At 43.7% G+C, this 144,179-nt stretch overlaps 1 protein-coding gene across 4 annotated transcripts; it reads left to right on the top strand.

Moving 5' to 3' along the window:
• The first annotated feature begins 53,434 nt into the window (after nt 1-53,434).
• On the top strand, nt 53,435-129,421 carry MASP1 (MBL associated serine protease 1). 4 transcript variants are annotated; one of them, XM_016227991.3, is made up of 16 exons: nt 53,438-53,645; nt 59,929-60,157; nt 83,918-84,095; nt 86,446-86,577; nt 92,612-92,808; nt 93,170-93,317; nt 93,780-93,898; nt 94,121-94,199; nt 104,076-104,213; nt 110,225-110,299; nt 121,679-121,813; nt 124,241-124,354; nt 125,737-125,922; nt 126,390-126,457; nt 127,958-128,057; nt 128,506-129,421. In XM_016227991.3, the coding sequence occupies exons 1-16, from the start codon at nt 53,641-53,643 to the stop codon at nt 128,694-128,696; spliced, it is 2,094 nt and encodes a 697-aa protein (XP_016083477.1). In that variant the 5' UTR covers nt 53,438-53,640; the 3' UTR covers nt 128,697-129,421. The 4 variants fall into 4 exon arrangements, 3 of the variants coding, with proteins under 3 accessions (XP_016083475.1, XP_016083477.1, XP_016083481.1); XR_003760901.2 differs by lacking the exons at nt 121,679-121,813; nt 124,241-124,354; nt 125,737-125,922; ... (1 more) ...; nt 127,958-128,057; nt 128,506-129,421 and adding exons at nt 116,796-117,059; nt 118,154-118,240 and having other exon boundaries at nt 53,441-53,645; XM_016227989.3 differs by lacking the exons at nt 121,679-121,813; nt 124,241-124,354; nt 125,737-125,922; ... (1 more) ...; nt 127,958-128,057; nt 128,506-129,421 and adding an exon at nt 118,154-120,799 and having other exon boundaries at nt 53,435-53,645.
• The last annotated feature ends 14,758 nt before the right edge of the window (nt 129,422-144,179 follow it).

The raw sequence follows: 144,179 nt of genomic DNA, 5'->3' as shown, positions 1-144,179 counted from the left end.
AAGCGCTGGGGGAGATACAGAGTAATCAGGTTGTCCCACGTGAGGCTCACAGTTAATCCTCATTTTACAGATGAGGTAACTGAGGCACAGAGAAGTGAAGTGACTTGCCCACAGTCATACAGCTGACAAGTGGCAGAGGCGGGATTCGAACCCATGACCTCAGACTCCCAAGCCAGGGCTCTTTCTGCTGAGCCACGCTGCTTCTCAATAATGTTGGTATTTGTTAAGTGCTTACTATGTGCAGAGCACTGTTCTAAGCGCTGGGGTAGATATAGGGTAATCAGGTAGTCCCACGTGGGGCTCACAATGTTCATCCCCATTTTACAGATGAGGTAACTGAGACACAGAGAAGTTAAATGACTTGCCCACAGTCACACAGCTGACAAGTGGCAGATTCGGGAGTCGAACCCATGATCAGAGAAGTCTCAACCCCTCCCATGCCCACACTGATATTACTTCAGGTAGCTGACTTTTTGAGAGTTTTTTTTGTTTTCACCAATCCACACACAGAGCAATTCCCCTTTGTCAGGAACAGAACAGATCACACATCTCTGAATTACCTCCATTTCTTCTGGCCTTGCTCTTATCCCCTTAAAGACATCACAGTACAAAACACTGAAACAGTGAAACAATGTCAGGTATTTGCAATTTCTTTGAACTGCCTCTCCACCCATGCTCATTCCTCCATGTGCTTACTGTTATACAAGTAATGCTGTTTGCTTTAGAAGAAAGGCATCCTGTTCTTCCTGCCTATTTAGTATAGCAGAGAAATGTTTGTTTGCAGCCTTTACCTTATTGGCAGACCTCTTCCCTCACTGAAATTGAAATTTGGCTGCCGAATACAACCTATATACAATAATGAATTATATTGCTTGTTAATTTCTCCAAATCAATAGGACTTATTTCAGAGATGCGGGGGAATTAGGATGAGAGTGTTATTTGAAATCTAATTGTGAGACGAACCTCACCCACACAGAAATGCACTTTGTTCCTCCTCTATATTTCTAGTGCCACCAGAGCACCAACTCTAGATCTGTCTTTGGCTTTGTGGCTATCTGTTTTTTTCTCTGGCTGTGGAACCATCTCTGCCTGTGTCCTGGTTGTGTTTCTGGCATGCATCTCTTTTTTCCTGGAATTTTTACCTTCCCCCCTTGTTTGCTCCCTGCTCAAAATAAAAACTTTGCACTACCATTGGGATACCAAAAGAAGGAAGGGAAGAAAATGTCTGAGAAAGAGAAGCTGGGCTACAGAAAAGGAAAAGCAGGGAAGAGACAAGAAACAGGGTTAATCACAAACACTGGCCAAGTCTTTCACTTAGTTAAACTCTCGCCTCCTGTCCCTCTTCCTGCCCTCCACCGAGAAACCTAGAGTAGAGAATAGGCTTTCCGCTCCCTGTCCTGACTTGCTCAGTACTGTAGAATGGCTCTCCTCTGCTGCAACCATTATCAATGGTATTATTGAGCACTTACTGTGTGCAGAACACTGTACTAAGTGCTTGGGAGAGAACACTATAACAAGGGTGGTAGACATTTCCTGTGGTGTCACGGACCTATCAATCAGTGGTATTCACTAAGCACTGTGTGCGAGGCACGGTTCTAAGCATTTGGGGGAGTATAATGCAAGAATTAATAGACATGTTCCCTTCCCAAAAGGAGCTTGCAAACTAATAATAACAATGGCATTTGTTAAGCACTTACTATGTACTAAGTGCTGGGGTGAAAACAAACTAGAGAGACCTAACCCCTGAATAAAGTTAGCATGAGGTCTAAGGATAAATCTTGCTACAAAAAGGTTATCAGATTATTATAACATTTCTTAAAGGGAGCTTGGCTAGCACACTGTCATGTGAGTTTTAAAGATGCAATGTTTGTTGTTTTCACCAGATTCTTCCTTGCTGCACAGTGGGGCTTTTCCAAGGACAGAGAAAGGTTTCTGCCATCTGACCTCAGGCTGGTCATTTTCTCTTTGTGGTTCAGTCATCTGTAAAATGGATCTTCTCTAGACTGTAAGATCACTGTGGGCAGGAAACATGTCTACCAACTCTATTATATTGTACTTCTCTAAGAGCTTAGTACAGTGCTCTGCAAATAAAAACGGATTGATAAATATCATTGATTGATTGAATGATACCAATTTCTCTTCACTATCTTGCCCAAGTGGTATGCAAATAACACAATAACATGAGAAGTAGCATGGTCTAGTAGATAGAGCACAGACCTGGGAGTCAAAAGGTCATGGGTTCTAATCCCAGCTCTGCCACTTGTTGGCTGTGTGACCTTGGGCAAAACACAACTTCTGTGAGCCTCAGTTCCCTCATCTGTAAAATGGGGATTAAGAATGTGAGCCCTATGTGGGATAGGGACTGTGTCCACAGTGATTATCTTGTATCTACCCCAGCACTTAGTGTTTGGCACATAGTAAGCCCTTAACAAATACCATAATTATAATAATAATAATGAATAAAATAACTATGTTGGTATAAAACTGACTTGGACAAATATGAACATTCTACTAATCTCAGGATTTATTTTTATTAACACTCTTTTACTGAAAGGCTATTTCTTAAAAGCTGTGTGATTATCTGTTTTTGGATTATCATGGACCTCTGCTGACCATTTATAAGGGTATAAAAAATGTGAAAACCTAGTAGAAAAATGTGTTTTTTATACCAGAGGTTTTTGTAATAATACACTTCTTTTTCCTGCCACTTTCCCACAACTTCCCTAGCTCAGTTTCATTTCAAAAACTTGTTCAAAATCAATCTCTGTGCACTTGTTGTCTAACCAATGTCACAAAGCCTCCTTTCCTCCTAACAGGACTCTATCTATTCCTCGAGTACATTGTTTTTTCCAGCTGCGGCCTGCAGTGATCTCTGATGGCCTTCCCCTGGTTCCCTCCCTCTTTTTTTAGTTGATATCGTTCTTCCTCTCTGTTAAACATTTTTTGTGTAAAGGAACTAAGTCAATCATAATGAGTGAGAAAGAACAAAGGAAAAAACCACACAGAAAAAAAGCCATCTGTAAAGATAGTAATGCTATCTTTCAATTCACTTGAGTTAGTGAATTTACCTGAGCATACATTTCAGGGACTAAGTGGGCATATACCATAAATATGTGAGCCCTCCTATTTCATATCCCTGAATGGGATTAATGTTAAAAATAATAGTATTTGTTAAACTCTTACTATGTGCCAGGCACTGTAGTAAGTGCTGGAGTATGCAGTTGGGCAGCAAATCTACTGGACAGTTACCCAATCTTCCCTAGGACAACGATTGACAGTCACAGTCATTATGTTATACAAATCTGTTCTTCTTTAACCATTGCCAGGTAAGACAGATTTCTTTTGCTGTTTCATTAGAAGAATACATTTTCCCCTCTGCTTCACAAGCCTCTTTACTTAGCGTCTGCAACATAAACTGTGCTAGGTCCTGGGCAGTTGAAGAAGAGGGGTCACCATTGAGAGCTGAGCTGTCTGACAAGGTAATGAAATGACAATGAAAATAAACTTAAGATACAGAACTTGTATGTTCAAATGCCGTGATCAAAAAATTCTAGGAGCGACAACCTATTATATTGTTTATTTAGAGAAGTTCTCCCTGTTAGAAATTGATGAGGTATTAGTCTCACTTTGTAGAAGACTATAATACTGCTGTTTGCTTGGACACTTCTCTCTGCCTCAGTAACAATCACATGTACAGGGACAACTTAACACAGTTTTAGGTATATGTAAAGGATTTGCAAAATGGGGGGTGTGGGGGCAAGGGGAGGATAGGATGAGAATATTTAAAACAGACTTCTTCCCAGACTGAGAAAATATTGATAAAAATCTGCCTACCATCAAATTAGTAATCATTGATTGTTCAAGTAGGTTGTGAAGGTCTCAACATTTTTGGAAGGTGCATAGCATAGTCAATGGAGCACTATTGAGAAATTAAAAGTCAATAAGGCAGTCAACTATAAGAGATGCACTGAAAAGATAAATGCAGTCATTTCTGTGCAAAGATCACTGGAGGAATCATCAGCTGCAGCAGGCAAAAAGACAATGTGGTTTGTGAACAATGGAGTTTTTTTCTTAGTTCTCTTCTAATGGCTCTTGGTAGCTTTGGATTCAGAGCTGCAAGAATTTAAGGAAAAGGGAAATCAAAGGGCTAGAGTATGGTGAATAAAGGAAAATGGGAAGGGGAGAGAGGCAGGATCCTAGACTGAGCCTCCCTTTTCCTCCGATCCTCCTCCCCTCCCCAGAGCCCCTACTCCCTCCCTCTGCTGTACCCCCTTCCCTGCCCCACAGCACTTGTGTATATTTGTACATGTTTAGTAATTTAATTAATGATGTATATATATCTACAATTCTATTTATCTATTCTGATGCTATTGATGCCTGTCTACTTGTTTTGCTTTGTGATCTGTCTCCCCCTTCTAGATTGTGAGCCCGTTGTTGGGTAGGGATTGTCTTTACCTGTTGTCAAATTGTACTTTCCAAGTGTTTAGTGCAATGCTCTGCACACAGTAAGGGCTCAATAAATACAATTGAATAAATGAATGAATGAATATTGTTTCTGTTGGAAGAAAAAAGGAACTGTCTTTGAGTCATTAGGAAGTCACCAGCCAAATTCTCCTAGGCATGGAAGAATCGTCCAAGCAACCATGGTGACTCTTTGTGCCTAGGTCAATAGCTTGTGTGGGTAAGGCAGGACGAGGTTCTGTGCACATTTACTGTACAGTCTGGACCACAGAAAAAGGGCCAAGCATTTGAGATTCCACTTAGAAAACCAATTATAGACTAGGGAGTGGGAGATAGGTAGGAGGGAGATATGGTAGGCTGTACTTTCTTTATGTAGGCACGTCTACCTTATGAAAGATTGTACATCGCTACAGCATGATAGAACTTGAATTAGGCTTGAAATAGGTGTCCTATGGTCACAAATTCTGCCTGTTGGTCTCCAAAAATCCATGCTGACCATCTTGATTCCATTTTCTATTGAATCTTTCCTTTCATTGGCATGTGTATGTGTGTGTCTGTTTAAATGCAATTAAATTCCAAGTATTGGTCATTCAGGTCTAAAACATTTAATCCCACATCTCAAAGCACGGCACCTACAATCAGGAAGTAGACTATGCAGTCAACCAATCGGTCCTAAAATGTTACTAAAACCCTCAAGGTTATGGATTTTGCCTTGTTCTTTTTTTGATAATCCCATTAAATACTTTGTACCCATCCATGCTCAGGGAATACTGATTTCTGACAGGCTTTTTCCCAAGGAGTTCTGAGAGTCCCAAAGCCATTATATCATTCACCTTCCCAAAGGCTGTGGATGCATGGGACAAACCAAGTGCAATGAAAAGAATGTTAAGAATTCAGCCTGTCATTACAGAACTAATGATATGTAACTCATCCACCAGTTCACATTAATCATCTTCTTTCTTGTTTTCTTGTCTTCTTTTATTGAATATTTTTCCTTTAGTTTCTTTAATTAGCTGCTACCACTGCCCCAGCTTCAAGCTTTATTTCTCTTTCCGGACTCTGCTTTCCTAATAATAATTGTGGCATTTGTAAAGCACTTACTTTTGCTAAGCACTGGGGAAGATACAATGTTATTACATTAGTCACAGTCCCTTTCTCACACGGGGCTCACAGTCTATGGGGGAGGAAGAACAGGTATTTGCAGCCTCATTTTATAGCTGAGGGATCTGAGGCATGAAGAAAGTAAGTGACTTGCCCAAGATCACACAGCAAGTAAGTGGCAGAGCTGGAATTAGAAAACAAGTCCTCCAACTCCCAGACCCATGCACTTTCCACTAGGCCTCACTTTCCTCCATCATCTTTTCATTCATTCAGTTGTATTTATTGAGCACTTACTGTGTGCTGAGCACTTCACTAAGAGCTTAACGTCTTGGGGACCATGCCACTCCTCCCAAATCTCTGACATTTCTGATGTTACTTTTATAGGAGAGCTAATTATAACTCAAACAATCCAGAAGTCCAAAATGACCATTTCCTCCCTTGGTCCATTTTGAGGCCATTTTGGATGATCACTGAGAAAGATGAATATTGGGAATGGTAGCAGCTCTGAAAGGAAGGTTCAGATGCTGAATGGGCTGAGTCCAACTCTAATCTTCACGAAGAGCCTGATTCTGGCATGTTTAAAGAGGGAACCATTTGGTGGGGTTATGCAGGGGTGGTGAAGAAATTAGAGAAGACAGTTGTTGTATGATAGAAGGGATAGTCTACAAATAACTTGTCATTTGATGGATCATTTAATCTGAAGAAGGCTACAGTTAAAGCTTAGCTTCCACTTCATATAATGTTCCCAATCCTCTTGAAGTTCTCCATTAGTGACAGAGCTTAATGTTGTCATCAAATCCTGCTACTTAAGCAGCATTCTATCTAATAATACAAGGATAGACAAGGGGTAAAGAAAACCAAATCACAGAACTTAGAATGTCCTTCAGTTCATTTTTAGAGTTTAGGGCTAACATGGCACAGGATTCAGGCCAAACTCATGTTCTGCAGAGTAACTGAAGTAAGCACCCGCTTTTTTAGCTCAGTGGTCTCCAAATTCAAAATCGATGGTGCCCATGCCACCATGCTGGGAACTTAACATCAAGAGAGAAAACAGGATTACTGACAATGAAATCTTGGATTGCCGTTAGACCACTGGTAAGTGTGAGGAAGCAGCAAGGCCTTGTGGATAAAGCAAAGGTCTGGGAGTCAGAAGGTCCTGGTTTCTAATTCCGGTTCTGCCACTTGTCTGCTGTGTGACCCTAGACAAGTCACTTCACTTATCTGTGCCTCAGTTACCTCATCTGTAAAATGGGGATTAAGACTGTGAGACCTCTGTGAGACAAGGACTATGCCCAATGCAATCACCTTGTATCTACCCCAGCACTTAGTACAGTGCCTGGCACATAGTGAGCACTGAACAAATACCACAGTTACTATTATTATTATTATTAGAGTAGATGATTGCAGGATGCTGTGGCCTAACAATGGAGATTTGGGGTCGAGCAGCAGAATAATAATTATGGTATTTGTTAACTGCTTACTTTATGCCAGCACTATTCTAAGACCTAGGGTGGATACAAGCAAATTGGGTTGGACACAGTCCCTGTCCCGCATAAGGCTCACAGTCTTAATTCCCATTTTACAGATGAGATAACTGAGGCACAGAGAAGTGAAATGACATGCCCCAGGCCACCCAGTAGACAAGTGACAGAACCGGAATTAGAACCCCTGACCTTCTGAATCCCAGACCCAGGCTCTATCCACTACGCCATGCTGCTTCCAGACTGGCATGCAGCAGCCAGAACAGGGATAGCTGTCTTGGAGGAGATGTTTCAGAAAGATCACAACCCCAGGAAGGAAAACCAAAGCCAGCATTAGGCTATGTTGGCAATAAACATAACAATGCCTCAGGGGGAAATATTTGCACCTATATGCTTTGTCAGTCACTCACTGCTCTTGCATCCCCAGATCAAAATATCATCATTTTGATCAATTTTGATTTTTGGTTTTCCTGACCAACAGGAGATTTATTTTTAGACAGCCCAACTTTCATCAGGATGATTTAGAGGGAGTTGTCATCAGACCTCAACCCCACCCCAGCCATTGGGCCCAGCAACTGTTTCTGGTTGCCAATCAGTGGATTAGAACTTCTAAGCTCCTGAATATCTGTCAAGTTCTGTTTCCACTCAGCCCACTGGGTGTTTTTTAGTAAAGCTTTCACTTCATCACATCAGTGTTTCATTAGTGATAGTCCTAAAGCAAGCCTTAAATCCAAACATCCAGAACCCTCTTGGCTCAGGATGATAAATGGCCAAGATGTAGGTTTAAATGTGTTCTCCTCAGAAGAAGCAATATTACCATTTGCCTTCTCAGCTGTGTATTGATGATATTCAGTATTTTGTACTCTTTGTGCTGTTCTGGTCCATGTGACCGTTGTGTTAAGGACATGTTGTCTGAAGTGTTGAATGTGGAAACGAGTCTCTTCAAAGGTAAGGGATGTATGATTATGGGTGCATCTGTGTCAAAAGAAATGCTAGGGCAAACTAAGTGATGACATGATGACTGATAAATCAATCTTGTTGCTGTATGAACTTGGGCAAGGTGCTTTACTTCTCTGGGCCTCAGTTTCCTCGTCTGTAAAATGAAGATTAAGACTGAGAGCTCTCTGTGGGACAGGGATTGCCTCCAACCTGATTTGCTTGTAAGCACCCCAGCTGCTGGGACATAGTAAGTGTTTAACAAACAGCATAATTATTATTATTATTATTATATAAGGAGGAACAAAAAAATGCTTCAATTCATGAATCACTTTCCCCTGTAGTTCTCAGAACAGTAAAATAGAGCCCCTGAATTCAACAGTCTATTAATCAGTTGCTAATAAAACACAAGTGAGTTAAATTAGTCTTGTGTCTTTCTTGAGAACAAACTAAAGAGCATATAATGCCATTCATTTACAGTCCAACTCTATAAGTTCTTATAGCATTAGAAGATAATTAAACAGAACTTTCTCCCTCATGCATTTTTAATACTGGCAGTTACTTACTCAGGAGTATATTGTCAGTGGAACCAGGAGTTATCTCTAGTGGTTGTAAGCTTAGACCATTCTCCCTTGGAGGTATTTAGACAGTCTGAGAGAACCTAGAGTCCAAAGCAGGGCACTGAGATGAACACTTTCCTATACATTTAGAATATTTTCAATAATAGTAACAATAACGCAATATAATAATAATTTAATGATAGTTCAGCCACTGACTGACTTTTCTCTGTTCCTCAAAATACCCCTGCAAAGTAGCAAGAGGATTGCCCTCGCCCCCATTAGATTCTAAGTTTCCCCAAAGCCAGGATCTCTGTTTTACATTTTTGTTCTACTTTCCTAAGTGCTTCATATATTGCTCTCTACTCAGAGGGTGCTAGGTTGATTGACAGATTGATTATGATCCCACTTTATAAGGAAAGAAGCTGAGGCCTAAGGAGATCGAGTTACCTGATCTGAAATACCCAATCATTCTCTTGCCTTGACAAGATAATCAAACTCTCCTTGTTCTGGGAGCATGGATTGGGATCAATGTTTCCTGTCCCTAAAGTCTGCAATTCTCCCACTCAACCCACTACGCTGTGGCCTTGGCAGTATCCATTTGGAGTGTGAACAGGAGGTAGGCATTAAGCAGTGTGGCCTGATGGAATGACCACAGGTCTGGGAGTCAAAGGAACTGGAATCAAGATACTTAACTTCACTGTTTCTCAGTTGCCTCCACAATGAAATGAGGATTAAACCCTACACCCTCCTACTTAGAGTATGAGCCCCCTGTGGGACAGTGACTGTCCAACCTGAGTATTTTATATCTAGCCCAGCACCTAGACCAGTCCCCGATACATAGTAAGCAATTAACAAATACCATAAAAAAAGATGAGCATGTGAGAAATTATTTCATCAGAGACCCAGAAAGAACAGCCCAGGAGACCTGTAAAATGACTTTGAGGCCAAAGGGGAGACAGATTCCTCCCAGAGTAATCTCTGTGACATCACTTTCTCCAGACATAAGAAACAGTGGAAAGGCTGACAGTTCCCAATGTGGGCATCAACACTCCAGAGGGGCAGGAATACACAAGGATTGATTTATAACAAGGGATTTTTTTGAAGAAAGGAAGAGAGAGGAGAGGACAGAGCAAAGAAAGCCTTGGGCTTGTGACTAAGACTGTCCAGTCTCAAAGCTCAAGCTGCACATCAAATGCAGCTCTCAAAAATCAAACTTTGGCAGGAATCAAGTCTTCTCATGTCTCAATAGGAGTCTGAACCAAGCAGAATAATCCATCTGAAGCAATGGTTATTGTTGCCTTTAGATGGGCTTTTTAAACCTTTCTCTAAGAGGGTAAAAGCACACTCCAGACTTAGCCCTCAGAACCCCCACTGTGAAGTACAAACGTAGGAGTCAGTCTCCCTAATGAGAGAACAAGGAGGGACATTGGAGGAGAGAGAGTAGGGTGGCCCAAAATAGCACTAGAAAAAAGGTTTCCAAACCGCTTGTCCAGTTCTGACAACTTTGTTGAGAGACTATAATGGTCCAGCAGACTAGCCTGTCACATAGATAAGGAAAAGAAGGCTCAGAGCATTTGGGGACAGGGAATCTGCTCATTCCTCAGGACTCCTTCCAGAGGAAAAACTGTTTACATAATACTGTCTCCAGGCGACTTGACCTGGAGAAGGCCCATTAACAGGGGAGGAGTCGGGAAAAGAGTAGGAGACTGGGAAAATGGGGGAAAATCCTGGGTCAAGAGAAAAACAGGCCCAGCCAAGCTTTCAGGAGAAAAGACAGTGGGTAGCTGGTGTTTGCCAGAAAAGGCAGAAGTAGGGCAGGATCTGTGGATGGCATGCTCTCAGAAAAGCATATGCTAAGGGAAGTTTAGTATTGTGGTTATTGATAATAATAATAATACTTATTATTATGGTACTTGTTAAGAGCTTGCTATATGTCAAGCACTGTTCTAAGTGCTGGAATAAAGTTAATTTAAGAACACAAGTTAATCAGGTTGGACACAGTTCCTGTCCCATATGGGGCTCACACTCTTAATCCCCATTTTACAGGTGAGGTAACTGTGGCTCGGAGAAGTTAAGTGAATTGCCCAAGGTCACACAGCAGTGGTTCAGTGGAGCAATCACCCCTGGGATCAAGTTAGTAACAAATAACAGATCTGAGCAATCTGAGAGAAATGATTATTCCTGCTTCCATTTTAAGGTGGTTAACAGTAATAATAATAATGGTATTTGTTAAACGCTTACTATGTTTCAAGCACTGTTCTCACTGGGAGAGATACAAGGTAATCAAGTTGTCCCACATGGGGCTCACAGTCTAAATCCCCATTTTACAGATGAGGGAACTGAGGCACGGAGAAGTTAAGTGACTTGCCCAAAGTCACACAGCTGACAAGTGGTGGAGCCGGGGTTAGAACCCAAGTCCTTTGACTCCCAAGCCTGGCCTCTTTTCACTACACCACACTGCTTCTCAGTTGTTGCTGTTGAAACCCTTAAGTAAATACTACCTGTTGTAACCAAAAGAAGAAAAGCAGTGTTGCCTAGTGGATAGAGTACAGGACTGGGAGTCAGAAGGAATGGGCTCTAACCCCAGATCCACAGTTTACTTGTCTGCTGCAAGACAATGGGCAAGACACTTCACTTCTCTGTGCCTCAGTTACCTCAACTGTAAAATGGATATTAAGATTGCAAGTGCCACATGGGACAGGGACCGTGTCCAAACTGATTGTCTTGTATCTACAACAGTGGCTGACACATAGTAAGCACTTAATAAATACAATTTAAAATAAAATAAAAGAGGCTGTGCTCTGGCGGAACTCTGTTTTACAAAAAACTAACAGTGTTGTGGTCGCCGTGGCCAACACCCATCCCTTGCCAGACAGAAATGGCTCAGAGAGGCCCATTCTGCCAGGGCTGGCACAGCTAGATCACATGCCTGGGCTCAACCATTTCCTCTGAAACTAGTGTCAGAGGAAACTTCTGGCAAGTTTTGCTTTGCCGGACGAACGAACCCTAATTCCCTACTGCTTTCTCTCCAAACACATAATATAGACAATCAATATGGAAGATTATGGAAGAACTGAGAGCACTCAAAAAATCAGGGTTTTACCTGGATTGTTCGAATCATTCTATGTCGACATGCCCTTAGAAACATCTTGTTTCTGTGAAGGTTGGGTCTTGTAGCCACCTAGTTTCAAAATGAACTCTGGAGCACTTTATAATCAGCTAGAACCACAATATCATTCTAAGGCACTGGTTGGAACAGAGGAAATGGTAGAAAGCCACCCTCTGATCCAGCCTGCTTCTAGGCGGTTTCCCCTGAATCTGGAGGCTGAGACATATGGTCTCCTCACATTCAGTGTGTGTGCCTGAGCTTGACATCCCGGGAAGTTACACAGGTGTGAAGAGAAGAGAGGAGAAAAACTACCAGTAAGTGGCAAGAAATGTCCAGTTAGTCAACCCTGAGATGAAGTTGCATTTTTCTTTAAACATTTACCAGCACAAACTCATCTATTTAGCAAGAAGACGGTTCCACCTGTGATATTAAGCACAACTTGCTAAGCCCACAGTGGGAGCAGTTTAAGATCTGATTTAGATCACATCTGGGTGACCTGTTTATCCTATTTTTCAGTGTGACAGATAGTTTTAGATGGTTTTAGAGAAGCAGCGTGGCCTAGTGGAAAGAGCACAGGCCTGGAGTCATAGGACCTAGATTCTAAACCCAGCTCTGGTACTTGTCTGCCTTGTGACCTTGGGACAGTCATTTCACTTCTCTGTGCCTCATTTCCCTCATCTGCAAAATGGGGATTCAGTACCTGTTCTCACTCCTATTCAGATTGTGAACCCCATGTACTAAGCGCTTAGTACAGTGCTCTGCACACATTAAGCACTCAATAAATTTGATTGAATGCATGAGGGACCTGATTATCTTGGATCTACCCTAGCAATTAGTATAGTGCTTGACATATAGTAAGCACTTAAATACCACAATTATTATTATTTAAATTCATTTTGTTTTAAGTCTGTTACACTTTCCTCTTCTCCTGAATCTAACCCCTGCAACTTTCAGTTTTGTCTTGTACTCTCCCAAGCTCTGAACACAGTGCTTTGCACGCAGTAATTATTCAACAAATACCACTGACTGATTGATTTTTCTGGGCATTCAGTTTTAATTCCAACTCCTCTCCAGTCCTCAGCAGTTCAGAATCGTGAATTGTTTTTAAGGATTGAAGCATGCTTTTCTCTTATTGGTTTTTAAGCTTCCTCTACTTTTGGATCTAAGTAACAAGGAATGGGTTGGTCTCTGGGGTTCCTTTAATTACAGAGTATCTCCTCAGAGTGTCATGTCTGAGGAGAGATCAGTGACGGCTGCTGGTTTGGAACAGAAAGATCATCGAGTCCATGACATGCTCCATAGCCGACGCAGCGAGAGAGATTATAGGTGATGAATGTTGCTTGAGGCCCAGTGGCTGTTACGCCATTTTCTGTCCTTATTCCCTTCCCACAGTACCGAATGTCTAACGCTCTATGTCATCCTATTTGGGCTGCTGCCTTACTCACAGGGGTCATAAACATAGCAACGCATTAAACTCTGTGTTTCTTTCCCTTTTTTGTTCTCATTAGAATCCACGTCACAAAAAATATTGGATTGATTTTGGTCCTGTTTTCTGTTTTTGTTACGCTTCTGAGATTGCACAAATGAATATTGGGAACTACAATTCACAATGTCTGGCTGACAACCAATTATTCTGATGCGTAATGATAGCTAAACCCCGAACTCCTGCTACTTCTTTCTCTACAATGCAGGTACAAAAAGGAGAGGGATCCAGACCAGAACGTTTCTGCTGGAGCCTGCTGCTAATGGGAGGAAATTGGGAAGAGAAACCAGGACCTCTGACTGCTGGGAATGCCTGGTGTGGTAGTCCCTGGGCAATATGTGACCCCAGCAGATGAAGCAGGACCTCACTCACAGTTAGGGACCTAGGCAACTGCCCTGACCAGTCCATCAACACTAACCCTAGCTTAAGGCCTTGAGCCAAGAAACCCTTGTCTTATGCTAAGTGTTTCCGACCCACAGCAACACCACAGTCACATCTCTCCCAGAATGCCCCCCTCTCCATTTACAATCATTCTGGTAGTGTATCCATAGAGTTTTCTTGGTAAAAATACAGAAGTGGTTTACCACTGCTGCCTTCCATGCAGGAAACTCGAGTTTCCACCCTTGCCCCTCTCACATGCCTCTGCTGCCCATCATGGGTGAGTTTTGACTTATAGCAGATTGCCTTCCATTCACTAGACACCGCCCAAGCAAAGAATGGAATGGGTAGGCCTCCGCTTAACTCTCTGTCCCATAGCCAAGACTGGTAGAGTTCTGGAAACTCTTCAAGTGCGACCCTGAGAGAGGTCAGAGTCCCTATCCTAAGCATATATTGAAGCGGCATGATCTATTGGATAAAGCATAGGCCTGGGAGTCAGAGGGACTAATCCCACTTCTGCCACTTCTCTGCCATATGAACTTGGAAAAATCACTTCATTTCTCTGGGTCTCAGTTACCTCATCTGTAAAATGGGGATTAAGATTGTGAGCCCCATGTGGGATATGGACTATATATATATATTATATACATATATATAAATGAGCTTTGGAATCTATTAGCTCCTCCTATTCCTAGACCTAGAGTCCTTCTAAACTACAATTTCAAAGCAGTCACACCATTTGCACCCAACGTAGGTCATCTCTGGTCCTCTCTTTAATAATAATAATGTTGGTATTTGTTAAGCGCTTACTATGTGCAGAGTACTGTTCTAAGAGCTGAGGTAGATACAGGGTAATCAGGTTGTCCCATGTGGGGCTCACAGTCTTAATCCCCATTTTACAGATGAGGTAACCTAGGCACAGAGAAGTTAAGTGACTTGCCCACAGTCACACAGCTGACAAGTGGCAGAGTCTGGATTCGAACCCGTGACCTCTGACTCCCAAGCCCAAGCTCTTTCCACTGAGCCCCGCTGCTCCTCTTTAGTGAGAGAGTCAGATGTACCCCTTAGTTGGTTGTCTGCTGTGTGGCCTTGGGCAAGCACTTCACTTATCTATGCCTCAACTCCCTCCTCTGTAAAATGGGGATTAAGACTGTGAGCCCCATGTAGGAGAGGGACTGTGTCCAGACATTTGCTTGTATCCACTCCAGTGCTTAGTACTGTGCCTGGCACATAGTAAGTGCTTAACAAATACCACAGTTATTATTATTACAAAGTACAAGTTGGCTTAGGACTGTTTCTTATAGAAAAAGAACCCTTCTCTAGAAGAGGCAGTGCAGTGTGGTGATCCTAGAAATAGGTTTAGGGATTTAACCCATGGGCTTTGAAATTGAGGATTTATAAGAAAAGGGTAGTGATGGTTCCCAGCCTGGAACTAATCCATTACTATATTTATGTACACACACACATACATAGTATGCGTTACTATATATATATATACACACACACACACATACCATACAATCCATTACCATATATTATAGTAATGGAAGCAGAGAAGCAGCATGGCTTGGTGGAAAGAGCACAGACTTGGGAGTCAGAGGACATGGGTTCTAATCCCAGCTCTGCCACTTGTCTGCTGTGTGACCTTGGGCAAGCCACTTCACTTCTCTGTGCCTCAGTTACCTCATCTGTAAAAATGGGGATTAAAACTGTGAACCCCAAGTGAGACAACCTGATTACTCTGTGTCTACTCCAGCACTTAGAACAGTGCTTCACACATAGTAAGCACTTAAATAACATTATTATTATTATTATAGATCTAGTTGAAGCAGAACTAGAGGAACTGAGAAGCATCAAAAAGAGATAATGTTTTCTTTTGCCTGTGCCCAGAGATGGCACCATTATGGATAGGGCTGTCATGAGGGGGTGGTATCACAGCCCTGATAATAATGATAAAAGGGACTGAAAAATGGATCTGACCCTATCATTGGATTTGGCCCAGGGAAAGCTTGGGTGTCACTATCCAGTCTCAACCAGCTCATTGTCCAAACCTGAAGGTCTCATGTAGCCTAACCTCCCTTTGACATTGGTGTGTATTTGCCTGCAAAAGGCAACTGCAGCTGAACACACTACTTTAATGTCCTTGGCTTTAAACAACCCCAAGTTAACAATAACAAATGAATGTTCCACATGAGCTTCTATCCTCTTTGCTCCTTCAGTCCTTTCCATCATTATCATCAACAACCATGTTTATTGAGCGTCTGCTGTGGGCACAATAGTGTATTATGATGTGTTGTGGAGTTGAGCAGTTTTGAAGGGAAATAAGTACTATTTTGACTCAATTACAAATGAAATTTTAAGAAATACAATTAGGAGCTAAAAATCGTATTTGGTATTTGCATTCACCATAATATGGTTGATACACTTTTTTTTCTGGCAAGGTGATTCAATCTTAATGACTCTGTTCTCATTTTTGTTTTAATCAATTGGATTCCAATCTTTTTTCTGAGTCTGGGTTAAATAGGGCCCTGTTCCTTGTTCTCTTCCTAGGGGATGAGTGACAGAGTAATGAAGTGAAACAAAACCAAAATGACTGCCTAAGAGTCTTACCCAATCTTTAGTGGCCCTTTGTTATTAAATTTTAACATATTCTCAAAAATTGGGTAATTAACGTGACTGGCATGTAAATAAGCCAAAAGGAATACAAAAAAGCAAGAAGAGGACAAAAGTTGGTTTTAAGACAAAGAAGTTTGAGCAGCCAGGAGAGCCAGGGCCAAAGAGATGTAGTATTTTAATGACTGCCTTCCACTGTAAACTATAAGCTCTTTGTGGACAGGGATTGCATATACCAAATCTATTTATGAGGTACATTCCCAAGCACAGTGCTCATCACACAGTAAATGCTCAGTAAATGTGACTGATGATTGATGTAGTAGGAAACTGAAGGCAGTCAGCCAGGCCCATGAGAATTGTTATATACTAAATCTCTCCTTTATTTTCCCTCCTTATGCGGTTTTCATAAAAACCTAGGTTCATGGGTTTCTAAATACCCTTCTTGCACATCTACACTTGAGTTTTCTTAGTCCAGATCTAAAGGCATAATAGAAGGAATGGATGGGCAGCATTAGTAAATATGGGTGAGTGCAGTGCAAGTTTTGTGGGTCTCATAGAGTATTTGAAACATAATAATTGTAGTTTTTGTGAAGCACTTACTATGTGCCAAGCACTGTACTGAGCACTGGAGTAGATACAAAATAACAGGTCCCACATTATACTCACAGTCTAAGTGGAAGGGAGAATAGGTAATGACTCCCCAGTTTGCAGATGAGGGAACAGATACAGAGAAGTGAAGTGACCTGCCCAAAGTTCAGGAGCAGACAAGTGCCAGACGCAGGATTAGAACCTAGGTTTTCTTACTCCCAGGTCTGTGGTTTTTCCACTAGATCATGCTGACCACCAAAGCACTCTCAGCATCCCTGGGGTGCTAGGATACATAGAGAGGCTTGAGAGGGGAAGGAAGATGGTGTCTTGGCTCCATGTGGACGTTGGTCTACTGCTGCTCTCTAGGAGTCTCAAAAGTGACTTTGTTCAAATTACTGTCAAGTTCTCTGTTCCAGACAGGGAGTGCGATGGTAACTCACAAAATGGAATGAATGATTGAATCCAATCAATGGTGTTTACTGAACATTTACTGTGGGCTGAGCACTGTACTAAGCACTTGGGAGAGTACAATACAATGAATGAGTTATGGAGATTCAGGTACTTCCTCCAAGGCTGAAAAAGAGGAGCTGGAGATGACTGGACAAACTCAAAGTAAAAACAGAATGTACAAAATCACAATCCTGTCAATCAGCCAAATTTATTCAGCCCCTACTGTGAGCAGAGTTTGGAAGGGATTGGAAGAGTATAATTAAAATGAAAGACATGGCCTCTGCCATCAGAGCTTAAAAATTAATAATTACGTATGAATTTTCACAGGGAAGTGTGGCCTAGTGGATAAAGCTTGCACCTGGGAACTAGCGAATGTGGGTTCTAATCCAAACTCTACCATTTGCCTGCTGTGGGACCCTGGGCAAATCACTTAACTTCTCTGTATCTCAGATTCCTCAGTTGCAAAATGGGGATTCTATACCTGTTCTCCCTTGTACTTAGACTAAGTCTCATGTGGGATAAGGATTATATCTGGCCTGATTAACTTGTATTTACCCCAGCACTTTAGCAAGCATAATGCTTGTTATATAGTAGGATCTTAACAAATACCATTAAAAAAATCATGGAGCAGAAGAGAACAAAACTACAATTAGTACTAGCAGGAAAGGGAAAGAGTGAGTAAAGGCAAAAATAAGGGCAAAAGCAAGAAGTGTAATTACACTGATAAAGATATAGGTGTTTACCTTTACAAACATACCTGCTGAGCTGGCAATTGATGTCCAGTCATTCAGAATTCTGATTCTAAGCTCCAAATCTTCCACTGTAGCAAGGATATTGAAGTCTGTACTGCCTACTCTACTGCCTACTCTGACTCATGGCTCTGGGCATTGAATCAAGTGTAATGGACTGAGATAATGGTGGAAAGAGACTCTTGCTGCATCCAGGTTGATCTGGTAATGATTCTGATAGGAGCTAAGCAAGAGCAGCTGAGGGGAAGCCTTTATGTGGCCTAGTGGTTAAAGGATGGAAAGTCAGAGAACTGGGTTCTAATCCTAACTCCACCACGTGTTTGATGTGTGACCATGGACAAGTCACTTTATAATCTCTGTGTCCCAGTTACCTTATCTACAAAATGGGAATTAAAGCTCTGGAGCCCAGGTGGGGTGTGTCGAACCTGATTATCTTGTATCTACCCCATTATTTAATACAATGCCTGGTACATTGTAAGTGCTTAAAAATACCATAAAAAAATTACCCTTGTGATGGAGGCCTTCCCTTGGGGTTGTAGCTAACATCAGGGAGCACTGCTTTGGAAAAGTTCTTTATTGAGGCCTCAAAGGTATCACTCAGGCATTTGTAAAGGGAGAGATGGAATATTGTGGATGGTAGTGGACAAATGGCAAAAAATAGAAAATATTCACTACAGGACATGCTAATTAGATGGAGATACCTAGGATCAGCTGGGATTCACATTTACTACCGGAAATGGTTAGAATCAGAAACAGGGATGGCATCTGCAGATGCTAAAGGGCTACACAGAAATCCTGCACCAGAGCACTGGAGTCTTATGAGCTTGATCTTTTGATGGTCTCTTAATCCATTTAGGGTGTTATATTGTACTCACCCAAGTGTTTAATACAGAACTTTGCACTCAGTAAGCACTCAATAAATATGAATTAATGAATGAATAGAATTGGGAACTGGACCTGGGATTTTATTAAATCCCCCTTTAGGGCTTAATCATAAAGCCTGTTGCTGCCATCCACAGAAAGTTTTCATCCAGAAAAATTGTGATTTTTCAAAGCTCTTAGATGAACAGTGTGTTGGGGGGGAATGCCTGGTTGAAGCTAGAGGCGCCTCACCTCCACACTCTCCTGCAAGACATAGAAAGACCTGGGTTCAGAGGCAGTTTTCTCTGAAGGCCAACCAAGTGAGTTAAGATGGCAAAGTTTAGGGGTCAGTAAATCTTATTACCATTCAGCTGAAGGCCTTGTTCTGGCAAGGAAAGCAGCCTTCCCAGAACCCAAACCCAAACCCCAACTCCTCTCACGAGAGGAAGTCAAGGCTTTTGTGCATCTCCCAAGGAAAACTGAGAAATAGTTGGCATCCTGTGGATGGTACAATTGTACATCTACCATCACCCTGCAAATAGGGTTGACTGCATTGCCATTATGTCACAGGTTTTAATGGCAATAGTGGGTCATTAAGTTCAACACACTTATGACCACAATTCATTCAGGTAAAAAGATAGTGAAACTCTTAGAGGTATGATTTTCTTCTTCTTAGGTTTTCTCTGCTTACTCCGTAGCTCTATTAGTAGTCTTTCAGCAGCTTCTGCTGCCTCATGGCCATATTTTACCACACCAATTCTAATTTTGAACTCAGTGTTACCATGAATACTAGCTTAAACTATAATGGAAAATTCCCTGAGGCTTCCCTGAAGGGATCAGGTGATTATATACACTGGTGACCAAGAAGCCACAGAAGAGCCCTGCGAAGGATGGGAGAGGGTCCTGGGAAGTCTTTGTAAGGGGTCCTGAGGTAGATCAAGCAACAGGCTCGCCTAGCCTCCGGTAACTTGTTGTAGTGATTGATTTTCTGAGGATGCATGAATCATAACAGAGAACCAGAAGCCCCCCGGCCAGCAATGACAAATCGACTGTGTCAGCAAAGATGACAAAATATAATGTTTCTTGGCCTGTGGGCTGCACCACCCTTGCTCTCCCACTCTGTGTTCTGTCACTGCTCCATTCCTCACCCTGTTCGAGAACCAGAATTACAAAAGCAATTTACCAGTTTAATAAAAACAGGCCATCTGGCTTTTTTCCCCTCCCTCTATTTTTCATCTGCTCTTTCCTGCTCCAGTCCAACTCCACTTTTAAGGGATACAGCTAGAATTCTGCTCTGACAAACTTCCATCCCTCTGAAAGCAATCCCACAAGTATCAAAATGCTGTTGGCCTCTCTGAAATCCCTAGAGATTCTGGAAATGGATCCAACAATTCCCTTGGCTTCCATGAAATGAAAGGTCTACAGGTTCACTCATTTTGTTTTCAGAAGGTTCACTATCCTCGCCACTAACTCCTCTTTGTTATTTCCATCTTTTAATAGCAATTGTGGCATTTGTTAAGTGCTTACCATGTGCTAAGCACTGTGCTAAATGCTCATCTAGAGACAGAATAATCAGATAAAGCACAGTCCCTATCCCACATTGCTTAAAAGGGAGAGAGAGTAGTATGTAATCCTTGTTTTACAGAGGAGGAAACTGAGGCACAGATAAATTAAGTAACTAGCCACAGGGCAATTGAGTCACTGAACCAAGAAAAAGACTACACTGAGGACCCATTGAGTCAGGGTAAAGGACTAGAACCTGGGACCTGAGCCACATCGACCCCTAGCTTGCCACCTGTTAAGTTATCTTGAGGTGTACCTACTGAACTTCATTTGCTTACAGGTGGCCATTTGCATACAGGAAACACCCTGTAGACTGAGTTCAATTAAAAAAAATCAATCAGTGGCATTTATTGATCAATCAATTTAATTTTTTGAGCACTCATTCAAATGTACACTATAAAAGAGTTGGAAGACATATTCCCTACCCACAAGGAGTTTATAGCCTAGAGGGGTAGACCGACATTAATATAAGTAAATGAAGTAGGATATGTACATAGGTGCTGTGGATCTGACAGTGGGGTGATAAAGGGGTGCAAATTCAAGTAGGAAATCAGAGATAAGATAGGAGGGAAAAAGATGATTGAGTTCTTTAAAGCTGATAGTAAAGAGTTTCTGTTTGATTCGGAGGTGAATCCGCAACCACTGGAGGTGGAGAAGCAGCGTGGCTCAGTGGCAAGAGCATGGGCTTTGGAGTCAGAGGTCATGGGATCGAATCCCAGCTCTGCCACTTGTCAGCTGTGTGACTGTGAGCAAGTCACTTCACTTCTCTGTGCCTCAGTTACCTCATCTGTAAAATGCGGATGAAGACTGTGAGCCCCACGTGGGACAACCTGATTCCCCTATGTCTACTCCAGCGCTTAGAACAGTGCACTGCACATAGTAAGTGCTTAACAAATGCCAATTTTTTTTCTGAGGAGTGGAGAAATGTGGACTGAACAGTTTTGTAGAAAAATAATCTGAGCAAGAGAGTGAAGTATGGACTGAGGTGGGAAGAGACAGAGGGTAGGGAGGTCAGCAAGAAGGTGGATGCAGTAATCATAGCAGAATAGAAGTGCCTGGATTAATTGGTAGCAGTTTGGAGGAAGAGGAAAGAGCATATTTTAGTGATGCTGTGAAGGTTTAGAGAAGCAGCATGGTCTAGTGGAAAGTGCATGGGGCTGGGAGTCAAAAAGGACCTGGGTCTAATCCCAGCTCCACCAGTTGTCTGCTGTGTGACCTTGGGCAAGTCACTTAACTTCTCTGTGCTTCAGTCACCTCATCTGTGAAATGGAGATTAATACTGTGATCCTGCTGTGGGCCATGGAGTCTGTCGAACCTGATTAACTTGCATCTTCCCCAGTGCTTAATATAGTGCCTGGCACATAGTAAGTGCTTATCAAGTACCATGAAAAAAAAAGATTGACCTGACAGGATTTGGTGACAGAATTGAATACATAAGTGCTTACTCTTTGCAGAGCACTGAACTTAGTGCTTGGTAGAGAGAGACAGAGACAGAGAAAGACAAAGAGAGAGAGAGAGAGAGAGAGAAAATAATATGAAAGAAACGTAATCCCTGCCCACCAGAACCTACAGATGATAGATAAGCCCAAAAGTCTTTACATGTGAGCTATTACAACAGCCTATATGTGTAGAAGTTGGTAGCTGACACACCTAATTTGCTGGCTGTCACCCCACTGGGACACCTTAGGGCTTCGTCTCTTGGCCAAAGGGATCTGACTGTTTGATTGAGGTACAGCCCCTTTTCCCCAGAAGAATTTGACCATTCAGTTCTCTCAGAGTTCTGGGAAAAGATTCAAGCACATTAAACTTCTTTGGAGAGAGGTCACTTGTTCAGATTCACACAAAATAGTAACTCTACTTCTGGCTGGAAAACAAGAAGGCATCCCCCTGCCCACGAGCCTAGTGACCACTCTGCCAGTCCCCTGAGGTCACATTGCCCTGACTATGGAAAACCTCAAAGCCCCTAACAGACATTTATTTCCTCATCTCCACAGAGAGGCAAGCCATGGTTCTTCCCGTTATAGTGCAAGGGACCGTTGTGCTGAGATGATGTATTCAAAGACAGATGATGGTGGGAGCAGTTTAGAATCTGTTGATCAAACTGTGCTCCATCTCCAAGGAATAAGTCAAGATAGAGGGCAAGTCCATCACCCAAGAATGATGAGCTCATGGCATATTAATTGTCATACTTTTAAACACATATATTCCCTGTCCTCAGAAAGTATGAAAACAATAACTGTGGCATTTGTTAAGCACTTACTACATGCCAAGCATTGAACTAAGCACTATGTTTGAAACAAGTAAACCAGATGTAGTCACCATTTGATATACAGCATGGCCTAATGGAAAGAGCATGGGCCTGGTAGTTAGAAGTACCTGGGTTTTATTCCCGGCTCTGCCTCGTGTCTGCCTTGTGACTTCAGGCAAGTCACTTAACTTCTTTGGGCCTCAGGTTACCTCATCTGTAAAATGACAATTAAGACTGTGAGCCACACAGGGGACAGGGACTGTGTCCAAACTGATTACCTTGTGTCTACCGCAGTACTTAGAACAGTGCCTGGCACATAGTAAGCACTTAACAAATACCATTTAAATAGAAAATATGGGTCTCCCAGTAAAAGAGGGAGGAAGAATGAGATTTTAATTTCCATTTTATAGACGTGATAACTGATGCTCAGAGCAGTTAAGTGACTTGCCCAAGGTCACACAGCGGGCAAGTGGCAGAACTGGAATTAAAACTCAGGTCCTCTGTCTCCCAAGCCTGGGTTCTTTCCACTAGGCCACATTGCTTCTCTAATGTTCTAGAGAAGGAATTGATAGTCTGGGTCAGAAGGGCATTTAATTAGTATAAGTAAGTGGTTGGGGGTTGCACACATGAAATATTTGATGTTGGCAATATCCATCAATAAAGTTGCTATAGTAATTGTAGTATAAATAATGATTTGTGTCATTTCCATTTACTACACGTCAATGCATTTTCCATAGCTTTGGATGGGACAGAATCAGTTGCTAGGCCAAAAGCAGTCCCCAGGCTGAATTTGGCTCACTGCTGTTCTATCAGAGTGAGAGATACACAGAATACAATATTCATTTAATAATGAGCTTAAATCACTTTAATTTGCAATTTCAATTCTTGCTAATGGTGATGCAAGAACAGAAAAAGATCAATAAAATCAAGATTACAAAAATAGAATCACCAACAATGCCATGGACTGAAATGCACAGGATTTATGTTCAATTATTGGCCAGAAGAATAACGTAAATATGCATCTGAGAATCAATAACAACAGGGGGCATCTCTTGCAGGAAAAGGGTCCCGGGATGTGCTTCCTTTTATCAATTCGGCAGGTGTCTAGTGGGCTCCTTGCCATCAGGCCCAGGACGATGAATTCCTGCAATGGTCATTTGCACACAGTAGCACTCTTTCCTTTGCCCAGCTCTTATTCTACTCCTCTAGCCCAGCTGCTCCCAAGGAGGATCAGGACAGGCAGAGGTGATGGCAAGGGCCTGGGAGCCAGAGGACCTGGCTTCTAATTCCAGCTCTGCCATTTAACTCCTGTGTAAACCTTGGGCAAATCACTTAAACTTTTCTGTGCCTCAGTATCCTCAACTGAAAAATGGAGATTCAATACAGGTCTACTTAGACTGTGAGCCCCATGTGGTGTAGAGACTGTATTTGGTCTGAATTTCTTGTATCTACCCCAGCACTTGAACAATGCTTGACACATAATAATCACTTAATGAATACCATAATAAAATGCTCAATAGATACCACGGGTTGACTGATAGATTTGTCCCTTCAGAATCATGAGCAAGCCCTGTTACACTGTTGTATTTCAATTGTTATATTATACTGTCCCAAGCTCTTAGTATACTGTTTTGCACATAGTAAGCACTCTGTAAATACTATTGATTGATTGACTGATGAGCAATATGGAACATAATCCCCCAAGAAGAGCAAATAAGAGCTGTTGTCTGACGTGGCCATGCCTTTAGGTGACAAAGTACAAACAATAAGAGTATCAAAGAGGACATCATTCCAAAACTCCAGCCCTGCCATGAAGGCAGGGTGCCAATTGATAGACTTAAGTCTTTTCTTGGTTGTCATCTCAGGAAATAGCCTCAAAGGGGAGAACTGTGTCCAACCAAAGCCATTCTTAAATTGTTTGAGGCTACTGCAGTTTGGATAGGGACAGAAGTATCATCACAATCATCATCAGTGGGTTTTTTTTCATTCAGTTGTATTTACTGAGTGCTTACTGTGTGCAGAACACTGTACTAAGCACTTTGAAAGTATTTCTAGAGCACTTACTGGGAGCAGAGTGCTGTTCTAAGCTCGTGGGAGAGCACAGAGTTGGTAGGCACTATTCCCAACCATTATCCTCGAGGAATGGAGCAGTATAGGAAATGTGAGGTGCCTGGCCATTGGTTGGTTGTATCTAGTACTTAGTACAGTGCTCTGCCTACAGTAATTGATAAGTAAGTCTGATTGATTGATTGATTGATTGTATGAGGGTCTCAGCTGACAGTGTAAGGTATTCTCCAAGAATAGACTCATAGGATAACAGAGATAACAGTCAATCAATCATTTTTATTGAGAACTTATGTGAGGAAAGCACTTTTCTAAGCTCTTGGGAGAGTACAATATAGCAGAGTTGGTAGACACTTTCCCTGTCTACCAAGATTACAATCTAGAGGGGAAGACAGATATTAATATGAATGGATAAATTATGGATATGTGCATAAGTGCTGTGGGACTGAGGGTGGGGTGAATAAAAGGTGTAAATCCAAATACAAGGGCAACGCAGAAGGGAGTGGGACAAGAGCAAATGAGGGTTTAGTTGGGAAAGGCCACTAGAAGGAGATGTGATTTTAATAAGGTGTATTAATTTTAATAAGGTGATATGATTCATCCAAAGTTATAAGCACATTAGAATACATCTTGTCTTTTTCCTTTATAATAACCCCTCCCACATCCTGATAATGTATTATTATTGTTCAGAAATAATAGAATAGTAATGTGCTCTAGTTTTCCAACAATGCCCAAATTCTATATCCATTTTTCTGGGAAAGCAAAGCATTTTGGGAGATTCTGCTCTGCCCATATCCCATGGAAAAGTAGCAGGATACCCAGAAACGACACTACAGAGACCACGTAGCTGGCAGCAGATGCTAGTCTGAGGCCTGGAAAGGCTGGGGGCGGGTTGTTTGCTTTTTCTACCCTGAAAGGTCTTTCATTATCAGACTGTTTAACCAGAGAGGATATAATTAAAAGTGAATGGATGTGATTTCTTTATCATAATGAATATTAATTAAAGGTAAACACAGCATCAATATTCATCCAAGGGGAGATAGAAACTGAAAGACATGGATAGATCCAAGCAGAAGGACTTTAAAAGCCAAAGCAGACAGGTAGGGAAATAAAAACAGGCTTTTCTAGCCAATAGTCTTCCTGTCAATCTTGAGGTCTGAGTCAGTGTCCCAGCCCTGTATTATGAATGCCAGTGCCATTGGAGAATCATCAGTGGTATTTATTAAGCACTTATTATTACTGAGCACTGTACTTAATGCTTGGGAGAATACAATATAATAGAGTTGGTAGATATAATAAATGTGGTATTTGTTAAGAGCTTACTGTGTGCCAGACACTGTACTAACTAACAAGGTGGATACAAGCAAATAGGTTTGGACAAAGTCCCTGTCCCATATGAGATGGACAGTCTCAATCCCCATTTTACCAATGGGGAAACTGAGGCACAGAGAAGTGAAGTGACTTGCCCAAGGTCACACAGCAAACAAGTGGTGGAGCCAGGATAGGAATCCAAGAGCTTCTGACTCCCAGGCCTGTGCTTTATCCACTATGCCATGATATGATCCCTGCCCTCAAGGTGCTTACAGACTAATGAGGGAAGCTGTCTTTTCCATGTCTTTGGCCCAATCCAGAGATAGGAGAAATGGATCTAGCTAAAGCCCAGTCTACTGCTTCTCAATGAAAAAAATCAATCAGTAGCATTTATTTAGTGCTTGCTGAATGTGAAGTCCTGTACTAAGTGCTTGGTAGAATACGACGGAAACAAGGTGAAGGTTCACTACCTTCAAGGAACTCTAAGCTCAGCAGAATCTCTGACACGAGCAGAACAGAACAGTCCAATATCTGTCCATTCAGGAACCAAAATGAAGGAAGTGCTTACTGAACCGTGGCAAGGAAACCTGTCCAGTCATACATCTCTGGATTAGCTTGTTGTGAATATAATATCAACAAAGCTGGCAACAACTTACCATTTGCTTTAAAGCACTCAATCACCTTTCCCCCTCTTACCTTACCTTTCTACACTCCTATGATAACCCAGCCTGCACACTTTGCTGCTCTAATGCTAACCTTCTCACTGTACCTTGATCTCGCCTACCTCATCACCACATCACACCCACATCTTGCCTCTGGCCTGGTGCATCTTCCTTCCTAATATTTGACAATTACTCTCCCCCACTTCAAAGTTTTATTGAAGGGACATCTCCTCCAGGAGGCCTTCCCTGACTAAGCCCTCTTTTCCTTTTCTTCATCTCCCTTCTGCATTGCCCTGACTTGCTCCCTTTATTCATCCTGCCTCCCAGGCCTACAACAGTAATGTACATATCTGTAATTTATCTATTTATATTAATGTCTGTCTCCCCCGGCCCCAGACTGTAAGCTCATTGTGGGCAGGGAATGTGTCTGCTATATTGTTCTATTGTACTCTCCCAAATGCTTAGTGCAGTACTCTGTACACAGTAAGCTCTCAGTAAATATGATTGGCTGACTGACTGACTGACTGACTGACTGACTGACATTTGGACCACCAAATTCCTGAATACAATTCTTAGGACAATAGAAAGAAGTTCAAAGATTGTTTTGGGAGTAGCATTTTATAACTCTCTGATGGCACTTTCCCATGTGCCTTCAAACAAGCTCACATGTCCCCTATCCTCACTCTACCCCCACATCCTTAAAATACTCTGTTACTTCCCCTGAAATTTATTTCAATGCTTGTCTTCCTGGCTAAATTGTAAGCTCCTGGAGGGCAAGGATCATGTCTATCAAATTATATTCACCCAACCATATAGTTCAGTGTTCTGCACACAGATAGTGCTTAATAAAGTCCATTGGCTGACTGATTAATTGATAATGAATAAATCTTTTCCAGGTCCCACTTAACCCACCAGCTATCATTCTGCTGCCCTTCTCCCACTTCTGTCTAAACTCCTTGAAGTAGTTACATTCGCCACTGCTCTTACCTCCTCTCATCCAATTACCTTCTTTACCCACTTCAATCTGCCTTCTTCTCTCCACTGGGACCACTCTCTCCAAGTTCACCAATGACCTTCTCTTTGCCAAATCCAAAAATCTCTATTCTCCTGGATCGCTTGGCTGTCTTTGACATTGGGTACCATTCCCTACACATGGAAACACTACCAAACTTTTGTTTCATAATGCATATCTAGCCACTCTTTCTCAGTTTCTTAAGCAAGTTGTTCCTCCACCTGGTACCCCCTAACTGTGGGTGACTCTCAAGGATCTGTTCTGGATTCCATTCTCTTCTCACTATACACAACTTCTCTCAGGGACCTCATCTAATCCATGGCTTTAGTCACCACCTCTGTGTGAATGACTCTCCAAATCTACCTTGCTAGATTTGACCTTTCACCTTTATTACAGCCTCATTTTCTCCTTTTTATGCAGTATTTGTTAACAAAGCACTACCTATGTGCTAGGCCCTGTACTAAATTCTGGGGTAGCTACAAGCTAGTCAGGTTGGAGACAGCGGGATACAGTATTAATCCCCATTTTACAGAAGAGTTAACTGAGACACAGAAAAGTTAAGTGACATGCTCAAAGTCACATAACAGACAAATGATAGAGCTGGGATTAGAACACAGGTCCTTCTGACTCCAAGGACCTCCCTCTATCTACTAGGCCAAGCTGCATCTCCTTGCCTTTCCTATTTCTTATTGAACATATCTACATGGATACCCACAGATACCTTAATCTCAATACGTCTAAAACTGAACTCCCAAATCATTTAGCGCTAAATCCCATCAATTCTACCTTCTAATCACAAAAATCACCTTTTTCTCTGCATCCAAACTGCTACCACATTGATCCAAGCACTTATCATGTCATGCCTTGACTACTGCATAAGGCTCCTTGCTGACCTCCCTACCTTCTGTCTCTCCCCACTACAGTCCATACTCCACTCTGCTGCCCAGATCATTTTACTAAAAAACAGTTCAGTCCATGTTTTCCCACTCCTGGTTACCCATCCACTCTGTAACACCGAGAAACTCCTTAACATCGTATTTAAAGCACAGAATCACCTTGCCCCCTCCTAGCTCACTTTGCTGATTTCTTACTACAACCCAGCTTGTTCACTTCACTCCTCTAAAGCCAACCTACTCACTGTACCTCGGTCTCATTTATCTCACCACTGACCCCTCACCTATGTTCAGCCTCTGAAACTCCCACCCCTTCATAGCTGACAAACCATCACTCTCCCCACCTTCAGAGAGTTATTAAAATCACTTCTCCTCCAAGAGCCCTTCCCAACTAAGCCCTCTCCCTTTGGCACTGTTCTGTGATAAGTGCTTAGGAAAGTACTAGAGAAGCACAAAGCATTTTGCCTGCCCACAAAAAGCTTGTATTTGCAGAACAATGCCTTTTAAAAGAAGTGGATTTTATTGAAAGAAAGAATCCAGGAAAATATGTAGAGGAGAGAAACAAATGTGATTCTGAAAGCAATCTTGTCACAAAAGCTCATCCAAGTTGAGCCTAGTCGCACTTCAGCAACTGAAGTCTTTCCCCCCTCTCTAAAAGTTGAAAAATCATTTTACAATAGCTTCAATTTACCAGCTACTCGATATCTAAAACATAACCAAAACATTTAAATCTCAACAAGAGTTTATACAATGTATCCACCATTAGGGAATAATATAACCCATTAGCCTTTAATATTACTGCAGTGGTTAAGCCCTTATATAAACAACCTCAACCTTTACCCTTGCCATCAAAGAAAAAACAAACTCTGAAGTTTCAGGGTAATAGCTTATCAAATGTTTAATAAAAATGGGCTGATGTTTTTGTGAATAAGCAGGCAGAAGGACAAGGATGACTTACGTCGCTAATGTCTGGGAGGTGATGGAGTCTGAAATAATGTTGAGTAGAATGACATGTTACAAGGAAAGACGTTAATGGAATTTACACTATTATACTCTTCTGAATTATTGTTCTCTCTTTAGGCATGCAGCTTTTTAGTACCTTAGGGATAAGTAAAGCCCAGGCCTTGCTTCTATGCTTGGTACCCAATGTGGAGCTGGAGCATCCATGAAAAAGTCCAATTATGCCACCTTCAGGGTTTACTGGGGCTCTTCATACCTTTGTGGCACTGACCTTGTCCTGAAATGAGGGTGACTGTTTGCAGGATCCCAAAACATCAACAGATTAGATTCAAGCAGCAGTCTGTATCTGAACATACAAAGCTCTGTTCTCCAAAAGCTTACAGTCTAATGAGAGGAAACAATACATATAAATTGATGATTGTTCCATGGAGAAGAGTGAGAGAAGAGAGGCAAATAATATGAGTGATGAGACACATCAGTAATTAATGTGAAGATAGAGATATGAGTGCTCAGATGGTTGATTGGGATGCATGATGGGGAAGGAGGGGTGATTCCTGATGACCCTGTATCTCCCCCAGCACTTAGAACAGTGCTCTGCACATAGTAAGCGCTTAACAAATACCAACATTATTATTATTATTAATAATCAGGAAATACCTGGGGGCGGGTGAGAAGGGAGGATCTGAAGGCTGGGACCTCCCACATCTCTTGGCTGACACCCCGGGGGGAGGTTCAGCTCCTGCAGAAGGGCAGAGACACAATCCTTCTGCAGGAGCTGAGGGCAGACACACAATCCTCTATGTCCTGTTCATATTAAATGCAGAGAAAGAATTGGATTTGGGTACCATTCTGCCAATCAGAACTGGGGACTCTTCATCCCCAACCTGTCACCATTTGAGCAAGAAAGAGATGATTGTCCAATCCTTGAATGACAAATCTTTGGATTGGAGAATTATAAGTTGTTATTTTGAAGTATCAGATTTTAGCTGTTCTATTTTCTTTGAGTACCTGTCCATCCACGTTTGCCCTGAGAGAGAGCCTCTTAGGGTCAGGTTTTATAACTTAATTTGCTTCTGCCTTTTTATTTCCTATTTGACTAGGCAGATCACATAACAACATATATTATCTTAATAAATGATTGGATGATGATGTGGATGATGATAGCCAATACATTTGCCCATTGATTTCTCAGGCCTAATTGCTGGGGCTTTCTTAGTTAAAGATCTTTGGAAAGAAGAGGCCTTTCTGTGTTGAAAAAGTCACTCCAAATAATTGGGACATAAGAATGGAACTTTTCTTTCGTGGGGAGGGAGTGGTTCCTGCAGATATACCAGTATTATTTATGTAACGTTCTTTACAAAAGTTACCTATGAACTCTCAACCCTCCCTGCCCCAGTCACTTGGTTAATCAGGTTGGCCACAGGGAATTCTATCACTTGAATTTCACGGCTCTCAGCTCAGGAGAAAATGCTGGGTTTTGCTTGTCTTAAAATATTAACTTGGCTGAGTGTTTTCCTGTTGCAAATGGAGAGGAGGTACTGACATCGGCTGAGGACAGAATAGAGAGAAAAGAGAACTCTATCTTGTACTGAGTACTGAAACCTCCCTGGAGGGAGAATGGTTGTAAATTTTTGAGAGGGAGGTGGATGAGGCTGAAGCTGGATAATGATAGAAGGGATGGATACCAGTTCTTGTTTTTCCTCAGTTTGACTTCATAGGGATGAAACAGCACTAGACAGTATATTTTTTATTGTGAGAGTGTGTTCTTGTGTTTGTCACCTAATATTTTATCCTGGGGAATGGATCATTTGAGAACAGCAGAACAGGGCCCTGTCAGACTTGGACCTTTCTCCAACTCTCATTCTTCCTGGACTCTGGTGATGTTTTCAATACATCTATCAATCAATTAATTGAATTCACTGAGCACTTATGTGTAGACCACTGTACTAAGCACTTGGGAGAGGACAATGTAACAGAGTTGGTTATCACATTCCCTGCCCACAAGAAGTGTACAGTCTAGAGGAGGAGACAAAATTAATATATATAAATTACAGATATGCTCTTAAGTGCTGTGCGACTGAGGGAAGAGTGAATAAAGCATACAAATCCCAGGGTAATAAGGGAGTGGGAGAAGAGGAAGTGAGGGCTTAGTCAGGAAAGGCCTCTTGGAGATGTGCTTTTAATAAGGCTTTGAAAGTGGGAGAGTGATCTCCTATAGGATATACAGCAGGAGCGTTTGTCTGCCCAGCCCACCCCACTTATATCGGGTTGGTTTATACAAAGTCACAAAGACATACACACACAAGCCACTGGGTTTGAAACACTTATGTCTTTGATAGTTCATTCAAGAACAGTTTAACCGAATGAGTTTACTGACACAGAAAGACAAGCCAATAAGGAAAAAAGCTAACTCATTATGACTTTGGGATTCTATCCTCCTGAGTTAGTCTAGCTGGTAGAAGGGCAAACAAAACAGGGCACAATTTTTCTATTAGGTTCATTCATTCATTCATTCATTCAATAGTATTTATTGAGCACTTACTATGTGCAGAGCACTGTACTAAGCGCTTGGGATGAACAAGTCGGCAACAGATAGAGACAGTCCCTGCCGTTTGACGGGCTTACAGTCTAATCGGGGGAGACGGACAGACAAGAACAATGGCAATAAACAGCATCAAGGGGAAGAACATCTCGTAAAAACAATGGCAACTAAATAGAATCGAGGCGATGTACAATTCATTAACAAAATAAATAGGGTAACGAAAATATATACAGTTGAGCGGACGAGTACAGTGCTGTGGGGACGGGAAGGGAGAGGTGGAGGAGCAGAGGGAAAAGGGGAAAATGAGGCTTTAGCTGCGGAGAGGTAAAGGGGGGATGGCAGAGGGAGTAGAGGGGGAAGAGGAGCTCAGTCTGGGAACGCCTCTTGGAGGAGGTGATTTTTAAGTAAGGTTTTGAAGAGGGAAAGAGAATCAGTTTGGCGGAGGTGAGGAGGGAGGACCGGACCGCGGGAGGACGTGACCCAGGGGTCGACGGCGGGATAGGCGAGACCGAGGGACGGTGAGGAGGTGGGCGGCAGAGGAGCGGAGCGTGCGGGGTGGGCGGTAGAAAGAGAGAAGGGAGGAGAGGTAGGAAGGGGCAAGGTGATGGAGAGCCTTGAAGCCTAGAGTGAGGAGTTTTTGTTTGGAGCGGAGGTCGATAGGCAACCACTGGAGTTGTTTAAGAAGGGGAGTGACATGCCCAGATCGTTTCTGCAGGAAGATGAGCCGGGCAGCGGAGTGAAGAATAGACTGGAGCGGGGCGAGAGAGGAGGAAGGGAGGTCAGAGAGAAGGCTGACATGGTAGTCTAGCCGGGATATAACGAGAGCCCGTAATAGTAATGTAGCCGTTTGGGTGGAGAGGAAAGGGCGGATCTTGGCGATATTGTAGAGGTGAAACCGGCAGTTCTTGGTAACAGATAGGATGTGTGGGGTGAACGAGAGGGACGAGTCAAGGATGACACCGAGATTGCGGGCCTGCGGGACGGGAAGGATGGTCGTGCCATCCACGGTGATAGAGAAGTCTGGGAGCGGACCGGGTTTGGGAGGGAAGATGAGGAGCTCAGTCTTGCTCATGTTGAGTTTTAGGTGGCGGGCCGACATCCAGGTGGAGACGTCCCGGAGGCAGGAGGAGATGCGAGCCTGAAGGGAGGGGGAGAGGACGGGGTGGAGATGTAGATCTGCGTGTCATCTGCGTAGAGATGGTAGTCAAAGCCGTGAGAGCGGATGAGTTCACCGAGGGAGTGAGTGTAAATGGAGAACAGAAGAGGGCCAAGAACTGACCCTTGAGGAACTCCAACAGTTAAAGGATGGGAGGGGGAGGAGGCTCCAGCGAAGGAGACCGAGAATGATCGGCCAGAGAGGTAAGAGGAGAACCAGGAGAGGATGGAGTCCGTGAAGCCAAGGTGAGATAAGGTATGGAGGAGGAGGGGATGGTCGACAGTGTCAAAGGCAGCAGAGAGGTCAAGGAGGATCAGAATGGAGTAGGAGCCACTGGATTTGGCAAGAAGGAGGTCATGGGTGACCTTAGAGAGAGCAGTCTCGGTAGAGTGGAGGGGACGGAAGCCAGATTGGAGGGGGTCTAGGAGAGAATGGGAGTTAAGGAATTCTAGGCATCGATTGTAGACGACTCGTTCTAGGATTTTGGAAAGGAAGGGTAGTAGGGAGATAGGACGATAACTGGAGGGGGAAGTGGGGTCAAGAGCAGGTTTTTTAGGATGGGGGAGACGTGGGCATGTTTGAAGGCAGAGGGGAAGGAGCCCTTGGAGATTGAGTGGTTAAAAATAGAAGTTAAGGAAGGGAGGAGGGCAGGGGCGATGGTTTTAAGAAGGTGAGAGGGAATGGGGTCCGAGGCACAGGTGGAGGGGGTGGCACTTGCGAGGAGGGAGGAGATCTCCTCTGAGGATACTGCAGGGAAGGATGGGAAAGTAGGGGAGGGGGTCGGTGGGGGGGAGGGGAGAGGCGGAGGGGTGACTTTGGGGAGCTCAGACCCGATCGTGTTGATTTTCGTGAGGAAATAGGTGGCCAGATCATTAGGGGTGAGAGATGGGGGAGGGGGAGGAACAGGGGGCCTAAGGAGAGAGTTAAAGGTCCGGAACAATCGGCGGGGGTGACGGGCATGGGTGTCGATGAGGGAGGAGAAGAAGCTTTGCCTGGCGGAGGAGAGGGCAGAGTTAAGGCAGGAAAGGATAAATTTGAAGTGTGTGAGGTCGGCTCGGTGCTTGGACTTTCGCCAGCAGCGCTCAGCAGCTCCAGCATAGGAGCGTAGGAGGCGGACGGAGGAGGTGATCCAGGGCTGTGGGTTAGTGGAGCGAGAGCGGCGGAGGGAAAGGGGGGCGAGAGAGTCAAGATGAGTAGAGAGGGTGGAGTTGAGAGCGGAGACCTGATTGTCGAGAGTGGGAAGAGAGGACAGGGCGGCAAGGTGAGGAGAGATGCTATTGGAAAGACGGATGGGATCGAGAGAGCGGAGGTCTCTGTGGGGCAGTAGCGAAGATTTGCAGGGGGAGGGAGTGTGAGAGATGAGACAGGTGAGAAGGTTATGGTCAGAGAGAGGGATTTCAGAGTTGGTGAGGGAGGAGATAGTGCAGCGGTAGGAGATGACGAGATCGAGGTCTGAACAGAACTCAGTTTTCTATACTTTCATTTATCAATCAATCAATCAGTTGTATTTATTGCACTTACTGTGTGCAGAGCATTGTAATAAATTCTTGGGATAGTACAACATAGCAATATAATAGACATATTTCCTGACCACAACGAGCTTACAGTTTAGAGGGGAAGACAGACATTAATATAAATAAATGTATTATAGATAGATGCATAAATGCTGTGGGGTTATGTGGGGATGAATAAAGGGAACGAAAAGTCAGGGTGACACAGAAGAGAGTGGGACTTAGGAAAGATCACTTGGAGGAGATGATCTTTCCGTAAGGCTTAGAAGGAGGGGAAAGTAATTATCTTGTCGAACATAAAATGGGACGGCATTCCAGGCCAGAGCCAGGATGTAGGTGGCAGGTTGGTAGCGAGATAGATGAGATCGAGGTACAGTAAGCAGGTTGGCATTAGAGGAGCAAAGTGTTGTTGTAGTAAGAGAGCAGCAAGGTGAGGTAGATGGGGGCAAGGTGATTGAGTACTTTAAAGCCTTGGGTGAGGAGTTTCTGTTTGCTGCAGAGGTGGTTGGGAAGCCACTGTAGGTTCTTGAGGAGTGAGGAAATATGGACTAAACATTTTTGTAGAAAAACGATCCAGGCAGCAGAATGAAGTATGGACTGGAGTGGGGAAAGAGAAGAGGCAGGGAGTTCAGCAAGAACACTACTAGTCTAATCAAGGCAGGATAGGTTAAGTGCTTGGATTAATGTGGTAACGTTTGAATAGAGAGAAAATGCAGATTTTAGTGATATTGTGAAGGTTGAACCGACAGCATTTAATGATAGTTTGAATATGTGTTGAATGAGAGAGAGGAGTCTTAGATTTGAAGCATTCAGGGTGATAGAGTCCTCTGCCTGAGTTCAAAATTTGAAATTTATCAATAAAAATAATAATAATAATGGTATTTCTTAAGCACTTACTATGTGTCAAGCACTGTTCTAAGAGCTGGTGTAGATACAAGGTAAGCAGGTTGTCCCACGTGGAGCTCATAGTCTAAATCCCCATTTTACATATGAGGGAACTGAGGCACAGAGAAGTTAAGTGCCTTGCCCAAGGTCACACAGCAAACAAGTGGCAGAGGCAGGATTAGAACCCACATCCTCTGACTCCCAAGCCCATGCTCGTTCCACTGAGCCATGCTGCTTCATGGTTTACCATAATAATAATCATGATATTTGTTAAGCACTTACTATGTGCCGAGCACTGCTCTAAGTGCTCTCCACCCAGGTACCAGAATGTCCAGGGTTGGAGTAGCATGAGCCTTCATGTTAATATGCCATGCAGCAGCTGGGAGCTCTGCCAACCCGTATTTCCCCATTCCCCAGAGTCCTAATCCTGCCTGAAAGGCTGCTGATTAGCGGGGAGGGGCTGATAGATGCCGAAGTCCAAACATGTCAGAAGCTTTCCCAGAATCAGTGTGTTTAAGCAGAAACCTGTGTCAAGGGCAGTTTGTGTCTCGACACATTGTCCTTGAACTCAGACCCCATGGCTTGCTGATTCCGATATTAGATAACTCCCCAGACAGAGTGGAGCTGTGATCCAGGGAGCCAAGGGTGGGAATATAAAGGGATTCCAATTTATGTGGGTGATCTAATGATGCTCCTTTACACAGCTAAAGGATGTTGTTTTGTTGGTAAATTAAGCATGGGCTTGTTAAGAAATAACTATTGGATCTTGCTTTAGTTAACTAGAGAAACCAGAACTTGAATCAATGTTGCAGTTTTCCACTGATATGACTTTGGGAAAATTTTCTAACACCCATCTTAAAACTATGTGTATGGAAATTTTAGACATAGATGCTTTCAACAAATGGCACATTGTTCTTTAATTGTTTTTCCAGTTTTCCAACTGGGGATTTTCAGGGGGCAAAGTAGGGAGAAAGTCCCTAATCATCAGCTTCTTCTTTTTCCTGCCTGATTAGCTAATCCTGGAAAATGATTTATAGAAATGATTTCCTATAATAGTACCCTACCCTAGTGGGGCCGCTTTGCGCAAGAAATGCACACCCACACTCACCCATGTCTCCCTGCAAAATGACCATGACACTGAGAAATCAAATGTCACCATGGGCCTGAAATCCATATCTGTTCAACTGTGGCCTGACTTAGTGAATTCCAAATCCAAAATAAAAATGGTGCTTTTCCATGAATCAGAAGAGCATCTGCAATAGCATAAAGGAGACAGAATAAGGACACAGAATTTCAATCAAACCTTGATTGTTAAGACACTTGATTATCCAGTTGGTGGATTATTCTGACCCCTTGGGCTTTTAACTCTCTTACCTCCTGCTTCCAAGCCTTTTTGTCCTTTTTACTTATCGTTATCCCTTTTAACAGAAAATAACTATGATCAGAGAAAAGATGTATGTTTTGATGATTTTCCCAACTGCAAATCTGCCAGAGTCAAAATGGCGAGTTAGAGGCAAATTGTAGTGGATAGAGGATAGGTCTGGGAATCAGAAGGTCTAGGGTTCTAATCCCGGCTCCTCCACTTGCCTTTTATGGGATCTTGGGCAAGTCATTTAACTTCTCTGAGCCTCAGTTACCTCATCTATATAATGGGGATTGAGACTGTAAGCCCCATGTGAGACAGGGACTGTGTCCAAACCAATTTGCTTATATCCACTCAGTGCTTAATACAGTGCCTGGCACATAGTAAGCACTTAACAGATACCATAAATACTATTATTATTGATAATAATTATTATTAAAACTCCAGCATGTCAACACTATCATGTCACTTCACACATGACTCAGTGTGATGATGTCACAAGGCATTCTGTGTGACATGAAGTGAAGCATTGATTTTCCAATTTAGCTCTCCAAACCCTAACCTGAGCTCCACCCTTATAATAATTGTGGTATTTATTAAGCACTTGGTATGTGTCAAGCAGTGGTCTAAATGCTGAGGATAATACAAGATAATCGAGTCAGACACAATCCCTGTCTCTGTCCCGCGCAAGACTCACAATTTAAATATGAAGAAGAATAGATATTGAATCCCCATTTTACAGATGGGGTAACTGAGGCACAGAGAAGTTAATTGACTTGCCCAAGGTCATACAGCAGGCATGTGGCAGGGCCAGGATTAGAATCCAGGTTCCCTATCTCCCAGCCCATGCTCTTTACACTAAGCCAGCCTGCTTCTGCAAAATTGGGTTGGAAACAGTCTCTATCCCACATAAGGCTGACAGTCTTAATCCCCATTTTACAGATAAGGTAAATGAAGTGCAGAGAGGTTAAGTGACTTGCCCAAGGTCACACAGAAGTATCAGAGCTGGGATTAGAAGCCAGGACCTTTTGACTCCCAGTTCTGTACTCTATCCACTACGTTCAGGCCACAGAGTAAGCAGTGCTCACAACTGAGTTGGCTGGATCTTTCCTGAAACAGCAGCTTCTGTATCTGGCACTGATTCTTGGATCTGCCCTTTCCCCACTCCCTTCCCTCTCTCCTCTGCACATATCCCCCAGCACATGCACCGCAGTGCCCAACCACCACCACCACATGCTGTCCAGAGGTGACTCCTTACCTTACTTACTATCTGTAGCCAGCCCTAGTTTGCTCTGTTTTGACTTGGCAAAAGCTGGTCTCACCCATCAGTGGATTCAGGCTAACACATCTCATTTCAACCAGAGGAGGTCCATTCCTAGATGATCACTCACGGGCATGGCAGCCAGCCTGAGAAACCAAAGATCCTTAAAACAATTTGGTGAAAGATGTTCTTTAACCCAACTATCTAGTTTTGGTCCCTAAGGCCCGAGACCTTATTGAGAAGCAGTGTGGCTTAATGGATAGAGCACGGGCCTGGTAGTCAGAAGAACCTGGTTTCTAATCCTCGCTCTACCACCTGTCTACTGTGTGACCTTGCGCAAGTCATTTCAGTTCTCTGGGCCTCTTACCTCATTTGTAAAAATGGGCATGAAGACTGTGAGCCCCATGTGGGACTGGGACTGTCCAACCTGACTGACTTGAATCTACTCCAGAGCTTAAAACAGTGCTTGGTACATAGTAAGTGCTTAACAAGTACCATAATTATATCCTATTCCTGCCTTTAGGGACCTGGGTCCCCGAGAACTGGCACTGGCTTACTACCTCTGTGCCATCAAGGAGACTCCATCCATTCTGCCTTCCACTACTCAGGAAGGAAAGTGAAAAACACCCGCAGCTGGAGGCCTCCACAAAACACAGCAAAGACTGGTGGCTGATGTAGTGGTTGTTGTGGCTACTGATGTGCCCTGAACTCTGAGCCCTGAGGAGCCTCAAATTCTGCTCCTCTGAGCTTGGGAGGGGCCCTCCTAGGTCTCCATTCTGCCACAGTGAACACTGAGTCCATAGCAGTGAAGCAGTAGAGCGGAACCAGAAATAAAAGATGATCCCTCTCCTCCTGGTAACATACTGAATCTTCTAGATTATAATCTCTTTACTTGCATCCTCATCTTTAACAAGGATCAAAATAGAGATTTAGGAGTCGTGGGAATAGCTGTTTCTACTTATTATTTCCCCCAGTGAAATTTGAAATCTTTCCCTTCGTTTTATTACTTTTTAAATGCCAGCTCTTTCTGGCTAAATCTTGTGAAGTTTTTTTTTTTACCAAAGTTATTTTTTTATTTTAAGGCCAGGTTGCACGCTGAAGAAAAAAGAAGTTTATAAACAGAAACTCCAAATACTAAATAGGCTCTGGTCACGGATCTCCCATCTTAGAACACACACCAAAGCACTTTCTGCTACAAAGGGGGACACCTCCTGGGCTTGGAAAAATTCGCAAACCAAGTCTGGAGAACTTCAACTACCATCTAGTGGATTCGAGTTGCCACTGCATGTTCTTTCCCATACTGTAGTAAGCAATGGTTACCCTGAAATTAATTTAACTCTTCTAGGAAAAGACTGAACACTTGAAGCTCACGAGGCAGAAAACAAAGAGGAGACAAGGATATTTGTTGATTTTGTCTTCTGAAAACACAGTAGATTGCAGACCTTTTGTCCCTAGTAAACAAAGCCACTTCTGCTCTCAAAATGACAAGTGAAAAGCGAAAACGATTTGGAAAGTCAACACAAGAATCACAATAAGAGAGAGGTTCTTCACAGACTAACCTGTTGTGAATACGGAGAATTCCAAAACTGGGAAGTGAATTTACCATTTTCACTCAGCCAGCCACCATTCCAAACCACCTCTCTATTTCACGCATAGATGCAATGTTTTAATAGGCCAGGGGTAAGTAAAGGAACCAGATTTGACTAGCTATGAGAAACAATTTCTTTAACAAAAGGGATATTTCATGCTAGAATAGGAAACCTAGAGATGTGTCACAATTGGGAAAATTCTCATTTGTGTAGGATGGTTTAAGTGTCGCATCCTACCTAAGGACAAGGTACCAGCCACCTTCTCTAGCATCTCTGAGGGTCCCTGTTCCGGGCATGCTCCGGGAACACTGGGCCAGTGATAAAAGCTGCAACAGGATGCTCTCAGCATCCCTGCAATCGGACAGCCAGCCATGCCACCTCCCCAGGAACCAGTACTGGCTTCCTCTATGCCATCAAGGAGACTCCATCCATTCTGCCTTCCATTACTCTGGAAGGAAAATGAAAAGCACCCACACCTAGAGGCCTCCACAAAACCCAGTGAAGACTGGTGGCTGATGTAGCAGTTGCCATGGCTACACATGTGTCCTGAACTCTGAGACCCAAGGAGCCTGAAATTCTGCTTCTCTAGTGGCAGTGCCCTTCTGATTTTGTTTTCATTTTGTGTTTTTGTCTGCATTTTATTGTCTTATTGTTTCATCATTCCTGATGTGCCTGTCTCCAGTCCCTTTTCCTTACTTATACTTAGATTGTGAGACCCCAAGGGACAGGGACCTTACCTTATTCCCACCTGCATATTCCTTCCCAACACTTAGCATAGTATTCTGCACACAGTAAGAGTTTAATAAATATTATTAATATTACTACTAATCAGAAAACAAGGTGCTTTCCACCCCTGTAAATTGAGTAAACACATCATACAGCTCCTCTGGTGAGCTCAATAAACCATACCCTCTTTTTTTATGATATTTAAGTGCTTACTCTGTGTCAAGAACTGATCTAAGGATTAGGGTAGATACAAGATAATCAGGTTGGACACAGTCCCTGCTGTCCCACATAGGGCTCACAGTATAAATCAGAGGGAGGAGGATTTAATCCCCATTTTTCAGATGAGGGACCTAAGGCATAGATAATTTAAGTGATTTGCCTCAGGTCATACAGCAGACAAGTGAAAGAGCTGATAAATACTATTGAATGAATGAATCAGCTCAGGTCCTTCAATGTCCAGGCCTGTGTTCTTTCCACTAGGGAGTGTAATTGCCAAGGATGTGATTCTATTTCCTTATTTCTACTCCTGGGGTCTGAGAGATTCTACTGAATCTCTCCGGAAAACTGAAACTGTCAAGTGTGAATCTAAGGGAAGCTTCAGGGCTTAGGGAGGATATATGGTGATTAGATGATTGAGCAAAAGTGGGGCAGTAATAGCCCTCTGATCTGTGCTATTAACCTACATGAGTTATTCCAAGAGCAAAAATGTTTTTTTTAGCGTTCTGCCTTCCATTTCGGAAGAGAAATGTCTCACCCAGAATTTCCTATGTGGGAACTTCACTTCAGGCAACTCTTATGGATCTACTGATGAATTTACTGACCACTAGTCCTAACAGTGGATACAGCCCTGAAGTACCCTTCAATTAGATGGGGGAGATCAGACACACACAAGACCCAAATAGAAATGTATTTTTTTTTCCAGATGCAGAGCACCGTACTAGGCACTCAGAAATTCCTGATCCAGAACTTCAGCTCTAAAAAGGGAATCTAGACAGACTGCATTTGAAATAAGATGATTTGAGGTAGAAGTGGTCTTCCTGACCTCCTCCATTGCCTGGGGAGGGGTCCAGGCTGGGCCAGATCTGTGGAGCAGGGAAGGAGTAGGCTTGGTGGAGACAGAAGGAGGTTATAAAAGCAGGCACTTGGGGAGGAAGGGGCATTGCAGATGTGGAGAAGACTTGGTGGGAGAGGTGAATGAATTGTCAATTTTATAAAGTGTATCTGCACTGATTTCACGTGAGACACTTTAGGGAAAATGGAAAGTCATTCTATATATGGTGAGAAGCACCTCAGTCTAGTGTAAAGAGCATGGGCCTGGGTTCTACTCCTGGGTCTGCCAATTGTCTGCTGTGTGACCATGGGCAAGTCAGTTAACTCCTCTGTGCCTCAGTTTCCTCATCTGTAAAATGGGGACTCAATACTTGTCTTCCCTCCTACTTAGACTACGAGCCCCATGTGGGATGGGGCCTGTTTCCCATGTGATTAACTTGAATCTAGATGTCAGAGCATAGACCTGGGGGTCAGAAGGATCTGGGTTCTAATCCCGGCTCTGCCACGCATCTTCTATGTGACCTAGGGCAAGTCACCTAACTCCTCTGTGACTCAGTTTCCTCATCCATACAATAGGGATAAAGACTGTGACCCCCATGTGGGACAGGGACTTTGTCCAACCCAATTAACTTATATCCACCCCAGCTCTTAGAACAGTGCCTGGCACAGAGCAACAAAACCACAATTATTATTATTATTGTATTTACACTTAGTAATGTTTATCAAATACCAGTATCATAATGTGGTCGCCATCTGCTACCTGCCACCTGTTCATGAACTTGTTCCATGAAATCACCATGCTTCCTTGTTCATTTCTCCCTGGGGCTTAATGTATGCAACTCCCTAGAGGCCAGCATTGGAGAGTTGTAGAGATGGCAGAGTGAATGGAGATGTGGGTGAAGAAGTAATAATAAGAATAATGGTATTGGTTAAGCCCTTACTATGAGTCAATGTCATGGTAGGTACAATGAAATCAGATCAGACATAGTCCTTGTCTCACCTAGGACTGGCAGTCTAAGTGGGTGGGAGAATAGGTATTTAATCCCCATTTCATAGATGGGGTAAGTGAGGCCCAAAGAAGTTTAATCAATTAATCAACCATTGGTGTTGATTGAGTGCTTACTGTGTGTAGAACAAAGACTTGGTCAAGGTCATAGAGCAGGTAAGTTCAGAACCCAGTTCCCCTGACTGCCAGTCCTGTGCTCTTTCCCCTAGACCTTGTTGCTTCTGGAGTGGGATAAGTAAACAAAAACAAGTAAATGGAAATAAATAGACTTTCCTAGATGATCAGCATAATTTGGTTAAAATATACTTTCAGGAAATCATTTTCTATTTCTTAAACTTTGAAGTTTTGAGGTCCCATAAAAAGTTCACACTTTTTGAAAGAGCTGTTCCATAAAATCAGTAAATATCTACTTATTTTTGTTTACCGGAAAACAACCTTAAATGTAGACAGGCATAAGATAAAATTTATAAATCACAAATTACATACATATCATAAAATATGAAACATCTGCTTCATGTACATGTATATACATGATTTTAATGAGATTGAAAAGAGTACTAATTCTGCCTCACAAGGTACACAACTAAAAAGGTTTGAGTATGGAGGCCCACTGGCCAATCTCAACCTTATATTTTTTCTGCAAATATGTAGTTTGTACCACCAGATGGCTCCTGTTGGGATCTGAGATGCCATAATGAGGCATCCTCTCTCTGCAAGCAAACGCACACCCATCCACACCACCTCCAAAACATACAAAGAATTTGGGCTGGCTCCCTGGGTCGAAAGCGGACTCCCTGGCTGCTGCTGTTGCTGCTGCTGCTTCTGGAACCAGACTGGTTCTTGGCCCTTGAAGGGGCAACAAAAAACCTCTATGAAGGGAAATGAAAGTCTAGGAAGGCCATTGTGGGGGTGAACAAAACAGCTGAGCCAGGAGCGGGGGTGTCAATGGTGAAACCTCATTATAAAATAAATTTATTGTTTTCTTCCCACTTCTGTCAGCTCCCAAGCAAGAGCATTTCTTGGGCTTGTCCACAGCTACTTGGGCGGAGGCACCTCGTTTGCTGACCTCCTGCTCCCTCTGCCCACTGTCCACTCCCAACATGGGGGGGAAGATCCTTGGCCAATATTTACTCCCAACTCTGCTTCTCTTCCTGAAGAAGGTGGCTTGGAATTCTCTCTGGGACTCCTTACTCATCCTCCTATTTAACAGAAAAAAAAAAATTAAAAAAGCTCTGCAGACGTCAAATGGCTTTTGCACAACAGCCACATCTCCAAAAGCCAAGTGCAACTAAACCAACGCCATATGGATCAAATTTCCCTTGACCTACCCAGAAATTTAATTAAGTGGATGAAGGCGGCAGGAAAGGGGGGAGCTGACAGCACTTGAGGCTGTGGTACAGGAACTCACACACTAGAAAGGCACGTTCCCAGGATGCACACAGCTTCTTCAACAGACCGATCTGCTTCTTCAAAGACCAGTTTAATCTGGCCAGGGCAAACACGAGGAGAAGGAGGTCAAATCTCCCAGAACCACCACACTGGGATCTTTTTTCGATGAGCCTAGAGAGAGCTGGCAAATGGACTCTTACCTACTGTTGTTGGTGATGATCAGTTGACCTGATTATAGAGCAATTGTCATGACCCCGATTAGACTGTAAGCCCATCAAAGGGCAGGGACTGTCTCTATCTGTTGCTGATTTATACATTCCAAGTGCTTAGTACAGTGCTCTGCCCATAGTAAGCGCTTAATAAATACTATTGAATAAATGAATGTTTCCATCCATCATTAAAGCTCCTTAATGTTTGTGACACTCTCCCACCCACAAAATCCTGGTCCTGCCTAATTTCTTGACATTTTTTTTCTTCTCCTTGAGTGACTCATAGAGCTTCTCATTCATGGATAGGTGGCTGTGCTCCCTATTGTACTGAAGTTTGTTGTGGGCAGGAAACATATCTATCAACTCTATTATATTGGACCTTCCCAAGCGCTCCCAAGTACAACACTCTTCATACAATAAGTGCTCAATAAATACAAATGATTGAAGTTGAACTATGGCTTGGAATAGGAACATACTTAACTTGGAGAAGCAGGGTCGCCTAGTGGAAAGGGCACAGGCCTGGAAGCCAGGGCACCCTGGATTCTAAATTCGGCTCTGCCATTTGTCTGTGGTGTGCCCATGGGTAAGTCACTTACTTCTCTGTGCCTCAGTTCCCTCATCTACAAAATGGGGATTCAGGACCTGTTCTTCCACCTGCTCAGACTGTGAGCCCCATGTATCACAGGGACTATGACCGACCTGATTAACTGTGACCGACCTGATTAACTTATATCTACCCCAGCACTTAATAACAATGCTTAACATGTAGTAAGTGCTTCACAAATAACATCATTATTATTACTACTAATATTAAACTAGTCAAGGTATTCAAGGCAGGAGCCCAAGAGTCCTACCTCCTCATTAATGGGAATTGAATGAAGATTTTCTCTTGGAAAGGTGAACACAATCAAAACTGAAAGACATGCACCTGTACCACAGAGTAGCTAACTCAACCAAACACCTGGTCCTTGGAGTGGGAGAGAATTGATGGTGTCTTTTCAGTTGATAAGACCAAAAATGTGACTTTGCTTCACAATTCCCTTGTCAGGATAGCAGACCATAATTCCTAGCCCCATTGAGCAATCAGGGGGAACTCTGCATTCCTCAAGTTCTTCAGATATCAAGGGCAAGGACCGTGCCCACCAATTCTGTTCTAGTGTACTCTCCAGAACACTCATTACAGTGCTCTGCACACAGTAAGCGCTCAATGAATACGATTAATCCATCTAGGTGGTGCTATTGTATCTCTGGTAATCAAGGGATCAGAATTGGGCCATTAGTATTAGACTTTAAGACTAAATAGTAGTTAAGTGGTAAAGTTGTAAATAGTAAAGGGGTTGGGAGAAGAGTTAACATACTATGGAAAGGGTCCATGCTTCATTAATTTTTCTAGGAGTAGTGACTCTTTATGCTGAGCCATTTACCCTCTCTCACCCAATCTCCTGGTGGTCAAAAGCACACAATGGGAGACGACTGACAAGTAGCAGTAAGAGTCTGTGGCAACTGGACAGAAAATCTCTGGGAGATGCTTTTAATCAGTACCACTGCCATTCCCTCACCCACTTCATAAGTCAATGTTGAATGTGGCACTCACACTGACTGTTCCAAGAAGTAGGACTTTCACTTCTCACTAAAACAGAGGAAACTCAGCATGGTGTAGTGGATAGAGCAAAGGCCTGGGAGTGAGAAGGTGATGGGTTCTTGTCCTCGCTCCACCACTTGTCTGCTTTGTGACCTTGGATAAGTCACTTCACTTCTCTGGGCCTCAGTTACCTCATCTGTAAAATGGAGATTGAGACTGGGAGCCCCACGCGGGATGGGGACTGTGTACAACCCGATCTGCTTGTATCCACCCCAGCCCTTAGTACAGATCCTGGTACATAGTTAAGTGCTTAACAAATTCTATAACTAATTAATTAATTAAAAGACTGCCCTAAGGAAATGTTTTGCTTTGGGAACTCACCTGAACCTTGAAACAATATTATCTAAAGAATTTGAGGGTGGTGCAGAAAAATATATATATAAATGGGGGGAGAAGGGTGTTCTTCATACCCTAGGATGAGCATGGAATGTTAATGCAAATTTCCTAAGCTCCCTCACTTTCTCCCCCTTCCCCTCCCCTTCCTGGACCCAGGTGTAAACCCAGTCTTTCTCAGGTTGCCATGTCACCCCCCAGGGACCCAGAACTGTCAAAAGAGCAGAAATGGATGGCTCTTTTGCCTGCCCTCTGTGACCTGTTGCTTTGGAGACCCACACTGCTTTTAACCAGTAGGTCTTTCTTTACCACAAATTTCCAAGTGAAGAAGACCTCCTTGAAACATCCTCCTTTCCCTTCTTCCCCAGCAACTCCTCCCCTCCCCGACACCACTCCAAACCTCACTACGCAGGTGTGGGGAGGGGTTTAGGGGGAGTCACCATTCTCTATCTTAGTGGAGACTATCTCTCTGGAAGGTCTGGGTTTGTCTCTGGAGTGGAGAGAGAAGTGGGGGAACTTATTATGGGTGCTGGAGGAAGGATAGTATGGGTGAGATAAGTTGGGGCTAAAGAAAGAGAAACTGGCTAAAAGCTCCAGGGCCCTCCAAAGTTAGAAGAATCTGCAGAGAAAGGACACACCAGCTGTTGTCTTCAGAGATTTAGAGTGTTTGAGGATAATGACTAGTTTTCACTAAAGGAGTTAATAGTAATAATTGAGGTATTTGTTAAGGACTTGCTATATGCCAAGAATTATACTAAGTGCTGGAGTAGATACAAAATAGTTAGGTCCCACACGGGACTTGAATTCTAAGAAGGAGGGAGTAAAGGAATCGAATCCCCATTTTGTAGATGACTTAACTGAAGCACAAAGAAGTGAAGGGACTTGCCCAAGGTCACTTGGGAGACAAGTGGCAGATCTGGAATAAGAACCCAGGTCCTCAAACTCCTAAACCTGTGCTTTTTCTGCTAGACCATGCTGCTTCTGCAGCATTAACACAAAAAGCTCTCACATACATTTTCCCTTTAGAACATGAGATTTCTGGAGTCTATGGGTTAATGTTTTTACTTTTTCAAACAAAAACTATGACTGACAAGTGTGACAAATTTACTCTTACTAATCCCACACCGATTCAAACTTTGGAGTCAGACTTAAAAAATAATTTCATTGAAGTATAAAATATGCCCAGTAGCAAATGTCTGTTTAATAAATAATTTCAGCTCCAAACTAAAACATACTGCAAAACCATATGGTAATTTTTCCCCCAGCAATGCCACATGACAGAGTAATTGTGTCATTGTTAAAAAATCCTCAGAAGACATTTGTTGATTAAAAGAGTAAATATGGATTTTTTTATTTACCAACTGAAGCACAAAACTCTTGTAGACTTATATTTATGTTTCAGTGTGGCTAGCATTAGACTGTGAGCACACTAGAAAAGTATTAAAAACTCCACGTTGTGGAAAGATAGAAACATAAGAAATGCAATTTCTGGATCAGACTAATAATGTACCATTTTTTATAGTATTTGTTAAGTGCTTACTATTTGCCAAGCACTGTATGAAGTGGTGGAGTAGATACAAAATACTCAGGTTGGATACAGTCCTAGTCCCACAAGGGCTCACAGTCTGAGTAGGAGGTAGTAAAATTTATTCCCATCACTGTAGACAACACCACCATCTTTCCCATCTCACCAGCACACAACCTTGGTGTTATTCTTGACTCCTCTCTCTAATTCATCCCATATATTCAATCCATCAGGAAATCCTGTTGGTTCCATCTTCACAACAGAGCTAAAATCCACCCTTTCCTCTTCATGCAAACTGCTACCATGCTAATACAATCACTCATCCTATCCCTCCTGGATTACTGCATCAGCCTCTTTGCTTACCTCACTTCTCTCCTTTTACAAGCCAGCCGGCACACTTCGATCTTCCAGTGCTAACCTTCTCACTGTGCCTGACTGTTCCTCGATCTCAACTTTCTCAACGTTCTGTCCCTGGCCTGGAATGCCCTTCCTCGTCAAATCCGACAGATTATTCTCCCTGCCTTAAAAGTCTTATTGAAGGCATATCTTCTCCACAGGGCTTTCCCAGAGTAAGCCTCAATTTTCCTTACTTGCCTTGACTTGCTCCCTTTGCTCTTCCCTCCTCCCAGCTCCACAGCACTTATGTATATATCCATAATTTTATTTATTTGTATTGATGTCAATCTCCCCTACTCTAGACTGTAAGCCTGTTGTGGGCAAGAATATGACTATTGCTGCACTGTACTCTCCCAAGTGCTTAGTACAGTGCTCTGCACACAGTAAGCCCTCAATAAATATGATTGAATAAATGAAGGAGCTTACAGTCTAGAGGGGGAGAAAGACATTAAAATAAGTTACATATATGTACATAAATGCTGTTGGGCTGAGAATGGGGTTAATAGCTTGTGCTTGTTTTACAGATGGGAATATTTGAGTTCCAGAGAGATTGAAGGTTAACTTCCCCAAATCTTTTGCTGTGTCTATAAACAGGGTCAAGAACAGATTTACTGAAAACTGCCCAGTCTCCGCCTGCTGCGTTCTCCCCTAACATGAGTTCTTTCAAGCATTTAACAATCGTTCAAACATTGCTTGGAAGATCACTCTATGAGGTTCATTTAGCATTATTATTCCCCCTGTACAAACAAAGCACAAAAGCGAAGTCTACGCCACCTCAAAAATCTATGGGGTTTTCCTAGTTTTCAAAGCTCTCTCATTTTTGATTGAGTTATTTATCCTCACAAACTGGCTGTTCAATTTGCATGGGTTAAACCCCACTTTGAACCCATTCTGGTTATTGTCGAGGGATTTATGATTCAGGTTATTTTAAGGCGGTTAAATTCACTTTGGTGGAAAATGGGGCTTAATTTAAAAAAAAAAACACACAAAAGTATAACCCAGTTCAGCTTCAGTGGCTACTCTCACCAGAATGCCTGGCACTGAGCAGGGAATTCAGAAGAATTGAAAAGTCAGAAGGGAAAGATCGTTAAGAAGTAATTAAATGCGACATTTGTGAGAAATGATTTGCATTTTAAATGGATCTCAATAGCCCACGAGTTCCCACTGAGATGGCTGCCCAGGCTTAATTGACAGGCTTTGACGAGTTCAGGAGCCACACTCCAGTTTATTCTTTTCTCATCCCCCACTTTGTGTACCTAGGTGAAAAGGCAGCATTCCCTTTAAACTGTAAGATGACTGTGGGTGGGGAATTTATCTGCAAATTTTGTTGCATTGTACCCTCCCAAGCATTTAGTACAGTACTCTGCTGATAGAAGGCCCTCAGTAAATACCACTGTCGATTGAAAGCTCATTTCTGGGGTCCCAGTCCTCAGCATATACTTCAGTGAGACCCCAGCAGGAATGGGCTTTGCTTACTCTGCTCCAAGAACAATGATGTATTTCCCAGGAGTGGAGAGAAAAGGGATTTCCTGGGCCCACCTCCTGCTCTCTCTTCTTGCACACTGCACACTGTAAACTCTCAATAAATAAGCTTGATTGACTGATGGGTTGATCAAGTAGACATCCCTAAACAATAGACACAGAAACTATAGAATCACAATTCTTTGACTTTTATCCTTTTTTTGTATTCCTTAGATTTAAAAAAACTATTGACATGCAAATTATCTGCATTTGCAAACTGTGGGTGTCAAGAAGTAAATTGTTGAGTGTGAAACCAGTGATGAAGACTTTTCTTTTGATGTAGACTTTCTTCTTCTCATCCCCTCTGCCTCCTCTGCCAACCCCTTCCAGAGAAGCAGCGTGGCGCAGTGGAAAGAGCACGGGCTTTGGAATCAGGGCTCATGAGTTCAAATCCCAGCTCTGCCACTTGTCGGCTGTGTGACTGTGGGTGAGTCACTTCACTTCTCTGTGCCTCAGTTCCCTCATCTGTAAAATGGGGATGAAGACTGTGAGCCCCACGTGGGACAACCCGATTCCCCCATGTCTACCCCAGCGCTTAGAACAGTGCTCTGCACATAGTAAGCGCTTAACAAATATCAACATTATTATTATTATTAAGCTTCCTACAAGCAGGGAACATGCAGCCTGTTTGTCTTGTACTATTCCAAACATTTAATGCAGGGCATTGCACCCTGTAGGTACTCAATGAATACCATTACTATTTCTGTGCCTTGCTTCTTGTTTTTTGTTTCTAGGGTTTTTTGTTTGTTTTCTAATGGCATTTGGTAAGCACCCCTACTATGTGCCAGGTACTGTTGTAATCGCTGGGACATAAGAGACATCAGGTTGTCCTACATGAGAAGCAGCATGGCTCTGTGGAAAGAGCATGGGCTGGGGAATCAGAGATCATGGATTCAAATCCCGGCTCCACCGCTTGTCAGCTGTGTGACTTTGGGCAAGTCACTTTACTTCTCTGGGCCTCAGTTACCTCATCTGTAAAATGGGGATTAAGGCTGTGAGCCCCACGTGGGACAACCTGATCACCTCGTATCCTCCCCAGAGCTTAGAACAGTGCTTTGCACATAGTGAGCGCTTAACAAATGCCAACATTATTATTATTATTATTATAAGGCTCAAAATCTTAATCTCCATTTTATAGATGAGGCAACTGAGGCACAGAGAAGTTAAGCGAATTACCACAGATCACACAGCAGACAAGTGGGAGAGCCAAAATTAGAACACCAGTAATAATCATAATTAGTAATTGTAGTATTTGTTAAGTGCTTACTATGTGTCAGACACTGTACTAAGTGATGGGGTGGATACAAGTAAATAGGGTTAGACCTAGTCCCTGTCCCTGGTATTTCTGCTTAACAAATACCACAAAAATTAATTCCCATTTTACAGATGAGGTAACTGAGGCCCAGAGAAGTGAAGTAACTTGCCCAAGGTCACCCAGTAGTCAAATGTTGGAGTCGGAAATAGAACCCATGACCTTCTGACCCACAGGCCCGTGCTCTATCCAATAGGCCACACTGCTTCTCTCAGGATGTGTTTTAAGTCCTCTAACTCCCAGGCCTATGCTCTTTCCACTAGGCCACATTGCTTCTGAGTTCAGGTTCAGGGCAGACATTCAAGTACCAAAGTAAAGTGAACTGTGTTCAAACCATTAGGAATATCAAGGAAAGACTCTTCTCCACCCCTCACCCATCCAATTACTGATTGTGACATCACAGTTGTTTAACCTAACTCTAATGATGTTGTCACAAACAGTGAACTACTCTTGGAAAGGACTCATTTAGCAATGAGCCACAAAGGCCTGTTTGAACAGGTTCTACACCAACAGTGGAAAGATCCCAGGGGAAAAAAAAATACAAGATCTGAAAACACTGGAAGAGTTTCAGGATGGTCCATTTTCCAAAAGCTTTTTAGTCAATCAATCAGTTGCATTTATTGAGCACTTACTAAGTACAGAGCACTGTCCCAAGTGCTTGAGAGAGTACACTATAAGAAGAAGTTGGTAGAGATGTTCCATGCCCACAATGAGCTTACAGTTTAGAGGCTTTTCATGGAGCATTCTTCTCTGTAGCCCAGTTGCTTCTTGATCCCTTAGCCAGGTCTGTGTCCTGGCTTTCTCTTTACTTTAATATCTGCGCTTTGTAAATGCCTGCTGTTTTCACGTGTATACCCGCTGCATCAGTGACTGGCAAACCAGCTGCCGTGTTGTAAATTCACGGAATGTCTCTCATGGGCTGGGTTCTGCACAACCCAAACTCTTTTGCCAAATTCTTTTCGCCTTCATTTTTAAACCCTTGTGTATTCCAAGGGAAATGCAATCCATGTGTTTCTGATTCATTTACACTTAAATCATTAAAATGTTGTTCTGTGGGAGCTATTTGATGTACGAGAAGCCTTCTGCATCTTCTTAATAAGTCTTTTGAAACCTTTGCTTTGAACAGAAGTGTGTTGTCCAAGAGCCTAAATTCAAAGACCAAAATACATTCTCTAATCTCTTTCTTTCACACCTGCACATCTAGAAAATGGTCCTTTTATAGCCAAGCCCTTTTATAAAGTGTGAAATGGAGAAACTGCTGTATAATGAAAAAAAATGATAGGGTTTGAAACACTAAAATGGGAAGTTAAACTATAGGAGTTTTACATCATATAACCAAGCAGTGATGGTTGATCCTCTGCCTACATACTTGTGCATAAAGTTTGCACATATGCCTAAATACATTCATTCAATTGTATTTATTGAGAGCTTACTGTGTACAGAACACTGTACTAAGCACTTGGGAGAGTACTGTACAACAATAAAGAGAGAAATTCTTGCCCACAATGAACTTACAGTCTAGGTACATTTGTACCTAAAGTCTAAGGGCATGTACATACATTAACATATGCACATTTATTTGATGCTGACTCACTTTGCAGGCAGTATCTTTAAAGTAAATGTTGACACTTTGGAGAATCCTTTCTGTTTTGAATAAGTTCTGCTTATAGGCAGTGTCTCATTTTCTTATGGTTCATAGGTACATGTTTATACAAAAGACACATGCTATCAGTTGTTTTTTGTTCTTGTTGTAATAAATTCTCTGTTGTGGGTTAAACCACTGGATGTTACAAGGCATGATTACAGAGTAGTTAGTAAACAACTATTAAAGTTTTATTTTTGAGTTGTAAAGAACAACGGTCTAGCAAAAGGAATTCATGCTTCCTTGAATTCTTTGACAGTGACTCTACTCCTAGGAAACCTGCAGTTATTTGGAGCCATGGGGTATGGATTTTGTTTCTGGACTTGTTTCTAGTAAATTATTTCTTCCCATGTGTAGACATTGTGTTTTTCTTTCAGTTTGTTGCTGTTGTTGTTCTTTTATTGGCATTTTCTTTTTGTATTCATTTGCCTATGTCTTTGCTGCTTGTTCCAAAGGGAAGCAAATTGTAGCCATCTGGCAAAGGAGCCAAAACAAGCATACACACATACTCTCTCTCTCCCTCTCTCTCTCTCTCTCTCTCTCTCTCTCTCTCTTCCCCTCCCTCTCTCCATAGATTTACTAACACAAATACCTATTGAGCCGGAGGATTTTCTCTGAAGTGTTTGAGTCAGTCCCACAGGGAGAGAGGAGGGGACTAGTGGGAACAGACTTCTGGATGGGGAAGACAGATTCAGTTTGGTGAGGTTAGAGAATGAGAGAAAAAGAGAGGGAAGAGGCAGAGGAGAGAGAGAGAGGAGAGAAAAGGATGGAGAAGAGATAGACGAAAGAGAAAGAAAGAAAGAGAAAGAAAAGAGGGAGTGAGAGAAAGAGACAGAGATGAGAGAGAGAGGAGAGAGAGAGACAAGGAAAAGGGGGGTGGGGGGGTGGAATTTGTTGCAGGCAGGGGAAGGCGTGACCTGCATGGAGAATGCCAGCCAACTCCACAGACACATACACGGATCTCAGAACAAAGATAAGGCAAACAGTGGAGCACAGGAGAGACGGGAGGAAGACAGACCTCAGGAAAAGGATCACAGACAAATAAGGCTGGGGTGGGGGGGGAACATCTAATCAAAGCCAAAGCACCAAAGGCAGAAAAATGAGGTGAGTACCAGGGGTCCCCACAATATCCTGGGTGGTTGATGATAGGGTCTCTCCTCCTGGATAATAACGGTATCATGTGGGCAAGGCTCTCGGGTTCTGAATGTGTCTGAACTACTGCAACAGCCAAGAATGGTGCTGTTTATCCTCTAAACTTGGGCATGGTTTCTCTCCTTTAGGAACCTCACAGAAATCTCTAGCTGACTTTCTCCCTGGGTGTCTCTGGGGTTGGCTCTTGGGTTTTTGTTTTTTTAAAGAGAAAGGGAGCTGTGCAGCTTGATTTTTCCATGAAGCTTTCCTCAGATTCTGAAAGATGTAAGTTGAAAGAGACACCTCTCCTCAGAAACTTCAGTGACACTGCAATGGGAAACTTGCATTTCCCTCCTGGTTAGGGCAGTGTTTCCCTGCCACAAGAACTCGACTTTCCTAGCTCAGCTAAGGGGGCTAACTTGAGTTTTCTTCAACTGAAAGGGAGTTTATTTAATCTCTCTCTATAATGTGCATGAGTTTGTTTTGAACAGAGAAGAAATCAATTTCCCTCCGTTCAGTTCTGCGGTTTTGTGAACCTTCAGAAGCCCGCCAGTAAAACCTCAATTTAACAAAATGAAAACTTGTCCCGATTTTACAGTTCCATGTAAATGTCTGCATTTATAACAAAACTGAGGCAATTGACTGGTAAATCAGGATATGTGATGCACCAAACCATTCTTAAAGAGACCTAAACTTCATAAAGAGAGTGTTCTGGACTTCATTAAAAGAGAAACTATATCATTCCCCAGACACCTATGTGTTTTGTATCTCTTTTTAATAGCATTTTTTAAGTGCTTGCTATATGCCAGGCACCACAGTAAGCACTGGAGTAGATTCATTCATTCAGTCATATTTATTGAGCGCTTACTGTGTGCAGAGCACTGTACTAAGGGCTTGGAATGTACAATTCGGCAACAGAGACAATCTTCCCCAACAACGGGCTCATAGTGTAATCATGCAAAGTAATCAGGTTGGACACAGTCTCTGCCCCATATAGGGCTCCCAATCTTAATCCCCATTTTACAGATGAGGTAACTGAGGCACAGAGAAGTTAAAAGACTCGCCTGAGGTCACTCATCTTCTCCCAGCCCCTTCCCAATTCACATTACATTCTAAATAGTCAAAAATAGTCAATAGCGTAGTGGATAGAGTATGGGCCTGGAAGTCAGAAGGTCATGAGTTCTAATTCCAGCTCCATCACTTGTCTGCTGTGTGGCCTTGGGTAAGTCACTTCACTTCTCTGTGCCTCAGTTACCTCATCTGTAATATGGGGATTAAGACTGTGCACCCTATGCCAGGACAGGGACTGTGCCCAACCCGATTTGCTCATATCCACCCCAATGCTTAGTACAGTGTCTGGCACATTGTCAGTGCTTAACAAATATCATAATTATTAAATCTGGTCAATTTAGCTACATTTGTCTGGTCAATTCAGGCCCTAGCTCAAATAGTTACAGTTCAACCCTCTTCTCTTGTGGCCACTCTAGAGTGCTCTGTGCCACCTGGCTTCAGCAACTATTCCATTTGGGGGTGGGGGAGGGCAAGGCTTCTATGCCCAGTTCAGGAAACCATGCCTGGCAGGGAGGATCAGCCAGTCTGGAGTGACTGCTGCTCTTTTGATCAGACCTCCAGGACCAAGCAACCACTGCTTCCAAAATGGCACCTACCTGGGACATACACCTGGACTCTCTCCCCTATGTGATGCCAACCCATCCCAGACTGCCTTCCATAGGCTACCAAAAGCCCAGCTATAGCCTGCTGATGGAGAAGTGGGGTGTTTTATCTGAATTCATTGTGTAATTGTGGTTAACTACTAAGTGTGTTTGTGTGTGTGCGTGTGATAGGATAGAGAGGGAACACCCTCCTCAGAAATGTCTAAGTATCTAAAGCCCCCTTCCATTCATATTTTCTTTTAAACAGGAACAGATTTCTCTGAGAGTTATGAGCTATAGCCTGCTGACTTGAAGGCTAGAGTCTGGGTTTAAATTAGACCTTTTCTGAAGAGCAGAGATTCCCTTTAGTCACTAGAGATTGATGCTCCATGAATGAATGATTCCCAACAGGCCAGAAACACACTTTATTGTAAACTCAAGTTACTGCCTCCCATTGCCGTTCCCCAGGCAGGAACCTGGAGCTTCTCTAACCCTTCCTGCACCACCATCCCTGTGGTTGGAGACAGGGGTTGGTGTCTCCATTCTGAGCAGATGAATTACCTGGGGATAAGTGAGCCCCTCGTCCTGGTGATCCCCCTCCCAAGCCTGGCTGCAGGGAGACTGAGGGAGCAGGTGCACCTGTAACAGGAAGGTCTATCTCTGGTTGGTGAACAAACCTCCTGTGGGTGCTGAACAGCCTGACAGTTCAGAGAGGACAGGGCTTCATGAAGAGGAAGTGTGCCCTAGCTGAGGGCTGGGGGTGGGGGCTGAGGTGGGCACCCTTACTCTTTCCCTCTTCAGGAAGTCTTACATGCCTTCTGGCAGCGTAGTTTGCTTGGGAAAAATAGGGCAATAATTGTTGGAGCTGTGACCAGTACATGACAATGTGGCCTAGTGGAAAGAACATGGACCTGGGATCAAAGAACCTGCGTTCTAATCCTGGCTCTGCCACTTGTCTGCTGGGTGACCTTGGGACCTTGTGACCTTGTCTTCTGGGTCACTTAGCTTCTCTCTGCCTCAGTTACCTCATTTATTACTAGTAATAATAAATAATATTATTATCATCATTTCAGATTCACCCACTTTAATTCCTTTTTGCAATGGGATAGCAGGTACTAGGTTATCTAGACACAGTTCCGTGCCTAATACACCCAGGAATTTGGAAGTTATGAGAGAAAGGTGATGGAGAGTTAACATTGCCATTTATAATCTTATCTTTAAGGTTTGTTTGTGTGTCTGTGTGTGTATGTGTGTTTGTGTATGTGTGTTTGTGTGGTTGTGCACATATATGAAGAGAAGCAGCATGGCTCAGTGGAAAGAGCCTGGGCTTGGGAGTCTTGGGAGTCAGAGATCATGGGTTCGAATCCCAGCTCTGCCACTTGTCAGCTGTGTGACTGTGGACAAGTCACTTAACTTCTCTGTGCCGCAGTTACCTCATCTGTAAAATGGGGATTAACTGTGAGCCTCCCGTGGGACAACCTGATTACCCTGTATCAAACCCAGCTCTTAGAACAGTGCTCTACACATAGTTAACACTTAATAAATACCAACATTATTATATGTGTTTTTAACTGAGCATGAACTAAGACCTATTATGTGTTAGAGGAAATTTACTCCGAACTTACAAAGTAGAGACTTAGATGAAAAAACAGAAAGAAACATCACAATTCCTTCCCTGCCTTACTAGAAATGTACCTTGTAATACAAAGTATTAGCATTGAGTTTTGGAGGTTTTTTAATGGCATTTGTGTAGTGCTTACTATGTGCCAGGCACTGTACTAAACTCTGGGGTAATCAGTTTGGACACAGTCCATTTGCCACATGGGACTCACAGTCTTAATCCCCATTTTACAGATGAGGTAATGGAGGCAAAAAGAAGTTAAGCGACTTGTCCAAAGTCACACAGCAGGCATATGGTGGAGCTGGGATTAGAACCCAGATCCTCTCTCTCCCAGACTCATGTTCTTTCCACCTGACCACTCTGCTTCCCAAGTCCCTTCTCTCCAAGGGTATCCCTTGTTCAAAAGGCACCTTGTTCACTCTGCTTTCACTGTCGCCAGCCCCAAGGAGAGTCTCGCCCCGGGCTGTGGAGGCCTTGTGGGCAGTGGTGAGAGGTGCAAGGGAGAGGTGAGATGTTGAGAGGCCAGTCCAGGCAGCAGCTGGTAGAGAAGTCTCCTTCCATTAGCGGCCAAGTTCCCCTGATATTGTCAGCTCCCATTTCACTCATTCATTCATGCATTCGCTTGTATTTATTGAACACTTTCTGTGTACAGAGCTGAGATTTCCCACCGTTCCAGTTCACAGGCTCCACTCTAGGCCTCTGAGGCTGAAAGTTGGAGCTAACTGCTGCTCCCTCAGCTTCGGATTCCTCATTCATTCATTCATTTGAAGGTATTAAGCGCTTACTGTGTGTAAAGCACTGTACTAAGCACTTGGGAGAGTACAATATAACAATAAACTGACACGTTCCCTGCCCACAGTGAGCTTGTAGTTTATAGGGCAAGATAGACATTAATATAAGTAAATAAATTACAGATATGTATGTAAATGCCTTGGGGCTGGGCGGGGGTCTGCGGGTGGAGGGCTGGGGTGGATTCTCACTTCCTGCTGCTGTTGCTGGGATCTGCTCTAAGCATGTCATGAGTGTCTGTACTGGATTCTCTCCCTCTCCATTTCTTAACTCTGTCCTTTCTCTTCCTCCCTCATATGCTGGCTCTTAACCCAGAAGCCTCTTCTTTGGCTGTGCCCTCCAGAATAACAGGTCACCTCAGCCTTGCCAGAGTCCCTTTCCCAGTGTGGCAACCAGCGTGATCAGGGAGGGTGGAAAGACCCTCACTTGCCTCAGTCACTGATAGGATGGCAAGATTTCCAGTACTGTATCAGATAGTCCAGTTTTCAGTGGGCCTGTGCCCTGTCCAATTTCAATGTCATTAAAGCTTCATTTATGTTTTGCATCAAGTCTTTTTTAATGGCATCTGTTAATTGCTTACTATATTCAGACACTGTACTAAGAGCTGAAGTAGTTACAAGATAATCAGGTTGGACTCGGGCATATCCCACATGGAACTCACAGTCTTAATCTCCCTTTTACAGATGAGGCACAGCGTAGTTAAATGACTTTTTCTAGGTCACCCAGCAGATGTGTGGCAGAGCCAGTATTAGAACCCAGATCCTCTGACTCCCAGGCCCAGCCTCTTTGCACTATTCCACACTGCTCCTGTCACTAAGTTCCATGGCTCAAATACTGTCCTGGACTTCACATGGTTCCTTCTATTTATCCTTTGCTTCTCTTTCACATTACACTCCAGGTTTTTTTATTTGCGCTTTTGCATTTTTTGTGGTATTTGTTAAATGCGTACTGTGTGTCAGACACTGTAATAAGTGCTGGGGTAGTTCATGTCCCACCCAGAGCTCACAGTCTTAAATCCCATTTTACAGTTGAGGAAAATGAAGCCTAGAGAAGTTAAGTGACTTGTCCAATTTCACAAGCAGCAGACAAGTGGCAGAGGCACGATTAGAACCCAGGTCCTTCTGGCTCCCAGTCCTGTGTTCTATCCACTAGGCCACGCTGCTTCTCAAGTTCACAGTTCACACGCTTTCCTCCTCTCAGGCCTCCCTGTTCAAGGTGCCTCATTCTTATACCAAATGCTTGCTCGCACCTGGAAGTCCCTCCTCCTACTCATCCGGCAGATCCCTGCTTTCCCATTTTCAAGGCCCATGTGAATTCGAGTGCCACATCTGCCACAACCTAGCAGCAGGAACCCTGTCGGAAAGGGGATCGGTGCAGAAAATTGAAATATTGATCACAAATGTGTCTGGTCCTGAATCAGTACTGGACCTACTGTTTGCCTGATTATCCAATGCAAAACTGAGCCAAAGGTCACCCTCTACCTGCAGACCCACTAAGATTCTGACTTCAGGTTTCAGGAGATGCTGGTCCTAGCACCATCACTGACTCATTTTGGGATCTGGACAAACAACTTGGTCTCTCCCCCTTTACTGCTGGTATGTGCCTAGCACCTAGTGGAAAGCAGCATAACTTAGTGGCAAGAGAACGGGCTTGGGACTCAGAGGATGTGGGTTCTTACCCCGGCTTTGCCATTTGTCTGCTGTGTGACCTTGGGCAGGTCACTTAACTTCTCTTTGCATCAGTTACCTCATCTGTAAAGTGGAGGTTAAGACTGTGAGTCCCACTTGGGACAACTTAATTACCTAGTATCTACCTTGGTGCTTGGCACATAGTAAGCACTTAAATACCATAGTTATTATTACCTTTGAGCCTCACTATTTTATAAAAAAGCTTTATTGGGTGCCAGCTCCCCGCTCCCCTGCCTCTGATTTCTCATACACAGAGAAGGGCCCCTTGGCAACACAGGAACCCCTTTTCCCCTTGGTCCTCAGAGAGTGAAGTCTTCAGAGACTGCAAAGGCCTCTCACACACAGTCAAAAGTCTCCCTGCCATGTAGTAGAGTAATCAATTCTTCAATGTTTAATGGGATATTTGTTGAGCTCACATGTGAATGTAAAACTAATTATTGCCTCTGAGTTATTGCCTCTCTCTAGCATCTAGATGATCAGTTGTGTTCTCCTTTCCTGTTTTCCAGGTGGCTTTGGCTGTGTTCTCTATGTGCCTTTCTGCTGAGGACTTTCAGTAGCACAGTGGAATTGAACGATCTGTTTGGGGAGATTCAGTCACCCAGCTATCCAGAATCCTACCCCAGCGACTCTGAAATGATCTGGAATATCACAGTTCCAGAAGGTTTCCGGATCAAACTCTACTTCATGCACTTCGACCTGGAGTCCTCCTACCTCTGTGAATATGACTACGTGAAGGTAAGATGTTATTTCTTTCCTGCCTGCCCCAGTAGGCTGCTGCTGCATCAGACCAAAACTCTGAAGCCAGAGACTCAAATTATTTTGATGAAACTGCAGGCAGTCTAGCACCTAATTTGAATGGTCCTCTCTGCTTGTTCTAGACCTTTCTGTTATGGTGGTGGGCTGGCAACCCGCAGTTTCATTTGACTTCAGGAGGAAAAATTGCTGACACTGAGCAGGAAGAGGACTGGCTCTCTGCCACTGGGTCAATGGATTGGCTTGCAACTCCTTTGCCTTCATTATCAGTCAATCAATCAATGGTATTTAGTGAGTGCTTACTATATGCAGAACATTGTACTAAAACCACATAGGAGAGTGTCGTGCATTCATTCATTCATTCAATAGTATTGATTGAGAGCTTACTATGTGCTGAGCACTGTACTAAGTGCTTGGAATATACAATTCGGCAACACATAGAGACAATCCCTGCCCAATGACGGGCTCACAGTCTAAAAAGAAGAAGAATTGGTAGACACATTCCCTGCCCATAAGTAGCTTTCAGTCTGGAATGTTTCTACCAACTAACTCTTGCACTGTACTTTCCCAAGCACTTAGTACGATGCTCTGCGCACATTAAGCTCTCAATAAATGCCACTGATTGATTGGGAAGAAGAAATTAAAATAAATTACAGCCATGTGCATAAGTACTGTGGAGCTGAAGATGGGGTGAATATCAAGTACTTAAAGGGTACAGATACAAGTGCATAGACAGTGCAGAGGGTGAGAAAGTAGGGGAAATGAGGGCTTAGTTGGCAAAGACCTCTTTGGGAAGATGTGGCTTTAGTAAGGCCTTGAAGATAGGGAGTGTGATGGTCCATGATATATGGAGAGGGTCAGAGTTCTAGGCCAGAAGGAGGATGCGGACAAGGGTCGGTGGTGAGATAGATGACACTGAGGTAAAGTGAGTAGGTTGGCATTAGAGGGGCAAGTTTAGAGGCTGGAATGCAGTAGGAAATAACTGAGGTAAGGTAGAAGGGAGAGCTGAGTAAGTCCTTTGAAGTGCTTTTATGCCTCTCCCAGTTGCCTCCCCCTAATAGTGAGTCCTCTAAGGTCTTGGTCAAAGATGGTTCTCATAACAACCTGGAAAACAGCAATTGCCTAGGCAGATGAGTGATATTGAGTTTCTAATTATGTGGGAAAGAACTGTTACTGTCCCTCTACCTGTCTAGATCCTTCTCCTTTTGGTGTAAAGGGTCTAGGGAAATGAGGGAAGAATTTGAGAAGGAACGTGAATAAGTAAGTAACTTGGCAACACTTCAGTTGGGCTCCATGTGGAAGAATTTACTGCTGCCCTTCAGAGAATAAGTTCAGGATAATTGGGGTGACTGAGGGGGAGCCAGAATTGGCTCAAAAGGAATTTGGCCGCCATTTCCTTCTTGACAATCCTGAAGAGTCCATGGCTCCGCAGTTTCGACTTCAGACCTGAGGGCCTCAACCAGCCCCGAATTCCTTGTGGGCAGGGATCATGTCTTCCAACTCAGTACAGTCCTTAGTGCTCAGTGGTCAGTACAGTGCTCAATAAATATCCTTGATTGACTGACTGACCCAAGGATCTTTTTTTTAATGGTATTTGTTAAACACTTACTGTGTGCCAGGCATCGTTCTAAACACTGGAGTAGATACAAGGTCATTGTGTTGGACACAGTCCCTGTCCCATATGGGGCTCACAGTCTTAATCCCCATTTTACTGAGGGGGTAACTGAGGAACAGAGAAGTTAGGTGACTTGCACAAGGTCAAACAGCAGAGAACTGGTGGAATCGGGACCAGAATTCAGGTCCTTCGGACTCCCAGGCCCATGCTGTATCCACTAGGCTATATTACACCTGAGGGAGGGACCTAGAATCCAAAAGTTCCTCAGAATACTCAAGTCTCAGAATCATTCAGTTTCAGGGCAGGCCCTCACAGGGGTCGGGCCCCAGGCCAGAACAGTTCCAGCATGAACCCAAGAGGATGGGTTCAGAGTTCTAATTCAGATGGAACCTTAAGAGATGTCCCAGCAGGGAAGTTGGTGTGCCAGCATTTTGCCAGTCCCCATTGTGAATTCTCTGGGCCCTCACTGTGGGCAGAAAACAAGTCTATCATCTGTGTTGTATTCTCCAAAGTGTTTAGTACAGTGCTCTGCACACAGTAACGATCAATAAACACCGTTGATTGACTGACTTGGACAAGCTGAAGGTAAATGCAATCAGAGCATCCACTGATGAAAAGGGGGGGAAAACTCAAGGTTTTAGAAATAAAATAAATAAGTTCAGGTTTGAGAGATCACTCAAGGTATTTTCCCCAGCCAAAACCAAGTATCAAAGGTATTGGTGCTGATTGGGTGCTCATTACTTTACTTGGTAGTCAATCAATCAATCACTGGTATTTATTGAACACTTACTATGTGTAGAGCACTATACTAAGCACTTGGGAGAGTACTTGGGTGAATATACAAGAGAAGTAAAGCAATCAGCCCCTGCCCTCAAAAAGTCTACAATTGAATGGGGAAAACAGTAGTCATCAATCAGTGACTATCCTGTTAAGAATATAGAGGTGTAAATATAACTAATAGGTCCAAGTGAATAAAGGAATGATAGAGTAGAAACCTCTTCTAATGGGAATACAGGGCACTTTCAGCACTTTCTGCATAGCTGAACCATCACTTTATCTTTAGTGCTTTTTCTCCCTGGATTACACTCTGCTATTTGTTTCTCAGCTATTTTTTAAATGTGAAACAGTCTTCACGGCTATCAACTCGTTCAGCGGCCAAGCTTAACCTTGCCAGTAACATTATTAATGAGAAGATATTAATCAAGATAATGGAAGTGTCATGGAGAAGGTAGCTAGTCCTCATTCCCCCAGGAGCTCCAGTGATTTTCAGACACTCTCAGATTCAGATCCTTCTGCCAGCTGATCAGGGTGCTGACACTATTTGTTTGGCTTCGCAGAATGAGAAATGGGTGCCAAAAGATAGAGATATTTGTCTAAAGTCAGGGAAGGGGTTAAGTGGTACCCTCAGGTGTGAGACACCACTACATGTTACCCAGAGTGATTGTGGAATCCCTCCTCTTCACCTCCACAATGAAGATGTTTCCAGAAATAGTCCAAAGACCCTGAACAACTTAGATTAGTTCTGACTGGGGCCAGGAAGCTGGCCTAGTGAACTTCCTTCCAGCACTCAGATTTTCTGTCAGCAGAGATCCACCAAGACCATGTGGCTCTGGAAGTGCCAGAAAACAAATCTGATTCAGGCTGAGCAGGGACAGAGACACATGGCTGAAAATATCTCTCTGAAAATTCTCTCTTTGATTTAGCCTCATTTTCCACATTCCCTTGGAATTAGAGATTAACACTGGGAAAAGGACTTTTTTTTTCCACAACTGACTCTCTTCCAAAATGTCATTTGTGCATCAGACGTAACTTCCACTGCAGAGCTTCAAACGCAAGGACTGACCCTGAGCCATAGCTGGAAGGACTATTCGAATCACTTCATTCCTGAAATTGGTATAGTTTGAGCTAAGTACCGTGGGTTCAACTCCTGCCCAGTCCAGCCTGGAGCTCCTGGCAGAGAAGGGAGAGGTAGGGGTTCATTCCTACCAATCCAGGGGTCCCTGACACTGGCCCCAGTTGGATCAATCAATCTATCAACTGGATGGATTTATTAGAGCACTTTATGGCATGCAAAGCACTGTACTAACTGCTTGGGAGAGTACACTGTAACAGTATAACAGACTTGGTAAACACGTTCCCTGTCCACAAAGAGCTTACAGTCTAGAGAGGATGATCTAGGGAGACTGAGTCCCCTGTGGAGGAATCAGACTGATGTTTGGAAGAATCAGAACAGCTATGCAGGGCCCGAATCAGATGTAGCCTGTAAAGGCTGAGTCTTTGAGAGAATAAGCTCAGCTCAGACTGGCATAAAGCCAAAAACATTGTCAAGCTGTTCAACATCCTTTATCTCCCTATTTAGCCCATTTGGGGACTGGAGGGCAATTCAGCACAAGTAACAAGAAGCAGTGTGGTGGCCTAGTGGAAAGAACATAGGCCTGGGAGTGAGAGGACCTAAGTTCTAACAGTGGCTCCACCTCTTGTCTGCTGCATGACCTTGGACAAGTCATTTAACTTCTCTGTGTCTCAGTTATTTCATCTGTAAAATGAAGACAGGGACTGTGTCAATCCTGATTGTCTTGTATCTACCTCAGTGCCTAGTAGCATATAATAAGCACTTAACAAATACCATTTTATTCAATAATAATAGTATAGTGCCTTGAACATAGTAAGTGCTTAATAGGGAATTACAGTTTCAAGCACGTACCAGGCTGAGCTACTGACTATCAGGATGGACATCTAGGTCTAGAAGTAGACGTGGGTTATATTATGTAAATATTTGTAATTTATTTATGTTTATGTCTGTCTCCCCCATCTCTAGACTGTAAGCTCACTGTGGCCAGGGAATGGGTCTGTTTATTGTTGTACTGTACTCTCCCAAGAGCTAAGTACAGTCTTCTGCACACAGTAAGTGCTCAATAAATACAATTGAAAGAATGTCTTCTTGGAGCACATTTCAGCACAAATTAATTCACTCGAGTCAAGGGATGTCAGCTTGTTTCTCCTCCCTTGCTGGAAGGAACTGGACTCCTATAAACACCCTCAAAATAGGCAGTGGGGGGTGTTCTTGAGGACAGTAAAACTAGCCCTCCCCCCCATTCAAGCATCACATCTGTGCCTATTACATGGGCCTAAACCTTTGAGGAAGGGGCTAAATGAAGTAAGTTTGGGACTTTGACTGAAGGAGGCTCATCAGTTGCCCAAGTTTAGTATTCAGATAGAACTCCCCAGAGGTCTTTCCATTGTTAAAGATAAAAAAGGTAAATTCTCCTGCTATTCCCTGATTCCCCTCCAACTTCCTCTAACCTTCTCACTGTACCTCAATCTCGTCTCTCTCTCCACTGACTTCTCGCTCACATCCTGCTCTGGTCTGGAATGCCCTCCCTCCTCATGTCTGACAGATAGTTGCTCTACCCAACTTCAAAGTCTTTTTGAGGGCACATCTCCTCCAAGAGACTTCCCTGATTAAGCCCTCCTCTCCTTTTATCCCACTTCCTTCTGTGTTTAGAGAAGCAGCGTGGCTCACTGGAAAGAGCACGGGCTTTGGAGTCAGAGGTCATGGGTTTGAACCCCAGCTCTGCCACTTGCCAGCTGTGTGACTTTGGGCAAGTCACTTAACTTCTCGGTGCCTCAGTTCCCTCATCTGTAAAATGGGGATTAAGACTGTGAGCCCCATGTGGGACAACCTGATTCCCCTGTGTCTACCCCAGCGCTTAGAACAGTGCTCGGCACATAGTAAGCGCTTAACAAATACCAACATTACATTATTATTGCCCTGATTTGCTCCTTTCATTCATCCTCCCATCCCCACAATACATATGTATATATTGGTAATTCATTTATTTATATCAATTTCTTTCTTCCCCTCTAGACTGTGAGCTCATTGTGGGCAGAGAATGTGTCTGTCTCCCAAGCACTTAGCACCGTGTTGTGCACACAGTAAGCGCTCAATAAATATGATTGAATGAATGAATGAGTCCAATACCTACGGGAAGGGGACAGTCTGACAAGATGAAACATGGTAAGACAGTCTTTTCTGCTTCCATGAAACCACATCCACCAGTTCACCATTTACCTGCTGTGTCTCCTTGGACAAGTCACTTAACTTCTCTACACTTCAGTTACCCAATCTATGAAATGAGGATGAAAATACCTGTTCTCCCTTTCCCTTAGACTATGAGCCCTACGTAGGACAGGGACTGTGTCCGATTTGCTTATATTTTTCCACCCCAGTGTTTCGCACAGTGCTTGACCCAATATAAGGGCTTAACAAATATCACAGTTGTTATTACTATTCACAGGTGGAAATTATAGTCCAGTGCATCCAATAGATAATGTTGCTTAAGAGGAGATGAAATGTAATCGGCTTCCAGACTTACTTAACACTTATTTGTGCTCACGCAAGTAGTATTCGTAGTTTGTAATAGTAATTTTTCTGTGCCTCAGTTACCTCATCTGTAAAATGGGGATGGAGACTGTGAGCCCCACAAAGGACAAGAGACGGTGTCCAACTGATTTGCTTGTATCCACCCCAGCACTATCATTATTATTATTAATAGTATTTATTAAGTGCTTTCTGTGTGTAGAGCACTGAGAAAGAGACTAAAGGAGGGAATTAGGCACATATTCCCAATCTATGGAATATAGGTGGTCAGCATGTGAAGAGGACTGGAGACAGATGAATTGGTAGCAAATAAACACTAAAACAATAAAACAGCATAAGGTACAAGGATAAATATGCAGTACACAAAATAAAAACAAAAGTCAGTAGGGAGCTGTGATTAGAGGAACAGAATTTCTCCTCGGGTTTTCAGGGTTCAGAGTCACGCCTTCTGCTGCCACTCACTCATGCTGCAGGTGCTGTTCTCATTCCCACCGGGCAGGGGGAAACAGGACAGGATGAGGTCTCCTCGAGGGTGCTGAGGGGAGCCGGTGCTGGCTCAGGGTGATGGGGAGGAAAGGAAGTTCACTTGACAGTGGTAAAGAGGGGCAGAGGGGCGACAGCGCATATGAAGGTGAGACCTCAAATGCTAGTTGTTTCATTCAGCTCTGGAGGTGTAGAGGAGCTGAGAAGGGAGGGCAATGGCTGTCATACACGTTTCATAGAGAGCTCACTGAGGTAAAGCGGAGAGTTCCCCAGCCACAGTGGGAGGGATGGGGAGGGCTGAGGGTACATAGGCTGCACATATTTCACTCAGCTGCGATGGATCCAATCTAAGGAGAACAGTACATTCTAATAAACCCATTTAAGAGAGAGCAAAGGACAACTCCTTTGGCCTTTTTGAGAATGCGTGCCTGAGTTTGTAACATCTGTGCCTTTCCTCAGTGATTTTAGGCCTGTAGACGAAAGCAGTATGGGTGTTGAAGTTTCTTTTTCTTTTTTGTATGTTATTTGTTAAGGGATTACTCTCTGTCAAGAACTGTTCTAAGCGCTGGGATAGATATAAGATAATCAGGTTGGGCGCACAGTCCCTGTCCCACATAGGGTTCACAGTCTAATTTGGAGGGAGGAAGATTTAATCCCCATTTTACAGATGAGATAACTGAGGTACTGAGAAGTTAAGTGACTTGACCAAGGTCACACAGCAGATGAGTGGAGGAGCTGGGATTAGAACCCAGGTCCTCTGACTCCCAGGCCCGTGCTTTTTCTACTAGGCCATGCAGCTTTTCTTATTGAAAAGAGTTATTAGGTACTTTGTGCATGGATATCTGCACTGAACATTGATTGGGGCTTAGAGATTGTATCTTCTGATTTGGAATTCTTCTATCTAGTTCTTCCATCATTCTGTGAAGTATTCAGAGGTTTGAAGCAGTCATTTTCAAAACTAGAGGCTCTTTTCCGTTATTCAAGAGATGGTTCCTTTATAGCAGAGCCAGAACAAGACATTTATTAAGCCAGCATTCCTTCCACTTTACAATAAAAATTAAATAATTGGTGGGAGTCAATTATTGTAATTCAGTATTGCATCCAGGGATATGTGTTTCTTATTAAGAAAGAGCTTCAATTTTAATTTGATTGAGCATCTTTTTTACTGAGTGTGTGTTATTGGGTCCCAAGAAGGTAGGCAGATGAGAACTGAAAAAAATTTGATCACTTTGATCATCAACAATATTTGTTAAGTTTCTTCTGGATACAGAGCATAGGACTAGGTAAGGCACTTCGCTGAAGATAAGAAAGCACAATATAGTTATCTATAGCAAAGTTAACACCTCTGAACATCCTGGAAGCTCTCAATTTTGCTCTCATTTTCCAATGCCTCTCTTCTCCCCATAATAGTAGTGATAGTATTTATTAATCATTTACTATGAGCAGAGCACTGTACTAAGCACTGAAAGGGAATACTCAGGTGGGAATTAGACGGTCCCTGCCTCTTGGAGGGAATGTCTCTCTTCCTGCTGCTCTTTCCCACCCTTTTCTTCCTTTTCCTTCTCTAATATTCTCACCCTCCCATATAGGTCTACTTTCCAGTTGTGCCAGAGCCAATCTTGTCCTTCTGAACTCATTATTATTATTATTTTTATCAGTAGTAGTATGTTTTTGGGGGAAGTTAATGGTATTTGTTAAGCACTTACTATGTGTCAGGCACTGTACTAAGTGCTGGGATAGAAACAGGCTAATCAGGTTGAACACCATCTATGTCCCACATGGGGCTCACGGGTCTTAATCCCTATTTTACAGATGAGATAACTGAGGTACAGAGAAGTTAAGTCATTTGCCCAAGGTCACAGAGCAGACAAGTGGAAAAGCTGCAATTAGAACTTAGGATCTCTGACTCTCAGGCCCATGCTCTATCCACTAGGCCATATGTAAAGCATTTACTATGAGTGTGTCAATCACTGTTCTAAACCCTGAGTAGATACAAGTTAATCAGGTCAGGCACAGTCCCTGTCCCAGATGGGGCTCACACTCTAAGAAGGAGGGAGAACAGAATCTTCATTTTTTTAAAGTTGAGGAAACTGAGGCCCAGAGAAATTAAGTGGCTTGCCCAAGGTCACACAGCAAACAATCGGCAGAACCAGGATTAGAATCCAGGTCCTCTGACTTCCAGGCCCAGCATTTGGCATATAGTAAGTGCTTAATAAATACCATTCTTATTATTAGTATTATATGTTTTAAAGCCACTAAGGAGTTTCTGTTTGATGCAGTGGTGGGTGGGCAACCACTGGAGGTTCTTGAGGGGTTGGGATTAATGGACTGAACTATTTGTAAAAAAAATAATCCAAACAACAATCCTGGAATGGGGAGAGCCAGGAGGTAGAGAGGTCAGCGAGGAGGCTGATTCAGGACTTGAGGTGGGATATTCATTCATTCATTCAATCGTATTTATTGAGTGCTTACTATGTGTAGAGGACTGTACTAAGCACTTACAATAGAGACAATCCCTGCCCACATCGGTATGATTAAACTGTTGGGATCAGCATAGTAGCAGTTTGGATGGAGGGGAAAGGATTTTAGTGATGTGGTGAAAGTAGAACCAACATTGTTTGGTGACAACATTGAATATATGAGTTGAATGAGAGAGGAGAGGACTTGCGAGACAGGGAGGATAATGGTGTAGTCTACAGGGATGGGAAAGATGGGGAGAGGAAAGGGTTTGGGTTAGAAGATGAGGAGTTTGATTTTAGGTATGTTAAAGTTGAGGTATTGGTAGGTATGTCCTGAAGGCAGGAGGAAATGCAAGGTTGCAGAGGAGAGGAAAATACAAGTAAGTGGTATAGAAAGACTGAAGAGACATTGCTATGGCAAAAAGAGCCTTGGGAGTCAAACTGGATCACAAGCTGAATGAATTGGCTGCATTTATTCAATAGCTAAGTGGGGCAACTGGATGTAGTAATAGAAGTATGACCAAGCCCCATGATACAATTGGATTATGGTCCTTGAAAATGTGTCTGCATAATAAATGGTTATATCTTGGCATATGTTTTCCAAAGCCTCATAGGTCATATGTTAGGATCCATTCCAGAATCTCTGGAAAAATTAAATGAAATTCCTTAATGTCCCTAACCAATTGTTTAATATTTGTAAAGTCATTCAAAGAATAGCATTGATATTAAATAAATGAGTTGTAATTGGATTATGAGGCTTTTCAGTTAGCTGTACAAGTTGGTACTCATCTGCTGACTGTAATAATGGTTTGTCAATTTTACTGAAGTGAGAAGGAAGATGGTCTAATGGATATGACTGTATTCTAGTCCCAACTCTGCCATTTATTGTGTGATCTTGGGCAAGTCTTTTAACGTTTCTGTGCCTCAGTTAACTCATCTGTATAATGGGGATTAAGACTGTGTAACCCATGTGGGACATAGACTGTGTCCAACCTGATCTTCCTGATCTATACCAGCACTTAGAACAGTACCTGGCACTGTATGCATGTTTTGAACAGCTAATGTGTTTGCTATATTGTACATACAAGTGCTTAGTAGGCACATAGTACATAGCACAAAGTAAGCGCTCAATAAATATGATTGACCAATTGACTTAACAAATAACATTTAAAAAGAATTGTCTTAAAGCCTGAATAGTAGCCTTCTTTTATTCTTAAAGTCTTTTGTAGCAAACTGACTCTCCTGGACATCTACTTCCTCTCTGTTTTGGGATTTCTTTTATTCAGTTATATTTAAAACATCATCTGCTTTCTTGAAAATTGATACATTATTTTTTTCATCTCAAAATGTTAGCTGATAGTGGAGAAACCAAATATTCTCTTTCTTTTGGCAGTGATGTATGATATTGGCAAATTTTGGTGAGCTCTTATTGAATGGTGACTCCTTTGACTGCAATGTCATTAACTCTATCAATCAATTAATCGTCCCTCTTCTTAGAGTGGCTTTAAAATGGGAAACCCACAGTTTCTCTTGGTTAGGGTAAGGGTTACACCTATCTGGAGGTAGGGTACTAGGCCAGATGACCTCTTGAGGTTTCTTCTCTGAATAGCAGAAGAAACAGTGTGGCCTAGTGCACAGAGCTTGGGCCTGGGGGTCAGAAGGACCTGGTTTTAATTCCAGCTCCACCACCTGTCTGTTGCGTGACCTTGGACAAGTCACTTCACCTCATTTGTCTGATCGGTAAAATGCGGATTAATACTGTGAACCCCGTGTGGGACAAAGACTATATCCAATCTGGTTATCTTGTATCTACCCCAGACCTTAATACTTGGCACACTGTAAGTGCTTAAAAATATAAAAAATAGCTTGTGTGGCATTTTGTTAATGGAAAATCAAACATTATTATTATTGTGGTGCTGAGCACTTATATGTTTAGACTGTGAGCCCATTACTGGGCGGGGATAGTCTCTGTTGCCAAATTGTACATTCCAAGTGCTTAGTACAGTGCTCTGCACATAGTAAGTGCTCAATAAATACTATTGAATGAATATGTCAAGCACTATTCTAAGTGCTGGGATAGTTACAAGTTAATCAGGTTGGACACAGTTCCTGTCCCACAAGAGGCTCACAGTCTAAGTAGGAGAGAGAGAGACTCCATCATTTGCCTTTTTATTTGCCTTTTCTAAGGGTGTAGATGTTTTGAGGCAGGATGATGTTTCATTGTTTCATTGATTGCAGTGATACCTAATTTTCTTGACATGTGTTCAGAAATCTTGGAAGCAGATTCCACAGATCTGGCAGCCCACAAACATTTTTACCAGTGTACTTAATTTTCACCAGTCCTTCCCACACTTTACAGTGCCGGAGGGATGGTTTGGCTGATGACAGTGATTATTCATTACTTTGAAGAAATACAGAACCAATAGTATTGTGGGTTTATTTTCCATTATTACTTGCTTGCATATTGGTTTTAGAAGTTTAAGACTTTTTGGCATATGCTCTTTTTCCTGGCAATGCCTTTGTAAAGTGGATTCTGCTCCAGATAATCATTCTTTATGGTATGATGCATAATAATATGACTATGATCATAGAGTTCATTAAAGTTTGCTCAAAGAGACTATCCCTGCTGTAGGAGACTGAACAGGAATGTAATCTTTTTATCAAGTTGTCTCCTCAGAAGGCATCACTGTACACAGGCACACAGACTTCTTAGACTGTAAGCCCGTCAAAGGGCAGGGACTGTCTCTATCTGTTACCGATTTGTACATTCCAAGCATTTAGTACAGTGCTCTGCACATAGTAAGCGCTCAATAAATACTATTGAATGAATGAATAAAACTGTGGCTCACATGACCCAAAGAGGAGATCCAAAAGATTCTGAGTCTAAAGTCCCTGCCCATCTACTCGATCAGCAGACTTCCATATAAGCCTGGAATTGGGACCAACCCCAAGCACCCACAAAGATCAAAACATTCCTAAAGCCAGTGAGAGTTGTGATTGCTCTAGAAATAGAAAGTGCCTGGATATCCTTCCCAAACACTTGTGGGCCAGCAGAGAACAGATATACTATTCCAAAGTCAAGAACCCTTCTAATTCAGAATTAAAAGGAATCAGAGCATTGATATTGTCTTCAGTGCAATTCAAATAGGAAACATGACCTAGCAACAACTTTGTAGGGTCCAGGCCACTAATTTAGAACTGGCTAGCTGGAGAAGTCATCAAAATGGAAAACAGACAATGAGCAGAGAACCTTTCTGTCCTAGAAACTCCTCTTGAACCATCAGGGCCTTAAAAAAACTTCAAACTCATTTAAAAGGCTTCCTGTGGCCCTTCTAGAGGAGACAAGAACTAAATGATTCACATCATATCACAATGCTGAACCCACCATACACCTCTGGACCACAAGTTTCTAAGTCACCACAGGGAATTCATCCACTGTGAATACAAGGCAAGGCAGCACCAGCAAGCCATCTGATAGGGAGCAAAGCCCAGTACACCCAGCATTGCCCAGAAAAACAGTCTAAAGAAAGATGACCAGCAAAACCTGGACAATGGGTGAACTGAAATTGCTCAAAAAAGGAGGAACTTCCAGGAAAACCATGATAATGGGTGCACAGCTCAAAAAAGGGGGGAACCCACCCCCTGCACACACCAAGAGTGTAAAGACTCTGCATCGATTTGCTTCCCCCCAAAAAACCCTATAAAACAGTCTGTGTATATATATTTATTTGTGCTCAGCTGGACTCTTCCCAAGACCAGAGTCACTTAAAGGCTGGGCAAGATTTAGGCACCAGCCACCATTGTTTAGCTGTTCATATGTAGAAAGAGAAGCATTACCTAGTGGATAAAGCACAAGTCTGGAAGTTAGAAGGACCTGGGTTCTAATCCTAACTCCAACACTTATCTGTTTTGCGACCTTGGACAAGTCACTTAACTTCTCTGGGCCTCAGTTCCCTCAACTGTAAAATGAGAATTAATAACTGTCAATCCCACGTGAGTTGTGTCAAATCTCATTAGCTTTGTGCCTCCCCCAGTGCTTAGTACAGTGCCTGGCATATAGTAAGTGCCTTACAAATTCCATAAAATAAAGTTTGAGGTACATACATTAAGATGTGCACATGTACTCAGGCTAGTTGCTCTGTACCTTTGCCATTAGATTTTCTTGGAGATTTGTGCTCATGATGGGTCTGGTTAAGAGCTTATGTTTCACTAGACTGTAAGCTTTTTGAGACCAGGAAACCTGTCTACTAACTCTGTTGTACTCTCCCAAGCACTTAGTATAGTGCTCTGTGTATGCTAGGTACTCAGTAAACACTTGATTGACTGACTGATAGATTAACTGAGAGGTTATGAAAATAAAATGAGGTAAGTAAAGTAAAAGCAATTTAAAGAAATCAAAGTGCCATGAGTATCTTTAAACTCACTACAGGCTTTTGGGCATGAAATGTGTCTATCATTCAATCAATTTATCATATTATTAAGTGAGTATACCTTTTCCTTGCCCAAAATGAGCTTACAGTCTAAAGAGGGAGACAGAGATTAATATAAATAAATTATGGATGTGTACATAAGGGCTGAGGGACTGAAGGAGGGGTGAATAAAGGGTGCAAGCCCAAGTGCAAGGGTGATGCAGAAGGGAATGGGAGAAGAGGAAATGAGGGTTTAGTCAGGAAGAGCCTCTTGGAGGAGATATGCATCAGTAAAGGTTTTGAATGTGGGGAGTATGATTGTCAGATATGAAGAAAGAGGGCTTTCCGGGACAGAGGCAGGACATGGGCAAGAGGCCGGTAGTAAGATAGAGGAGTTAGAGGTATATTGAGTAGGTTGGCATCAGATAAGCAATCTATGTAGGCTGAGATGTAGTAGGAAATCAGGGAGGTATGGAAGGAAGGGGAAAGGTGACTAAGTGTTTTAAAGTCTATGGTAAGGATTTTAAGTTTGATGTGGATTTTCAGTTTGATGGTCACCAACTAGAGCTGCATCGATTTGCTTCCCCCCATTCTTGAGGAATGGGGAAACATGGACTGTATAAAAAATGATCCAGGCAACAGAGTGAAGTATGAACTGGAGTGGAGTGAGATAGGAGGCAGGGAGGTCAGCAAGGAATCTCCCCTTCAAACTCTTTATTCACCCTTCTGTCAGCCCCTCAGCACTTAGGTACACATCAGTAATTTATTAGTTTATATTAATGTCTGTCTCCCCTCTAGACTGTAAACTCATTTTGTCAGGGAATGTGTCTGTTTATTGTACTCTCCCAAGCACATAGTACAATGCTTAGTATACAGTAAATACTCAAAAAATACGATTGACTGACTGACAGACTGATGCAGTAATTAAGGAGGGGTAGGATAAACTCTTGGATTAAAATAGTAGCAGTTTGGAAGGGGAGGAAAGTGAGGATTTTTGCATTGTTGTAAAGGTGGAACCCAGAGGATTTGGTGACAAATATGGGTTTCTGTGTGGTGTCTGCCAACTCTGTTTTACTGAATGCTCTCACATGCTTAGTACAGTACTCTGCACACAGCAAACTTATTGATTCCATCCTTATATATTCATACACACATGTTCTGAGGAGCTGAGTAAGGGGTGAATAAAGGGAACACAGACTTCATATTTTCAGTAAATTGATACATACCAAAAGGAAAGCCTCTCTCGGTCATGAAAATAGATGTGACAGTGTGTATATTTACACCTGAATATTTACATGGTACCTGTTGCATGTGTATTCAGTGTAAAAATGTGGCCCATTGGATAGGCACGGGCCTGGGAGTCAGAGGGACCTAGGTTCCCGGGCTGGTTCTGCTACTTGTCTGTGGTGTAACTTTGGGCAAGTCACTTTACTTCTCATACCTCAGTTATCTCATCTGTAAAATAGAGAAATTTGACTGTGAACCCCATGTGGATCATGGACTGTGTCCAATCTAATTAGCTTGTATCTACTCCAGTGTTTAGTACAGTGCCTGGCAGTGCTTAGTACAGTGCCTGGCAAATAGTAAGTGCTTAACAAATACATATACCTGTGTGTGTGTGTATGTGTGTATTCATACACACAAACCCCTGTATGCTTACCTCCTCATAAGTGACACTCCTGACAGCTTTGCTGTAGCCTGGGGGTTTTGTGAGTATTTCCTATGGACTGTATTCCACAGGGGATAAGGAACAGGCCTTGACCATAAAATAAACAAAGAGGTCAATGGCCCTGGTTAATATTTGCTGCGGCTGTTGTGGATTGTATACTTTTTCATAGATCATTTACATCCTGAGAGCAGGAGTATAATTAAATCCTGACTCTTTGTTTGGAGTTTTCCCTCAGGGGTCACTATGTCAACATTTTCACAAGAGAAGATTGGTTCTGGAGAATAATAAAGAAGTGCTAAAGTGAAGTTCAATTTAAATATGTATTGAATGGAGCACTCTGTCCTTCAGAAGTGAACCTTGATTTTTTTTTTAATTCCTTAAACTTAAAAGGCTTTCTCAACTCCAGTTAATTCAGCAATTTAGTTCCCTTCGGCTGATCTGTGCCTAAATTCAGTTTTCCTACCCAAGAGAAAGATGTTGTTTCTGCAGTAGCATAAAATATCTTTTAAAGGTCAGAATGGATACCCTGTCTTTGCCTCCTGTTTTTGTGTTAAAGCCAAAGAAATAAGTAGGACAGGGTCAGGGAACTGATTCTGCAAACTGTTTGCCTTCCTTTCCTAATTAGCAAGCCTCTCCCCATATCCTTTCCTTTCTCCTCTCTTTCCTCCCCTCCCCCTTCCCGCCCCTTTTCCCTGGACCAGGAATTCCTCTACCTCCTAGTTTTACTCCCAAAATTTTCAAAGAATTAATCTCCCCTCCCTCCCTTCCCCCCAGTTAATCAGTGAACCAATCAATGGTACTTACTGAGCACTTATTGTGGGGGAGTAAAATACAATAGGGTTTGTAAACCATTTATGCCCTCAAGGAGTTTCAGTCAAGCCAGGGAGATGATCATTAAAATAAATTACAGATAGAGAAAGCAACAGACTATAGGGGAAGCAGCAGACACATAACAGCAGCACCAGAGTTCTTTCTGATTTTCCAACCTCCTGCCTCTCCCCAGTCCAGTCCATACTTCACTCCGCTTCCTGGATCATCTTTCTACAAAAACATTCAGGACATGTGACCCCCCCCCCCCCACCCCCGTTCAAAAATCTCCAGTTGTTGCCTATCCACCTCTGTATCAAACAAAAACTCCTCACCATTGGCTTTAAATCAATCCATCACCTTCTCTCCTACAACCCAACCCACACATTTTGCTCCTCTGGTGCTAATCTTCTCACTGTGCCTCGGTCTCCCCATCTCACCACCACCTCAGACCACTTACTCTTGTCTGGAATGCTCTCCCTCCTCAAATCTGCCAGGCAATTACTCTCTCCCCCTTCAAAGCCTTACTGAAGACACATCTCCTCCAAGAGGCCTTCCCAGACTAAGGCCTCATATCCCACTCCCTTCTGCATCACCCTAACTTGCTCCCTCTCCCCGCCCCACAGCACTTGTGTATATATCTGTAATTTATTTATATCTATGTCTATTTGTATTGATGTGTTTCTCCCCACCTCTAGACTGTGAGCTTGTTGTGGGTGGGGATTGTCACTTTCTATTGCTGTGTTGTATTTTACCAAGTGCTTAGTACACAGTAAGTGCTCAATAAATATGATTGATTGAATGAATGAACTCTAAAACTATGTACATAAGTGCAGCTGGTATAGTGCAGATATCAAAGTGCTTAGAGAGGAAAGACCTAAGTGCATAAGAGGTACAAAAGGAAGGGATAATAGAGGGATGGAAATGTGAAGTTACGCAGGGAAGGATTCTTGGAGGAGATATGATTTTTGGTAAGGCTTCAAAGGGCTAACACCTTCTTCAGTAGAACTGCTGTAGAGTTAATCACAGGGTGTAATTGTGGCTTCCTGTGTAATTGTGAACAGGAGTGGCTTCCTGTTCAGAATATTAATATATTTCTCTTGTTCATATGTTCCTAGGCACTTAGGTTTCTGTCATTTAGAGTGGGTCTTTATGCTTGTTTTGTCTTTCCCCATTATGATAGAGGGGAAACTAATGGGGGTAAATGCTTTTAAGAGGGGAGAGAGTCAGTGGTACAAAGTGAGGAGGTTTTGGATTTAGGGCATTGTTGGGAGACCTCCTCTTTAGAAATATGGAAGCAGCAAAAGAAGAGGAGTGGTAATACAGTGATGAGGAAATGCTGGAGACACTCTTGGCATTTCACACCCACTGGCTTTAGTTTTTATTTTTATTAATTATTATTATTAATAATATTATTATTTGATATCTATTCTTGGCTTTTCTCTGACTTACTGAGTGATCCAACACAAGGCAGTTAGCCTCTCTCTGTACTAGACCGTAGGGAAGCAGCATGGCCTAGTGGAAAAGAGCATGGGCCTGGAAATCAGAAGACCTGGGTTCTAATCCCAACTCCACCATTTACCTGCTGTGTGACCTTGGGCAAGTCGTTTAACTTCTCTGTACTTCAGTTCTTTCATCTACAAACTCTCATCTACAGACACATTCCCTGCCCACAGTGAGCTTAGGTGGGAGACCTCCTCTTTAGAAACAGGGAAGCAGGGAAAAAAGATAAGAGTGTAGAACAGTAGTGAGGAGGGCATGGAGACACTCTTGGCAGTTCACACCCATTGCCTTTAGTTTTGATTATTAGTAGCAGTAATAATAATTACTTAATACTTATTAGATATCTATTCTTGGCTTTTCTCTGACTTACTGGGTGAACCAACACAAGGCAGTTAGCCTCCTTCTGCCTCAGTTTCCCTTTAGAGAGACTAAGCCCTGTTCAAAGAAGGAGATAAGTGCTTCTAATTCCTTGGAGAAAAATGTCTTGGGTAAAACTTCAGAGCAAACTTCTTTCTAAGAAAACGTTTCACATAATCAACTACGATCTATTTTGGTCCTGTCAATCCCTGCAATATATGGAACTTCCCCTAGATTGGCCCCTGGGGTTACACTATAAAGAAATCTTCCTCAGCATGGAAAGTATTGTTAGTACAAATTTGCTGAAAAGTATTAGCAGCATTGGGGCCAAGACACCTCATAACCTCAGCAAATGTGAGGTTTGATAGGTGAGATGGTCGGACATTTGGAAAAGTTGCTGCTGCAGGGATTCAATGCCGGGAGGAAACTTGGGTGGGCTGGGGGTCAGGGCAAGAAAGGGACAGACTTCTATGCAGGTGTGTAAGGGAGAAGGGGGGAGAAGGGATAGAAGAAACTGACGCACAGAAAAGTTAAGTGACTTGGTCAAGGTCACACAGCAGACAAGAGGTGAAATCGTCAGACTCTAAGGCCCATACTCTTTCTACTTGTTTGCCTGAAACAGAGGAAAAGTTTTGGGTGCAAAGCTTCATATTAAAAAGTCTGTTCTTTAAAAAGATGGAGCAGTGCGACTCCAAGTCAGTCATTTCCTCATCCTTCTACTAAGTATGATCAGAGAGTCAGGACCCTCTCTAGTATAGAAAATCTGTTGTTGCAGTCTAGGGACAGGGAGGAGGTGGGTATGGTTAGCACTGAAGACTCCCTCAATTTATGGTATGGGAGAAACTCTTGGTCATCTCAAAAATTGAGTGAGGAAACTGACCTGAACTGACAGAGCCTGTAGTCTGAGTCCAGGATACTTGGAGATGTTTTCTCCCACGGTCTAGAACCTGAAACAGCCTGAAAATTCACAGTAGTCCTAGCCAAACTGTGACATATGGTTGGCCTAGCTGCAGAACACATTAACATTTCTGAATAATACTAAAAAAAGGCATAAATCCTGGTCCAAGAGAATGGATTGGTCACAACAATGGAAGTCAGGAAAACACTAAGATCATTGAGAATTAAAATGGACAGAATAGAAAAGTGTATAGAGTACTTCACCAGCCTCCCTTAGCACCATAAAGTATCATGCAGTGACAACCTACCTTTCCAAGCTTTCGAAGCCTTAGGAGGGGGCCTGTTGGTACTTGGTAACTAAGGATAGTTAGCCTGGAACAGTAAGGAATCTGAGGACTTAGCCCCCACTCCCAAGAACTGTTTATTCATTTGTCTTGTCATTGTTGACTTGGTTTATTGGCTATGTTGCTTCTTCTTGTTTTTTGCAATCCTTGTTTCCTTTGTTTTTATCTACCTGCCCTGGATTTTGACAGACAGGGACTGATTGGGACATAGTGTTTGGTATATAGTAGATGCTTAATAAATTCCGTAACTTTTAGCACCAGAATTAACATCTCTAAATTGAGTGTGCTGGCCACTGTGGATGTTCCAGTATAGTTTATCCAACTCTTGATTATTCTTTCCTTTCTTAAGGAAACTTTTTTTCTGATCGTTTTATTCCCTGTTAGAATTTCCACAATAGAGTGGGTGGGGGATGGAGGTGAAACTCAAAATAGTTAGTTATGCAGCTGTGATACTAGGCTTGGTCAGGAAGGAAGCTGAAACTAGTTCTTAAAATGAGGGTTTTGTAGAGGGTTATCAGTAGATTTCAATGATCCCAACTATCCCTATCTTTGATTAACATATGATTGAGAATTAGCTGAAAAGAAATATCCTAAATTTTCCAAATACTGTCTTAATGCCTTCCAGTTGTTTGTCATCTCCTTACTGGCTGTGCGTGTAACGGTTTGTCTTGAATTTGGCTCTGATTTGGAGTTTAGGCATAGAGCACAGAGGTCTGGCTTGGATTCCAGTTGCCCAGCTTAATCCCATTTCTGAAGCAGAGCAGCGTCTCTCATTTTTCCCTTTAATTTATTTCCTCTGTTTACCTGGCTTTCATTCCATCCCTCCTTCCTCCTCCTTGTTCTCTTCAAAGACCAGCAGGTAGATTGGTGTTGCGACTCCCTGGGGAGGGCTTCTTTGATTATCTTGGTCCCTCACTGACTTCCTTCCTACTTCTCTCTCTTCAGTTGTGGCCACCAATTTTGCCCTTCTTCTTCTTGCCCCCTATGGGCCCTGGTGACTGATCTCTTTTGAGCTTTCTGTCTGCTGTAGACATATTTTCAAACACTGGCAGAAAGGGTGAGCAGCTGGAAGAACTAAGGAGAAACTCCAGGTAAGATTACCAGATTTCTGAAGGCCCAAATTGTCAGGGTTTGTGGGGAGAGATTGTGGTGAGGGGCTAGGGTTGCCAGAAGGGGAGGATAGGGACAGGACTGTCTCCGTTAGACTATAAGCCCAATGTGGGCAGGGGACGTGTTTACCAGCTCTGTTATATTGTACTTTCTGAAGTGCTTAATACAGTGCTCTACACACAGTAAGTACTCAATAAATACAGTTGATTGAGAAAGGGAAAATGTCTATCAATCAACTGTGTTTATTGAGAACTTACTGTGTGCAGTGCACTGTACTAAGCACTTGGGTGAGTACAATAATAATAATAACAATGGTATTTAATTAAGTGCTTACTATATGCCAGGCACTGTACTAAGCACTGGGGTAGATACAAGCAAATAGGGTTGGATACAGTCTTTGTCCCACACAGGGCTCACAGTCTCAATCCCATTTTGCAGATGAGGTAACTGAGGTACAGAGCAGTTAAGTGACTTGCCCAAGGTCACACAGCAGACAAGTGGCGGAGACAGGATTAGAATCTATGACCTTCTGACTCCCAGGTCTGTGCTTTATCCACTACGCCATGCTGTTTCCCTTATATAACAGAGTTGGCATATACTTTCCCTTTCCAGTCTCTCTCTCCTTCTCTTCTCCACCCTCCCCAGCTCCCTGCCATTCCACACCCCTGAATTGTGAGTTCCTTGGTGAACCTTACCTACTTATTTGGCTGTACTCTACCAAACTGATTCTCTTCCCCTCTTCAAAACCCTACTGAAAACTCACCTCCTCCAAGAGGCCTTCCCAGACTGAGCTCCTCTTCTCCCTCTACTCCCTCTGCCACCCCCCCTTTTACCTCTCCGCAGCTAAACCCTCTTTTTCCCCTTTTCCCTCTGCTCCTCCACCTCTCCCTTCCCATCCCCACAGCACTGTACTCATCCGCTCAACTGTAGATATTTCCATTACCCTATTTATTTTGTTAATGAATTGTACATCGCCTTGATTCTATTTAGTTGCCATTGTTTTTACGAGATGTTCTTCCCCTCGACTCTATTTATTGCCATTGTTCTCGTCTGTCCGTCTCCCCCGATTAGACTGTAAGCCCGTCAAACGGCAGGGACTGTCTCTATCTGTTGCCGACTTGTTCATTCCAAGCGCTTAGTACAGTGCTCTGCACATAGTAAGCGCTCAATAAATACTATTGAATGAATGAATGAATGAATGAATTGCTTGGTGCAGAGGTTTGAACAAAGTAGGGGCTCAATTAACACAATGAGTGATTGCTTAATTGAAGGAGGGACAGAGGGATGTGTGTGGGGAACATAGAACGTGTTTACCCACTCTGTTATACTGTACTTTGCCAAGTGCTTAATACAGAGCTCTGCACATAGTAGCACAGTAGTATACAGTAAGCACTCGATAAATACAATTGATTGGGAAAAGGAAAGTGTCTATCAATCCATCAACTGTGTTTATTGAAGGCTTACTGGGTGAAAAGGGAGCAGTGGGAACCACCCTTCCAGTACTGGAAATGAAGCAGCCCTGCTGACATCTAGACAGGGGAGAGCCTGTAGAAGTTACTGGCAAGAAGCCTTCAGGGAAGAAGCAGACAATTTATGCTAAGGCAGAAATAGCTCCTTTGGTCTGCTGAATAGACCTGGCTGGGTGTGAAAAAGAGCGAAGGCGGAGTCCCACCTCCCTCTTCACCCCACTGCCCTGACTTGCTGAGGGAAACAGAGAAATGCCTCATTCATATGCAAATCTCCCCACTGGCAAAGAGGCCAAGCTCCAAACACCGTAGTCCAAAACCATGAGGAACAAAATATCTCATCCCCAGCAGGGAAAAAGAGGCCAAAAAGGCTGCTCCCTGGGTGTCCTGCATCCTGGCAGAACTTTGCCCCCAGGGAAAATCTAAGCATCGGAGGCCAGCTGCCTCTTCATTTGGTGGGGGGCAAGACAGAGGTTCAAGAATGGTCATTTCCATTATTTGTTCTCTTTAAATGGACTGAGGTTCAGGCTGGGCAACCACTTAGGTCAACCTCATCCACCCAGATGAGAGAAGGGATGGAAGCCAAGAGTGCTTGGGAGAGTACAATATGCCAGTTAGTAGATATGTTTCCTGTCTACAGTGAAATTATAGTCTAAAGGGGAGACAGATATTAATATAAATAAATATATTATGGATATGTACAATACGTGCTGTGGGGCTGAGGGAGGGGTGAATAAAGTGTGAAAATCCAAGTGCAAGGGTGATGCAGAATGGAGTGGGAGAAGAGGAAATGAGAGCTGTCGGGAAAGGCCTCTTGGAGGAGATGTGCTTTTAATAAGGTTTTGAAAGTGGGGCAAGTGATCCTCTATAGGATATGAAAGGGGAGGACATTCCAGGCCTGAGTCAGGTCATGGGTGAGAGGTCGGCAGTGAGATAGATGAGATTGAGCTATAGTAAGTAGGTTGGCATTATAGGAGCTAAGTGTGAGGGCTAGATTGTAGTAAGAAAGCAGGGAGGTAATATAGAAGGGGGTGAGGTAATTGAGTGCTTTAAAGCCTATGATAAAGAGTTTCAGTTTGATGTGGAGGTGGATGGACAGCCACTGGAGGTTCTTGAGGAGTGGGGAAACATGGACTGAACAGTTTTGTTGAAAAATGATCTAGGCAGCAAAGTGAAGTATGAACTGGAGAGGGAAAAACAGAAGTCAGGGAAGTCAGCAAGGAGGTTGATGGAGTCATCAAGGTGGACAGGATAAGTGCTTTGATTAACATAGTAGTAGTTTTGATGGAGAGGAAGGAGCAGATTTTAGTGATATTGAGAAGGTTGAACTGACAGGATTTGGTGACAGATTGAATATGTGGGTTGAAAGAGGGATGAGTTGTAGATAATGTCAAGGTTTCTGCCTTCTGAGACAGTGCTGTCAAAGAGGCCTTTCAGAGCTTCTGTGATAGTGCTGATGGGCAAGAAATGAGGTGGGCAGGGTTTGGGTGGGAATATGAGAAGTTCTGATTTGGACATGTTAAATTTGAGGTGTCTGTGGGACAACCAAGTAGAGATGTCCACAGACTACTGTTGAAGGGACCTCTTGCTTAATGAAAGTTTGTTGACTTCCATCTGACGTTGGGTCCTATATTACCTCAGGGTGGTAAACAACAGTGTAGGGAAGCAAGTTAAATCAACTGATCAATCAATTATATTTATTGATCACCTGTGGGCAGAGCACTGAACTAAACTCTTGGAAGAATACAGTATAACAGAGTTGGTAGACATGTTAAAATTTAAATGACTTCAAACTTCTTCTGCTGATACTCCAAAATCCTAGAGCTCTTCTAGGCTGTAAGCTCACTGAGGGCAGAAAATGTGTCTACCAACTCTGTTATATTGTTATTCTGTACTCTCCCAAGTGCTTAATACAGTGCTCTGGACACAGTAAGTGCTCAAAAAACTTTGACTGATTTTTATTTCACTCCCTGATCCAGGACTTTCTGCTTTCTTATTCAAAGAATTGGTCAATCAATCAATCAACAGTCTTTCTTGAGCTATTGTGAGCAGAAGTCTGTACTTGCTGCTTGGGAGAGTACAGTACAAAGTGAAACTACTGGTCCTGCCCTCAGAAAGTTTACAATCAAATGAAGGAAACCAGCAGACCTACATCATGTACCTACATACGCATGCAGTATAGAAGGGGTTCTTGAGCAAGACGGCAGATGGTGACGCTGTTTCTGTCCCTACTGGTCCATAGGTAGAAGCGGAAGAACAGGAGTTGGCCACCTTTTGCGGGAGGGAGACTACAGACACAGAACAAGCACCTGGACAGCAAGTCGTCCTGTCCCCAGGTTCCTTCATGTCCATCACTTTTCGATCAGATTTCTCCAATGAGGAGCGTTTCACCGGCTTTGATGCTCATTACACAGCAGTAGGTAAGTAGAAGGATCTGGGCTAACACCACCTTGGGTATCCCTACTGAAGATTCCTGCTCTCGGCTCCTCCACTGAATGCAAACATTTGCCACACTCTTGTATTTCTTAGAAATGCAAATCATGCAGCTGAATATTGTCATTGTCGTCTGGAAAGATTAGTGCAAACTACTAATTGCTTTGAAGAGTTTAGCCTACTAGGAAGTATATGATGCTTTGTGCAAAACAAACTATGCAGGATGAATTTTCTTCTCTGAAGGAGTGATAAACTATACAAAAAAGAGAGAAGCAATAATGATGTTTACTGTGGTATTTGTTAAAGGTTTACTATGTGCCAAGCATTGTATACTAAACGCTGGGGTAGGTACAAAATAACCTCATCCCACATGGGGTTCACAGTCTAAGAAGGAGGGAGAATGGGTATAGACTCACCATTTTGCATTCATTCAATCATATTTATTGAGCCGTTATTCTGTGCAATGCACTGTACTAAGTGATTGGGAGAGTACAGTGTAACAACAAATAGACACATTCCTGCCCTCAACAAGCTCACAGTCCAGAGGGACCTGAGGCACAGAGAAGTGAAGTGACTTGCCCAAGGTCACACAGTAAAGTGAAGGAGCTGGGATTAGAACCTAGGTCCCTTGACTCCCAGAACCATGCTCTTTCAACTAGGCCATGTTGCTTTTCTAATAGTTCAACACTGCAGCAAAACTCCTGAATTGGCCCCTCAGTGACATCCTCATTGGCAAGCTTGGAAAGCATTGGCAGGGCCCCACACTGCTAGGTGGGAGTGGAACTGTCTCATGGGTCATGCACAACATGGTGTCGCCAATGTTCACTTTCTGCCTCTTTGGCCCAGTAGGAAGAGCACAGGTCTGGGAGTCAGGAGACCTGGGTTGTAACCTCTACCCATCTTGTCTGCCAGGTGACCTTGGGCAAATCACTTAATGCCTCTGTGTCTTATGGCCTTGGGCAAGTCACTTCACGTCTCTGTGCCTTGCCTGTTATGGATAGGGATTGTCTCTATCTGTTGCTGAATTATACTTTCCAAGCACTTGGTACAGTGCTCTGCACATAGTAAGAGCTCAATAAATACAACTGAATGAATGAATTACCTTGTCAGTAAAATGGGGGTGAAGACTGGGAGCCCTATGTGGGTCAGGGAGTGTGGCCAACCTGATTTGCTCACACCCACCCCAGTGTTTAGAACAGTGTCTGGCACATAGTGCTTAATTCCATGAATATCTATGATTATTAATGTTTCTCATCAGTAAAATAAGGATTAAATACCCATCCTCCCTTTCTCTCTTGGTCTTTGAGCCCCCATGTGGGACAGGGACTGTGTACGATCTGATCATCTTATAGCTAACCCCAGTAGCACAGTGTTTGGCACGCAGTGAGCACTCCAAAAATACCTTCACCATGTATCAGTAGTGTCCTACAAGGCTTGGTAGTGTGATCAGTTTTATTTCATATCATTGTTGACAAGTTGGAAAAAAGTTTTGAAACGTTGCCATTCTGTTCTCTGATGATTCTAAATTGACTGGGGCTGCTCGCAGTTTGGAACACTGACACAAAAGTCCAAATGATATAAACAAATTGGAAATAAACAAAAATGGGAAAAATAAACAAAAACGGGATGAAGCTCAATCAGGACAAGGACAAGGTAATATCTTAGAGATGAAAAGTAAATCGAATTCAGAATGGAGAAAGACAAGCTAGCCTCAAGTATAGCAAAAGGCATCACAATGGACCAAAGCTGAAAATATCAGGATTTTATTATGAAATTAATAATTTATAATAATTAATCATTTATTAATAAAGGTAGTAGTTGGTCTACTTTACATACTTTACATTGGTCAGATCCTTATTAAAGTGTTGCGTCGTGTTTTGTTCACTGCACTTTGAAAAGTATTTAGGTTACCTGGAGAGGATTCATAGAAGAATGACAGAAATGATTATGGGCTCTGTAAAAGAAAAGGCTTGTGGTAGTTTAGCCTAGGGAAAAGAAGGCTAAAAGAGGATGTAATCATTTTCTTCAGGCATATAAGGATTTAATGGGCAAATTACTATGCAGTTGTTCTTCCAATGAAGACCAAAAAAGAGCAAATGGGCAAAAGAAAGAAATTGTTGACAATCTGAGAGATTCAGCACTCAAAGTGATATTTTAGCATAGAAAGGAAAGGGGAAATTGTGGACTCTCCACCCCTGGAGAGCTTTTAGAAAGCAAAAAAAACCATCTATCCTGCATAGCCAATAGGCAGGTGACTGGACTGTATGATCCCTCAAGGACCCTCTAGCTAAAGGATTCTATAAGCAACATGTGCAAGATTCTTTTACCTTCCTGCAGATGTAGATGAGTGCATTGAAAAGAGCGATGAGGAGCTGTCCTGTGACCATTATTGCCACAACTACATAGGCGGCTACTACTGTTCCTGCCGCTTTGGCTACATCCTCCATTCTGACAACCGGACTTGCAGAGGTAAGGCCAGGGAGGAAATAAGGATACCTAATTATGATGTATTCTGATTGGAAGAAGGCCATCATTTCACACCTCACTTAAAGCAGCAGCACAAAGAGATGTGGTGGTGGGGTGGGGGGAGGAAGGAGCAAGAAAAGAGGAAATGGGAAATTTGAAGTTTTGATAGGTTGAAGATTTGTTGACTCTTAACACTGAGTAGCACAAGTCTCAGTGAGCTCAGAAATTACTTATCTTGTCCTGTTTTCCACTCCACAATGTGAATCCAGGAGAATTCAAGGAAACAGGTTAAAGAAAGAGAACGTTTCATACTCAGAGAACCAGCGTGGCCTTAGTGGAAGAGCATGGACCTGGGAGTCAGGGGACTTGTGTTCTAGTCCAGGCTCCATCACTTATCTGCTTTGTGACCTTGAGCAAGTCACCTAACTTCTCGATGCCCCAGTTTTTTTCAACTGCAAAATGGGGATTTCTATTCTCCCTCCCCCTCAGACTATTAGCCCCATGTAGGAGAGGAACTGTATCTAACCTAATTATCTCATAACTGCCAAAATGTTCGGTATATAGTAAGCATTAACAAATACTAAAATTATAGAATGGAAATTCAAGTGTTTGTATTATCCCAGGAAGTCCAGAAAAATTCCTTGTAGGTAGACTGTCCGGGGTGGAATTTCCAGGGATGGGATTTCCAAGGATTGTGATATCATTAGCAGGAACTGTAAATTTACCTTCTAGACTGTAAGCTTGTTGTGGGCGATATTGTTATAATGTACTCTCCGTAGCTTTTAGTACAGTGCTTTGCACACAGTAATCCCTCCATATATACAATTGATTGATTGATTGCAAATAGGGCTACTCTAGCCCCTTCCTAGGCATGTGCCCAGTTTCCCACCAGGCTAGTCTAACCCGGGATGAGAATTCAAACTACAACTCTGCTGAGACACTAAATCAACTTTGGCCAATCATGGCAGCACAGCTCACGCCCTAAGTTTCATCAACTCTGAAACAGTCCCTGTCAAGAAGATCCGCTCAAACATTAGGGAAAGTCCAGTTCTCTGTGACCAAATGAGACTTTTGACCTCATCATTACCATTGACCTGCTGTTCTATCACTTTTCAGTGAAACATTAGCCAGTGTAGTAGAATAGCCATAAGGTGTCCCCATGGAAAAAAGTAATAACTATGCACCATTTCTATCCCACATAGGGCTCACAGTCAAAGTAGGATGAAATGTACCTCAGTACTACAATAAGCCTTCCCACCAGGCAATTCACTAAATTTGGTCAGGGGAGTAAATTTTAGGAGTCACCATGTCCCTGGAGGGAAAGGCAAAGGTCAAAAGGGTATCAGGTGGCCACCTAGTCACTCAACTTTCTCAGACACAAACCTTTCCTGCACTTACTTGAGTTTATTTTAATGGTATTAGTTAAGAACTTACTATATTCCAGGCTGTACTGAATTAATCAGGTTGAACACAGTCCAGATCCCACATGGGGCTCACAGTCCTAGTCTCCATTTTACAGTTGAGGGAACTGAGGCACAGAGAAGTTAATGAACTGCCCAAGCTCACACAGCAGACAAGTGGTGGATCTTGGATTAGAATCCAGGTCCTTCTCTATCCACGAGGCCATGCTTCTTCTCAATTTTCATCATCATCATTATCACTGGTATTTATTGTTTCCTGTGCAGAGCACTGTCCTAAGGATTGGAGGAAAACAATTCAATGAGTTGGTTGACATGTTCCCTGCCCATAGGGAGTTTACAGTCTACGGGGGAGACAGATATTAAAATAAAACACGGAAGGGAAAATAATAGAGTATAAGGATATACAAGAAGCAGCATGGCGTAGTGGATAGAGCACTGGTCTGGAAGTCAGAAGGTCACAGGTTCTAATACCAGCTCTGTTGCATGCCTGCTGTGTAACCTTAAGCAAGTCACTTCACTTCTCTGGGCCTCAGTTACCTCATCCGTAAAATGAGGATTATGAATGTGAGCCCTATGTGGCACAGGGACTGTGTCATTTCATTCATTAAGTCATATTTATTGAGCGCTTTCTGTGTTCAGAGCACTGTATTAAGTGCTTGGAAAGTACAGTTAGCAACAGATACAGACAATCCCTACCCAACAACAGGCTCACAGTCTAGAAGAGGGAGACAGATAACAAAACAAGTAGACAGGCATCAATAGCATCAAAATAAATATAATTATAGATATATACACATCATTAATAAAATAAATAGAATAATAAATATGTACAAATATACAAAGTGCTGTGGGCCAGGGAAGGGGGTAGAGCAGAGGGAGGGTGTAGGGGTAATGGGGAGGGGAGGAGGCGCAGAGGAAAAGGGCGGCTCAGTGTGGGAAGGCCTCCTGGAGGAGGTGGGCTCTCAGTAGGGCTTTAAAGGGGGGAAGAGAGCTAATTCGGTGGATGTGAGGAGGGAGGAGGTAGAACATGGGCCAGGGGTCGACGGTGGGAAAGGCAAGTACAAGGCACAGTGAGGAGGTTAGAGGCAGAGGAGCGGAGTGTGCGGGCTGGGCTGTAGAAGGAGAGAAGGGAGGTGAGGTAGGAGGGGGCCAGGTGATGGAGAGTTTTGAAGTCAAGAGTGAGGAGTTTTTGCTTCATGTGAAGGCTGATAGTAACCACTGGATATTTTCGAGGAGGGGGGTGGCATGCCCAGAGTGTTTCTGTAGAAAGATAACCTGGGCAACAGAGTGAAGTATAGATTGAAGTGGGGAGAGACAGAAGGATAGGAGATGAGAAAGGAGGCTGATACAGTAATCCAGTTGGGATATGATGAGAGATTATACCAACAAGGTAGCGGTTTGGATGGAGAGGAAAGGGCAGATCTTGGCGATGCTGTGAAGGTGAGACGGGCCGGTTTGGGTGATGGATTGGATGTGTGGGGTGAATGAGAGAGCGGAGTCAAGGAAGTCACCAAGGTTGTGGGCTTGTGAGACTGGAAGGATGGTAGTGCCATCCACAGTGACGGGAAAGTCAGGGAGAGGACAGGATTTGAGAGGGAAGATAAGAAGTTCAGTCTTGGACATGAGCTTTAGGAGGCAGGTGGACATCCAGGTGGAGATATCCTGAAGGCAGGAGGAGATAAGAGCCTGCAGGGAGGAAGAGAGAACAGGGGAGGAGATGTAGGTTTGGGTATCAGAATGATAGTTGAAGCCGTGTCTAACCTGACTTATTTGTATCTATCCCAGCATTTAGAACAGTGCTTGGCATAAAGTAAGCACTTAACAAGTACCATAATTATATATATATATATATGTGTGTATGTGTGTGTGTGTGTGCTATGGAGCTGGGCTGAATATAAAAGTGCTTGAAGGGTATAAAGCCAAGTGCAAAATGAGACTGAAGGAAGGGTGGGTAGGGGAAATGAGAACTTGATCAGAGATGGCCCCTTCGAGCAAATGTGATTTAAGGAGAGCTTTGAAGGTGGCAAGAGTGGTGGACTATCTGTTATGAAGGGAAGAGAATTCCAGACGGGGGAGGATGAGGGCAAGGGGTCGGTAACAGGATAGACAAGATCCAGGTAGAGAGAGTAGGTTGGCATTAGGGGAGTGAAGTGTGCTGATTAAGTTATAGCAGATCAGTGAGTTTAGGTGGAGGATGATAGTTGATTGAATAACTTAAAATCGATGGTAAGGAGTTTCAGTTTGATGCAAAAGTGGAAGGTCAACAATTGAAGGCTGTTGAGGAAGGGGATAATGTGTACTAAATGTTATTTTCAGAAGAGTGATCTGGGCAGTAGAGTGAAGTATGGACTGGAGAAGGGAGAGACAGAAGCCTGGTAGGTCAGCAAGGAATTTGGTGCAGTAGCAAAGCCAGGAAATGATAAGTGCTTGGATCAGTGTAGTAGCAGTTCGGGTCAATCGACCAAAGTGTATACAGAACACTCTAGTAAGTCCTTGGAAAAGTACGGTACAGTTAGTAGACACTATCTCTGCCCACAAGACGGCTACAGTCCGTGGGGGAATGGAGAGGAAAGAGTATATTATAGAGATGCTGTGGAGGTGAAAGGGCAAGAATACGTTCAGCACTTGGCCAAGAAACTGTGGTGGCTGAGGCGTCTCATGTTGCTTTTGAGTAGAGGAATGGCAGGCGGCATGGAATGGAGGGAACTTTAACTAAGGAAACCAATTCTTGCCTCTAATTCCAGCATAAAACAAACACTTGAAACAGTGCTTCAGGAATCTTAACTCCATCAAGATTTATAAAACTCCATGGACACTCCAGAGGATTTTAGAGACTTTTTTTCTTTTAGAGTGAAGATCATGTTTTTGTTTTAGCCTTGGAATGATCCCCTACTAAGGAAAAAAAAGTTCTCACCCTAAGGCCAGTACTTTAACATGAAAGAAATGAGAGGAAGGAGTGAAGCCTAGTGGAAAGCATATGGAATTTGGGGTGGGGGACCTGGGTTTGATTTTCAGCTCTGCCACTGGTTTGCTGTGTAATCCCAGTTTCCTCATCTGTAAAATAAGGTCCCTAATCTGGTAACCTTGTCTATATACTAGCATTTAAATGTCATTTTTTAAAAAGTGGATTATAAACGGGAAATGAAGTCAACCCAGCTTCTTTAACAGTTCTATTTTGCAGAAAGTCAAGCAGCCAGTTCCAGTCATGAAGCATAAATTAGTTCTTACATCTGTCTAGCTTTCATAACCAAAGGAGTTTCAGTCTGGCAGTTCCTATTTCCATCACTCAATCAATAATATTTATTAAAGGCCTACTGTGTGCACAACACTATATTAAGTGCTTGGAAGAAGAGAGTAAAATTAGAAGACCTGCCCTCAGGGAGCATGCCGTCTAGCAGGGGAGACAGACACGGGCAGCCTCCTCTGGGCTCGGAGCCGGGCGGTGGGGGGCTGGGGGTCCTGGCTTTCCCCTCTCTATATACCAGTTGCAGGAGCCCACACAAAAAACCGGGGTGACAGGTCCACAGCTTCCTCTGCCTCATGGCCTCAGTCTCCCAGACTCAAGGATGCCCCCCACTAGTTCCTGATCATGGGTGGTGGCAGTGGCTTATAGTGTGGACTCGCCAATGAGCAGCTGGAGCCAGACCCTGGGCCCAATCCAATATGATTGCCCATGGGGCTGACCATGGGGCTGTGGGGCTCTGCCAGGGATGGCACAGCGGCACACACTTTGCCCCAGGATGTCCACTTGCTCCAATTTGCCCAGAAAAAAATCACCTCTGGCTGATGCTGCCCTACGCTGCTTCTTCTGGGTTCAGCAAGAACACAGTGGTGGCCTTAGACTGTACCCCAGCTCCCACTTCATGGCCAGTCACCAGCCCCTCCCATCCCAGCTTCTCTTAGCCCCTGCCCTTGACTAGTCCCTGTGCCAGTGAGCACTAGAGAGCCATAGTGACTCAGCCATGAAATCCCCACTCTGGGACTCCCAAACCAGCTTCCCTGACTTGGGGAAACTGAACCCGGACTCCTCGGACCACCTGACATCTTCCTCGGGGTTGGGGGAGCTGAGGTTGGTCCCCTGGGACCACCTTATAACCAGCTCCAGATGGAGGAAGGCAGGCTATGCTATCGGACCTCAGAGCCCAGTTCCAGTTTGGGTGTTTGTGGGAGGCAGAGGGAGCTTTCCAGCAAGAACCAATACAGAAAACTGCTCTGGGGACTCCCAAATCTCACCTTCCTTCTGGGCCATAGAGCGAGTAGGACTATAGGGTCCATGTCCTGCCCACTCTTCATCTTTCTATTACCATCGCCCTGCAGATCTCCATGTTTAAAGATATGAAAAAGAATCATCAAATGTCAAAGTTTTTAAGATTATCTTATTTGAAGGAGTCTCAGGAGGATGGTCAGTGGGTGGGAATTCTGCACAGATGTGGCTGCTATCCTGAGAAGAGCTCTGGCAGCCATCTTGGAAGGGTCAGAGGCCTGCCAGGTCCCTCACCGTGGGCTCCCCAGAGGGAACCGCTTACCTCATTTGCCATCGAAATTGGCCCCGGACAACTCCCGGTGTGGTCAAGTGCTTTATGGGTCCTCTGTTCTCGTGTATGTGTGTGCTGCAGTGGAGTGCAGTGATAACCTCTTCACCCAGAGGACGGGAGTGATCACCAGTCCTGACTTTCCCAGTGCGTATCCAAAGAGTTCAGACTGCCTTTACAGGATCGAGCTGGAAGAGGGTTTTGTGCTCAGCCTGCAGTTTGAGGACAGCTTTGACATAGAAGACCACCCTGAGGTGTCATGCCCCTATGATTATGTCAAGGTAAGCAGGAAGGTCTCACAATTCACTGGGCCATGTTCCCTGGAGGGTGTCTATTCAATCCTACTTAAATTGTATGATCTATCCACCTTTCTAGCTAGAGGATCACATAAGAATCCTCACCTCTTGCCCTCCTTCTCACATTTGGTCCAAGTTTCAGCTGCCAAATACATGATCAGCCTACCAAAGCCAGATGTGAGCAGTAACTGATTTCTCAACTAGGAATTCTACAGCCAAACTTAACCCACTGTCTCTTCATGGGTCCAATCTAATGATTCTGCAGAGCTTTTCCAGAGAATAAATGGAATGTTCACCCTGTGAGATCAGATACGCACCCTCTCTTTGTCTTTGTGGATCTGGGCAGATTAAAGCCGGCCAGAATGAGTTTGGGCCTTTCTGCGGAGAGAAATCCCCAGGACACATAGAGACCAAAAGTAACAGCATCCAGATTCTGTTCCATAGTGACAACTCTGGGGAAAATGGAGGCTGGAAGCTCTCATACACTGCAACAGGTAACTTAGTCTCCCTTCCATGTACATCTTCAGCCTCCTTTTTCTAGTAGGAGATTAGTTGAGAGATTAGCTTTTCACAGTGTAAATCTTTGTTTTTGACTGAGGTTCTTGCCTTTGCTTTGAACCTTGGTGGGGGGGGGGAGGGGAGGGGTGTGTGTGTGTGTGTCTGTGCACCCGTGTCCTTTCATATTTATTTCACTGTTCATTTGAATTAGAAAGTACTACAGTGAAGTAAAGTGATAATCAAAGGACAAAGCCCTCATGTTTCCATCCCCTAAAGCTGGTTCATGGTTGGACCGCCTGAAAAGCCCAGCAGATACCACTCCTTCCCTCTCCCCTCTACAAACCCACTCGTTACTTCTCTCTTAGTGATGGAGGTGGATGCAAGCAGCCAGTTCCACTGGAACCAGTAGATCATTCACCATTTTTCTTGCCTTTCTCTCTCCTCCCTCCATCCCTCAGGGAATTCATGTCCAGGCTTGCAACCCCCCATCAATGGGAAAATTGAGCCCTCCCAGGCCATGTATTCCTTCAAAGACCAGGTGGTCATCAGCTGTGATTCTGGCTACAACGTGCTGAAGGTACACGGATCCCCTGCCCAGACGATGAGATGGTGGGCAGTGAAGACCTCAAATAGAACACCCAGGACTTGTGGCTACAGTGGATCTTAAGGGTCTAGGGAAGATCTCATTGCTAATCCACTGCACTTGACTCATTGGGATTAAGCTGCCTGGGAGTTGTGGGTTTTGGGGTTTTAGGGAAGTCCCCTCCCTTCTTCATTCATCACTGTGTCTTTCTCCCAGGATAATGGAGAGGCTGACACATTCCAGATCGAGTGCCTGAAGGATGGAACATGGAGTAACAAGATACCCACCTGCAAAAGTAAGAGTGTCTTCTTCATGGGTGTGGATTAAACTAAGTGGATGTGTCCCAGCTGGAGACAAGTTTGCTAGCCTCAGAGAAAGAATGCACTTTCCGTGGGCCTGAAACCAGTCTGAGCAATTGCTCATTCGGAAAACTATTTTGACTGTCGGTGCCCAGGACAGAGTGACTTTGCCAATGGCCACAGTGAAATGTGTGTCGGCTTCCAGGGATTTATTCATCAAATAGGAGCCTTGGCCTTTCTTTGCCCACCCCCGCCCAGTCTCCGGCTACCCAACCCAAGCTGAGGGACCAGATGAACCTGGGAAACAGAGGGTTCCTGGAAAAGGAAGAGGGTGGCTGATGAGGAGGGAACCAGGTCAAAGAGGTTGGCCACAATGAGGTGCAGAGCCCAACTGGTGCAGGGGGCAGGGAGCAAGGGAAGAAGAGTTGCTCTGAAAGCATTGTGGGTGCCTCTGGCAGCAACAGCAATAGCCTGTTCTCCAAAAGCATTCAGCTCGGGCTTGAATTTTGGCCCATTCTGATTCCTGGCTTTGGAGACGGAGAAAGGGTGGAAAAACAAAAAAGTTCTCCAAACCTCAGCTCAGCCTTGGGGACCAAAGGGAGTATTGGATGGATTCTTTACTGCCCAGGATTCTTATTCCCATTCCCACCTCCAGATTTATCCCTTTTAACCACAGTAGGTAAGATTTTCCCAGTCCACCAAGGCTCTTTGCCAAACCTCCCTTGTCCTGGAGGGAAAATGAGTGAAATGAGCAGCAGTGTTTTCTACTCATGGAACCTAAATCATTAGTCACTCTAGCCAAGGAAGTAGATGACTATTTCTACTGCTGCTTTAAGAGGCTGACTTCTTCCTAGGATTTGGGGCACCTAAGGGAAGGTGAGGGAAGCTGAGGGAAGCTTCAAAAATATCCCTCTTGGAATCTGGATTTGGACTTGATTGGCCTGTTCAAACTTTTTAATCCTACTTTAAAAACCCACCTTTTTATATAGGTTATTACATCATTCAATCAAATCAGTGGTATTTATTGAGAACCTATTGTGTTCAAAGCACTGTATTAAGCACTTGGGGAGTGTAAGGCAGAAGACACCTTTCTGCCCTAGAGGAACTCATAATTAAAAGAGGGAGATGGACAAACAAAAGAATATTTACAGATGGTTTGAATAGGAGGCTATGGTAAGAAGTCATTCAAGTATATCAGGGTGAAATAGCAGAATGTCATTGAATATACAAATGAAAATCCAGTGAAAAATAAACATGAAGATGTTTAAAGAACCAAAAATCCCCAGAAACGATACTTTCTATCTGTGAATGCCTGTCATGGGAATTTGTGTACACTAGCTTTGGTGCAGTTGCTGTTTTGATTCAAAGTGGAAAAGAAATACCCTTCATTTTGAGGTTTGGGGTGCTTGAAGACAAAGCCTCTGAGAATCAGTGTAACATACCTGAAGTAGAGCAAACAAATGAGCAGATGAGCAGATCCCCTTTGAGGATAAATCTAGCAAGAAAAAGAAGTAAAAATGGCCCAATTCAGGGGAAATAAAAAAATTCAATCAGCTTATTCATCAGCTGCTTATTTTCAGCTGTAATTGGCAATGGTGAGAAGCATCAGTCAAAGCACCTTTGCCCAAGGTCACTGTTTCAAGGGAACTAAATGAAGGGGCTATTTCTGGTTCAATCAGTAGTATTTATTTATTGAGCACTTACTCTGTTCAGGGCACTGTAATAAGGACTTGGGAGAGTGCATTGGTATTATTAGATATGAACCTTGCCCCAGGGAGATAATAATCTAGCCAGATGGCTCATCCTAGGAAAATCTGGTATTTATTGAGTCTTTACCGTGTGCAGAGCACTGTACTAAACGCTTGGGAGAGTATGATATAACAGAATTGATAAACACATTCCCTGCCCACAACAAGCTTTCAACCTAGAGGCAGAGACAGACATTAATATAAATTAGTAAATAATGGATATGTATGTAAGTGCTCTGGGGCTAAGGGTGGGATGAATAAGGTACAAATCTAAGTGCAAGGATGACGCAGAAGGGAGTGGGAGAAGAGGAAATGAGGACTCAGACAATAAATGAGTTATTGAACGAGGACTGAGGCAGCTTGGCAGAAAGATTTCTCAATCAATCATATGTCTTGAGTGCATACTGTGTGCAGAGGTCTGTACTAAGCACTTGGGAGAGTACAACAAGAGTTGGTAGATGTGCTCCCTGCCCACAACAAGCTTACAGTCTAGATCTCTGTGTTCTAGGGCAGCTCTCTGTCCCCCCAGGGATGTTTGCCTGTCCTGGCCCTGCTCAGGCAGCTTGGCAGAGAGAGGTGATAATTGTGTAAATGGGACAAGTTGAATCATTTTAGGTCTGAAATAAAGGACAAATGGAAATTCAAGTTATCCAAAGCCTGGTTTGCAGCCTCAGATTTCTGCCAAATACTTTCCACTTATTACTGACCACGTCTTTGTCAGCATTACACCCACTTTACAGAAGGAGACCCTGAGGTATGGAAAGCTGAAAAGACTTACCCTAAGTTCACCCCCTCTTGTACATGGCAGAGTCAGAATTAAAACTCAGAGTCACTGGGACTGTAACTTGCTCGATTTAGTTCTCTCAATCACACCACTTCTATTTAGGCACCATTCACTGAACACCTCTGTTGCACTGAACAAAAGAATTTACTCTGTGTGTGACCTGATTCCCAGCCTCTGTGTGCTCTATGGGAATTCTCCTTAGGCAGGCTGTCTGGCTGACAATCAGGCACACATCTTATCAGGTCTTCCCTAGCCTTTAAGCTCCATCTGGGCAGGAAACGTGTCTGCCAGTTCTGTTGCATAGTACTCTCCCGAGCACTTAGTACAGTGCTCCATATATAATAAGTGCTCAAGAAATACTAGTGATTGACTGATTCCCTACTTCTACAATGCCCTTATCACATGCACTGCTTACTGGGACAAAAAGAAAGAAGGAATTGGCAGGCAGATAGTTGATTGTTTGCTACTAAGACACTGTGAAGGTACACAGTTCATCAGGTGGACTGATCTGATGCTACATTTTCCTCTGGAACACTCATGAAGTAACTTCCTTTGCCTGGAAGAATTCATGCTGAAATGAGGAAAAAGGAGGCACTGCAGAACATGAGCTGCAAACCTAGCATGTTTCCAAAAAGGGAATGGCTAATTATCAATGACCAAGCTCCTTGTGGGCCAGAGAATATGTCTACCAACTCTGTTACATTGCACTCCGTACAGTGTTCTGCACACAATAAGGACTCAGTAAATACCATTGATTGATCGAACATTCATTCAATCAACGGCACTTTCTGAGCCCTCACTGAGGGCAAAACATTATATTAATCCCCTGAGAAAGTACAAGAGAAGCAAAATATATATCCCCTACCCACAGGGAGTTTAGAATCTAATGTGGGGTTCAGACACGTTAATCAATCCATCAGTGTTGTTATTTGAGCACTTACTGCGTGCAGAGTACAAACAAAATTATTTACAACTAGATGGAACAGTAGGACAGACAAGTCACACTAGATCTCAAAGGCAGATTTTCCAAGCCACTTTTACCTCACAGACTGGCTGGAATGTTCATTCACTGACCGTAATTCTGGCTGGATTCATGGGATTCATGTAACACAATTCTGCTCCGGGTCCCTGATTCATTATGGCAGATTGCTAAGCAAAGGAATAGAGAAATTGTGGGACAGATCATGCTACAGAAATTGAGGATATGAAGTTAAGGATTAATTGTTAGGATCTATTGAGCACCTTCAGTGTGCACAGCACTGAGTTAAACATTTGCGGGATTACAGTGAAGGTTGAAGACACAGTCTCTGCCGTCAAGGTGGTTACCATCTATAGGAAAGAGGAAGAAACAACCATTCTAAAAAACCTGAGCCTTTCTTCATGGGGCTAGCACTCTGCTCAGAGGCCACTAGGCTAACTGAAAGGCTAACTGAAATGACCATCAACACAAACCCAAAAGTCCCTTCCTCAGTTTGCTGCCCAGCCAGGTAAGCCTTCAGGGGTCTCCCACTTCATCTGAGTTCTTGGCATCACTTTCAGGCTTGGGTATTCACTCTGTTTCATTTTCTCTTGCATGAGCTATTGTGGCTGGGGGCCAAGGAATGACTAAAGAAAATGGAGCTTTTTGGGTTGTCTTTTCTCATTCACCACCTCAGAGTATAGCATAAGCTACAGTACTTTGCCAGAAATGACACTTTCTCGGAAATATCCTGCTGAATACTGCAGCAGTAGAAACAATGCCATGACAAGATGTTCCAGTGGTTTGTATTTATATCTCATGGTCCTGATCTTACAGTGTTTAGAACATCATGTCTCCCCATTGTTTTTAAAAAACTACAGTATTCCAGTTCGTGGATGGTTTCCTCCCTACTGCTCAGAGTAGCTTCTTGAGTATTCTCACTTGGAACATACATCATTAATTGGGAAGTTACTTCTCTGTTGAGTATTGATTCAGCCAAGTGTACAGCCCACTATAATTCTTCATATTTGTCACATTCACCCCTATGCACCCTTAACCAAATCTGATGGTAATTACTTCTTGAGAGGGCTTTATTTCTTGCATGAGCTTTTTATACTTTGCCTACTAATCTTTCTCTCCCTCCCTTTCCTCCCTCTCACTCTCCTTCCACTCTCTTTCTATTTCTTCCCTTTCCCCCTCTGATTTCACCATGGTTGCAGAAACTGAAAACAGCATGGAGTGAAGACCTGAATCAGAACAAGGGGCAGAGTGAATGGCACGACACCATGCCATGCTGACATCATGAGATGGACTTCCCCTTAGTCATGACCAGATGCTAATGAGTCTGGGGACAACAAGCCTTTCCCTTCTTTTCACTTCAGCTAAATCAGATGGATTTTTGTGGGATCTGAGATGTTCACTGCTGCCTTGAATTGCCCCTGAAGTTGTTTAGCTGCTTCTAACTAGCTTTTCCTGTTCAGGATTATTCTCGCACCTCAGACGCTGTCTCCATAAAACTGAGGAAAAGCAATTAGATTCTCAGTGCTGCTGATTCCAATATCTCCCAGGGAACACTGAATTCCAAAGATCCATAACCCACTGTGTGTATAGCTGAATGAGATACTTTGGCTTTTGATGCACTCCATATCCAACATGTAATTTTTGAGAAAATTCTTGAATTGTTGATTGTACTTTGTTTATTTCATTATTTAATCTTTTGCTGCTTTTCCCAACTGAGCAGATTCCCCCAAGGAGCTGAAAAAATGTCCTTCAGAATAATTTGTCACTAAGAAAACTCTGCTGCTTCTCCTCTCTTTACCCATTTTTATAGCTAGAAATCTGGAGGAACACATTCTATGGAATATTTAGAGGCCTGAAGTCATTAGTGCAGTAGCATCTAGGCTACATTTATGAGGGGGAGTGTCCAGCATGTTAGCCTGTGAGAGTATCTTCCAACAGGGGGAAAGTGATGTTGTCAGGGTCTCAGTGAGCTTCTCTGTATTTCTCCACCCCAAATCCAATCCATTTCTGGTCCAGCCACTGATGGAGTTTGGTGGACCTAGGAAGTATGGCCCAAACCTGCTATATTCCCAAGACAGAGAAGCTTGAGGGACAGTGGACTTCGGTGTTGATATAAAGCTTTGGTTTTCAGGGGAAGGGACCCACCCAGGCATTTTCCCTCTCCTTAATGGGTCCACAGTAACAGGTATGGACTTCCCAGATACTCCATAGGACAGAATGAGATTGGACTCCAGGAATAGGTGGGTAGGATATCATTAACCCAATGGAGCTTGGCAGGTTGTTGGGGCAGTTGATTAGAAAGTAGTAGATGTTTTTAGGAACCTGTTTTTTTCCCCATTCACTATTCCACTGACTGCCCATGATGGAGCCTGCATGGGTAAACAGAGGGCAGAGGGAAAGTGGGTTCAAGAATAAGACAAGTCAAATGTCCAAAGGTAGAGAAGTTGGAGATGCCACTGGAGAGAAGGCAGAGAGATCAGGCTTAGAGAAGAAAGAGACAGGATATGGAGAGAGAAGGGGAGAAATTTAGAAAGTGGGAAAGGGAGAAGCCAAGAGGGTATGAAAGGACTGAAGAGAAAATGAGAGAATTGTTTGTAAATTCCAAAGACTAGGGGCTCACTTAGCTGCCTACTTGGAGTGGCTCTCAACTAAAGCTATTGGCTATGTAACATTGCCACAGGTAGAGTGGTGGAAAAAGGAGGTTGAGCAGGAGAATAAGATTCTGATCATATGCAGGAGTAGGCCCATCCTTGGGTCAAGGGACCACACAAATGAGGAAAATCTAAGGAGAGACCATTTATTCTAGTATGCCGAACAATGAAAGTGTTCCTTAGATTCTCCTACAGTAAACATCACTGCCTAGCATTAACCTAGTGCCTATTTCCTGAAGCAAACAGTTCTTTTTGGAAATTAGACCTCAAGATACCTCCTGAGGAAAATAGAAGGCAGTTTTGTGTGACATGAAATGAGACTGAGTCCCAGGAAAAGGAAGTAGCTTGCCTACCCAAAGACCCATCTGATGTGAAGGATTTATCTCTGAGGAATTGGTGGTCTCAGTCTGGTTTTCTGAGGATCCGGGTGAGGCATTACCTTTCATTTTTGCACAATCTAAATAATGCTAAGAGTAAAGCAACTTTTGAGTGGAAGGTGGTGATACTCTGTATGAACCTGAGCCATAAGGGCTAAGTAGGGAGGGGAATAAGGTTGGGAGGGCAGAGTTCTCTCCCGTGAAAAAGACAGAAAGCCAGACAGATTTGACAGCTTGCTATGTCAGAGGGATAAAAGCTGGGACTTGGGCTCAGAGGGAAGGAAACACAGTTGATTTATCCTTTGGGGGATTTTCTACTGCAGTTCACCCAGAGAGCCCAAAGAGGAGGGAATGAGGGAGATTTCTAGAATATGACATATTTAAATGGATCAAAACTGATCAAAAGAGCAGGAGTTTGGGATAAATTGGGGGGTGAGAGAAAAAGAAGATGGTACCTAGGCACTGGAGAAGGGAAAAACAGGGTCAGGGCAAATGGGTTTTACCCCTAGAAAAGAGCTGGTGCATGAGGAGAATGGTATTTTGGGACATGGAGCTAGACACTGTCATGAGGAAGTATATTCAGAAAAATCTGGCAGGTTGAGCAACTGCAAGAGCTGGGGTATATGGCCTGTCTGCCCAAGTTGAGGAGTTCCCCCAAAATTCCAGAGAAACCATCTCAAAATATGAGACTAGAAAGAGCAACTTGCCAAGGCAGATGTTCAGCTTTTGAAATCCAACTCTGACAGTCCTCACCTCTTGACTGGATAGTCTGTGCTGTCCCAAAGCTGTGACCTTTGGCTGCCATCTCCCTCATAGTGCAGTGAAAGGATCTGTTTCTACCCAGTCCATCCCATTGGGAGATTTGGTGAGCAGCATACCCAAAGGTTCCAGATTACCTTGGGTCATTCTAGGCTCCAGGACCTCTGGAGAGATTCAGAAACCAGAGACCCTCCCCCAGGCCCATCCCCACCTCCACCTTGGGAGGCATCCTTGGAAGTGTCAGATATGGTTCCATAGGCTTCAGAAGGTCTGGGAACTTCAGGACCAAATTAGAATTCCAGACTCCTAAATTGAAATTGGGAATTAGTGTGACCTGAGGACCTGGATTACAAGCCTGGTTCCACCACTTGTCTGCTATGTGACCTTAGGCAAGTCACAACTTCTCTGGGCTGTTACCTCATCCCTAAAATGGGGATTAAATACTCCTCCCCTCAACTTAGACTGTGAACTTCATGTGGGACAGGGACTATGCACAAACTGATTATCTTCTATCTACCCCAGTGCTTATTAGAGTGCCTGGTACATAGTAAGCACTTAAGTACCATTAAAATATTAATAATAATGATAGTAATAATAATAACCAAACCCCTTTGGAGAACTCCAAAAGTCCCCTCTCCCAGCCCCAGTCACCAGGGTTCTTAGATCTAGGGGATTCAGCTCTCTCATCCCATCTCCTGTGATGCACCATAAATTTGGACACACTGAATTGCTAATTCTGTGAAAGGGGATCTAGTCTGGCTATCTAATAGTCCCTTAAGGTACCTCCAACAACTCCTTCTATCACTCTCACTCTCTAGGCCAGCATACAATTCCAAAAACCACCAACCAATTTTCCCTATTTCTGCTAATCCATTGCCCTTCGTCCATCTCACCCTATGCTCTCTCTCCCTCTTGCCCACTCTTGGTCTCTCTGCCAGGGAGGCAGAGGCTTGAAATTCAATTTAAACTTATACAGGGGTTGGGGAGACTATAATTAGAGAGGGGCTGGAGAGAGCCAGCTTGAGGGAACTGGGTTCCAAAGGCTTCCAAGAATTGGGAGGCAGTGGAAAGAGCACAGGACTAGAAGTCAGAAAGCCTGGGTTCTAGTCCTAATTCTGTCACTGGCCTACTTTGTGACCTTGAGCAAGTGGCTTAATCTTTCTGGACCTCAGTTTCCTCACCTATAACGTGGGGATAATTATATCTGCCCTCCCCCAATCTGCCAAGGACGTTATGAGGTTAGAATGAGATCATGGAAGTGAAAGCACTTTGGCAAAATTCATTCATTCATTATTTATTGAGTGCTTACTATATGCAGAGCCCTGTACTAAGCCCTTGGAATATACAATTCAGCGACAGAGGTAATCCCTGCCCAACAAACGGGCTTCACAGTCTGAAGGGGGAGATAGACAACCAAACCAAACATCAAAGTCCTTTATAAAGGACAAGATATTAATATTGAGTTTTAGGAAAACTTGATCCATGGAATTCATTGCAGCCAGGATAGCAATCAATCAGTGGCACTCACTACGTGCAGAGCATTCATTCATTCAGTAGTATTTATTGAGCGCTTACTATGTGCAGAGCACTGTACTAAGCGCTTGGAATGTACAAATCGGTAACAGACAGAGACAGTCCCTGCCCTTTGACGGGCTTACAGTCTAATCGGGGGAGACAGACAGACAAGAACAATGGCAATAAATAGAATCAAGGGGAAGAACATCTCATTAAAACAATAGCAAATAAATAGAATCAGGGTGATGTACATCTCATTAACAAAATAAATAGGGTAATGAAGATATATACAGTTGAGCAGACGAGTACAGTGCTGAGGGAATGGGACGGGAGAGGGGGAGGAGCAGAGGGAAAGGGGAGAGAAGAGGGTTTAGCTGCGGAGAGGTGAAGGGGGGTAGAGGGAACAGAGGGAAAAGGGGAGCTTAGTCTGGGAAAGCCTCTTGGAGGAGGTGAGCTCTAAGTAGGGTTTCGAAGAGGGGAAGAGAATTAGTTTGGCGGAGGTGAGGAGGGAGGGCATTCCAGGACCGCAGGAGGACGTGGCCCAGGGGTCGAAGGCGGGATAGGCGAGAACGGGGGACGGTGAGGAGGTGGGCGGCAGAGGAGCGGAGTGTGCGGGTTGGGCAATAGGAAGAGAGAAGGGAGGAGAGGTAGGACGGGGCAAGGTGATGGATAGCCTTGAAGCCTAGAGTGAGAAGTTTTTCTTTTGTGCGGAGGTTGATAGGCAACCACTGGAGGTTTTTAAGAAGGGGAGTGACACGCCCAGAGCGTTTCTGCAGGAAGATGAGCCGGGCAGCAGAGTGAAGACTGTGCTAAACATGGGACCCAGCCTATGAACACCTGAATTAATCATTGTAAGAGATTGTGGAAGGTGCACTCAGTACATTAAGGTGGGGGAATTGGATTTTAGCATCTCAAATGAAGGAGGGGAGGAGGAGGAAGGCATCCCACCTTCATGGAGCCCAGAACTTCACCAGGTAAGTGATCACAGACAAACAGGCAGCAGATGGCCACAGAGGGCAGTGGCTAGAGAAAGGACCTGATTGTCTTTTCTCCTTTCAGTTGCAGACTGCAAAGCCCCTGTCAACCTGGAGCACGGATCTGTCACCTTTACCACCAGGGACAACCTCACCATATACAAATCAGAGATCCACTATTCCTGCCAGCAGCCCTATTACAAGCTGTTCCCAAACATCACTGGTAAGAGCCCAAGCAAGCACTGCAGTTGAGCAATAGGGAAATGAGGCTGTCAAAGGGCAATGGAATTTATACCGACTGTGTTCAGTTAATTGATAGTATTGATGGAGTGCTTACTGTGTGCAGAGCACTGTGCTAAGTGCTTGGGAGAGGACAACAGAGTTGGTAGACATGTTCCTTGCCACAAGAAGCTTACAGTTTAGAGAGGGAGATAAATTTTAAAATCAATTATGGATATGTTACATATGTACTGTGGGATTGTAATGCTGTATGGTACTCCAAAATATGGCCAGCAAGTGAGAGAAACTCTGTTTGAAATGGTACATTTGCTCAGTGGCATAAATAGCTTGTTATGGCCAGTGAACATGTCTCCCAAGTCTTTTGTATTCTTCCAAGAGCTCTGGACACAGTAAGTGCTTAATATATTCCATTGATTGATTAATTGATTTCAGCACCTTCCCGAACCCCTCTAATGGTTGGAGGAAGAGCAAAGGTAATAGCAAACTGGGCAGGGGTGTTGGATGTTCTAACAGAGCCTAAGGAGAGAAAGGGCAGAGGTAGATGCAGTGTCCTTTAGGCGTACATCAGGGTTTCCTTTGATATGAGCATGTGCAAGGTCATAGGCCAGGGGAAAAAAAATCATTCAAACTGATCCTCTATTTCATTCATTCAGTAGTATTTATTGAGCGCTTACTATGTGCAGAGCACTGTACTAAGTGCTTGGAATGAACAAGTCGGCAACAGATAGAGACAGTCCCTGCCATTTGACGGGCTTATATAGGGTTCTGAGTGCAAGTCCCTACTCAGAAAGGGACCTTGGAGTTATTTTCATCTGTTCCTTCAGTCATTGTGACAGCAAGGTGTGGGAGCATCCACAGAAGCAAACAGAATGGGGGGGCATTATCTGGAGGAGAGAGAAAACAGCCCCAAAGCAGGGTTTGGTTGCTAGAAAACCAAGGTTCCCCTGTACCAGCATGCTGTGTGTTATTCTGGAGACCACAAGCAGAGGGAGGATGTCAAATAGCTAGAGGAAAAGAAAAAGCAAAGGGAGAGGGAGCTTCTCCTGCTGGAAGACGGCTGAAATGATGAAGTGTAGGCTGGCCCCTAATCCAATTCCAGTTCAGTCACCACACAAACATCCATCCTCATCCCTGACTGACTGAGGGATTCTGATCTGTCCCAACATGCTGTTGCTACTGACATGGGCACTAACTCAGGAAGCTCCAGATGAAGTATCTGATAATCATGATGACATTGATTAAACATTTATTCTGTGCCAAACACTGGGGTAGATAAATGATAACCAAATCTGATGCAGTCCCTCTCCCATACGGGACTCCTAGTCTGAGAGGTAGGGAGAACAGGTCTTTTAAGCCCATTTTATGGATGAGGTAACTGAGGCACAGAGAACTTAAAGGACTTCTTCAAGGCCACGCAGCAGACAATTGACAGAGTCAGGTCTAGGACTCAGTTCTATCTCCCTGGCTTTGGTTCTTACTACTAGACCACACTGCCTCTGATTTGCAAATGAATTTGAGAGAATTAACTCTCTCAGAAGTTTTAAAAGAGCTGTAGTAAGGGAAACTATCAGAACTCTTTCCTCCCTCTTCCTACCCCCACCCCTCCCAACATGTACTTCCTTGGTCCCTCCAGTTAGGTATTCCTCAAGATTTCTGAGTGCCACTCTACCCCACCCTGTTTCAGAGACCACTGTTTTTGCAATTCACCATTGATCTCTCCAAAGAAAACCTAGTTCCATCACCTATATCAAGCTACCTGCCAGGATTTTTCCTGTATGTTTATACAAACCAAAAGTAAAATCCATGAAACCTAATGCTGGAAGACGTGGTGAAATGTTTATTCCCTCTCCATCCAGGAAGATTGTGTTCCAGCCAATTTATGGTGTGTCCCTTGCCAGGGCAGTGCCTCTGGGCTATTCCAGACCCATGGAAAGCAGCGTGTCCTAGTGGAAAAAGCATGGGCCTGGGAGTCAGAGTACCCGGATTCTAATCCCACCTCTACCAATTGCTTGCTGTGCGACCTTGGGCAAGTCACTAAACTTCTCTGTGCTTCAGTTTCCTCAACTGTAAAAAACAAGGATTCAATACCTGTTCTCCCTCCTACTTGGACTGTGAGCCCCATGTGGGACAGGGACTGCGTCTGACCTGAATAGCTTGTATCTACTCTGGCACTTAGAACTGTGTTTGATGCATAACAAAGTACTTAATAAATACTATAATAATAGTAAGCCAATGTGGCTCTGGGCACACTCAGGATCCAGGTGTGACTCCTAGCTGAAGGCTTAAATGCTCCCACCTCATCCCTGAGAGCAGTACCTAGGCATCATTTCAATCAATAAATCAAATTTATTGAGCACTTACTATCTGCAGAGCACTGTACTAAGCACTAGGGTACTTCCCTTCTGGGAGACAGATGCTTTCTCACTGCATCTGAACCACCTGCTAGCCCTCCTTTCCTGGTAGCACCATGAAAAATCTGCCACTAGCAATTCCCATCCCTTAGCCTGCTTGTCCCATCTACTGGTACCTGTGTCTCTCTACCCTAGTACACAGCAGCAACTCCTTAGCAAGTAACAACTTCTGAAGCATAAATTTACAGGGGCTTGTCTTCTGGAGTCTGGAGGGGCAGGATGGCAGTGGATCAACAGGCGATTTGCATTACAAATAGCATCTGGACAACACAAGGCTTCTGGCATTTTGAGGTATCATCACAGCTTTGGAAATGGTTTTAGTCCCTCATGTCAGGTCTCTCAAGTCCAGTCAATCAATTCATGATAGTTATTGAGAGGTTACTGTACATAGAGTCCTGTACTAAGAGCTTGGGAGAGTACAGTACAGTAGGGTTGGAAGACACGATCCTGACCTCAAGGAGCTGATAGTCTAAAGGTTCCAAACACTCATTGCCTGAAAATATTGGTGCTAGAAAGTTTTTAATTCTTACCAAAGTAAGGAACTGATAAGAGAAAGAAAGGCCCTTTGGACAGTCATGGATGCCAACTCCACATGGAGAGGTGCAGGGAGTAATAACCCTACAACTTTCTAAGATGAACACCCAGAGTTGATGACCTAGGATCTCTGACAAGACTCGGGGTTGAAAAGCACCCCAAATCTCATCCCTTCCTGGTCCTCAATCTCATTCAAATCCCAGCCCACTCTTTGCCCCTGCACTCCCAACCCAGAGAAAAGTTGGCACCTATGGCAGAGGTCATATTTCAGGATTGGTGAACCAGCCACTGAGCCAGTGGCATCCACCTCACGGCATAAAGCTTGAAAGGCCTGGAACCTACTAGACATTCAAGCCAGAGTCCTAGGGATGGAGGGGTTGAGAAAAGAGAAAGGAGAGTAAATTGGAAACTTCTGCTCTTTCCCCATTCCTCCTTCCTCACCTACTAGAGAGAGGCCCTTTCCTCAGAGGCTTAGAAACTAATAACAGCACCTTCTAACTTCCCCAACTTTTCCCTCAAATAACCTATTTTGTACCTGTCATTCTTGAATGTAACTAACCCTTCCTTGAACCTATTGCTATTTCTGGTCCGCCCAACTGTCTGGGTTAATGGAATCATTCTTCCCACACACTGCTGAAAAAAGGCTTATCCTTTTGACAAGCGACTCCACCACTTGTCTGCTGTACGACCTTGGGCAAGACACAACTTCTCTATGTGACGGTTCCTTCATCTGTAAAATGGAGATTAGGACTGTGAGCCCCATCTGGGACAGGGACTGTGTCCAACCCAAGTACCTCGGATCTACCCCAGTGCTTAGAATAGTGCCTGACACACAATAAGCACTTAACAAATACCACAATTATTACAATTAACATTAATATTATTAAATATTTTTATTATTTTGAACCCTATTACCCTACTATCTAATTGTTCAGCCCCCATGACAGGTGCCTAGTTCATCGATTAGACTAGAAAAACCTCATGGCGAAGTGGAAAAAGCATGGGCTGGGGAGTCCAAAGGTCATGAGTTCTAATCCTGACACCGACACTTGTCTGCTGAGTGGCCTTGGGCAAGTCACTTCACTTCTCTGTGTCTCAGTGACCTCATCTGTAAAATGGGGATTAAGATGGTTAGCCCTATGAGGGACAGGAACTACAACCAACCCAATTTGCTTGTATCCACCCCAGCGCTTAGTACAGTATCTGACACATAAAGCTTAAAACCCCCCAAAATTATTACTATGTTTAATATAAATATTAATTTATATTATCTTATCATATCATAGCAAGCTTCAGCCTGGCCGTATTTGTGTTTGCCTGGCGTAGGACAGAGTAAGAATTGGGCTGCACCAGTTGGGGTTGCTAAGGATAAGAGAGGCAGTGAGGCAGCCCCACTTTGTTTTAAGTGGCCATGACACTCCAGCTCCAGCTCTATTTTCACTACACCAGTAGAGGTGCTGCGGATGGGAGGATTAGGATAAAGAACAAGGTGACCTGATGTCACATTTTCGGCAAAAGATTTCTAAAATATGTAGTTCACTAATGCTCACTTGTACACTTTCAATCAATGGTATTATTTTTCACCATTGGTATTTATTACTATGTGCAGAGCACTGTACTAAGTGCTTGGGAGAGTACAATAAAACAGAGTTGGTAGAAATGTTTCCTGCCCACAATGAGCTTACAATGTATAGACTTCCTTATTCCTTAGTGCAACACTTCGCACAAAATAAGCACTTAATAAATACTATTACTACGAGTGCTAGTAATAATGGTATTTGTTAAGAGCTTACTATATGCCAGTCACTCTACTGAGTGCTGGGGTAGATATAAGATGATCATGTCAAACACAGTCACCCTCTTACTCTAAAGTGGTGAAAGGACAGGTATTGAATTCCCAGTTTACAAATGAGGAAACTGAGGCAAAGAGAAGCTCAATGACTTGGTCACGGTCACATGGCAGGTAAGTGCCAGAGTTGGGATTAAAACCTAAGCCCTCTGATTCCCAGGCCCATGTTATTTCCACTAGGCCTTGCTGCTTCTCTGTCCTGCTTCCCACTCACGCTTTGAAAGTTGTGTTTATTGCCCTTAAAACCCTAGAGCTTAGAAGAATACACTGCAGGAGGAAGGAAGGCTGAGGGCTCCCTACAAGCCTAGCCTCCTGGGGTCAGGGCCAATGTAGAGTTTCAACCACTAAAGATCCCCATACCTACTGTACCATATTGGAGAACCTGGCCTGGCACCTTCTGCCACCACCATTAGGCCAGAAGAAGCAGTTGTGGCCCCTGTTCAACTGGGCCATCCTGGGCAGGACCATCAGAGTCATTGTAGTGGCTATAACGAGGGGAGAAGGTGGCCGGGTCTGAATTCCCATCTCTCTCCTTTTCTCCCTCTGTCCTCTTCCCCATCTTAATTTTGTGCATTCCTACTGTCACTTCCTTTACCTTTCCCCCATCTTGCCTCTTCCATCACCCAATAACTCCTGGCTCTCTGTACTTTTAGGATTTTCCCTTTCCTTGGAATTTGGCCACCTTAAGACAATACTTGCTTTCACATGGTCCTCAGCCAGGACTCCCTGAATTATTGCCAAAGTGGTGCCTGGGATTCCATCCGTCACTTGTATTTATTAAACACTTACTGGGGGCAGAGTATTGTATTAAGTGCTTGAGAGAGTAAATAAAAATAATAAAAATTATGGTATTTATTAAGCACTTACTATGTGCCAGGCACTGTTCTATATGCTGGGAAGGATACAACCAAATCCGGTGGACACTGTCCCTGTCCCACATGGGGCTCACAGCCTCAAACCCCATTTTTCAGATGAGCTGAGGACCAGAGAAGTGACTTGCCCATGGTCACACAGCAGACAAGTGGCAGAGCCAGCATTAGAACCAATGACCTTCTGATTCTCAGGCCTATGCTCTATCCACTACACCATGCTGCTTCTCCTCAACCCATTCTCTGCCCATTACGTGCTTACAGTCTAGAGGGGAGACTGTCACTGACTCTCTCTCTCCCTTTTTCTAACTCCATTCTTTTGCTCCTCTAGGCACATATACCTGTGAAGATAAAGGGGTCTGGAAGAATGAAGAGTTGGGGAGCAAACTACCCACCTGCCTACCAGGTAGGTACCTTATCTGCACAACCATTCCTTTCAGCGCATTTTGTCTTCTGACCCCAAATGGAGAAGTGGTTGTGATTGCTAATGCAAATATACATAGAGAGAACTTTGATTTTCTTCTAAGAGATTTTTATCAATTGGGTCACACGGCTAAGCCTGCAGAAGGGGAACAACAGACTGTGACTTTGCTCTCCTGACCTCAGCTTCCCCTTCAGGCAGCTGTTCCTGAGTAGGAGCCAAAAGAGCACTCTGTCTTTCTGGCCCGCAGTCTGCCTTCTGATTTCTCCCATCACCTTTGCCCTACGCCCAGCGGCCCATTTGCCATCCTGGGCCAACATGCCCTTGCCATGCAACCCTCCCCGCAAAACAACCCACTGGGCCCTTCCAGAAAGTCACATTGCTGGGAAAACTGAGTCACCCGAAAGCTGTAGGGCTGCCCTACAAACCAACATGTCACATTCCACTCCAGCCTGCATCTTTCTTTGATCGGGCCTAATCCTCCCTTAGCTGCCCAGCTTCCATCCAGACAAGGGAGCCCCCCGGGCCCTTTCTCTCTCTGTGTGGCTTTACCTACTTCCACACACCCTATAGTGACCCTTTCTCCAATCAGGTACTACTTCCAACGTGGGGATGGGGACTCCAGGAACAGAGTTGCTATATCTTTAAGCATTTAAATAATAATATTGAAGGTGATGATAATGATGAACATCATCATCATCATCATATTTGTGGTAGTAAGTGCTTACTATGTGCCAGGGACAGTGCTATGCTCTGGGCTAGATACAGTATAATCAGATGTGATATAGTCCAATATGAGGCCCACAGTCTAATGGAAAGGAAAGCAGGTATTTACTCCCCATTTTACACATGAGAAACTGGGACCCAGAGAAGTCAAGTGAGTTACTCAAGGTTCCACAGCAGGTAAATGGTATTGTGGTATTTGTTAATCACTTAATGTGTGTCATGCTACTAAGGCAAGTAGCAGAGCCAGAATAGAACCCAAATATAATAATAATAATGTTGGTATTTGTTAAGGCTTACTGTGTGCAGAGCACTGTTCTAAGCACTGGGGTAGTTTCAGGGTAATCAGGTTGTCCCACATTAGGCTCACAGTTTATCCCCATTTTACAGATGAGGTAACTGAGGCACAGAGATGTTAAGTGACTTGCCCACAGTCACACAGCTGACAAGTGGCAGAGCCGGGATTCAAACCCAAGACTCCCAGTCCTGTGCTTTTTCCACTAGGACCCCCCCTAGACTGTGAGCTCAATGTGGGCAGAGCATGTCTGTTTGTTGTTGCATTGTACTCTCCCAAGTTCTTAGTACAGTGCTTTGCACACAGTAAGCACTCAATAAATGCAATTGAGTGAATGAATGAATAGTATGTTTGCTTCTCCATTTTCATATATTTATGTTTGAAAAGTGTTTTTAGCTTGTTGGGCTTTGGGGTTTTTTTCCTCTCACAATCTCTCTATGGTGCTGATACTGTTATCCCCATTTCACACTGAAATGAAATGTGACTCAGACTGGGGAAGTGATTTGGCCAAGATTCTTGGCCTGTGGGCAGGGCTGCCACTCATCGGGTAGGCAACTTTGTCACTTGAGAGAATCTTCTGTGGTGTAAGTTGGAAACCCACCCTGTGGCTCCAGAACCAGTTCAGTTCACTGAATTGTCCTGACAGTTGCACTTATCAGAAATTAGGGCTCTACTTCACAAATTTTTGCGGTCTCTCTCCCCTAGCTAGCATTTCCTCCTCCACAAATCATGGCAAGATCTATCCTAGTTGGGCAGAACTTTGAAGGTTTTCTCTCATCCCATCCTCCCCAGCCATTCAATGGTTGTGGAAGGAGAACTTACAGCCTCTGGCTTGGACAAGGCCAGATTTTGGTGGACATGAACAAAATCAAATTCCACAAGGGAGAGAACATTCACCTTAGGATGAGATAGTCGAGTTCCTCCGTGCGGGCTGCTGGAGTATCTGGTCTTGGGTCTACGAGGGCTGCCACGCTGATGAGAATAGACAATCCAGGTGCTCAGCATTTTCAAAAACTTTCTTTACTGACCGAAAACTGCCAGGCCCTTCAACTTCCTGTGCCTGTTGCCTCTCTGCATTCAACTTTCTGAGAAGTTCAAAAAAAGAGAAAAATATAGATCTCAGTTCAGAGACATGAAATTCAACTTGCTTCAGTTTCAAACGCACTGAGGTAGCATTTCCTCTGACCTTTGTACCCAGCTAGGCCAGTTCATGTTCTCCTACACCCAGCTAACGATCTCCATGCAGCGTTTGTTAAACAGCTGTGGTCCCCATGGTGTTTCAACCAATCAATTAACCAATCAATAGTATTTATTGAGCTTTCACCATGTGCAGAGCATTAATAATAATAATAATAATGTTGGTATTTGTTAAGCGCTTACTATGTGCCGAGCACTGTTCTAAGCGCTGGGGTAGACATAGGGGAATCAGGTTGTCCCACGTGGGGCTCACAGTCTTCATCCCCATTTTACAGATGAGGTAACTGAGGCACCGAGAAGTTAAGTGACTTGCCCAAAGTCACACAGCTGACAAGTGGCGGAGCCGGGATTTGAACCCATGACCTCTGACTCCAAAGCCCGGGCTCTTTCCACTGAGCCACGCTGCTTCTTACATGAAGCGCTTCATTACATGAAGCGCTTTGAAAACTACAATATAACATAGTTGAAAGATACATTCCCTGCCCACCACAAACTATATTCAGAAGATCTAGGTTGTCATCCTGGACTTTCTGTGTGTGTCAAGTGCTCCAAAGGATAATCAGGCTGGGGCCATCACAGGTCTCCTCCACTCCAACAAATAGAATGGGAGAGGGGAAGGGCCAATGTCCTGTCCTCTCTCACACTGCAAAAAAAGGCCTTGCTGCCTCACCCTGGGTTTCTCAGCCCTAAATGTTTGAATAAAGAGGCCCAGCCAGAAGGCAAGAGATGTCTGGACCCTGCTCTCATCATCTGGCCCTAGAAATCTGAGCCTCAGCTTCTCCTTCTGAAAAGATAAGCCAAGGCTTCGAGGCTGAGGAGAAGTTAGGGCCTCAGGGTTAATCAATCAATTAATGGCATTTATTGAGTGCTTTATAGGTGTTGTAAAAGTCATTTGGTAAGGCAGAATGTGGTGACTTTGCACACTCGGACTTCTGAGTTTAAATGTGGAGCTCTCACCTAATAGGTTCAAGGATCTTCCATGGCCCCAGACCTGTGGCAAAGACAATCCCTCTGGCTGTGGTTGTTACAGTTGGGCTTTGAGTCTCAATGAGTCCCAACCTCTGCTCCCCGGCCAAAGAATCTTATTATTCTTTTTGTTTTGAATTATTTATTTATAATAATAATAATAACAATGGTATTTGTTAAGCGCTTATTATGTGCCAAGCACTGTTCTAAGCACTGGGGTTATCAGGTTGTCCCACGTGGGGCTCACAGTCTTAATCCCCATTTTACAGATGAGGTAACTGAGGCACAGAGAAGTTAAGTGACTTGCCCAAAGTCACACAGCTGACAAGTGGCGGGGCTGGGATTAGAACCCATGTCCTCTGACTCCCAAGTCTGGGCTCTTTCCACTAAGCCACATTGCTTCTCTATCCTCATCTTCTTTATCCTCATCTTATGTTGTTTCACTGATTTTTTTTTCCTGTTTCTCCTTATCAGTCAATCAATCAATGGTATTTATTGAGTGCTTACTGAGTGCACTGGGTATTAAATGTTTGGGCGAGTACAATTCAACAGAATAGGTAAACACATTCACTGCACACAATGAGCTTATATTTCTGTCACCAGTCTTGTCTCCCCACTTTTATACTTAGACCGTCAACCCCTTGGGGCCCAGAGACCTGGTCTAATTCCCACCCATGTACTCTTTCTTAATGCTTAATACAGTGCTTTGCACAAAGTAAGCACTTAAAAAAATACTGTTCCTACTACTTCCATGGTGCTACTCCCAGCATTTGGCCTAATAGTGAGACAGAGAGCCCTCCTTGTCAGTGCTTTCCAAATTAGGTGAGTTACATTGGGGGCCCAGAAAGCAGTAATCATTTCCATGTTTAGCATCCCACGAGGGTCATGTTCAGTCCAGATTCCTCTGTACAGAGGCCAGAGCCTCATGCTGGCTGAAGCCCAGTAAGAATAGACATTTGTTTAGAGAACTCTCTGTTTTCCCTGTTGTTTTCCCTGATGAACAGAGACAGAGAGCCCCCGGCCTGACATGGCCTAGTGGAAAGGGCACAGACCTAGGGGACAGTGGACCTAACTTCTAATTCCAGGTCCATCACTTTTTTCTTTTTTTAAATCATATTTGTTAAGCACTTACTGAGTGTTGGGCACCGTTCTAAGCGCTCGGCTAATCAAGTTGACCATAGTCAGTGTCCCAGAGGGAACTTACAGTCTTAACCCCCATTGTATAAATGTAGTAATTGAGGCACAGAGAATTTAAGTGACTTGCCTGAAGTCACACAGCAGACAAGTGGCAAAGCCAAGACTAGAACCCAGCTCCTTCTTTTTCCCAAGCCCATGTTCTATCTACTAGGTCACACCACTTAATAATTAATAATTACGGTATTTGTTAAGCACTTACTATGTGCCAAGCACTGTTATGAGCACACTTGCCTGCTCTGTGTTCTTGGGCAAGTCACTTAGCTTCTTTGTACCTCAGTCTCCTCATCTGTAAATTGGGGAGGAACATGTGTTCCTCCCCACCTCAAATTGGGAGCCCCATGTGGAACAAGGACTGGATTTGATCTGATTATCTTGAATCTACCCCAGCGCTTAGTACAGTGCTTGGTTCATATTAAGTGCTTAATAAATGCCACAATTATTGTTATTATTATTATCAACATCATCGTCATCATTGAGGATACATCTGCCAACAAGATCAGTGCCCTAGGCAGGAGGCATGGTGTTCTGAATTGGTGAGGTACTCTCCAAGACTCCCTTGCTTTTCTCAAAGAACAGCCCTAAGAAAAGGCAAAACATCACTGTGATCCCCAAGTCACTTTGGGGATTTAGAGCTTTGTCAAAGGAGCTGGCCAAAAGATCAGAAGTCTCTCTGAGGGAACAGGACAGATTTGCAGAAGGCTGCTGAGAAAATTGTGGTCAGAGGAATTTCAGAGTTGGTCAGGGTGGAGATTGAACAGTGACTAGAGATAAGATAGAGTGTGTGAGGTGGAGTGGAGCAAGAGGTCCACAGAATTTGATGAGTGAGAGTAATCAAGCATTGGAAGAGTCATCAGAAATGCCACGGATATTAAAGTCCCCAAGGATCAATGTAGGGATGGTGAAAGAGAGAAAGAATGGGAGAAAGGGAACAAAATGTTTCAGAAAGTTTCAAGAGGGGTGGTAGATGACCATGACCAGTAACTGGAGTGGGTGGTCGAGGCAGATGATATGGGCTTCCAAAGAAGGGAAAGCTAGGGATAGGGGAGGTGGAATGGTACAAAAATGGCACTGGGGAGCAAGAAGGAAGCCCACTCCTTCCCCTTACCCAGTGAGTCTTGGGGAGTAAGAGAAGATGAAGCTCCCTCTGGAAATAGCAGCGGGGAAATTGAATGCAGGTCCTTGGGTCCTTGAGAGTAAAGAAGCAATGTTTAGGAGTAAACAGACAGCTCAGTTGATTTGAAGTCAAACAGCTGTTCACATATAAAAAGATGGGTGTATGTCACTGGGACATCACTCCTGTCCTGTGTTCTCCTATGTATTCTGACTGGGCTGGAGGCAGGAGGGAAGCAGAAGCAGGAAGAGGCGAGGTGAAGGAATGGCCTCTTCTCAGCATTAGCAGTGTCCTGTCAGGTGTTCCAGTGTAGGATGGTACTAGCTAACCGAGGCATCTCGGGAGTGAGGGATCCCTCTGTCTGAGGGCTGCTCTGTGTCCTGGCAGATATTTGCTAGGTGGTCACAGAACCATAGAGACCCTATGACCCAGAACACTGGGAAGGAGTTCTATAGTGCCCTCCTGGGCTGTCCTAGCACCCAGCCAAATGTAGATCTTATCACCATGTGTCTGGTGGACAGGCATGTGAGTGTTGAACTAAATTTGTCTTTAGCAGCAATCAACTCTTACTATGACTACTCTGTGAAGTTCTACATAGCCTAGCCTTGCAGCTCTGAAAGATGGTTGATGTTTACCGTGGGCCAGAGAACACCCGGACCAATCAGTTAATGGTGTTTATTGAGCACTTGCTGTGAGCAGAGCACTGTACTAAGCACGTGGGAGAGTACGATACAAAAGAGTCGTGAGACACATTCCTTACCATCAAGGAGCTTCCGGTCTAGAGACTAGGCCCAGAGTACAAGTACCTTGTGTCCCCAGAGGGCAAAAAGGGCTTGTCCCTGGGATGTTGTTGGCCAAAGGTAATGTAGCATGTGAAATCCATTAGGCGAGCAGATGATTTTCCTTCTAAAGCTGCCAGAAAATCAAATGCTAATTAAAGCCCCAGAAATTTAAGAGACTGGGGGACAAGATTCCTGGCTTCTCGCTCACAGCCTGCTGAGCATGACCTGCCTGACACCTGGATCCTGTCAGAGAAGTACACTGCCACCACACCAAGAATCCACACCAGAGAACCAAGACGACCCAGGGAGGGATGGCTTGGACTTGTATCGGGCCTGCCAGGCCAGCTCTGGAGACTGGCTCAATGTGGGCAGGGGGAGCCAACCGCAGGACACCAACTGGGAGTTTCGGGGTGTGCCCGTGATGGGTGTTTCCCTCGGTGGAACGGCGCAATCCAGACACTTCCTCCCTTCAAGGTACCATCGGGTTCCACGGTGCAATGATGGGTGGTGCTGGGAGGCGCTCACACATCATTGCAGTAGATTATGCCTACTGACCAGCTCAGTCCCCGGTCCCCATAAGGCATTTTCCCACCAACCCCTTCTAGAGGTCTAATAATAATAATAACTGTGCTATTTCTTAAGTGCTTACTGTGTGCCAAACGCTGTACTAAGCACTTAGGAGAGTACAATGTAACAATAAACAGACACTCACTGTGTGCAGAGTACTGTACTAAGTGTTTGGGAGAGAAGAGAAGCAGTGAGGCTTAGTGGAAAGAGCACGGATGGATTTGGGAGTCAGAGGTCGTGAGTTTTGACCCCGACCACCACTTGTCAACTGTGTGACTTTGGGCAAGTCACTTAACTTCTCTGTGTCTCAGTTACCTCATCCGGAAAATGGGGACTAAGACTGCGAGCCCCATGTGGGACAACCTGATAACCTTGTATCTACCCCAGCGCTTAGAATAGCGACCCTAAGGCCCAGAACACTGGGAAGGAGTTCTGCAGTGCCCACCTGAACTGCCCTAGCACCCAGCCAAATGTGGATCTCATCACTGTGTGCTTGGTACATAGTAAGTGCTTAACAAATACCATCATTATTATTACAATATAACAATAAATAGACACATCCCCTGCCCACAGTGAGCTTACAGTCTAGAGGACGAGCTAAGGAGCACTAAATACTCTGCCCACCTCTTGTTTGTCAACCCTATCCTACTAAACAAGAGAAACCTAGGCACCGAGAGGAATTATAAATTCCCAGGCTCACTCGGTGACCTTTTAGGAACAGACCCCAGGAGTCTGATAACCCGAAACCTGAAAGACCTCCTGACCTCCTTCTAAAAGGCCTTTCCTTATTTTTCTGGCAGAAATAAATAAGTTCGGTGGGGCAGAAAGGAGGGTGGATAGAGAGATTGAGAGGGGGAACTGTCTTAAGCTACCAGGAACAAAGAGGCTGGCATAATCTACAGAGCATCGAATGTCAATTTTCCCTGGGGCCCTTTCAGTTTCCTCTGACCATGACTCTCTCTCTGTCTCTCCTGTTCCCCTCCCTCTCTCCCTCTTTGCAGTGTGCGGCCAGCCGGCCCGCTCCCTGCCCAACCTGGTCAAGCGGATCATCGGGGGCCGCGGGGCGGAGCCAGGCTTCTTCCCCTGGCAGGCCCTGATCGTAGTGGAGGATACCTCACGGGTGCCCAATAACAAGTGGTTCGGGAGCGGAGCTCTGCTCTCCGAGAGCTGGGTGCTGACGGCTGCCCACGTGCTGCGCTCCCAGCGGCGAGATCACACCGTCATCCCCGTCTCCAAGGAGCACGTCACTGTCTACCTGGGCCTGCACGACGTTCGGGACAAATCGGGCGCCGTCAACCGCACGGTGGCTCAGGTCATCCTGCACCAGGATTTTGACATCCAGACCTACAACCATGACATCGCCCTGGTCCGGCTGATGGAACCCGTGCCCCTGGGGGCCCATGTCCTGCCTGTCTGCCTCCCCGAGCCCCAGCCAGAGGGCCCGCTCCCGAACACCCTGGGGCTCGTGGCCGGCTGGGGGATCTCCAATCCCAACGTGACCGTGGACGAGATCATCAGCAGCGGCACACGGACCTTGTCCGACGTTCTGCAGTATGTCAAGTTGCCCGTGGTGCTGCATGCCGAATGCAAAGCCAGCTATGAGTCCCGCTCCGGAAACTACAGCGTCACCGAGAACATGTTCTGTGCCGGCTACTATGAGGGCGGCAAGGACACTTGCCTGGGGGACAGCGGCGGGGCCTTCGTCATCCAGGATCCCAGCAGCCAACGCTGGGTGGCCCAGGGGCTGGTCTCCTGGGGAGGCCCTGAAGAATGTGGCAGCAAACAGGTCTACGGAGTCTACACCAAGGTCTCCAACTACGTGGGCTGGTTGCGAGATAAACTGGGGCTCCCCGATGCTCTAGGAGTGCATGAGCCGGAGTGATGAGTCCCATCCCAGTGGATGTGCCATCGGACTCCTTGAAATCTCGGCTCCTGTTCCACAATGAGACGTTCCCCCCCTGCACACTCCAGTCATTCCCGGATGCATGCCACACTTTGAAAGAGAAGGGGTCCCCCACAGGCTAGAGAGCCTGGGGTCTGTGAGTGCCCATTCTCTCGCACCAACCGGATCAGGTTTCTCTGGACCTCTAGTGTCTGTTGGACTTAGTTCAACCCACTCTCTATCCACTCCGTAGTCCACTGACGTTACTGGCTCTGTGGCAGGGTCTGTGGGCTTTGATCCCGTGGCCGTGCCTGTGGCCCACGCTATGGGTGGGAAGCTGGGGTCCCATGCATGCCTGTGTCTCCTTTCCCTCCCCACCCTCCTGCCTCTTCCACACAAGGTGTTATGGCTCTCTGAGTTTAGAAATGAGTGAGTCTCGAGCTGTGCAGTCTGCAGGTGCTGCCGACGCTTGGCTGACTTTGATGGGGAGCCAAACTTCAAAACCCCACGTGCTAAGATGCACTCAGATTGGCATTTCCGCTGAGAGAACAGAGATAATCAGGCAAGCTGCATCTCAGGTAGTTTTCCTACTGTGACCGTGATCCCAACCTCCCTCTGGGAATGCGGTAGCAGATGACACCAATTAATCCATTCAATCGTATTTATTGATGAATGCTTACTATGTGCAGAGCACTGTACTAAGCGCTTGGGAGAGGACAGCAGAAAAATAGGCACATTTCCTGTCCACAGCGAGCTGACAATCAATGAATTTGTCACCTAGATCAGCTGGCTCCAAATTCCAAAGGCAGCCACTGGAATATCAATGGTAGATGTACCAGTAGATGGAGAATCAATCAATCAATTGAGCAAACAATCAATCAATTGTATTTATTGAGCACTTACTATGTGCAGAGCACTGTACTAAGCAGTTGGGAGATTACTCTATAAGAGAGTTGACACACATTCTCTGCCCACAGGGAGCTAGAAACCTTTTTGCCCCAAATCCTACTGACTCCTCCCACCTCAATGAAAGTCGGAGATAATAATAATAATTCATAATTATGGTATTTGTTAAACTCTTACTATATGCTGAGCACTGTTTTAAGCACTGGGGTAGTTACCAGGTAATCAAGTTGACCCAAGTGGGGCTCACAGTCTTAATCCCCATTTTACAGATGAGGTAACTGAGGGCCAGAGAAGTGAAGTGACTTGCCCAAGATCACACAATGGACAAGTGGCAAAGCCGGGTTTAGAACCCATATCCTCTGACTTGTAAGCCCATTGCTCTTGCCACTAGACCATGCATCCAATCAGCTCACTCACCTGCTCATACTCTTCTACCATCCCTTACTTATCTCTCTAAGTTTCTTACTCTATCACCTGTACTCCATCATGGACTGAACCAAGAACCAAAAAGTACACAGAGACAGTCTTTCTGCCCCTGACTTATCTCCCTACTGCTACCTCTGCTTCCATTCCAAGAGCCATTGTGAAAGTTCCATCCACATCGCCTTGCCCTGGCCCATTTCAGAGGAATTTAAGCATGCACTCCAGATAAGTAGCCGGCTTCAAAGAAACCTTCGGAAAGCATCTATTTTTCTAATCAGCTGATCATAACCATGTACAAGAGTATGCAATGCATTTGTAGAAAATATTATATTTTTTATATTTCATATTGTACGCTTTACCATTTTGTCAGGTGTCTAAACCCTGCAAATATCACTGGGGAGGCTGAAGTAGAAAATAAAGCCCCTGTGAATTCAAACTCTCTGCCCTTAGAGGTTTCATTATGGGTTCTTCTTTTTCTGAAGGGTAACTCTGTAAGGTCCTGTTTCCCCTACTCCTTCTGACCAGGAACTTCCTCTTCACTGAGTCAGCAGCTTCCCCCATGAAACCAAAACCTACATCCTGTCATTTATTGAGCCATGGCTGGGGACCACAAGGACATATATCACCAGGCAGGAGGGAATTGCTTCTACAATGCTGCATCCAAGGCTCGAGGGCGGGGTGGAGGGTACTGGGGGGAGTGGAGACATTAATTGCCATGGCTGACCCTTAGATCCATTCATAATTAATCATAATCAATCACAATTATTGAGTGCTTATTATGTGCAGAGAACTGTACTAAGCACTTGGGAGAGTACAATACAACAATAAACAGACACATTCACATTCCAGGGTGGGATGCCTCACACCTGCCTTTACCGATGACTGGCGCTCCGTGATCACAAGTTTTAATAATGATCAAAATAATAATGGTGGTGCTTCTGAAATGCTTACTCTGTTCCAAGCGCTGTACTAAATGCTAGGATAGGTGCAAGGTAATCAGGTCAGACACAGTCCCTGTCCCAAGGGGGCTCTTATTCTAGAACCAATGGAGGGGGGCACTGGGAGGAGGATAGTAGGGCAGAATTGTAGGAGGTAGGCAAGATTCAGGAGGTGGAGGGAGGTCTCCTCCCTGAATCCTTGGCCCCACCCCTTCTCCTTGTGGAAAAGGGAAATGGCTGAGGAGAAGAAGGGAGAGGGGGAATAGTAGAAAGTTTTCCTGGGGTCTTCTGTGTCTCACAAGGCTTGGGATTAAAGCCTTCCCAAGTCAGTCTCCCATAAAACCATTTCCAGAGGCCTCACTCTTTTCCCCTTACAGTGTGTGGAACCCCTAAGTTCTCCAGGACGCAACTGGCCAGGATTGCCCAAGGACATCCCGCCCAGAGGGGGATCTCACCGTGGATCGCCATGTTGACCAGACACACGAGACCGTTCTGCGGGGGCTCTCTCCTAGGTAAGATGAAGGTGGGAGGAGAGTGTCGAGGGGTGGGGCTCTCTTCTGTACACCCCCCTCCAAGACTGACTACATGATTCCATCAGAGGGGGCAAGACGCAGTGTCATCTAACTTGTGTGGAGGATGCAGCCAGCCCCAGAGAAATAAGGGAGAAGTTCCCTGGGGCCTGCCCGGACAGGAACCCATTGTCTTCTGGCCCTGCAGTAAGGCAGACAGAGCTATTCACCAGATTGTTACTTGGGAGACAATTTTTCCACTTTGAGGCTATAAATCTTGCTCTTTGCTGTCGGCCCCTAGTCTGACTAGAAGCTCCCTCCCTCTTCCTGCCAGACACTAATGTTACTGCACAGCTGCCCAACTCTCTCCAACACAAGGAGATGAGATTTTCCTGTAGAGCAATAATTTGCAAAGCAGCCAGGGAAAGGAAGGATTCTTGTTACAGGGCAAAGGACTGTATGGGTTAATGGCTGCAAAGAGATTGCCTCCTCCAGACACAAGGGAAATTCCCTGACAGAGTGAAGTTTAAACCATCTTCCAACCGCAAAGCTGATCACCAACTGTTTTCTGTCTTGCCCAACCTGTTACCGTATAAACTGGCCTTCGTTTCTTGCTAAGGATCCTCAAATAGACCACCTACTCAACAACCAGCTGCCCTGAAACCACTTTCCCCCCCACCTTAACTTTTACCTACCTGGTTTCCTAACCCTGTTTACTCTGAAAGAAAAACATTTTGCTGAAAAGCAGTTGGCTTTATCCACTTCCCGTAAGAGGGCCCAGTTCCAACTTGACCAGGGCAGCCCTTTGGTTTGGTTCCAGTGACTCAAGTTTCAAACCATGCCTTCAAAATCTCCTGTTGCTCATCCTATCTGTCCTCTACTTGGATCATTGAAAACTCTAACTCTTCCCCCACAACTTCCCAAAAGGCTGAGAGACATGTAACTCCGAGAGATTCCAAGTAGATCATACAAAGACTGTGGGGCACCCAACAAGGAGATGGATAGTCCTGTATGGAAATCCACAAAGTCCTCTCCAACCTGTCCTTTAGTCCTTGAAAATCAATCCCTGCTGCCTAAGAGCTAACTAAACCTGGCAAATAAACTTGTGGTGTCTTCTGGACTTTCCCCAAGAGAGAGGCAACGTGGAAACTGGGAAACAATGTGTCCTGGGGCTTAGACAATCAGGAACCTGGAGCTGTGAGATGGCATGCCAGGAAGCTGAAGTGGCAAACTGAAAAGGCTTCAATGCACCTTTTCCCTTGCATACATCTCAGGGTTAATCCTTGGACTCTGTGGGTTCAAAGTTTTTTGTTTTATTTTGTGTTCTGTGGTATAGTAAATGCTTACCATGTGCCAGTCACTGTTCTAAGCAGTGGGGTAGATCGGAGGTAATCAGCTTTGTCACAGTCCATGTCCCACATGAGGTGCAGTTATAACCTCCATTTTACAGATGAGGTAACTGAGGCTCATAGAAGTGAAGTGATTTGATCAAAGTCACACAGCCGACAAGTGGTGGAGCTGAAACTAGAACCCAGGTCCTTCTGACTCCCAGGCCCATGCTCTATCCATTAGGCCACACTGCTCCAAGTTGGAAATGGTCCACAGGTTCCAGCTGACGGAGCATCTGTGGACCCAAGGATTCTGGGGAGGTAATCTGATTCTTGATCCACCACAGGGATCAGTGGCCCAATTCAATTCTAGAGCCCTGGAGACTAGAGTCAGATTTTATTGAGGCCTCTAGAGTGGGAAGCCACTAGCCAATCGATCTTGGCCTAGCTACTTCTAACTTCCAATCAATCTCACTACTTTCCACTTCAAGACAGAAGCACTCAAAATGGCCTACCTCCCTGGAACCAAAGGTTTGTGTGAATTTTTGTCAGTAAAACTCTGGCGTGGTGGAATGGGATATGGACACCCGGCTTCTTCAGCAGGCACGTCATTCCTGGTTCCATGCCAAACATCACGTAATTGTTCAAAAACATGGGAGCAGCTGGTGGTCTTTCTCGTTATAAACAGTCAAGAAAGAAGCCAGCTGGTGGGAGCCTGATTGAATGGGACTCGGTAAAGCAGCCAATTAGGATTTAGCTTTTCCCAGGGTTAGTTTTCCACATTTCGGCTGACTGCTCTCCATTGAACCCAGTGGATGTGGGGATGGGGGGATTGGGAATCAGCACCCCAGTTGCTTGAACTCTGTATTGGACCTGTAATTTAGGATTAGTCATTTGCTCTGACTCCATTCACCCACCCTCAAATCAGGTTTACTGACCTGGGATTGTGAACCCAGGAATTCAAGTCCCAGTAGTTTTTGGCAAAGGGCCAAAGGTGCTAAGAAAATGCAAAACATTCCTCCTCTTAGAAAGGAAGAAAGATGTCCCGAAGCTCTAGTCTACAGGAGGCTTTTGCAGTATATTCACATCTTTTGTTCTTTAGGTAATAAATGGATTGTGACAGCCGCTCATTGCCTTCATCGACAACTGGAGTTAGAGGATTCAGTTTTGGGTACCTCTGACATCCTCAGCCTCTCAGATTTCAAAGTAATCTTGGGTGAGTAAGAGAAAGAGAAACCTATATCCAGAAGCACAGTTCAGGGAATGTAAGATGACCTTTAAGCAGAACCCACCACATGATTTGAGAAGTGGATTAGTAGCGAGAAGAAATATGGTCTTGTGGAAAGAGGTCAGACCTGGGAGTCTGAAGACCTGGATTCTAATCTTGACTCTGCCACTTGTCTGCAAGTCACTTAACTTTTCTGTGCTTCAGTTACCCATTTGTAAAATGGGGTTTAAGACTGTGAGCCTTGTATGGGACAGAGCCTGAGTTCAACCCAACTATCCTGTACCTATTTGGGTGCTAAGTAAAAAATTTTTTAAAAATTATGGTACTTGTTAAGTGCTTACTTTGTGCCAAGCACTGTTCTAAGCACTAGGATAGATACAAGTTCATCAGGTTGGACACAGTCCCTGTCCCACATAGGGCTCACAGTTTTAATCCCCATTTTACAAATGAAGTAACTGAGGTAAAGACAAGTTAAGTGACTTGACCAAGGTCACACAGCAGACAGGTGGCAGAGCCGGGATTAGAACTCATGACTGTGTGACTCCTAGGCCCATGCTCTAGCCACTAAACCATGCTGCTTCTCTACAGTACAGTAGACTACTGCACTGTCTCTGGGATATAACAGGTGCTTAATCAGTACCATAGAGAGAACAATACCATAAAAAAGATAATGGCACACATATCACCTTCTAACAGTAGTGGCATTTGTTAAGCCCTTGCTATATATCAAGAACTGTACTCAGTGCTGGAGTAGATATTAGATAACTAGCTTGGAGACAGCCCCTCTCCCAGAAGGGGCTCACAGTCTAAGTAGGAGAGAGAACAGATAGTCAATCCCCATTTTGCAGATGAGGAAATTGAGGCAAATAGAAGTTAAGAGAATTGCCCATGGACTCTCAGAAGGCAAGTGGTAGAAAGGGATAAGAACCCAGGTCCTCTGACTCACAGACCTGTGCTCTTTTCACTAGACCACACTGCTTTTGGCTCCCAATCCACCTCTCAAATTGTATGGTGGTGAATCAGTGGAAAAATATAACTACCATCATCAACTACAAATGGCAATGACCGGTAAAGTGATAAAAAGTGAAATGAGAGTTCCCTGAACCTATCTCTTCCACGAATGGACTTTAGGTCTGTGAGCAAGTTTCTTACCTTCCTTGTACCTCCGTTTCCCCGTCTCCAAAATGAAGTGACAAGCGTCTTCCCAACTTCCTCACAAATGGAGATTATGGAAGTCACCACAACTCAGCATGTGAAAGACTCCCCAAGGACAGCAGCTTATTGAGAATTTCATGGAGCAATCTCTCCAAGGAAGGGGAATTCTCCCTTCTCAAACCCTCACCTATTTCTCCTATCTTTTCCTCACCCAGGCAAACACTCGACATTAAAAAAGGATGACACTGAACAACATCTCTATGCAAAGAAGATCATCTTCCACCCATCCTACCAGGCCACCACTTTTGAGAATGATCTGGCTTTGGTGGAGCTGTCAGAGCAGGCAGTACTGAATGACTACGTGATGCCCATCTGCCTTCCAGATGGGCCCCAGCAGGAAGGTAGATGCCTCATTTGCTGCCTCTTATAGAGCAGAGTTCCGCTTCATCAGCCAGATCATCTCCACTCTGTAAGCGCCCCAAGCATCTGCAGCTAGTAACTGGTTTGGACCAGCTCTGGATAGCATACCTGCCATTTTCCCTAGAGTTTTTCCAACTATCTACATGGGGAGGTGACATGACCTAATCAATCAATCAATCGATGGTATTTTTTGAGCACTTACTGTCTGCAGAGCACTGTACTTAAGTGCTTGGGAATGTATAATTCGACAGAGTTGGTAGATATGTTCCCTACCCATGCAGAGAAGAAAAGTGAACTTCTCTTTCAGTTGAGGCCTAAAACCACCCCTTCTTCATCTGCCAGTTGTCTTGGATTCACTTATCAAGGTGAGGGTGGCCAGGATGATGCTTTCCCCTGGGGAAGTGAAGGAGATGGCCCAGATGCTCATATAATTTTCTCTTACTTTCAGGTACTATGGTCCTTGTCAGTGGCTGGGGAAAGCAGTTCTTACATAATCTCCCGGTGTCCCTGATGGAGGTGATGTTAAATGTGTCCCATATGCAACAGAACGCCCCAGGGCATTTGACAGATTTCCTCCTGTTTTTCAAAGTTTTTCAAAGGGATTGGTGAGAGAAGTAAAGCAAGTTCAAAAGGGAGAGAAAAGGATTCTCAAAACCCAGATTTCTTCCTCATCATTTCCCCTTGACAGAGACCAATTGTCAGTGATATTTACTGAGCACTTACCATGTGCACAACACTGTACTAGGTGCTTGGGAGAGTACAATGCAATAGATTCAGTAGACACATTGTCTGCCCACAATGAGCTCACAGTCCAATCAATCATATTTATTTATTTTAATTTTTAATGGTATTTGTTAAGTTCTTAGTATGTGGCAGGCACTGAATTGGTGGTAGAGACAAGACAATCTGGTTGGACACAATCCCTATCTAACATGGCACTCACAGTTTTAATCCCCATTGTACAGGTGAGGTTACTGAGGCACAGAGGAGTTAAGTGACTTGCCCAAGTTCACACAGCAGACAAGTGGGGGAGCTGGGATTAGAACCCAGATCCTTCTTGTTTCCCAGGCCCATGGTCTTTCTATTAGGCCACGCTGGGTGCTTACTGTGTGTGAGAACCCTGTACTTACTGCGACTACTGGCCTATTACAACTCTGAGCCTGAGTAAACATGTGGGTTACACAATGATCAGGATAGCCAGTCTCCTAAAGCAGTTCTGTGTTCTTGGAGACTTGTGAAATTCCTCTTGGATATCATCAGACTGATTCCCAGCTGGGCTGTCATTCACCAGTGAGCAAATATGACTGCTTATGCAACAGATTAAGAAAGCAAAGATGTAATCCAGTGACTTTGGATACCTCTGATGACCCAGATAAATGAATCCATTCATTGGTTTTAAGAAGATGCAGAGGTTAAATATCACATGCCCTAAACTGATAAACAGAAACTGACTTCTGGTGTTAGCATTTTCCATTTTATCAATTATACATTTTTTTAAATGCCTTATTTTTCCAAAAGACTTTATATTATTACTTTATCACTAATCAATCAATGTCTTTACTGAATGCTTACTGAATGCAGAGCACTGAACTAAGCACTTGTAAGAGTACAACGCAAAACAGAGTTGGTAGACATTTTCCCTACCCAAAATGAACTTGTATCATTCACCCAAACCTTAGGTGGGGCAACTGAGTAACAGAGAAGAGAAGTATTTTGATCCAAGGTCCAATGTAGGGCAATAACAGAGGTAGGATTCAAACTCAGAATTCTAGGCTTCCAGACCCATTATTTATGATTTATGGCTTCTCCCTCCCATCATCACATGTCTCCAAGAGGGGTCAATGCAATGGTGACTCCCAGGTCATAGTTCAGACTACCTTTATCTTCTCCAAGAACTTGGGAATCGTGGTAGGAATCAAAAGCAAGAAGACAGGGAGAGAAGGTTTGGGGGCCAAGGAGAGAGTTCAAGAAGAACAAGAGTTCATAAAAACAAACAAAAGCAACCTTACATTCTAGATTGAAGTCCCAATTGTGGATCATAACACTTGCCAGGAGGCATATGCCACACTGCAAAGGAAAGTTTCAGAAGACATGATCTGCGCTGGAGAAAAGGAAGGTAACTCTGCCCCTTTCTCTTCTGGGTAGAAAGCAAGAAGAAAGAGAAAGCCCTACTGAGGTTTCTATAGGCGGTAGCGGAGACTTTGACTGGGATCAGTGGAATAAAGCAATTCGAAGGCTCGGGAGATGGAGATTAAGGTAGTGTCAAAGATAGTTGGCAGTGGAACTAGTTAGCATCACTAAAAGAGTCAAAGGAAAAGAGCATGGAGAGGAAGTGCTGGGGGAGAAAAATTTTGGAAAAGATTGAACAGCCTTTTGGGAGTGCCTAAGGAAGGAGTCAGATGAGGCCCACAAGACACCACCGAGAAAAGGGTTGCACAACCCCCTAGCTATTTTTTCCACTGGGCCTAGGGTTGGTGCCTTTGGTTGAGTCAGAAATCATTTCTCCAGAAACTATATGGATGGCCTCTCTGGACTTCCCCTCACTCACCTTTCTTCTCCTTCAGGTGGGAAAGATGCTTGTTCCGGTGATTCTGGAGGCCCCATGGTGACCCTGAACAAGCAGAGAACCCGATGGCACCTGGTGAGCACTGTGTCCTGGGGAGATGGCTGTGGAAAGAAGGACAGATATGGAGTGTATTCCAACATCCACTGGAATCTGGCCTGGATTCAGAAGGTTACTGGGATCCAGAATTAGGTTTATATCTTCTTTCAGCTGCTAAAGGCAACAGAGCCTCCTCTGTCCCCCGCTCCGTCCTTCCTTGCTCTTTAATAAGGCAGTGCTTGCTTGCTCTTCGTCAACCACTGACTTGGACAGAAAATGTTCTGAGTACATTTTCCCTGATTGTAATGTGTAACTGCTTCAGGAGTGAATCCCCAGTTTATCCCCATAGCATTCAGCCCTGCTTTCTAGGGAAGACAGCATCCCTTACAATCAGCAATAGTTTACTAGAGACCATATTTTTAAGCTCTGGTCTGAACCGCTCTAAGTGAAGAATGGTTCATACTAAATCAGTCACTCTCTGGCTTGGTTGAACTGGGGAAGACCAAAGAATTACCAGTCAGAGTCTGAAGTAAGAAGCCTGACTCAGGGACTAGAAACTCAGGAATTACAAGTTCAAATTTGACTGCATCACAAATTTTGAGTTATTTGAACAAGTCATTTAATATTTCTGTTCCTTACTTTCCTTACCTGTAAAATGAGAATGATACTGAACTACCTCATAAGATTGTGAGAAAAATTGGCAAGAACAATCATGGAGAGATTTTCAGAGTTAAAATAGCATAAACGTGTTCTAACCAATAGTTTCCTCTGGTTCTGTTATTTGCTGTCTCAGAAGAGTGGAAAATGAACTTATTCTAAGTCCCCCACATTGTGGAAAAAAGACATTAAAGTGATTAAAGTTCTCCATCTATTGAAAATATCTTTGTTGTCATTGCTGTTATCTCCAGTAACCACAGTCTTCAACATCTCCTCTATTCTCTACTCTGCAACCCTGACTGAGTCTCCCAGCTCTTATCATTCACTCAGAAAGTTTGTAATGCTCTCTTTTGGTGGTCTCTCTCTCTCTCTTTCTCTCCCTCCCTCCATTCAGAAACCAAACTTTTTCCCTCAACCTTGTCAATCAATCAGTCATATTTATTGAGTGCTTACTTTAAGCTCACTGAGGACTGGGAATGTTTCTGTTGTTTTACTGTACTCTCCCAAACGCTTATTACAATGCTTTGCATACAGTAAGAGCTCAATAAATACTACTGAATGAATGAATGAAAGAATGCTAAACATTTGGAAGAGTACCATGTAACAGAGTTGGTAGACATGTTCCCTGCCCACAACAAGCCTACAGTCTAGAGGTGGAGAGAGACATTAATATAAATAAATAAATAAATAAATAAATAAATAAATAAATAAATAAATAAATAAATAAATTATGGATCTGTACATAAGTACGTGGGGCTGAGTGAGGGGTGAATAAAGAGTGCAAATCCAAGTGCAAGGGTGATGCAGCAGGGAGAGGGAGAAGAGGAAATGAGGGCTTAGTCAGGGAAGGCCTCTTGGAGGAGTTGTGCTTTCAATAAGGCTTTGAAGATGAGGAGAATGATCATCTGTGGAATAGTGTCATCAGTGTCTCCAATCCTCACTGAATGATAAATAAGGATCACCTTCAACTGGGTACCTCAGATCTACTACTCTATACCTAATGATTCTCTCTTTAGTCCTGAATGCCCAGCTGTCTATTTTCCCTGTTTTAGGGGTTTGCAATTTAGTAATTTGTTCTGAGTTAAAAATTCAGAACAAATTAATAAATTGCAAACTTCTAAAACATTTTAACTCCGTTTTAACTCACTTCCTTTTTTACCTGTGCTCATAAATTTTCTCATTTCCTGGCTCTCCTGAACTTCCTTCAGATCTCTTCGCATCACTCTTCTGGGAAATTAATCATGCACTACTGTCAGTCAGTCAGTCAAACATATTTATGGACTGTTTACTGTGTGCAGAGCACTGTACTAAGCCCTCGGGAGAGTAAATATAGCAATAAACAAATATATTCTCTGCCCACAATTAGGTTACTGGAGACCCAGAGACTAGAAAGTATTCTAAATGGTTCAACAGTGCTGTAAAACTCCTGATCAAATATCCTACCCTGAACATCCTGGGCTAAGTGAACTTTCTCAGCTCCCTTGAATGGATCGTCTTCCTTTTCTTCTGCTTCCTTTTGACCTGCCTTTGAAGTGTAGATAGTGAGCAAATGGGTGGGAAGAAGTCCTCATTCTTTGTGGACTTATAGCTGTTGGTCCTCTACAAATGCTCTCATTACTATTATAAGCAGTAATGATCAGATAAGACTAGCATTGATAAGGAGGCTTGTCTTTGGGGTAAAGTAAACACTGAAACAAAAGTCTTAATGGGGTTAAAAGCCACTTACTCTAAGGATTATTGACTTTTCTTGTTTTATTGCCTTCCTTTGCTGTATGGGGAGGAAATGTTACATTAAGATAGGATTGGCAATAAATTGTTAGCTCTAGAAGATGTTAGAGAAACTTGAGAAACTTTCAACCTAGAATAGGGACATATTCTCTGAAGCTACTTAGAAAATCATTTTGGGTGGTGATAAGTAGGAAAGTGGGAAAAGGATCACCCTCTTCCAAGTGTATAAAAATATTAATCAATGGTATTTATTGAGCATTAACTGTGTGCAGAGTACTGTTCTAAGATGGAGACAGACATTAAAATAAATTACAGATAAGTGCATAAGTGCTAAAGGGGTACAGATCCAAAAGCACAGGCGAATCAGAAGGGAGGGGAAATAGGGGAAATGAGGGCTTGGTTGAGGAAGGCCTCTTAAAGATGTGATTTTAATGTGACTTAAAGCCATTGGCAAGGAGTTTCTGTTTGATGCAGAGGTGAATGGGCAACCACTCAAGGTTCTGGAAGAGTAGGCAGGTGTAGAATGAACTATTTTTTTTAGAAAAATGACCTGGCCAACAGAGCTTGGTAAAGACTGGAGTGGGAAGAAACTGTAGGCAGGGATGTCAGGGAGGAGGTTCATTCAGTATTCAAGAAGAAACACAGTAAGTGCCTGGATCAGTATGGAAGCAATTTGGATGGAGAAGAATGGGTGAATTCTAGAAATGTTGTGAAGGTAGAACTGAGACTACTTCATGACAGAGTGAACATGAGGATTGAATATGAGACTTTCGTCAAGGATAATGCCAAGGTGATGGCCTTATGAGGAAGATAGAATAGTGGTTTTGTCTACATTAAGGGAAAAGCCCGAGGAGAAAAGGATCTGGGTGGGTATATGAGTTCTGCTTTGGTCATGTTAAGTTTGAAGTGTCAGCAGGACATCCAAGTAGATATGTCTTGAAGGCAGGAGGAAATGTGAAACTGCAGAGAAGGAGCATGCAGAGAAACAATATGGCCTAATGGATAGAGTATGGGCCTGACAGTAAGAAGGACCTGAGTTCTAATCCTAGCTCTGCTACTTGTCTGCTGTGTGACCTTGGATAGGTCACTTGACTTCTCTGTGCCTCAGTTCCCTCATCTGTAAAATGGGGAGTAAGACTGTGAGCTCCCTGTGGGAAAAGGACTATATCCAACCCGAAATGCTTCTATCTACCCTAGGGCTTAGAACAGTGCCTGGCACATAGTAAGCACTTAAAAAAACCACACATTATTATTGTTCTTTTTGTTGTTGTTGTTGTTAAGGAGAGAGATCAGAGCTGGAGAAGTAGATTTGGAAATCAGCTGTGACTAAAATGGTAGTTGAGGCCATGGGAGTGAACAGGTTCTCCAAAGGAATGGGTGTAGGTGGAAAACAGAAGTGGACCCAGAATTGAACTTTTGGAGCTGAAGAGGAGCCTGCAAAAGAGACTGAGAAGGGGTTACCAAATAGGAGGAGAACCAGGAGAGGTCATTGCCAATGAAGCCAAGGTTAGACAATGTTTCAAGGGGAAGGGTGTGGGTCACGGTGTCAAAGGCAGCTTAGAGGTCAAACAAGATTAGGATGAAGTAGAGGTCATTGGATTTGGGAGGAAGGAAATCATTGGTGACCTTAGAGAGGGCAGTTTCCATTGGGTAAATTTGGTCAATCGTATTTATTGAGTGCTTATTGTATGCAAAGTACTATACTAAGCACTTGGTAAAGTATAATACAACAAAAAATAGACACATTCCCTGCCTGCAATGAGCATACAGTCTAGAGGGAGCTTACAGTCTAGAGGGGTAAAACTGGTGAAAGCCAGATTTAAGGGGATGAGAGAGAGAACTGGAGGAAAGGAAGGGGAGGTGGTGGGTGAAGACAGCTTGCTCAAGGAGTTTAAGAGAGGGGATATACATGAGCATGCTTGAAAAGAGTGGAGAAGAAGTTATTAGGAAGAAAGTTAGGAGTTGAAGATGGCAGTTAAGGAAGGAAGGAAGGAGGGGGCAAATGTTTCAATAAAGTGTGAAGCGATGAGGTGGGAGGTACAGGTAGATGGTATGATTTTGAGAGGAGGCAGATCTGTGATTCTGCTGGGAAAGAAGGGAGAATCATTCATTCATTCAATTGTAATAACTTATTCATTAATTCATTTATTCTATTGTATTTATTGAGTGCTTACTTTGTGCGAGGCATTGTACTAAGTACTTGGGAGAGTACAATACAATAACAAACTGACACATCCCCTGCTCACAATGAGCTCGTAACGCTTACTGTGCACCATACTAAGCATTTGAGAGAGTGTCAAAGAGCGGGAAGGAGGAAGGATGGACTAGTGGGAAGCAAGGAAGATTTTGGGGAGATCATGGTTTCATTTTCATCAATAAAATATGTGGCCAGATCATTAGGGGCAAGAGATTTGGAGTAGGGAGAGGGAAAGCAGGTTTGAGGAGGGAGTTAAATGTCTGAAAGAGCTGGCATGACAATGGGCATGAGAGTCGATAAGGATGGGGAATAAATAACTAAAAATCACATTTACATTAACCCTTTGTAACCCTTCTCCAAGACTTTTCCCAAGTTACCCTTAAGGATGAAGCAAATCAACATGAATTAAATGACTATTACACTGGGAAAGTGATGTCAATCAGTTTGGTCAATTGACTACCACATTGACCTTTCAATTGTGGGCAATTATTGAAGCCGGTATTGACACTACTAACTCTAGTCCTCACTCACTTGTTTTCCCTAACTATAACCATCTTCATGGTAAGATTTTTGTTGGTTTAGGAAATCTATGATTTGATTTTAGAAATGTCAGTGATTGGAAATGGAAATAATTAGACTTTAGGCATTTGGTTTTTAGCAATTTGATTTGTCCTACACCCACACAAAACTGATTTCTTTCACCTCCTGAATATTCTGTAAACTGGTTAATCAATCCCTAAAATATCAAGAGTTGAGATAGATGGATAAAAACTCTTAGTTCTGACATAAGGTGTGTTTCCACTATGCATTTTGACTATAACTCAACAGCAGAATCTAGGGAATGCTCTTCCCGACACACGTTGTTGGAAGAAAGTTTTGTATCTATGCACCCTGCAGTGGACACATCATAGGCCATAGTCGATGCGCTGTTTGGACATTGTGATGTGAGCTTTCCTCAAGGGAGGGTTTTTCAAGAAAGCAACCTCTTATAAAAGAATTGAGTGTAGATGGATGAGTAGAGAGATAAAAAGCTAAGAATAATGTCTTGGATAGGGAGGCATCTGCCTTATACTCCTTCCTGAAATATTTGCTAATCCTTCCCATGAGAGGACCTGTAGTTTTAATTGGCCCCAAGATATTCCCTGTGGACATTGATTAGAATGTCCTGTTTGTGAAGAGAAGCAATGAATGCTGTCTTTAAACGAGGTACTCCCACATGAAATAATCTTTGTTGGGTTAAAAGATACAGATGTGTTCTCTGTATCCCTCTGTTCATAATACATACACAGTACATAGTAGAGTGCCTGGCACATAATTAGCATTTAACAATTGCCATAAAAAATACACAGCAGGATACTGGACACTGTTTGCTTCAAGCCAAAAAAAAACTGGCAATAGCATCTGACTTCAGTGAAGAGTAAATTAGGAGGCAGAATGGGAAGAAGACAGAGGATAGGAAAGATGAAAACCCAAAGCCATAACAATTTCTAAATCCATTGGTCTTTCTGGGAACACCCAGTTTTGCAGCTCTGACACCAGAGAGAAAGCCACTGAATTCTCTGAAATCATAAAAAGGAGGGAAACAAAGCATTGATAGTGCTGTACTAAATACTTTGTCCCCTGAAAATGATCAGGAAAGGGTCTTTTGGATCCAAAGAAATTTCAGTTCCCAACAGTGAGCTTCTACTAAGGGAGTAGACCTAGAAGAGCAATGGAGAACTACAAGGAGAGAGGAAACAGCCAGGTCAGACCAAAATGCTTCCTGATAAGAACAACACTGAAAGCTCACTTTCCTTGAAGGTGGGTTTGGTCAAGTCTTGGTGGGGTGGGAGACGAATTAGGGAGAAGCTAGGAACTTTTCAAGTGCAGCACAAGACTGAGATGGAGGAAGTCAACTGCTTAGAGCCATTAGTGCTTTTCTCAGGATACAACAGTGGCCCTAATACCAGAGATCAACAGAGCCTCAAGGGAACCAAAATAGGTGGCCAGTTTGGAGGTAAGCCCCAAAACATTTAACAAAAGGCAGCTGACAACTCAGACGGAGAGAAATGGTATTCATTGCCAGCTGGCTGTAGCTCTCATTCTTATATATCACACATCTTTGTGTTTCTTAAGAGACAATGTATGGTTAATTTATTGAATTGCTGTTAAATTCACACCCCCAAGATTTCACAAAGGCTCCAAAATAATGTCACCTTAAAGCTACTCTAAGCATTCCTCCTTTTGATTTGCTTTATGTTTCGTGTGTCTTAACCTATGTTTTCAACCAAAACCCCCCTCAGAAAAGCACTAATAAAACGGTTCTTGGTACTACAAAGGGGACAAGCATCATTCCCAGGACAGAAGCTAATGGATCAAGGGCAGATATTTCTATAAAACTGTCTTGAACATTTAAAGCTGAGAACTTCTTTTTGAATAAGAATGTATTTCATTCTAACATATTCCCTAAGGAGCTCAATATTCATTTGCTCAGATGTTTAAGAATGGATTAATTTTGAAAGAGGCGGAAGGGAACATTTTTGCAAGTGAGGAGATGAGACTGAAGGCCCAATTAACATGCCAACAATCACCCAACAAGGCCTGGAGTAGAAGAGCAGAAAAATGTCCTGTACTTCAGCCAAGCTCCATCCAAGCCATTTTTCTGCCTTCACCCAAGACTGGCCTTTTTGACCCTGGGACCTTCTGCCTGCCCTTCGTCTCTTTTCTAGATTGTAAGTCCTAAGCAGGAAAATGACTGTGTTTGACCTGATTACGTTGTAGCTACCTCAGCATTTAGAATAGTGCTTGAAACATAGTAAGGGCTTGGCAAATACTATTATTACTACTAAGTGATTAAATGGAAAAGGTGGTTTGTGGAAGGGGTGGCTCTGTATCCTTTTATTTACCCCCTAAAACCTACTCCTGTCTTTAGCCAACCTGCTTCAGTAACTATGCTTAACATTAGTCTTCTCCCACAATCCTTTTACACATTCAGCTGATGTCATGGCAGAGGTAGTGAGAGGAGGATCCCCAGGTTCAAACCCTCTCTTAAGGACAAGCAGGAGCAAACCATGGATTGAGTGGGGCCATGAAGAGTATTAGTGATCTTGTGAAGAAATATTCAAAGGGAGATTTTTCCAGATGGGAATGCTGTAGAGAGTTAAGGTTAAAGGCCTGGAAGGATATTTCTTTGGAGTTTCAGCCAAAGAGAACTGAGCCCAGAACTAGTTGCCGCTTGTTGTTTGTGTGCATGTGTATGTGAGTGTGTTTTCACATCTCGAAACTCTGATAACCATAGAGAAGCGAGAAGCACCTCGTCTAGAATTTCTGGTAAAATAGCCTCTCAAATGCAAGGGCATCTTGCATTTAAAGGATGTGGGCAAGCTTCAGCTCACTACATTTTGCATCCTGAACGAAAGAACCTGCTCTCTATCTCTTTCTCTCCCTGTCTCCCTACCTCTGTCTCTCTCTGTCCCTTTCTCCCCCACCCTCTAAACATCCCCTAGTAATTGCAGGATGGGATGTAGGGAATGATTCAGTCCTCTTCAATAATCTCTTACAGTTCCATTGCACCACCCACATCTCACCCTGGCTGTAGTGAAAGGCAGATCCCAGTGGAGATAGTTTCTAGGCTTGGACAACAAGCCAGAGAAAGAGGAATGCTCAGGGGCAGGGTTAGGAATGTTTATGAGTTTGTCTTGATGACTGTATGTAAGTGCTTGCAAAACCATCTGTGTGTTGGGAATGTATTTTCATATAGAGTATATTTGTAAAGACATAAATGCAACATTTCAAGTTGTATCTTTGTAGGGGCATGATGTTGCATTTTATTCACACAATCACAGTTTGACCAATTAACCCAGTCATTTAAAACTTTTGGAGGCTGTAGCACAGAATCACAACAAAAGATTATGTGTACCACACAAAATCACACCTAGAGTTGCATATATATGCTCACATACAGAATTCTGTAGACAAAGATTCTGCTGTGGTTCTACATTTTATGTGTTCCAGATATTCCAGTTACATAAGTCGGCAAATTTCAAAGTGGCACTCACTAAACACGACCCCCATAAATGTGTCTGAAGGCAGGAAGAAGATCCAAGCAGCTCATAAACTGGAGGGGAAAGGGTGGGGATGGGATAGATGATGAAATGTGGAGATTAAGACCTTCAGGGTAGTGGTGAGACCTCAATTCAGGTGAATTTTCTGATGATTTTCTGAGGGAAACTATCCACCCTGGCCAGCCATTCTCCATTCCCCTCTCCTCTTTTAGTATCTCGGCTTCTGCAGATGATTCTTACCAACTGCTGCCCACCGGGGCCTCTGCTTCATGAAAGGGAAGGACAAAAGGCCTGGGACTTGGGCATAAAAGGTCATTTTCCAGGTGAGTGGATGGAGTGTGTGTATATGGGCATGGAACGTGTCTGTTTATTGGTGTACTGTACTCTTCAGAGTGCTAAGTAAAGTGCTCTGCACACAGAAAACACTCAGTAAATATGAATGAATGAATGAATGAATGAATGAATGAATATGGGAAAAGACAGAGAAGATTGAGTGTGTACAGGTAAACTAAGGGGAAAGAGGTACATGTAGAGGAAACGGGAGAGGGCTGAATGTGTGCATGTAGGCAAAAGGGGAAAGGTGCTCTCACTCCTTGTTTCTTAATTGCCTTTTCATTCATTTATTCAATCATATTTATTGAGAGCTTACCGTGCACGAAGTATTGTACTAAGCACTTGGAGAACTACAATATGAAAATAAACAGACACATTGCCTGGCCACAATGAGCTCACAATCTAGAAGGGGAGATAGATTAATATACTTAAGTAAATTAATCAATTAATTAATTCATTAAAGAGATATACACAAATGCCATGGGGCTGGAAGGTGGAGATGAATGAAGGGAGCAAGTCAGGTAAAATGCCTGGAACATATCTCCTCATCCTTCTCCAATCAGTGCAAGATGCTATCATTAACAAGTCTCTTTTCCCCACTACCCCTCTTCCTCTTTCCTACCCCGAAATATCAAGAGTCAGCGTCAGACATCTGGCCACCCTGAAGCAGGAAAGAATCTTCCACCTCTTTCTGCTACATGTCCACACAGCATTTTGTATGACCTCATTATCTTGCGCGGCACGCATATACAACATATCGTAATGACACTATATAAAAGTCAGTTCAAACCCACAACCTAATGTCTCAGAAGGGACTTCTCCCTAACCAGCCATAGGGAAGCAGCGTGGTTTAGTGGAAAGAGTGAGGTCTTGGGAGTCAGAGGTCATGGGTCCTAATCCCAGATCTGTCACTTCTCAGCTGTGTGACTTTGGGCAAGTCACTTAACTTCTCTGTGCCTCAGTTACCTCATCTGTAAAATGGGGATTAAGACTGTGAGCCCCAGCGTGGGACAATCTGATTATTTTCTATCTCCCCGAGCATTTAGAACAGTGCTTGGCACATAGTAAGCACTTAACAAATATCATCATCATTATTATTATTATCATTAAAATAGGAATTAAGACAGTGAGCCCCACATGGGACAATCTGATTACCTTGTATCTACCCCAGTGCTTAGAACAGTGCTTGGTACATAGTAAGCACTTAACAAATACCATTATTATTATCACATTCCCCTGCCAGGCTCCTTTTGGCAAAACTGCCACTTCCAGTGGGTGGCTACCACCTAACATTTCCTCTGATGGCCCTTCTGCAACTCCTCTACTCTGAATTCCTCCATTGACTTGGCAGCTCTTTTCCAGATGATTTTGCTGGGAAACATGAAGAGAGTGTGGTGGTGGTGAGGGAGTCATGCACAAGGGGTGGGGGGAGGTGGGGAGGGTCAACCAAAAGAAGGTCTTTTTTGCATCACATCTTCTTTCCATCACTTCCTTTTACACCTCTTTAGGCAGGACAAAGCAAACGAAAGGCCTAGTTTTACCACCATATTATACCTACATCAGGATCACCACAAAGAACTCTGGTCACCATTACCAAAGAAGGTCACAGTAGAGCTAAAGATAACTTGGAGAAAGTGATAGAAAACGTCGAAGGAGGGACAGAAAATCTTAGATATTTTCAGTCCGGAAAGACAAGGACTGAGGACGGGGATGATTGAAATTTACAACATCATGAAAGGGGAGGACAGAGAAAACACTGAATTTTAGTTCACCAAATGCCACAACTTCAGGATGAGGCGTGCCCACTGAAGCTTAAAAGTAGTGGTTTCAAAACGAACAAAAGGAAACACTTTGTCACAGAGAGCGGGAGATAACCATATGGAAGTGGTTACTAAGAAAAATTGTGCAGTTGCATACCAAGAAAATACCAGTATGTTCAAAAAATGATGACACACTCATGGGAAACAGGTCCATAATGGATCACTAAAGAGAAAGTTAAAGATAAGAGACTGTCCATCCATAACCATTGAGACATCTATCTAGGAGGAGAGGACAACCATCACATTGTTCTGGAAGCATCATGTTGCCCCATTCATTCATTCATTTAATCGCATTTATTGAGCACTTACTTTGTGCAGAGCACTGTACTAAGCGCTTGGGAAGTACAATTCAGCAGGAAACTAGGCTGACATGGACCATTGGTCTGACCAGGAATGGTCTAGAGGCCCTGGCACTTACCCCAAAACTGGGCGTTAGCGCCTCTAGTTTTAATACACTATGGAGTATTCAATACCACAGCCCGCGGATTTCAACAGCCAAAGATGAATGAAAGCTCAGAAAGCCACAGCGAAGTTTATTAATAACACACAAAGCACGTCTAACACATTCATGTGGTGATATTATTTTTCATTAGTATAAGAATGCTTCCTGAGAATAACATTTTGCCATAACAAGAGCTAGGCCAAAGTTTTCACATCCGTTGATGGCTAACGGGGAAATAGAGATTTGTGTGTGGGTGTCTTTGTCCTTCCACATGACCAATGGGGGAAATGGGAGCGAATGCATGACCTTGTCGGTATGTAAATAATTGAACAGTGTGCAAATGACCTCACGGCAATGCAGTCAAGGTTTCCGGAGTGAATCATTTCTATTTCCACCGCAACCTTTGGGCCTTGTTATATCCACGTCCAGAGAGTGAGTTGTAGTAGGTTCTTTTGAAAATTGAAGCCTCCTGGACCGTAACTCAGGATGGATGAGCAACAGCCTACGAGAATGGCAATGAAGTTGATTATAAGATGTCTAAATCTTTCAGTTCTTGCCAGTGTCAACTAAAACTCACTCTTAGAGGAGAGAGTCTTTGTTCTTGAGCAGTTGCCTCAGAGTCACCCTTGACCCACTACTCCCTCTCTACTCACTGAAATTGGGAAAAGAGGCAATGTAATTTCCCCTGCTTTCTGGGCTTTGGGATGAAATCAAATGGTTAGGAGGACCTGCTTGTGGCCTCACATGGGTTCACCATCTCAAGAGATGGATTTCCAATGAATCTGAACTTTAGGTGAAACCTCAGCTCCACTCTCAACCTCTTGCTCTCCCATTTGTGTGAAGCCATTTTTTTTTCACTAGGACAAGTAAATAGCTTATTGACCTACACCCTCTAAACCCCAAACAGACTATAAGGTCCCCTGAATTTAGGGTGAGGGGGAGAAACTTTAAACTTCTACAAACAAGAATCCAAACAGAGTCCTTGAACCAGCCTTTCACAGTGGAAGTCCTCTGGAGGGTCCTGAGAATTGTTTCACAAAGATATTCTGGTTATGCTACCAGAAATGGAATGGAGTTTCCCTCCATCAGATTTTTTTTTGAGAGTTAAGACTGCCATCTGCAGGCCCTTCCAAAGTGGCTATGAAGTATTTTAGTGGGGGGTGAGGTTTTAATACAGGCCATGCCTGTACCGGATTAACAAGTGTGCGAAGAGAATTTTTCATTTGAAAAATCATTTTCGGCCCAAATCCACCCCAGGCAAACCTGAGATGAAATGCCAAAGAAAAATGGTCTTGGTTTGCAACCAGCAGACAGAGCTGCATTTATCCAGGGCAGATCCTGCCAAGTGACTCCCACAATGGCTCCTTAGAGGCCCTCTCCAAAAGAGTTCTCAAATCCAGAAGCTCTTGTTTCGATCTGCATGGGATAAGAGGTATTTTTAAAGGACATTTTCAGTGCCAAATTCTTCTGACTTGAATGAATCAGGGCTAAATCGAACATTAGGGTCACAATTGTTCTTTGGTGGGGAGTGGGAGGTAGACAGGGAGATCCCTTTTGGAACCTCATCCTGCTGGTCTCTTTTCCTAAAGCCCACCTCAAGAGTCCTGAATTCAGCAACGTCTACCTAACTGACAGATAATACTTGGAGTTTTTCCAGTCTGGGCAAGACAGCAACAGAATAAGGGAGCAGCAAAATAAGGGAGCAGCATTAAATGGCGAGCACTCCCAGGCATCAGCTGACAATCAAGCAGACTCCCTGACCAATCAAGGGCATGCAAGAAAATACAACCATGTGGCCAAGAAATCTATAATGTCTTAGATCGAAGCCAAATGTTTTTGGCTTACTCCAAGGTAGTCTGACAAAATTTTATCACCAACTAACACATTTCAGTTTGAGTAAAAAGGGAGCTGAAGCATTTTTTATGAAAACAAGCCAGGGTTTTGCACTGATCAGACTTGGCTACTTCCAGGCAGAGAAAATGCAGGGGTTAAAGAGTAAGACTGGAAGATGATATGATGGAGGGAAAAAAAAACCAGGGCTCAGATTTCCCCATAGGAAAGAGCAGGGAGCTGTAGTTCCAGTGATAAATGTGACTCATGCCCTGCTGCCCAAAGTGAAAAGACAAAAAGAGTGTGTAAACCAGTCTACAAAAAGGGTCTTGTAAGAATCCTAGGGAGGAAGACAAAGAGAACAGGAAGGTGAGGGGGATTTCCCTGGGGAGATACATGATCCACAGGGGACTGGACCTAAGCAGTTATTGCAAGCCAAATCTGATTTTCCATCAAAACTATTCCAAAATCACAATAATATATTTTAAGTAAGCATAATTCTTTCCTATTATCTCATTTTTGATCCTCACCACAGGGAGGGGCCGCCTCCGTTATCTCCCCTTAAAGATGGAACAATTTAGAGAGATTAAGCAGTGAGTCTTGGGCCTCAGTGTGAGTCGGTTGCAAAACGGGGACTGTTTTTTCGATTGCTTTATGGTGCCTTTTCAATCAGACTACACTGGTTTTCATGTTTCTCACATCTTTCTCCCAAGAACATGGGCATGTTTAATTTGCAGATGTCATTACATTCCTATGCCCAGTATCCTAGCTGGTGAAGTCCTAGGCATATAATCTGAATCAATTAATTACTTATTCATTCAATCATATTTATTGAGCACTTACTGGGTGCAAAGCACTGTACTAAGCACTTGGGAAGTACATTGAATCCATCAGTGGTATTCACTGAGTGCTTACTATGTGTGGAGCACTATACTAAGTGACTGGAATAGTACAGTACCATAGTAGCAGTATTCACCATAGTATAAGGTATTTGTTAGTTACTTACTTTGGGCCAGGAAATGTATTAAGCCCTGGGGTAGATACAATCTAATCAGGTTGGACATAGCCCATGTCCCACATAGGGTTGACAGTCTTAATCCCCATTTTACAGATGAGGGAACTGAAGCACAGAGAGGTTAAATGACTTGGCCAAGGTCAAACAGCAGACAAGTTGCAGAACCGGGATTAGAACCAGGGTCCTTGTGACTCCCAGGCCCATGCTCTAGACACTACATTATGCTGCTTCTCAAAGTTGGTAACCACGTTCCCTGCCCAAAAAAAGCTTACAGTCTAGAGGGGTCTAGTCTGAAGACCCCAAATTCCTGTTTGGGAGGTGGGATTCCAGACTCACTCCATGGATCCCTGGGTTGTAGGAGGACTACATGCAACTACAACCCTTGTAGTCCTGATAAGGCTGAAAACCCTAACTCCAGAAGAAGGGGAAAGTCCTCTTTTCAAACCTAAGCACCTGAAGAATCTACCTATAGAACTTTCCATGGCAGAGTGCAAGCCCAAATTCCCTGATGCAACACAACCCACAGAAGACTGTGGGTGGCATTTTAGCTTTTTTAGGGAAATGGGCCAACAGGACATTTGGCAGAGTTGATATTCTCTTTTCTTCCAGTTTCCTGGAAGAAGTGAATTTTCAGGAGGGTTTTGAAGATGGGGAGAAGCATGGTGAGCTACCCTATTGGCCATCCAATGCCACTGAGACCCAAATGGACGTTGGCAGGTTTCCATGTGAGAACCACAAATCCTACCACACTGGGTCCTGTCCAGCTATCATCCCCTCCCTTGTCTGTTTCATCTGAAAGCCAAACACTCTTCCCCTGCATATGCTTGGGCATTTCCATCTCTTAAATCTCTCCCTGGCAGTTGTCAGGAAAATCCATTTTCCCCAAATCTCAATGCGAGAATGGATCCCATGAGTGCTCTCCCATGTTCACGAATTTACCACATGGTTTGCAAGCATTTCTACATCAAGCATCTCGAAGGGCAATACGTCTTACAGGACTCTGCTACCACAACCAGCACTTCCATTTTATTGGTGAAGCAACGGCTTTCAGAGAGTCACACGGGACAGTATTCCACTGCTATTTGGAAGTCATCTTAGGACTTAATAATAATAATAATAATGTTGGTATTTGTTAAGCGCTTACTATGTGCCGAGCACTGTTCTAAGCACTGGGGGAGATACAGGGTAATCAGGTTGTCCCACGTGAGGCTCATAGTTAATGATAATAATAATGCTGGTATTTGTTAAGCGCTTACTATGTGCAGAGCACTGTTCTAAGCGTGGGGCTAGATACAGGGTAATCAGGTTGTCCCACGTGAGGCTCACAGTCTTTTAATCGCCATTTTACAGTTGAGGTAACTGAGGCACAGAGAAGTTAAGTGACTTGCCCACAGTCACACAGCTGACAGGTGGCAGAGCTGGGATTCGAACCCATTACCTCTGACTCCCAAGCCTGTGCTCTTTCCACTGAGCCACAGTTAATCCCCATTTTACAGATGAGGTAACTGAGGCACAGAGAAGTGTAGTGACTTGCCCACAGTCACAAGGCTGACAAGTGGCAGAGCCGGGAT

This window comes from Ornithorhynchus anatinus, chromosome 7, assembly GCF_004115215.2.
Source record: "Ornithorhynchus anatinus isolate Pmale09 chromosome 7, mOrnAna1.pri.v4, whole genome shotgun sequence".
NCBI classification, from domain to species: Eukaryota; Metazoa; Chordata; class Mammalia; order Monotremata; family Ornithorhynchidae; genus Ornithorhynchus; species Ornithorhynchus anatinus.
The sequence above is the reverse complement of the archived record's forward strand: the minus strand, read 5'-3'. Positions and strand labels throughout refer to the sequence as shown.

Excerpts from the sequence above, each read along its gene's own strand:
- MASP1 (XM_016227989.3), top strand. Across the intron at positions 92,809-93,169 it reads GCCCCTATGATTATGTCAAG|ATTAAAGCCGGCCAGAATGA; the intron begins GTAAGCAGGAAG and ends GGATCTGGGCAG. Across the intron at positions 93,899-94,120 it reads CTGGCTACAACGTGCTGAAG|GATAATGGAGAGGCTGACAC; the intron begins GTACACGGATCC and ends TCTTTCTCCCAG.